General features: G+C 39.5%; 1 long non-coding RNA gene across 1 annotated transcript; it reads right to left on the reverse strand.

Annotated features, from left to right (window-relative positions):
* Positions 1-7,791: 7,791 nt before the first annotated feature.
* On the reverse strand, positions 7,792-63,212 carry LOC122152454. The gene is made up of 3 exons (XR_006164583.1): positions 63,172-63,212; positions 38,606-38,709; positions 7,792-10,162 (listed from the first exon to the last, which is right to left on the reverse strand). It is a non-coding gene; the product is annotated as an uncharacterized LOC122152454 (long non-coding RNA).
* Between the last annotated feature and the right edge of the window lie 80,967 nt (positions 63,213-144,179).

Raw genomic sequence — 144,179 nt, forward strand, 5'->3', positions numbered from 1 at the left:
GAAGCAAACTCATTTCTAAACCTCATTACATTCTGTAACTTCATTCTTATTTTTCCTTTCATTAATAAAAAGACACAGTCCATGCTGCGTTTTCTATGAATCAATGAAGACTAATGGAATCACACTTTACACACTTGAAATGCGAACTTGAAAATGAATATGGAAATTAGTACAATGTATTTAGAAATTTACCATTACCACACTAAAAAACCACAGCAACGTAATAAAAAAAGGCTCATAATGGCTGAAGATCTATTTCATGGTCTCATGGTTTCCCTTTTTATCATAGACTGTAACTTGTAAAAATGTTTGAAAAGTTTAATTTCTTCCACACAGTTTCTATACTCTTGCAAAATGTGTCTACTGCTTAATGAGAAAGTTTTCATGCCAAGATCATTTGACATATGTGAGAAACAGGCATTAATATTTTTACCTGGTTCTCACAGTCACTGCCTGTTCAGTGGGTGTAAATTGCTGTATTTTTTTCTTGGAATTTCATCATCCTTAAGGCTCAGAGTATGAAAAAATAATTTTATTGCTCTTTGTCTATCTCATGCTTTTTGATAGTGGATGTTGTTAAAATGTCTTCTGTTCCACAATGTTCATGGAATGGAGTTTTCTTCAGTTGCATGTGCCATCTGCAATGATGATGCTTCTTTCAAGTTTCGGAATAACAAACAGAAGCGTAAGTAGCTCTGTGTGATCTAGTTGTCTAGAGAAGTCACTTGCTGCTCACACCTACTGTGGCTCCACACCAGCTGAGTTTTGATGGAGTTCCACCTTCTATAGGAAGATTCAGGCATATGGTAGATTCCCAGATTTAATCTCAAACCGTCTCAAAGTAAAATGAAGCTTGTGCTTGGAATCCAAATATTTTCCTGTCAGTGCTATTACCGCTGTTTACAGCTATGCCAATGCTATTTTTGACTATGATTTTTTTTTTTTAATTTACTTTTGACAACATCACTACAATGCCAATGAAATGCATCACTTCCAACAGTTTAGCATCCCTGGAGTATAAATAGAGTATGTGAGCTGCAAATGAGGTCATCTTCACATATATAGGATTGGCTTCTGTGAGTAACCCTGCTAAAATCAGTTGAATGAATTGCTTTTTAAGAAGTCTGAGGGCTTACATACATAGTAGAATCTTACACAGAGTATTCTTCAAATTATTTATCCTTGATAAATACATATTGAATATGGGGGGAGGGAGCAAAATTTTTACGATCATTTTAGCCATAACTTCTAATGATGATATTAAAATATATATTTGCATTTATTTGTATGTACTTAAATATGAGGACTTAAAACCTGAACCAATGTTCTCAAATATGTCTTTAAGGACCACCTAGTGGACAAACTTTATATAGCAGTTTTATGTAATGCTATCTCTGCAGCATTACACACTCCTCTCTCAGAAAAAAAAAGTATGAATCTATATCGGGGTGTAAAGGAGAAGGGAAGAAATGCACTCAATTACAGCTTTTGTTGCAAACTTCCAATAATATTTATCTTCTCTTGATAAATGTCAGTGTAGAAAGAGAATTTCTTTGCCCAAACAGATATATTAAAAAAATTGGTATGTCGACTCTGTTATGTTGGGTTTTTTTACATTGAAGAAGACTAGAACAGATGGGCTGATAATGAAAAATGTAGACAACTGTTTTTCTACTAGATATATGTGTAAAATTCAGTAAAATACCTGCTTAGTTCTAACAGAACCTGCATTCCATGCAACCACATGTTGTATCTTCAGTCTCCAAACAGACTAAATTGTAAAGTGGAAGCAAACAGCATCTATATTAAAAACTAATGATGTAAAAAATGTCTTCAGTAATAATAATCTAAAATATGAGTAACCTCAGACATGCTGCCTTTCCCCATTATGGAAATTTAAAAATATATTTTCTCTATTCAACTGTATTCCACATAGTTAGCAATACATATTCACCCTATTACACAAAGCATGCCTTGTCATGTGCAATATGGAGCTATTGCCTATGTTATAAAGAATAAAGATGTATTTGTTTGTCTTTATAACAGGATTTCCTCAATTTATCTTCATTCAGATTTGTTAAATATTCATTTATTCACTGCAGAATCTTGCATATTTTCTTATTCTGCACTCAGACAAAGTGTTAATAAGGGACCTTAACTACAAACCATATTTTTCTGTCATTTGGTTGTTTCTATATATATCAGGAACCACTTGAATATACACTAAATATATGAGGAAGCACAGCTTGATGGAGGTATTTTTTCCTTTTGTCCTTTCTATCACTGGCACAAACCAGCTTATTTTGTAAAATCGTAAAAAAGGGTTTGATGCTTTGTGCTACTTATTCTGCTGTCTTACAAATTCTGGAAATAAGGCCATTACTATGCTGCAGGAATGTAAATGAATTTTTACACAGCATTCTCTATGGCATTAAATGGTTATTTCTCATTATTCCTTATAAAATGAACCCTTCCCATCTCAGGGACCGCCTCCAGACCCTTCATATGGTCCAGGCCCAAGCAGTTCAGGAGAAGTGTTTGTACTCAAGTGCAATACGGCATCGTGGAATTTCACATGCATCAAGTTACTTCTGTGGAACATTCTACTGTTGGAGTAGAAGACAGAGAAGAAAAAAAAAGTGCCCATCATGTTTGAAGCTGGAGTCCTTGTCTGAGTGGAAAACACATGCTGTAGGAGCTACCTCTTTGTAGAAGTAGTTGGCCAGTTATGGCCAGCAGGAAATTTAGAATTTGAATGTTTGATAATGAAAGGAAAAGCTTTCCAAAAATTAATGTGAATGGGGGTAGGGTCAGAACTGAGCCACAAACATACATCTCATCAGATTTTAGGCATGGTAATGATTCATATTAAAATCCTAATACTCCTCTGCTGTCTTAGATATGGCCACAGTCCTCTACGGAGGTCTATCTCTCTTGGCTGGAATGCTGTTTTCATGTTGGGGTTATGCCACATTACCAGGACTAATCAGAGTTACTGATTAATCTGAATCGCCAGCAATGGGAGGGAGGGAGAGACTGGCCCAGCCTATTTGAGCCTTACCCCACAGTGGACTTGGTAGGATGTTTGGGACCTCTTGTCACCTGCCACTTTTGAACCTCTCCACTAGTTCATCATCTCCCCTTTGCCCGTGTGGTCTTGGCTCAATGAAGACTCGGGTAGGTGGCTCTGAGCATAAGGAAGGTCAGGCAGCTGCATTCCTACCGGCTGGATTTTACCTGTGGGATTTGAAAAGGATACGTCACACTAAATTTTGGAAAAAAGTATTTTCTTCAACACAGAATGCATTCTCACTCACTTAAAACACAGAGCTAGTAGATGAGAATCAAGAATTAAAACAATTATAAATAACCCAGAATAGCTGCACTGAACACAATCTGAATAAGGTGGAAAAACAAGCAAGCAACATGGCTCATTTGAAGTCTGCTTGATACTGAAAAGGTTTCTGTATGAAAGAACTGCAATTCCTTCAGGAATATAGGTGATGCAAAGATCTCTGTCATCCTTAAATAATACATATGAAATTAATGGGAGGGGGTTGGAAAGTTAGGTGTCACGTTGCTTAAAAAAAATCTCCCTGGAGTTATTCTAAAGCCTCTGGCAAGTCTGCTAAGTTACTGCAGTCATGCAGAAGACTGTTTGAATTGCACAAGTCCCTCCTCCTGAGTCACTCTAGGGGCCAGGGTGCTGCCTGGACTCCACAGCACCTCCACCTACAACCTCTGCTCCTCAGCACATACACTGTGCACTGGAGTTCCAAAGAACTCTACAAAGCTTATTCCATATTCCCTACATCAAAGGAATAATTTCGCTGCAGAACTGGGACTTTTATGACTCCTTTCTGCTACATTAAAGGGACTGGATTGAGGATCTTCACCATTTGTGCAAAAGACTTTCTTCTTCTGTGCTTACTTGGGGTTAAACAAACATCTTATTTTTATATGGCCCTCCAAACCAGCTTGAAAGCACCAGAAAATCAGCTGCATCAAGCTGTTCTGCTCCCAGCAGCAAACCAGAGGAAGACTTCAACATCTGTGATTTTTATGTAGAACAAGCATACCTACGACAATTGCTACAACTGCTGGTTGACAAGCAAAGAAATCTCACTTGCCTGTTCAAATTCAGTTCAGCAGTCCGAAAGGACTGGTAAGTGTGATCAACTGATGGTCACCCATATAAAAGCAGTTTGCAACTCTAACAGTTACACTAACTCCAATCTGTCTAGTAGAGAAACAGTTACACATTCTTGGGGGTGGGGATTGGCTTAAATATGTCTAATTTTGCAGTAGTTGCAAAGTGCTCTTTTGTTCTTTATGTCTTTATTGATGTCAGGCCATAACACAAACTGCACACAGCAGGTTTTGGGACCCTGACACCTTTCCTATAGCAGGGTTTAGAATGTCCAGAAAACACAGGATAGCTTATTCCTAAAATCAAGGGAATTAGTAAAGCTGTTAAGTGTGGTGGATTAGCCAAAACATAAAAAACAAAGAAAAATCTTGTATTCATTAATTCTTTCTGGTACTTGTCTGATATTTTCCCCATGACCTGTTGTAGCTATCTGCACTTTCTGGTTTGTGTTAAGCAGCAGAGACTCAGTTTAGTTGCCAACAGTTTTTACCAAAGGTTAGCAGGCTGGTAGCCACCGACTCCAGCTTAACACATTGACTAGTTTGTTTTATAGAGACATTTTCAACTCACGGATATTCTAGCAAAATTCTAGCTGGAACTTGCAAATTTCATACTTCTAATGACCACAAGAAGTGCACAGGTAAAACCATGAGGGATCATTTAAGCCTGTCTAGAAATGATTGCTGTTACACACTTGTCAGCGATTTGCCGCCAGAGTAGATGACTACTGAGTGTGTGTGCGTATGAGGAAGAAAAAACAACCAAAACACAACTGGCTCCCAATCTGTCCCTGCTGCTACTGTAAGACATCTTCTCATAGACTGCCAATGGTTCTTGCATCAGTGCTGCTGGTATTGATGGATGTATATTTGTCATTTGAACAGCAAAATTTTAAAGCTGAATTTACACTGCAAGTTTGCTGTGATCAGAAGAATTCCAAAGGCCCCCTCAGTCCAAATGGGATTCACAGCACTCTTCAAACGTTACATTTTATTAAGGAGATACAAGACACCTCTCCCTGTAAACTCAGGTGAAGGGCCATAGTCAGCTATTTTGGAAAGTTCATGGACTAAGAAGGAAAGAAGATGGGCAAAAGAACGTGTTCTTGTTTATATTGTAGTAACAAACTGCCACTAGTTCCTCCTACAGCTTGCTAAGGCATCACAGACCAGAAGCCCTGCAGTGACTGGTTGGGGACAGCTGTCACTGTGTAAAGACCCTCCAGAGCATGAAGGAGGGGCTGTATTCTGCTCCCCTCCACCTCAGTTTTGAAAGGAGGGTGTAAATCCAAGGATCTTTCCCATTCCTGCTCTCTAACTGGCAACGTCCCCAGAGAGAAAATCCCACACAGCAAAGTTGAAAGCCTGCCTCTAAAACGCTGCTTGAGCTGAACTATGTGAGTTTGCTGTAGCTGTCCTGTCATTCTGAACAATTCAGAAAGAGACAACATCTAGTTCTCTCACACACATTCATTCGAGTAGTTTTCCTGTAACAGCTAAAAAGCTTGATTCTGTACTAGTTTGCATTGAGTCTACCTTTTAAAGTTAACAGTTTATGTAATAGTAGATTTTGGCCCTTTACTTGCCTAAGGCATTGAGCATCTTTCACCTTTGCACACTGTTGTCATGACAAATCATTCCTACTACAAGCTTCTCATCTCCCAGTTTCCATTCTCCTTCACCCTTTTTTATTAAGCGGTTGGAATAGTCCTGCACGAGAGTGGTTGCAAGCAGCAGTGCTGTAGTGATCCATCTAAACCTGGCCTGTTGCTCAACAGCAGCCCGAAAGGCCCCTTCCACTGTAATCCTGAAATATTCCTGAAGAGGGATTGCCAAGTGTGACACACTGTGTGGTGATGAACCTGTCCCTGCATTGCTGCAGGCACCCTCCTTGCCACCCTTTCAGTCGAGGGTCACTGGCAGGGGAACGTCACCTTGTCACTCAAGGCTGCCCTGGGGATGGGAAACCATCTTCCACTCAGGACCAGGCAATGCCATCAACCATGTTCATGAACAGCATGGCCTAAACCCATATCCAGGGAGCAAATTCACAGCTAAAGTGGGGGAAGGCGTAAGTTACGTGATGAAAAATGGTTCTTAATGGGACCCTCCCACAAAGGGACCAGTAAAAGGTGTAAATTTCCCCAGCTTTGACTCCCCTCTAAATTTGACTCCAGGTCTGAGAGATTAAAACCAGAAGCACCTGCTGGGCATTTACACTTCACGCCACCTCCTCATGTCCTCCCACTTCTGAATGTCGGGCAGCTCAGCGTGCTCTGCTGTTTCCCCGGCAGCAAAATCCGTCTTCATCTGCTAGTTCTAGGACAAGCCCTTGTTCAGCATTCTTATCACTTTTCTGTCCCTGATTTGATTTTCTCTTTGCCCCCAAACTCAATTTTCCAGCAAATTATCCCAGCTGCTCGCGAAGCCTCCCCCGAGCGCAGGCGGCAGGCTGCGGTCCTTTGTGGCGCACGCCGCCCGTCGCATCTGCCCAGCCACCGCCGCTGCCGCCCGCCCCCTCCGTGAGGGCCTTCCGGCAAACCGCCGACGCGCCCCCCGACCGACGGCAATGCCGGAAGCCTCTCCCGCCCTCCCGAGGGTGAGAGCTGCGCCTGACACCGCCCCCGCCTCCCCTCGCACGGCGGGACGCGGCGAGACAAGATGGCGGCGGGCACGCACCGTCGCGCTTCGCCGTTGGCATTGTTGTTGTCGCGGCCCGCGCCGCCGCCCGGCAACAGCGACACCCAGCGGCGCCTCGGCGCGCCGCGGGCTCCTGCCGGCCGCGCTTTCCCCCGCCCCCGCTCCTCTTGCGCCTGTGACGTCAGAGATGCACCACCCTCACTCCTTGTTACCATATATGACGTCAGAGAAAGCAGGCTGCACGCCACGCGTGTGCCAGGTGCTGTTGGCCGGGACTTCCTCTCGCTTCTGCCACGGTTTATTTTGCCGGTGGTGCCGGTTGGGGCTGGCAGCAGACCCCCGGCTCCTGCCCTGTGCTGGGCGGAGGCCACAAACGCATGGCCCCTCACGGGCTCCCAGAACGTGCCCCTTTGGGCGCAAGGGAGCAGAAGGGGATCCATGCGGGAGTGTGGAGAGGCTGGACAGTGCTGATTTACCCGAGAGTCTGTGGGGATTGGCCCTGGGTGCAGCGGGAGAACAAGGGCAACAAGCGGGAATATCACCTTTTACTGGGTGCAGTTTTACATGGCCTGCCCCCTGGAGCAGTGGGCATTTAAGCAGTCCGTGACTCACTGTAATCATCTGTGAGAGTCAGATGCCTGGATCCCACCAAAGAGGAGCAACAGGGTCGATCCTGAGTCACTGAGCACTGCAGAGGGTCCCATCCACTTCAAGGGCCTGTATTCTGCTGCTTGGAAGTGCAGTAGGTGGGGAGCCACGACAATGTGACAATCAGATGATTCTATTCTGTGCTTTATACAGTTCTTTACATTCAGCTAACGATTTCAATATTCGCTGGTAGAGGTTGTGAAACCTGTGGCCTTTGATATCAAGATTATTTTCCTTTATCTGTTTAGGTATTTGTATATTTTGCCCAACATAAATATGTTTACAGTTGGACATTTCTAAGAATAAAACCACTTATGATCTCGACAAAATCACATTATTTGGTCATCCTTCCAATTAGCTGTTTATTTATTTAACAATTAAAAACCCCTCTGAAATTCTACTTGAAAAATAACAAAACCTTCTGTATTTAAATCAAACACTCTGAATACATAACAAGTTTCATATTCCAAATACACAGTTTTGCATAAATGCAATACCTGAAAGGGCCCTGAAGCAGTGTACACTACAGGTTTGCATTAAATGTGTGACGGACCCTGTTTGAGTAATATAAAATAAAATCATTGTCTTTCATGCATACCAAAGAGCAGTGCTGTAATACAAGTCAACAGAGTGGATCTGGTCAGGGATGACAACCAGTGAATGCTGATGCTGTGGGGAGGGTATGGAGAGAATGTATGGAAGCAAACGAAGGGATTTCCTATATAGCAGTTACAGAAAAACCCACACATCTGCAATTGCCAGGAAGCTCAAATTCCCCATGAAGTACAGGACCAGCTCTCACCTTTGTTCTTGGAGGAGATGGTTTTGAGAACAGAGTTTAACAGAGGAGTTTGCTTTGCTATGTCACCCTCCATTTTTACAAGTCTCCAGTGTCTAATAATGTATCTAGTCTTGATTTCAGTTTTCTGTAGGAAAAAATGTCCTCAGGTGACAGCTCCATGCATCACTGGTGTTGCTCTGGAACTTGGTTGTCATAAATACGGATCAGGCTCTGACTCTGGGTGCTTTTCAGTAAGCTCTGTATTAATCTGGCAACATTTCCTACCAAAGTATTAGGGTGGGAACTGTTCCATTGGCAAGATTATGTCTAAGTCTATACTTAACTGCAGACTACTTAAACTAAATAATGTTGCTGTCAGTTATAGTTATGTCAGCTGCATCACAACTAATTCAGTGCTTTTGACACATACACTCATCTGTAACATCTTCTCTTTGGACTAGCTCAGAGAAGAAAGAAAAATAGCATAGGGTATATAGCTTTTTTCCAAACTACATAGCTTCCAGACTACATAAACCGATGCCTACTTTGCTTTTGAGGAATTGTTGCTTTCTGGGCTTTTGCTTGATTTAATTTGATTTTGACATGTGATGAGTCTTAGATATTCCCCAATGTCACTTTTCATTTTCAGGCAGTGTCGGACATCTTCAGTCCTTCTCCAAGATTCATCCATGCCTAACTAGCCTTCCTATGTTCTTCTCAGTAATTTTATTCAATACAGTAGAAAACATCTTTCTATTACCTTTAAACAAAATCCCAGATAAATTTCTCCTTTATACTGGCAACAGGTGCTGGGAATATGCACCACCAGCCACCTTATACTAAAAGCCAGATATACGTTTCCACTGACTTTCATCTTAGGGTAAATGGAGAAATAAAAATATGTACCACTGAGCCTTTCCTTACTGGAGATATATGTAATAACTAACAAACTGGAAAAGGTGCAATTTGTCACTATGCTATGGAAAATACCTTGAGATTTTTCTTAAACCATTTTTGTCCTTTGCATCTTCAGTGATGATGTTTTCCTGAGGAAGCAGTAGAATTGACATACTTTTACCCAGTAATAGACTTTTATCCTCTTTCTTTGGCTTTTCCGTTACTGTGAATAATTTAGATTCCTGTACTAACTTGGTCTGTGCATCACTGTCCAACCTGAAGAAGCACATACTGCTTTTCTGTCTGGTAAACACTTTTATCGCCATCAGCTGCAATACTGTCTACTGTTCTGCTGAAGAGTTCACTTGAATGTTTAGATTTTGACTTCCCATACATGCCCTGCTGATAACTCCATGCACATTTCCCCCAAGCTGACACCTTCCTTGCTGCCTGCTGCATGTGTCAGAGGAATCAATCCTGTAAAATTGCCGTTGCGCAAGATGGGCTTTTTTTTCTTCATGACAAATTATAATTACTCACAAAAAAATTTAATTTCTGTACTGTTTCACTGAGATTTTTTGTGCCAATTCACAATCCCTAAGTCTTATCAATGACCCACCCAAATAGCTCTGTAGAAAATCTTCACAAACTTTTGCAACAAACTCTTTTGTCATTTCCCTCAGAAGGATACACAGTCTAAAAGGAAAAAATTTGCCCTCCCATCCAGTACCAGGTCCCATATTACATAGGCAGGACTCTGGCATATGTTTGCTTTTTGCAGCTCCTGGCGCCCTCCAACCAGCACCCTGAGTTGAGGAACTAAGGAGGACCCATGACACGGCACTAATGAATGAGCTTCCAGAACTGCAGCACAGGTTGATGGAGGGAGGTGTTGGAGGCCATCACTACACATGGTGAATCCATGGCTGATTTTTGTAACACTTTCTTCATATAATGTCTGTGTGAAAAACCGTAGCCCATATCTTGGCCAGTCAGTGGGCTGTGTAGTCTTCATAGGCTGTGTGGTTCATAATTAGCCGTCTTCACCTAGAGTTAAAGGAAAACTGTTAAGAGTATGGAAAACTTCAGAGCTGGAAATAAAACCAGCTTGTCTTCCTTTTACTTGCAGGTAGAAGAGCTTTCACTCTATTTCAGTGAATTTGCATGTGGGGGGAGCTGCTTATTGCTCCACTCCTTCAGGCTGAACACTTAATTCCCTTTTACTCCTGTAACCGTGGCTATTCAAGCCCAGAAAACAATGGTGTTTACACACCTTGGTTTCATTGGGAGCAAAGTACCCATCAATTGCTGTTAGAAGATCTGAGATGCGACACTGAATGGCATTTGCCACAGCCCCACTTTGTTCTGTGCCTGGTGCCCGCCGGCAGTGTGTAGCAGAGCATTGCAGGGACCCTTGCAGACTTGGGGAAGCTCAGCTCTGCGGCAGGCAGGGTGTCCGCAGCCTGGGTGCGATGCTTGCACACAGAGCACCCCTCAGCGCTCATCACCCCTCTGCACACCTCTTACAGCTCCTCCTCAGCTGAGAGCCTGCTTCAGCCTTGGTGTCGACACTAATAGTTAAACAGTGTCTAGCTCTAGGTAACTGGCATTAGCTTCTTAAAAACGACGGCGCTTGACTGTCTAGATGCTACTGTAACTTGATAATAATAGAAAACAATGATACATGTGAGCGTTTAAATTATAGGAATTATTTCAGAACAGTAGGACAGAAATGGTCCTCTTTTCAGACCTTCCAGTTTATTGAAACTGGTTGTCTTTTCTTGCTTTTCTTGGTACACAATAACTGCTATTTACATCTAATTTATTATAAGCACATGTTGAGTAATAGACCATAAAGCTTTTGGAGCTTCTATTTTCAGTTACATTGTACCGCTGCTGAATAAGAAATGCAATTGCTGAAATTTGTTTTCAATGGTATGTTGATTAAAAGCTGCTTGAGTTTAAAATTTCCAACCATCTAAAATGAAAACCCTTCACATGCTTCATATCCCCGGCCAGCCAGAGAGTTTATTTTCCTACAGTGTATAAATAATGGATTTTGCTGTTTATATGAATCCATCATCAAACTAGGTTGAATTCTCAATTGGCAGTGTGAATTGTCTTGCAGTGAAGCTAACTAGCTGGAACTAATTTTGAAATGGGTATAGTGCATAATTATGGTAACCTAGTGTACAGGGACTGATCCACCTGAATCAGTCATATCTGATGCAGAAAAACATGAATAAAAATGATACTGAAAACATAGCTGCCTGGTTATAAACTAAGTCCATTTTTGTTTAGTGATTTAAATCCCTTTACTTAGCAGAAAGCAAGTCTCAGAGTTGAATATATTTCACACTAGCTTTTTCAGTGAATGCTTTAAGCATAACCCTTGGCAAAAGTTTATGGATAATCTTGCCTCTGGAGAGGGGGAAAAGATGTCCACAGAAAAAAGAAAAACCATTCAAACAAACTTCATGGTTTTAAAATTTACTCTGCTTTTAAATTTGTTACGTTTCCAGTATCAGGGTGGTTCAGACACCATCTGCAGTCAGCCTGGTGGCTGCAGGGAATTCCTGAAAATAGGTGTATACCAAGCTGAGCAGCCCACAGGCAGGTGACCAGCAAGGTTGAAAGATGTAGCAGGAGTAATGAAAGTAGCAATGTCGATTCCCCAATATTGATGGGAAAGTTTTTGCTAGAAGGGAAATTGCCAACAGAAAGATTCAGCAAGGAAGAACTGAGCAGGTGAAGTGTTGGAAGGAAATTGGTGGAAGACGTGGAAGGAAGTATGAAGGGGGAGATAATTTAAGGGGGATTAAATACAGAGTGATTTGCCAGTTGTGCTGGAGTTTGAGGATATTTGAACTAGAGAGGGACTGGGGGAAGGGATAGAGCCTTTGAACAGGGAGAAATTTATGGATGTCTGAAAGCAGAGATAAAGATAAGGCCTTTCAGAGATGGCTGAAGATGAAAGACTCACAATTAATCTAACTTTGGGAGATGTATCTAGCTAAGGGAGCTGCAAGATTTAAAACTTTTGTTGCTGCTGCATGACACGTGTTATGGCATTGTGTCTCCTTGGATAACATCCTGTGGCTGGATGAAGGAGGATTCCAGTTACCTTCTAGCTCCATGCCTTGCCAGGCTTGTATCACTTCTCTAGTGTTATTAGCCAACCATGAGCATTCTGACATAACCACAGTAGTCAGGCTTTGCTATACAGTTATTTTTTTCATCTTGAAAAGAAGGAAGATGCACTTGCATCTAATATTTAGCTTGAATATAGCTCATCAAGAACACAACAGAGTCACTGAAAGGCTCTGTGGATATCAGACTGCTGATTTGTTACCTGCACACAGTGGTAAGACAGGTGCTGAGACTTTCACCACAACCCTCATGTAATAAAAATACTTCTCTAACAGCAGCAATTGTTTATTTCAGTTTGATGAATGCCAAGGTAGCAAACAGCACAGGGAGAAACACAAATAAGAATGTAGCATCTTTACAAATACAGTAATTTCTCCTATGCCCAGTTCATTTCCTCGGAGAAAAGGGAGGGAGTTGTAGACTGCACCCAGCTCAGCTAAGATGGGATGGATCAGAGAGGTCACTGAGTCCCAGACCTTTGCAATTGTGGGCACATATATTTCCTAAGGGATTTTTCAAGTCTGTGTTTAAAAGCCACAAGTAAAAGCTCCCCGTCTCTTCCACTGGGGAAATTATTCCACAGATTATCATAATTCATGTTCAGGAAGCATTTCTTGATACTCAGAAGATGGTTTTGTTTCTCAGTCACTCTGGGCTCTTTGCTGTTCCCACTGAAAAATGCCTTTCCTTCACTGGTGGTCTTCTTCAAATATTTCTAGGCTGTTATCATGTCCCCCATTAATCATTTCTTAGCCAAGCAATTTATATATTTAACTCTTCTAATCTCTCCTCATAAATCAATCCTCCTAGTATTTGGATCATGTTTGGTGTTCTTCTCTGAACTCTCTAATTTGTCAATATCCAGAAATGCATATAATATTCCAGATGGAGCTGTACCAGCACCTTACAGAAAGTGGCTATTTTTTCCTTTCTTAGTGATGTGATACTGTTTACTCCGTCCAATATTGTACTGGCCTTTTCACACCATATCATGTTGCCAATTCATGTCATTTAGCATGAGCTATCTCCCTTCGATCTCTTTCATCATTATTGCATCCCAGATTTCTCCTTCCTGTTATTCCTTCTCAGATGCTCTCTCAGCCTGCATTTTTTCAAAGCTGAGTCTCATTTAGCTGTTTTATTTCCATGGTTCTTTCTTCTCTAGGAAATTCTCTATTATTTTCTTTGTACACTGATCTTTCTGTCTTTTCTACTCGTATCTGTGAGTTTCATCAAAGTGCTGTGCACTCCCTTTTCCAGATCATTAATAAAGAAGTCCAACAAAGACTGTTCCTAGCAGTCACCCACATGGTAGCCAGGAGACACTTCCCACCACCTCGCTACATTGCAGTTTATTTCCTGTAATTTCATTACTTCAGCAACTTGAAAGCCACATGGAAATGACCAAACCAATGTGAATTACTTTTTCAGCTAAGATCCTGTGAGATACAACATCATACCTCTATTAAAGCTCAACTGCACTTGCAGTAGTTCCCTGTCCTTGCTAAAGGCTCTGTACCCAAGGCTCACTGAACTCAGAAGTGACTGTTAGGGACAGAAAGTGGATTTATGAGAGTGTCTGGCTGCAGTACCCTTGCTGTTGTTAAAGTTGGTAATGTTAACTTTTTCCTCTGCTCTAATTTTTCACTTATTTGGCTTATGCACAGTGAACACAAAGGAGTTTAGCTAATTCTTTTAAGTCCTGTAGGATGCAGGTTGTCCAGGTTTTTTTATTTGTTCATATTTCCCTAATGTGTTTCCTTATGTGTCCTTTATCAGTTGTTGCAGTTTCTTTCACAGGATCCTTGTCCCACCCTCCCTCAGTGCTCCAGGCATTTCTTCCTGGTTTTTCCCACTGAGGAAATACTTGAAAAGGAACTTGGTGTCAGAGCCATTTCTGAGTCTTTCGTTTATTCCTCTCATGTGTGAAAGGATCTGTTCTCACTACCATTTATTTTCTTCAAAGAATAGTTATAAAAGCCCTTGAAAGGGTCAAGGTCGACCTCCTTGAACTCTTTGGCTAACATAAAGTTTTGCAACATGTTTTTTTCAGTTGATTTGGGAGGGTTGGAGGCTTTGGGGAGGGGTGTCTTTTAGTTTGGGGATTGTTTTTTAGGTGTGTTTATATTTAACTTGCAATTCTGGATTGACTAAATAGTCAGAAGAGAATAGCTTCTTTTTAATATAGCTCCACCATCTGTAGAAGGAAAATGAAATCTTTGTTGTGAACAAACTTTTGCAGCATAACTTGATGCCAGTCTTACTGCCCTGAAGCACTGGAGAACTTACACTATCTGAAATAAGCATAACTGACCTGGATTTCTTATGATAGACCCCAGAAGTGGATTAGACTATATCTAGTTTTTCTTCATTTCATCATTTCCATGTATAATTATAGTTAGTGATCTCTAGAATAAGATGAAATTGAGTGATTTTACACTCTTTAAATTACACAACTAAAAAAATCATTAGAAATGTAACCTCGGATGACAGTAAGTTCTTCAAATAATTGATGAAAGAAGGAGCAGAACATGATAGCTATCAGAAATGAGTCTTGGCTCTCGACACAAAAAAGAAGGAAGAAACACAGTGAAAGACCAAATTATGTCTCATATTGCCTCCATGACACTTCTTTCAGTTTAAAAGATTTTGATAAGTGATAAGTAATCAGCATAAGTGTCTTGGGGAATAGACAGATATTATTATCTCTGTTACTAAAGATGGGGAAGCAAAGAGGTGGCAGTGAGGCAAATCGACCACGTGGCATGAACCAGGCCTATACTGAGGAACCATTAAAAAGAATCTCATTCTTACTCTGTTTAGCCAAGCTACTTTACCACTGCAATTAGGTATATTTAAAAAATAACAAGCACACAAAAGAACTAAGAAACATTGTCATGAGAAAGGCATGAAATCTGATCTAATATTTCATTCACATTTCTGATGTTTGCCATTCTGTATTATATTCCTGGATAGAGCAAATTTTAGAGCTGCTGTTCTGTTCTATCAACATTTAAGTTTATGTTATTTGGGATATTTTTACAGTGATTAATTTGATTATAGGTAGGGCTTACTCTTTCAGAAAAGAAGCTCCTCTGGAATATGCTATAATGATTGTCTGTGGTCCCCTTGGATATGCTAGCTGTGCACTGTAGATGGGTTAATTGGCAGAACCATTGTTTCACCCCACTGTGTGTTGTCCTTTTTCCATACTGCTGGATGCAGCTAAAGTTCAATACCGCCTATGCAAAGTCTGCTATTGATTTCACTGTGCTACGAATCCATCGTGCTTATGCTGAATGGACTCAAAACAACGCCTATTTATTCTGCATGTGTCAAATGTTCTGCTACAACCTTGTGCCTTACACATAAATATTGTGAAAGAAATGGATAAAAATTGCAAAAAGTACCACATTAAGAAGGCCAGATCTTTGGCTTTCATTTGATTCTGTCCTTTTGAGCAGAGGTATGCCTAATTTTATCCGGAATGTAGTAAATATCAACACTGAATTAGAAACAGAATTAAAAATAATTCTTGGCTTACTCAGAGATGAGGAGGAAAGAGATATCAATTAATAGCATTGGCTGTTGAGAACCTACATGTAATGAACGGCTAGTTTCAGTCATGTTCTTAGAAAATAGATGACTTCCTTATAAAACTTTATCATAGTTGGCACTCTTATTGAAAAAAAACAAAAGACTGATCTGGCGTGAAGCCTATACTACGTTTTACCTTTAATGGAGATCTTTTCAGATCTAAGTTTTAGGCAGACTCGGGTTATATTGCAGAAAACTTCCATCTTTATTGCTTGTTATGAATGTGAGTTTTATGGAAAACAGGACTGTCAAGCTAACAGCTTTGTGTGCTTATTAAAATGTAAAGGTTTTTTTTTTTTTTTTTTTTTTTTTTTTTAACCCAGGAGCAGCTCAGTATTGTTTCCGCACAGTGTGCAAGCTCAAGAAATGAAAACACCTGAAAAATAGTGTGCATTTAGGTGACTAATGGCAAATGTGTGTGGTCTGAAGATGGAGCAGTCAACATTTAAGTGCTGGCTGTTTTGCTGGCTGCCTTCACTCAAAATAGGAGTTGTGTGGGGCTCCTTCCCTTGTCCCTCGCACAGCTGCTTAGGAGATGCCCTTGGTGCATGTGGAGGTGTAAAGTTTTAATGCCTCCCAGTTGCAGACTGCTTGAACCTCATGGCTGGTTGGTGCCAGCAGCAGTATTTCAGCCTGACCCTTGCTCTCTGCTGGGATGTTGTGGTGATGGCCGTGGGCACTGGGAGCTGCTGGGGGAAGAGCAGGGAGGCTCTGCCTGGCCCCAGCCCAGCAGCACGACTCTCCTGCATGGAGGTGTCATCAAGCTGCTTTTGCAGGTCTGCGGTGGCTCTCCTGCTGGTCTTTGTACAGTTGAACCTGAGTTATCTGAATTTATTGTTAGAAAAACCTCTCTGTTACTTGAAACGTGTTCTTCGTGCTTTCTGATGTTTATTCATTACACTGGAGAGGAATGCAGTTATATTAACATTTGATTATCTCTTGTGTTTTGCCTCCGCTGTTGCATTTCTGTAGCTGATGTTTTCCTTTTTTGGGCTGAAACGCTTTTCCCCGCGTTGTGCGGGCCCCGGTCCCTCGCTGTGTGCGCCGTAACCCCTGGCAACGCCCGGCACCTCAGCACAAACACGATGGATGGCAGCTCCTCGCATACGAGTGCACGTCTCCGGCGCCCACCCGGCTGTGGACACCACCCTGGGGGGCTGCGGTGGCCTGGGCTTGCTCCTCCACTTACTGCCAGCCAGAGCCCTTAACCCCGTCCGGGCTTTGTTCATTAGCAGCAATGCAGCTAATGAAATTGCCATGAATTTCTTCATGGTTTACAGCATGTGAGATTTTCAGACTCGTCCATCATTGGGTTTATTTTGTTTCAGCGGGTTTCGCTGACATCAATAGCGACAGAATGAGGTCAGCACTGAATTCTTCTGAAAATCTGTCCTCTAAGGAATTTGTTTTTGCCCAGTAAACCAGTAAATAAATAAATCTGGTGCTCTATAGCAATTTAGCTTCTTGAGAAACTTCAGCTCAGCAGTGGTGTGTGACTTCCAGAGAAGACCTGGTTTTGCCTGGTTGTGTAGCTGGTTTGGCAGAGGAGCAGTAAGGTCAGGTCATCTGTCCAAGGGCTCCACTAGGAGAAGGATGGATCTGGGTTGGACCCAGGCATGTCCTGGATCTGTGAATCCACTTCAGCTAGAAGTGTTATTTTGCGTTTTCTCACATTATGCTTCTGAATCCAAAAATGCACTGAATAGCAACGCTGGTTTCAAATAATACTTCTGATAAAGTGAAGCAAGGAAAAATGTGGTGATCTGAAGGAAGGATGAGCAGCTATTTCTGTTCTTGTCTGTGTCTGTGTGGAGACAACTCAAATTAATGGAAACCCCTGGGAGCGTTTGAACACAAAAGTTGACCCACTGAGTATTTTGCCATCTGCTTTCTTTTGGAAGAAATATTCCAGAGAAAGTTGGGAAAAAGTCATGAGTGCTTTAGAGCTAGCATTGTGATATTATTTCCTGAAGATTTATTGCCTTTTGATGGCAGTCTTTCAGCAGAAACTCATGAGTAGTTATGTTGTGAAGGAATTAGGAACTTTTGTGGCTTGTCTTTAATTTACAAATCAGCAATAGTATATCTCTCTGAGGTGACATGCGATCTTGAGTAATTTACATTATATGACATGGCAACTTTCTCCTATGTGCAAATTGCCCTCCAGGAATGTGACAAGATGGCAGTCACTCACATTTAAGTGTTGGCTTACAACACAAAATTTAGATCCAACTCAAAAGTTTTTTAGAGTTGTGAACGGTCCCGTTAGAAAAGATGAGATCATCCAAAAGCTAAATTCAAATCAAACTGGAGTATCCTCTGGAATTTCAATTTGTTTGGATGTAGGATTTCAGATGGCTCATCTTTCAATACAACTTCAGTTTTGATAGGCCTTTTTGTGTTCAGTATTTCTTTGTTTAGAAACACCCTTTCATATATTTAAATACTTCCATATGTCTATACACTGAAATTTTGTTACATTTTTTATCTTATTTTACTTTGCTTCAGGATCTGGATAGTACATTAAATATACATATTTGTGTTGGTTCTCTTCACCCCTATTGCCTAATTAGGATAATATTTTCCTATTCATGCCTGGGAATAGCAGATTTGTAAAACAATTCCATAGATTTAGACTTACTGTGAGGTTTTATTTTGGAAGGAGTTATTCTCCTGATGAAAATACAACCATCATATCAATTTAATATTTGGTCTAACTCCCTGAATCTTATGTTTATGGCAAAGGATCAAGTCAATAAGGCTTTATGACTTTGTCACAGTAGAGTCCTTTCCTCATTCAAGGAATAAATCCCAGGCCACACAGAAACCCATTATGTATTCTTGATATGTAAACCATTCCAGAATAAAATTTAATAACAGTAATGAAACTAAATCAACATGACAAATTTCAAATAATGCAGTGGAACATTTTTTTTTTTATCCTCCAGCTGTTAAGTCTAACTGAAATGGCAGAATCATGATGTGCAAAGTCCTACAGAATAATACTATGGATTTTGCTGCCGCTGCTGCTGCTGCAACAAGAAACAATCTTTATCAAAAAAACATCTGCTGAGTTCCCTTTGTAATCACTGGCAGCTGAGACCAGTGCACAGTAAATTACTCTTCCTGTTCCATCAGCTCTCTTTACTCCTCTGATACAGCATACAGTGCAGCACTGGTGGTTGTTAGAATATTTGTGCTGCGTGCATGCTTGCTCTTACATATAGAAATAAAGGGATAAAAAACAAAAGGGGAGAGTCCATATACATAATGCTTCTGTTCAGGGCTCCTGCCCCTTGCATATGTTTAAAAGGAGACAAAAACTAGATTTAAGAGGCCTCGATCTCATTTTAATCCAAAAGATAACCTTCCTCAGATTCTATGGCTGGGAACATCATTTGGATAATAAATATGATCGGCCAGATTTTTGATTGATTCAAATCAGTGTATAGTTTGGACCTGGCCTAGTTTTCACTAAGCCCCTTCCTGTCTATTGTTGGAAATTTTCTGAAAGCTGTAGATCTCCATCGGTGTATGCTACTGGAAAGCTAGCTAACAAAGGCTATGTTAACTAACAAATCATGTCCCCAGAGCTGTGGTGGTTGCTGACATGATGGATGGTGCTGCAACGTCAGGTAGGGCCCTACTTAGCCCCCGCCCTCAGGGGCTCGTGAGACTTCAGAAGGTCTTGTGCATTGGTTGCATGTCAGGACTTCCTATGGAGAAGGAAAGTCAATCCCAGTTTGCAAGGCCCAAGAAAAAGAGCAAAATAAAATCACAGCTTTTCACTGTGCAGTCAGATAACTGCTTCACATCAAGCCTGTCTGCATCAATTCGTCATTTTCTCTGTCCCATGACCCTAGTCCTACATCTGGTAATCTTCCCTCAGTGAATCAACTGCAGTTACTGTAGCCCTAAATAATACAGGAAGGAGAGGTCTGTGATATGATCTGGGGGAAATAGCCAAATCTGGGTTTTTAATGTGCTTGCAAAATCAGCAGTTAACACCTTGATCCAAGAAGAAGGTTTCCTACTAAGAATTTAGTTGCGTTATAGGTGAAAACCTGGAAGTATCCTAAGGCCGTTGCAGAGGGCTAGCACATGTGGTTGGGTTTGCACCACCTATGGAGAGTATGGAAAAACCAGACCCTCTGAAAATAAAGCAGTCATGATGTAGATAATGGTCTAAGCAGTAAAAAAATAAATAAGGGGGTTGTGGTGGGGGGCTCCAGATGTGTGACCAACCCATGCCCGTCACTGGCAGCTCTAGGTCCTCTGGAGAGTACAGAAGACAAGAGCAGTGTGGGGCCAGACTGCCAAAGTGGGTGGTGCTGGTGGATATGCAGCCATAGGAAGGGGCCACATGGCTTACATGCTCTTCAGAGGGGTAACAAAAGTCTGCTTCTTCCTCAGGGGGAAGTGGGGAAGGTTGGTCTGCCTCGGGGGTGGGGTTTCTGCATGTGGAACAGGCTGTTCCCCCTTGTGCCTTGTGTTTATGTGTTACTCCCATCAGTGTGATAGTTAAAAACAACTCAGATCCTGATAGTATTTTTAATATATATGGTCTGCAACTGTAAAGGGCTATTCCGTATTTATATCATTCAGTATTTTTTAATTACTTGATGTACTTTCGCCTCTGTGGAGCCTTCAGCTTGTTGTGCTTGCAGAGCTATTTATATTCTGCCTTGCCTTGGGACTACTTTCAGAACAGTTGGTATTCAACCTTTCTGAAGAAAAGTCTTTCAGCTCTGGAAGCAGGCAATAAAAAACTAGAATGCACACAACACAACAAATAATACTCGTTGCACCAAATCCTATTAATTATTTTTAAATGTCCTTCAGTTCAATTATAGAGGAAACTATTGGCCTCTTGGCTTAGAATAAAAGCATAGAGGATGCATGATGGGCTGTGGTCGTAAGCGTTCCCCTGAGCTCTGATGGGAATGGAGAACAGGCTTGTGTTCACTACCCTCCCTGTGTACATAAGGTCAATGTATCAGAAAATAGCCAGTCAAGCAGCTAGTTTCAAGAGCTTTCATGCACTGATTATGAATCTTGTTTTATTGTTAATGTTCCTTTTAAGCTTGCCATTAATCTCCTTATTGCATTATGCACACAATGTGATGATTTTTTTTTTTTTTTTTTTTTTGCTGTATAAAGGAAGATTAAAAATACTCCCCAACTGTCTACTCACTTCATGGAAGTATTAAGCAATGGATCCAATGTGTGACAAGACAGGAATCCTCTTGCTCTGGGATTTCACAAGGGAATAGGGAGTCACATGTAGACTGGTCTGGAGCTTTGCATGAGAAAACAATGGTATGTTTTCTCATAAAACCAGTGAGTCATTGCAACCAGAATGATTTCAAGGAAGCATCAGTTTCAAAATTGTTTGATTCAGAAAGTACTGGGAAAATTTTTTAATTTTTAAAGGACTTGTGTCAACATTTTCTTAATGGAAAACAAAAATTGTTTGAAGTAATCTTTTCCTTTGAATCTCAGGCTAACTCAATACAAAGTTAAATGGTCAGAAGGGAAATATTTTTAAATGAATATTTTAACATTAATAAGGACATGTTTGATTTGTTGTCACCCATTTTATTTTCAATTTAATTAATTTGGATTTCTCATATTTTTCTAACACAAGGAAGACTTTCTTGGCTTGTTGTTCATGGTTATATAGACTCTGAAACAAATTTATGTGGGGTAAATACACAAAATCATATTAACTTGACTGTACTTTGAGTGAAGTCTCCAGTGACTGACTACAAAGTAAGAGTTAGACATTTGTTACTCACATTGCCTGCCTCTTTCCTGGACTGTCTCTGAGATAGTCCATGTTTCATGTATGTGTGTTACCCATCCGTGACTGAAATTTTGGAAAAAATTAATTCAAAAGGGATCTTTCTGGCGTGTTCAGAACATACAGGACTTGTTATATTGTCTCTTGGTTAGGAGAAGCTGAGAAGATGCTGTCCAGCTCACCTGCTTTCACTAGATAAATATGTGTTTTGTGAGATGAAAGAGGTAGTAGCTGGTATAATGTATATAGGGTAGTTGGTAGTCTAAGAAAAGGTTGTTTTTAACTGACTCAAAACACACATACCTCTTCAGAAATATGTTTTAAATAAGAAAAAATTGCAGTGTTGTCACAGTCTAACTTGGTGATTTTTAAAATTCTACTTCTCTGCTTGCTGTTTCACTCAAAGTCATATTGTAGTCACAGTATAATGTGAAAAGGGTATGTACAGGTATAGTAACTTAACTGGTAATTGGCATTCTGTCTAAAGTATAACATGCTCTTGTGAGCTGGGCAATATAAAATTTCACTGTATACTTTGCAATCCCTTTTATAGCCCATCACTTTGTTTTTACTAATCCTACTTCGATTTCCATGCCATAAATACACAGGAAGACAGGGCCATGTTTTCAGGAGGTTGTCTGAGAGCTTTCCCATGCAACAGGAACCGCCAAACCCCTGACCCAGTTACAGCGTACTTGCAGCAGGGGCTATCTGTAACTGTGGTTTGTGACCAGGACAAAACTTTCCCAAAGTCCCTCAGGCAGCTTAAACCACAGGGTATTTAATTAAATTTTGGCCAACCCTCATCTGAATCTGGATTTCCAAAGAGGGAGGACATCAGAGGTGGGGTGAAGGGAAGCGTGTTGGGGGGCAGAGGGAAGCTGTCTTGCTGGTGTGACATCCCTGCCCAGAGGGGTTGCTCCATCACAGGAAGAAGCATGTCCAAAAATAAATGTTCTCAAGAATTCGTCTAGCTATGAATTGAGGTGAGCTCAGCCAGGAGTTGATTCCTAGACTTATCCATCCACGTTTTGTAGAATGTCTATGTTTGACTTTAAAATTACTTAAAATTAACTTTATCTCTAAGTGCTCTGCTGAAATAGGGCCTCCGAATCACCGTAGCAATGTTTTATAATTTGCAGTAAAAGTTGTGACAGTTAGAACCTTCATTTATTTCCCTTTTACATAAAATGAATGAGGCCATGTGCATAATAAAGGTTAAAAAAGTCCTCGTTATCTGAATTATTTGAAAACCCTAGTTCTATCAATTTCCCTATATCTGGGTAAGAGTCATCCTCTTGTGACAGCCATGACTAAGAGGACTGGTTTGTTGCAACATGTGAACTGTTTTGCAGGTGTTAGAACAAAACAGAATAATTTAGCAGCCTCTGGTAATATTCAGCCTTTCCTTCATTGAACTTCTCTGAAGAAAATCAGGATTTCTGACTGCATGTTCTCATGTTTGAAAAATCCAGACTAACAGAGTTGTTGTTAGTTACAAAAATCCCCAAATGTTGTTAGTCTTGTTAAAATATTCATTAAAGAATGGCTTGAGGTTTTTTCTTAATTACACTGTTATTAATCTTTGAACTCTTTTGAGTGGATGTCGCTTTATTGTTCTCTAACCGACTGAGCTTATAATTCTATTGCTATATTTGTGGTTGGCCAGGCATGACACATTGTACCACACTAACTTTTAATTTTTTTTTCATTCTATTATTAACAGTCGAGTGATTTTTTTTTTTTTAAATAAGAAGGAACCCTATATAATATGCTATAGTTGCTTATTGAAGTACAGAGGAGAATTAGCATGTAGCAGTAAAGATCTAACCTCTTGCAAAAAGAGAAATACGAAATTATGAAGGAAAGCTCGCATTCCTTACTGACAGCCTTCTAAAACATGAAGTTAAATAATTGTTAAAAGCATAAAGAAATAATTTTGTGGTTGGCTTTTGAATACAGTTGCCTAGAAAAATAATATATGCAGTTTAATATAATGATATTAATTATAACTAATTTTTCTATTAGTGCTATAAAGACGGTACATGTTTTGAAGTGGGCTGAAGTTCTGAAGAACTTCCTTTTGCTATATTTTTTCTTTAGAGAACACTAACGCTAGTGTAGCAGTCAAATTTGCAGTAGTGCCGACGCAGCTGGATGTTTTCAAAATCTGTATAAATGCATCTCACTTCTCTTCTGCCTTTATCTTTGATAACCTGTTTTTAGGTGCTCTTAAAATTGTGGGGTTCTGCAGTCGCACAGAACCCCCTAGAGGCAGTTGAACAAATTATCACGGGTGATGGTAGGTGCTTAAAAAAAATCAGTTGCTTCCAATTGTAAGAATTTAACATCCTGTTTTTGTCTTTCTACAACCTCGTCTCTCTCAGTAGTTCCAAAGCTGCATTCCTGCATGTTTTTAACAGGATGCAACAGCCATTTCCTTATTTTGTATGGCTATTTTTATTAGATTACAATTACTTTACATTATGATTGGTTGAGGGCTAAAACTCAGCTATCCATTTGATGTTCATACAGTCAAAAATATTTCTTTGAAGTTAGAATTATTTTAAAGAAAAAAAATCCCTCAATTTTGTATACAGTTTGCTAAATTAATAAACAAATGCTGTAGTACAGAAGAGTGCATATCATCTGTGTTCTGTGTATGCACAATCTTTATTGCTTTGCATAAATTGAACTCATGTTAGAAAGGGATAAAATAATTTGAAACTGTAAAAAATTTTGTTTTGTTAAAAAGACACGCTTGCTTTAAAGACTACATAATGCATTGTATGCACACCTCATTTATTACTCTATGCTTTTCTGCTGCTGTAAAACTGCTGTCAAAATAGATCATGCTAGCAAAAATATTCTGTTTCTTGGTAAAGCTAAATGAAATCAAATATGAAGTTTGTGATACATTAAATCACAAATATAAATATATTCTTTACAGCCAGCTGTTATGTCTAAATGTGCACATTTTAAAATGGAAACATTTATCCAACATGCTGATTAGCAATTTCAGTTCTGAAAAGCCTGATTACATTTAAGATGCAAAAGATTAAAATGACTAAACAGATAATGTTAATAGTTCATCTTCCCTGATGTTTTTATATGTTTAGAATCACAAAAGTTACACCAGAACTTCTTGCATAGTAAACTCACCAGAAATAGTGTGGTTGTAATGTATCTTACCGCAAGTTGTAATCTCTTATGGCCGGTGTTTGAAAGACAGATTCTCACTGAGAATGCCTGTCTGTGCTTCTTTTATGATATTTACACACACATGTCTAATTTAAGCTACAAAACTACATAATAAATGGTTGTACTAAAAGTGCCCGAAAAGAATAATGAACAGATATCTTAATTACTAGTAGAACTTTAACTTTTGTGAAAGTTTGTGTTTGTTGTTAATAATTCATTTTTCAACTATTCTTCTGCTATGTAAATACAATTAACAATAACAACAAAAAAGTCTGAGTTTACATTTTGTCTAAAATCCAGTCCTGTGTTACAGCTTAATTCTTCCATTTTTGTTATCTATTTCTTATACATTTGAACATGTAAATGCAGAGGTAAAAATATTCTTGCCTTTTTTTTATACATTGGCAATCAGTGGTTCAAAAGTTCATGCAATACCATATGTCCTAATAATATTTATCTAAATCTAAAATAATATGGAACTGTCAAATAGGATCCCACATGGTAACAAATGATGGAATGCAGGGGAACTCTTATATTTAGCCTTTTCTTTTTTGTCCAACAAGCTAATGCAATAAGACCAATAATAAAAGGTTGTGTAGTAGGCCAAAAGTCTGTGACAGATAAAAAAGAAATGTTGGAAACCGATGAAGCTTTTGCACAATTAGATTTTTTGAGGCAGTGCTGTAAGGATTGTCCAGGGCCTGTTCAGTTCTGATTGATGGTAAAATCATAACTACATCCTATTAGCTGTAGAGTTCACTGACAGGTTACTGCAGATTAATATTGCTACTGCTGTTCACTTACCATCAAACGGGTGGAAATATGAATTGAGCTGCTCCTACAACAAACCCTGCATATTAAGAGGTAGGGTGTTTTACTGAACCATCTCCATTCTGTCATTAGGGAAGGAGATGCAAACAACATTTATCTCCAAGGTATGTAGATATATAGTAACATACTAATTAGTTTTTCCAGGGGACCTTGATGATGCTGACCAGGTAGCAATCATGCATGCTTAGTGTTGCTTTGAGGTTTAGTTTATGATTAAAACGATACTTGCAAATGATAATGAACAATATTTTTCTCTGATTTAAATATTTAATCTCATGCAAATAGCAGTAGCATATAATGGATACATGCTTGTTCTGGAAGATGAAATGAGAGATATTTTTAGGGCCCAGGCTGAGGGAGGTGCTGCACCCCTTCGGTCCTGGCTGGAGACATGGTGCTGGGGAGTGCTGGAAGTGAGCCCCGGGTGCCTGGTGTCCGTGGCCAGCATGTGCAGCTCTCTGTGGCATGGAGAAGCCCAGGACTGTGCCTCGCTAATCACAGTAGTAGAGGCAATATTGTGTGTGTTTGAAGTCACAAAGAGCCCTGTGTTTTTTGTTTCTTTCTTTGTTGATATTGGGACTTTGTTCTGCCAGGATCTCCTCTCATTCGGCACCTCTGGCACCCTCCAAGTACTGGTTGATATTTACCCTCTACACCTCAAGCAGATGAGAGATGAACTTCCTTTTTCCTTGGAGAAAAACCCAACTCTGGCCATATCCCTGCACACCCTGTAGCTATTTTCTTCCCTTTCCCACTGCCAATGACTGTGACAAGTACTATTTCTCACCATTCACAGCTACAACAAAAGCATACTGACATCCCGTGGTGGGCACATCTCACCTTACCCTACCCCAACTACTCTACATATTTCACCAAAATCTGCCTAAACCCTTCTGTTTCTTTCCTCACAAAATCACACCATATCAGAATGTCTCTGGCTAGGGAAAAATATGTATTTCCATAACAAACAAAAAGTCTAAAAAGCCCGTTTGATCTGAAAAAGGGCAGCTAGATGAAAGGCACTGCAGGTGGGTAGTTGAAGGGGAAGCAAGGTCCATGTTGCTGGAGTTGGCAGCTATGGAAAAACAGGCGCAAGTTGCCCAAAGTGGCATTTACTCCTGCCCTCTGGTTTGAGCTTCGCTTCTCCCCTGGTCACCTTAGTGAGATCCTCTGCCTCAGTTTTTCCATCTGTAAAATGAGAATAATCATTCCAGGAACATGGCGAGAAGCAATTCATTAGTGCTTTCTGGGACTCGCAACAGGAAATGTACTACTGAAGTGCACAGGTTTACAAAAACAGTTCCCTGAGTGTAACATAATAGCATTTGTGATTTTAAAAATGTAGGCATGAATCTTTACTGCAAAACTCAGCTGAGTTAAGTGTATTTTTTGTCAAGGAGACATTGTTTTTTTTATGATAGCTACTCCATGATTCATGAGTCAACATGCTATACAAATACCAGAAGGCATAAGTGAGTTATAGACATTTCTCAGGAGTGGCACAGCAGTTCTCTATTATACAATTCAGTTAAAATATCGTATTTATAATATTTATTTATTTATTTTTTTTTTAATGGATGAATCCTGCAATTTTTAGTTAAGTGAAGAATCTGTGTGAGGGAACATGCTCTTCAGCTGGAAATGAGTTTGGATAAGAATTACAATTTACACTATAAAAACAATTGAAGAAAATTATAATTAATAGGCTAGCTGTAAATTAAACATCTTCAGTGGCGTTTCATTTTTATCAGTTGGTCATTTATTTTACAAGACACCTAGACTCTTGTATCTAGGTGTTTTTTGAAATTATTTCCCCTTGACACAAGTAACATTTAAATTAAAGTGCATCATCTTTCTAGAAAAGTTTGGAATGTGTTTGAGCATATAAGAGCTTGGCAAATTTGTGGTGATTGAAAAATATCTCTCTGGCAGTATGAAAAATGCTATGTGGATATGCAAAACCTTTCAATGAGAAAAGTTAGGTTCAGAACAGAATTGCTACTTCAGTCCAAAAAGAAGCCCGTGTCAGGCCAGAAGCTGGTGTATCTGCCTGGGACAAGTAAAAGACCCAGGTTCAAGTACCTCCAGGAATTTGAACCTGGGCTTTCTGCATTCAGGTGTGTACCCTGGCAATGGGGCATGGTTAACCACGCCTCGGTGGGTTTTGAAAAAAATCAGAATATTTTGCTTTTCATTCCAGGGCAAGATGAGAATTCTTTGGGGACTTCTGAAATTTTCCAGGACAGATAAAGCTGTTTCTCTGACATGACTTCTCTGCAGCCCATGTTTTTGGAAATTTTTAGGAGACTGGATAAGCTTAGAGTTGCTTAGAAGTTAAATGGATCACAGGGAAAAAATTAGCCATGACATAAACTTGTTGACTTCCAAGTTGTTCTTATTACCAGCAGGATTGAATTTGGCCAGTAGACAGTATTTATGCAAAAAAGCAACATATTTAGTGGGGAGAGGATCAAATGCTCATGGGGGGCAGGGGGGAGGAGGACATATGGGGGTGAGCTGGAGAGATGCGAGGGGAAGACAGAAAGGAAAAGGTCATAGCGTGAAAGGGCGCCGTGAATTCCAAAAGTGTCTAATTAGGTTTCTGGCTGTGGAATTTGCCTTTGCCCCAAGCCAAGAAGCCCAGCTGTTTTACAACAGGGCTTTTGCCTCCTAGCAATGACTGCAGACAATGTGTGACCTAAACTGCAAGTGTATTTATAAGGACAACTTCCTTCACTCTTCACAACAGATTCCATAAAATATGTTCAAATGTTATTTAGAAGGTCGCATAACTGTTTCAGGTTTTTTATGCACTTTCCTTGGTTTTGTTGGGTGTTTAAATACAATTTGGAAAAGTCCTAAAAAGAGGGGGATGAATTTCATTAAAGGAACTCCTCTGAACTTGTATTCCATTGGATTATTTTTAAAAAGTGTCAGTCTTCAAAATGAAATGTTTGATGGAATATTAAATTTGATGAATCATTGCCAGTTTCCATGTTTGTTAGCTTTTATATACCACATTAAAGCATTCATTAATAAAGTGTCACACAACACTGCTTTGATTGAGTCCTAAAAGGTTAATGACTTGATACAGGCTGGTATTCTGAGCTTTACTGTTTGCAGGCGGTTTGTGGCGAATGTAAAGTGCTTTGAAATTGTAACAAAGAGAAATCTTTTATTTTCCTCTATTTCAAGTCCAGAAAGTGTTCTCCACTGATCTGAACATGCAAGATGAACTAGACTCATCACCATTAAACTACAATAATTAAAAAAAAGGAGGTACAGTCATGAGGAGCAGGGTTTTTTTTTGTTTGTTTTGTTTTGTTTAGGTTTTTTCCTTACAGGACTTACTCAAATTTAATAGTAAAAAGCTTCATGTTCATATGACTCCTCAGAGAAGGGTAGAGTAAGATACATACAAACCCCATGTTTGCTGTCCACATGGTTCTGTTTGTATCTTTAAGCTGCCTTGCCAAGTGATTTTGGGGACTCCACCTATGTTTCCCCAATTTAGAAAGTGATTGATTAGCCAGTCCAGAATTATTCCCTAATTTTAGATATGCTGAATAGCAATTTTAAAATTGTCAGAAGCTTTCAAAAAGTGCCTTTTAAGTGTGACTGCTGTGGATATGTCCATCTGGTTAGGCTTTGAATGAGTCAGAATGCAGGTTGGAGACACGACCAGTATTTTGCCCAGTGCTCTCTTGGTAATGGCCAAGCTGGGTAGCCTGGTCAAGTACAGGCATTTTTATATGCTTAGGAAAGTGTTGCATTTAGGTTGCCTGGAAAATCCACAGGTGAATGGGCAGTATGGGCAGCAAAAATAAAAGAAGTAACGTTTCCTAAGTCTGTCCTTTTAAATACACCGTGTCGACATTTTATGAAATTCTAACTCTCCTGAGATGGAAATAAGCTTCTTGACAAAGTCATGTGTGAAGTTAATTTTAAGAGTATTGAGGTTCTGCTCTGAGGGGAGTTGTTAGTAAAACAAATGACTCTTAACTGTTTTAGTATGGAAGACAAATCAAAGCATTTCCATGAAGTAACAGGGGTGACCTGCTGTAACTTAACCATTTCCTGAGCAAATACAAGCTGCTCTATTGGATGGGGGATAGTTCCCATGTTAGCCATTGTACAGAGAAAAATAAAAGTTCATATAAAAGAGCCCACCAAGGGTTATATGGCTGCAATTGTTTCCAAACTGAAACAACTTAGTATCTGTTTATGATTGTCAGTATCATGTTATATTGTTCTTCTAGAATCCATAAAACCTAAAAGTCTGCAGTATTGCCTCTAAACATCCAGTGGCTGCAGCCAGATTTCAGAGCCAAAGTGTTTAAACAGAGGGGAGGAAAACCCCAAAAGTTAATAAAAAGTTGACCTTGATTTTATTTACCATCTTAATCTAATTTTGATGAGGTGCTTCATTTGAACATAGAAGAACAAAAAGCCAAGCCCAAGATGATAAGATTAAGGTACTTATATTTCCATCCTATAAATGTTTCTTTCTTTTATTCAAGGATTGGAGATGAGAAGGAAGAAGCAGTAAATCTGAATTCCAACTTTCTCACCATAGCTCATGTTTCCATAGTTCAGAATGGTGCCCATTAATTTTCCGAGCCATTCAGATGTACAGCGTGCTATCATATTAGCAGTACTTAGATGAGGATATTCATTTGCATTTTCATAGTCACTTCCTTTGCATTGTGTATGGCAAGTGATGCAGAAAATGAGAGGGCAAAGATGTGGTTCTCCACTCAACAAAACTAACCCTTGGAAGAAGCTACAAAACAATTCGGTGTCTCAGAAGACAGAGATGTTGTCACTCAATACAAATATAAACTATTCTTTTTTTTTTCAGACAATGCCAGAGTGTTCTTGCTAATGAAATCATGTTTCAAAAACTAATGATTGAAAAACAATGCATACTTGGACTTGAAATCTAGCTGATGGATAGATAGATAGAACAGTCATTTGTTGGTAAATCAAATGTATTGTCAAGTACTCAGACAGACTAATTGCAGTGGCTTTTTACTGTCTGATTTTAGCAATTTCAGATTTCTCTGTGTTATTTCTAGCATTTCAAGCATTAACATGTTTAGGGTAAGATACAGACAAGCTGCTCATGAGGTGTATGCATATCATGAGTATCTGCAGTCCACAAATCTTTCTGCAGGAACAGGACCATGATGACGACAACAACAACAACAACAACAAGGACAACAAGAGAGAAAGAGGGAGAGAAAAAAAAAAGAGCACATCATCTGGTTAATCCTATCTCAAAGATACTTCAAAGCAAATTATGCAGAGTAGCTCTTATCAATTGCAGCTGCTTAGTAGGAATGTCATGTGAGCAACACAGTTTGGAAGATAATGGATTTATGTCTAGCAGGAAGTCAAATGTGTGATGACTTCATGCAGATTCTGTTAGGAATCATGTTGTTAATATTTTTTCCCATCCCAACAATGTCATATAAAAATAATGAAAATTTTATATTTGAAGCACAAATCAGATGACACAGGGAATGCAGATGAGAAGGAGCTTTATTTCAAGGACAGATTGCATTAGGAATGATTCCTTTTAGAGTTGTCCTTGCCAGAAGCAAAGCTCTTAGCTTTCCTGATTCAAAAATAAGGGGCACATCCTCACATGGGGTAAGTGTCATTGTTCTCTTAAAGCCAACAGTGAGATGGTAATTTATGATTTGGCCCATGTACTGATGAGTCTGATAGATGAGTTTATATTGCTTTCTCATAAACAAACCCAGTTTGTTCCCGTTCTCAAATTAGGACTCTATATACTCACAGGCGCTCAGAGAATGAAAGAGAAAAATAATCATACTTGCTGAACTTGAAAAACTCAGCACTTCCTATTTTAAACCGGTTGTTATGTCTCTCATAATAATTTCATATTTTATTATCCTTGCCTACAGTGGTCTTTTACTATCTCTATATAAACCTCATTTCTAATGGTCTCAAAGGGCATACTTGGTATTTCCAGGACAAAACAAAATTAAAACATACACCCAGAAACCACACACATGCACACACAGTCCCAAAGTACTATAACACCTAGGGCTTGATTCAAAGCCTGTGGAGGTTTCAGCGTGGGATCCGGGCTGTGATGACTGACAGATTGGGCTAACAGTGCTGTGACATGCTGAACCGCAGCTGAGCCTTTTGCCTTCTCCCTGGCTCCTCTAGTCAGCAGCACTTGTGGGGTAATTCAGAGAGATGTTTGGCCTCTGTGGAGATGGTACTTTGTGTCATCCTGAAACAGCCTCATCTGGCTACCATCACTGGTGAAACACAGACCCCAGGGGGTAAAAATGCTGCGCAGCCCAACAGCAGGCTTTAGAAAAAGGAAGGCTAAAAATGGCTTGTGCGGGAAGAAAAGCCCTAGAAATTGTCTTAACTAATTGTTTGTTTTTATAAGCTTATGGAAAGAGAAGAAGTGATCCAACAATGTTAATGGCTAAATATATGAAATGGCTAATGAATTTAAGGACTTGACAGTAGGAACTCTACCGAACCGTTGCAACTGGTTCTTATTTGTCCTGTAACAGGTTTACCAGGAATACTACAGGCATAAAACACTCCACAGAGCTCCCAATTTTAATTGAAGATCTGTCATAATCCAGTGGAGGGGGATGGTGTACACATGCATCATGCTCCCACACGCAGCATGCACACACACGCAGCCTGCACACACACGCAGCCTGCACGCAGCAGTGCTGCCATGTTCATTGGCATGCAGGTAACAAATCAGCAGGTATATCCCTATGCATTTTAATTTCCTCATACACTATCTTGAGCCATGGAACATGCATTACATATTCTTAGGTCACAGAAGGGTTAGGGACATAACTACTGGATCCAAAGGGACAGATGGAGCAAAGCCAGCATAACCTCTGAATCCAGCACTCTCTGATCATGAAAAGCATGGTGAACTTGGAACAGACGCTTTCATCCAGCAGCTGTTTGCATATCAGAGGCTAAAACTGTACATAAATTCTGAGAGAAAGATTTTTCACGCAGGCTCAAAGCAGGTAGGGAACCAGAGTCCTATTTCTGTTGTGGCAGCAGACCTGAAAGACCAGCTCATTTTCTGTGCAGGCTGCTAGAGGAAGCACTCTTCCAGTGAATGGATCGTCCTCTCCCCACTTTTTTTTTTTCTCTTTGTGCAGCTCCCAGCACAGAGAAGTTCCTATCAAAGCATAGTACTAGAATTATATAAATGCTTAGTGCTATTACTGTAAAAAGTAGCAAATATCCTTATATACTCCTGCCCCTCCCCATGGGAGTTCTGGCCATAAACTTAGGCAGTCTGAACTCAAAAGTATAGCTGTGGAATTGCACCCTACGTGTTTGCTCTTTTTGACATAAGAGCTGTATTCTCTCCCACAGGCTGGTGTCTTCCTTTTTTCTCTGTAGGAAACTCAAAGTGCTTCTGTTTTACAGATCTCTTTCATGGCATGATTAAATTGGCCTCAAAGGAATGGGATTTAACTGAAAGAAGGCCAACTGGTATTTTTTAACCATGCCCAAGAATCCATGCTTCATAAATAACAACTGGTGAGCCCATCACCATGTGCAGTCAGAATTCCACCAGATGAACTTCAAGCAAAATGCATGTCTTTATCACACTGTGTTTAAAGGACAGAAGACATATATTTTAGGAAGAATACCTTTTTCCTTTCCCCTCTCTACTTCTTTTCCATAAGTTTATTCTTGTAAATAGCTGTGTGAGTTTTAGTGACAAAGGCATACAGATCTGTTATGCTGCCCTATAGCACCCCACTTATCTGTTTTTACTATTTTTTCCACCAAGCTGTTTAATTTAATAGATTTTAAGGACTTTCACCTCAACCCTTGAGCAATTCAGGGTGCAAACCCCAAACAGCAGTTTTTGCAGATTTTCTCTTTGAGGATCTGTTTGAGGGAATTTCTTTTGTAAAGATGCAGTTTTGATTTAAAGACTTCAAATGATCTACCACATCCTGCGGTAGGTTGTTCCAATGATTAATGGCCCATGCTAGAGAAAGTACGGCAGCTTCCAACCATTGGATCTTATTGTGCCTTTTTCTGTTACACTAAATAGCTATTTGTTATCAGAAATCTCTTCCTTATGTAGATACCTGCAGACCTTGATTAAGTCACTTTTTAACTCCTTCTTGGATAACCTTAACAGATTAAGGCATATTTTCCTGACTCTTTTTTTCTTTGCACTTCTTTTTTTTTAAACCTTTTTCTACTTTCATATTATGCTTCAAGAACTGGCCCAATAACCCCATGAGCATTTTCACTAATACTATATGCAGGTATAATAGCACCTTCTGAAATCTAGTTAGTGCTGTGTATCTTCTTGTCTTCACAAACTCTTGTGTATATTGTACTGGAAGTCTGTGTTCCTTTGTTTAGCTACCATTATTCCCAAATCCATGGTGAGGCCCTGAGTTGCTCTGCGGGCTCTTCCCTCCCCAGTGCCACCGCGGGGCGGGCTGCCTGTGCTCCAGGGCAGCTCTGACACCGTGCAGGTGTGTAACCCTGGACTGAGCTTCTGTGAAAGCAGCTAAGCTGTGAGAAAGATCTGCGTGAAAAAGAGTTGGAGAAAGCCTCATGTGGGGCTCTTGTCCACTGGCCTGGAAGCTGTGTTTAATCTCAGACTTTTGCCCTTGGTCATTGCCCAAGTTACAGTTTAGGTGTGCCAGCCTAGTACTGTACTGAGCCTGATCTGGCCTCGTTGACCTGACTTCCCAGCTCGATCTCAGATCTGCCTTCGCCCTCTGGACTTGTCTGAGATGAGTGGACTTTTGGCTGACCGTGGTTACTATCACTGGGCCTACTCTGCTCTTGGCTGGGTGGCGTGTCCCTGGCCCTGCCTCACTGCCACCCTCAGCTATGGAACAGGAGTAGAACAAGGGCCAGTGCCTGTGAGGCCTCAACAGAGGATGGCAGCTTTCAGTTCCCAGTTACTCAATATCATCTGTTTGGTTTAGTCCATTTAATGTGAGTACGCTGCTTTGTTGGCGTTTTTAACTTCATCAATAGAACTTGCTATTTCATCAAAAACCCTAAGATCACACTTGTCTGACAAGACTTAACTTCCTTGAAAATGTGCTGAGATGAATGCTCTGCTGCTGTCATTTAATTATTTACTGATTGTCTCCAATGTTAAGCTTCCAAGACTGGGGTGACGGTTCTTTTCAGTGTAATAGGTTGAATGTCTATTAGTCATCACGTTTACCATTTTAAAACATTTGCATGACCTTAGCTTCTTTTACAGTCCTCTCAGACTCTTTCAGCTTTTTAAAAAGTCAGTGTATGTAGATCAGAGTGTTCCCTGGCAAGATGCTTTCATACCCCTGAGTAAAAGTTGGCCAGTGCCGTTTATTTGCTGCTGGGTAATATTTCTCTGCTGGCTGATGAGACAAGAAGAGGCTCCACAGCCACTCCAGGATCTATGAGCACTCCCACACAAAGTGTTGGCGGGACCATGAAGTAAATGCTATCATTAGAAGGACTTTAAAAGGAGTTAAATATTTGCAGAAAGATTAAAAGATCGGATTTTCCATTATTCTGCTCTGCAATGGAGACAGAAGAGTAGCACTGGCTGTAAGCCCTCCTTGAATTATGTATGTTAAGTACTGCCTGACTTGAACTTGTCTAATTTATGCCTTGCTTCACCATCCCAGCCCAAGCCTCATCTAGAATTACTGTTCAGGCCATACTCCCCAAACCCCTTTACGGAGAAGCTGGAAGCTTCAGACCAGCTCTGGTCCAGGCTGGAGTCTGCACACACCAGCTCCCGGCCGCGAGGAGCTGCCTTCCCACTGCTCGGGCGGGCACAAAGCAGCCTCAGTGCTCTGACAGCTCCTCGCTGTTTTGAAAAGCACTTTAGTTCTCAATGCCCGGGCAGGAAGTGCCCCAACGCTGCAGAATTTGGGTCTTGCAGAAGCATTTTCACTCATATTCTAGTGCAAAAGCTGGAGAACGAACCCGACCTTTTTAAAATTTTTTTTATTCTTACAAAAGAAAGCACAGTAAAACTGGCTCCGGAGTGAGCAATTACTGGTGAAAGATCATTTGTTTTAGGAGCTAAAAGATGTGGGTAGTGGTGAAAATAATCCAGATGACTCTAAAAAAGAATAAGCGTGAGAAATAACTGAAGTCACATATAATCATATTTTTTCCTTTTACTTTGTTTTACTTGGAAAACTTTCTGAGTTGAAGGATATATCAAGAAATTTCATAATATGTAAGATAAAAGTGTATCAGTGAGCCACCTGCCATTATTAAAGTACACTATTACAAGCTGAATGTATTATTTCCAATCGGCAACCAAAATTTCACATCTCTGTAATCCTTCCTGAGCTTCACTCATCATTTTCCCTAAATGGAACTTAAGTATTTACATTAGTTTAGTGGACTGTGCCAGTGAGAAAAGCAAAGGCAAGAGGAAACAAAATAGTGATCCTAATAACTCATATCTGAGAACAAGATCATCCAGCCTGCTGTAGTAAAGACACTCATATGGTAGGGGTTTGTGCTGCTGCTAGGACACAGCACTTGCTGTGTCTGGGTTAGACCAGGGACCCATTGAAGTCAATGGGAATTTTGTGCTAAAATGTATCTTGTGTGCTGTCACTTGGGCAAATGTCCACCTCAGGCTACAGCAGAAGCAAATCATCACATTTGTTTTCACTTCTGACCTGCTGAAAGTAGGATTATATTACTTGTATATTTCATTCTGATTTTTTTTTTTTTTCTGATTTATACAAAGATACCACTGTGGTATAATCTGATAACAAGTACTGTGTGAGAGGCTGGAGTAGTCAATTACAACTGAAATTGTTGACTTCGTTTACTGTTGCCTTGCTTTATCTCAATGTTTTTCTTCATAGGCAGCCAACACGTAATTTCCTTTCTTCAGTTCATACTTTTGTGTCTCACCACACGAGCAGTGGTACTGCTCACTCTGAATTCCCAGATTCTTCTCACATTGTGCCACCTCCTTCATATTATTTAACTCCATCTTTCTCTTGCATAGGTATATTACAGGGGAAAAATGAACATAACTTCTAACAAGTTGTCAAATGAGTGCAGCAAAACTGAGCCATGCTGAGACAGTAAACACCGACTGAGTCAATTTTTCACTATGCAAAATGTATTTATTAGTATTTTGCTCAGATAATCCAAGGGCCCAGAAACTCTCTTCCAGTGACTGGCTAAATCTGATTTTTGTTTGTGACCAGCATGAATGCTGACCTTTGCCTTCTTGACTGATCTTTGCATCTCCTAGAAAGTTCATGGAAAGGTCATGGAGCAGCATTGACTTCCTCCGCGTGTGCGTGTGCCTGTGTGTGCCTGCCTGTGGGTGCATGCGTGTGCGTGGGGACACCTTCCTGCCACTGAGCCCATGGAAGGGATGACCTTGCCCACTGGAGGATTTAGTTTCATGTTTGTGGAAATCTGGACTCACTTATACCAACAGCAACAAAATCAAACCAGGCAAAAGGGCACATCATTTTTTATTTACCAATAAAGGTTTGCCTTACTTTTCACTGGCAATTGTTCCCTATTTAGCTTTAAAGTTTTATCTCAGTTCAGGTACATCCTTAGCTTAAAGCTAAGCATTACTACACAGAGTATCTAGCTTTGTAAAATGAAAGGACTAAAATGTGACTAGAAACAGCTACAGAAGAAATGGCTAACGCGGCTTTTTCTTAAATATATACGTATTAAAAAGAATGAGTTCTTCCCTTAAATTGCTTTGGCATAGGTGCATAAGAGAAATAAAAATGATTCCTTGTATATTCTTTAGCTAATTCCTTTCACAGAAAAGTTCAGTGCTGCTTGTCACTGCAAAAGAGAGCTATGAATCTCACAAAAGCTGCTCTGCTGACACGATCAGCTGTACAGCACCCGCCTCCAAACCAGACCTCGGAAAGCAGCACTGTTAGAGGGTTTTAAATCTCTGCTCAGAAACTGTATCTATTTACAAACAGCAAGAATAGCTCTGAAATTGTGAAAAATGCACTCGAGTCATATTTAGAATGATTGTATGTGGGGGATATAACAATACTTTTCAAGACTGTAAGCACTGCGTATATTCATATCTTGTGCTATTTATCTTGCAGATATACAGTGCTGGAAGTTGCTGGCTGCAAGCTGGTAAGCTTGTAGCAGTGAGAAGGAAAGATCTCTCCGTTTGTCACTGGCCGTATATCACCGCAGCTGTGCCCTTTGATTACACAGAGGGCTCCTCCAGCCATTAATAATAGGAAACACTTTTTGTCTGGTGAATGCATCTCAACGCCATCCTCTAACACCTAGGCTTTGCAGTGAGGTAGAAGAGGTAAATTAAGAATGGAGCTTGTTCATTTTACGTTTACACTAGATATGTAAACAAGGATAACCTTTGTTTTCCTCAGAAAAGAAAATATGCCTTTCTTTTTCCTATCACCACATTGACTGTTCTTCTGCAGAAACAATATAGCACTGCCAATTACAACCTGCTGAGGAAGTGACACTAATGAATCACAATAATGCTGCCACAGCATCATGGAAAGTCCTGTGACGCCAGCCTTCCAGATTAATTGCATCACATATAATAGCCAAGCCACATCTGCTGGCCAGGTGTATCAATGTAAAAGATTTTCCCCAAAAAAAGCAGAGCTTAGAGAAAATCAATATATAGGCTGAATGAAGCCCTGGGTATGAACACTGCATTGCCAAAATTAGATAGCTATCTGAAATTGTCACAAATAATTGATGCTAAGAGTGAAAAATTTTAAACTGGTGTAAATTCTTTAGTGCCAGAGAGGACTACAAAAGGCTTTTCATGCTTGATCTGCAAAATGAATCAAAATTAATGCTAAGCTCATGCAGCATGCTGTTGCTCTTACCTCTTGCAGCGCACTGTATCTGAGCTGCTCCAGGGAGGTGTTTGCAGTCAGTGGTGCGTAGAATCTCTCTGGGTCTGGCCTACATTGATCATCTCCCACAGCATCTTTGACACAATAGGAAAAAGCTAAAGACCATTCGTCTTAACACTGCTTTTAGTCATGTGTCAAAACCTTGCTTTAACCCATCCCAATTTTTATTTACAATGAGAGCTTATGACTACCAAAAAAATCTCAACAAAAAACCATGAGCCCCTTTGAAACAAAGTCTGGTCTTGCTAGCTGTTATTTCACATCCTCTGCTCTCTGATTGCTAGAGGTAGCCATCCCATCAGTTAGGCCACAACTAGATTTGCATTGAGGGAGAGGATTCTGCAAGATGCAGTTGTTTTGGAGGTATTCCAAATATCACACAGAAAGGTATCATTCCTGTCTCTACATTTATCCTGGAACAGTGCCCTCTGTTTATATATTGGTAGAACCCACAGTTACTTCATTGATGGTCCTGTGACTACAACATGTTCCTCTTAAATCTGTGCTGACAACTTATTTAGGTCATGGAGTCAGAGTTTAATTTCCTCAAGTTAGATTTATTCCCTCAAGCTGTAAAGAAATAAGAAAGCGAATGCTTGTTGCTGAGTCAAACATGGAGATGAAAATGTCCAAGGTGGAGGCTTTGGCCAGCATGCTGCACCTCCTTTTTCAGCCTCAGTTACTTGCTTCATGATTTGAGAATTAGGAAGCTGAAGCAATTGAAGAATGCTCCCCGGCCCCAGTAGCAGGCAGGCATGAGCACTGCTGACCACCTCACTCCATGGATGTCTTGCTTTATTGAGTCCTGTCTGCAGGTGGTGAGGTAGTATGTCATTCTAGAAACTGCAGTAAACCCGTGGCAAGAGAACCCATCCTGACTTATATGAATAACATAACATATATGAAATAATAAAGTATTTTATTTTTATATAGCACTATTCTTTGACAGACACATAATTTAGCTGAAAATCCCCATCTATTTATATGAATACCCAAATAAGAATTAATTAGACGCTATTGGCAAATTTCACCAAGAGAACATATCAGTCAGTTTAATATATTTTTCTAGAAATCTAGAAAAGTATACAAAGCTTGCTTTTTGCTATTTTTATAACCTACCTGCCCCAAATACAGTTATTATATTGGTCACTGAATTTAAATGATGAATTTCCCTGCTTTTAAAGCTAAGAGGAAAAGATCACTAAATTTCTTATCAGGAGATAGTGATAGACTTTTCAAAAATGCACAGCATCTTGAAAGTTTGGTTTCATATCACCATTTATATTCCTGAGAAATAGACATGTCTCACATTCTGTAGCAGTGTTTTGTGACATTTGGATTTACAATGCTCAAGTTTAAGTCTCTAGCCCTTTGCAGTCTGTCAAAAACAGCTTCTCTGTCCATTTATTTTTGTCTTCTGCGCTCAGTCTGAATATCTTTTGTAAATTTATACTTGACAACCCTCGTATTTCAGCAGCTGGCTTTGTTTCACAATCTACCTTGCTTGCTCTGTTGCATTAGCTGAAACAACAAATTTAATCCATGATGTCAATAGTAAATTATAGTGGAGATGTAATATATGCCTGACATCACTAAGGTCAAGGCCATGGTGAAAATATTGCAAATAATAGATCCAAAGGGTCTCCTCACAGTGGTAGTTGCTTGCTGCACATTTAATGTTACGAGAAACAGATTAGTGCCGCACACTGCATTATGTTAGCCTTTTAGTTACAGCCAGCATAAAACCCTGGCTAATGTAAGAGTGCTCCCTCAACACGAAAAGAGGTTCCAGAGAAGTTTGCTATGTCATTATATTTCATATTTTCTAACTGATAAATAATTAAAACAAGAATTACTTTACTGAAAAGATTCATTTAGAGCACACATTTTCCATTACCCTAACTGTTTGGAGGGGTTGGGGGAAACATTTATTGCATACCTTACCTAAACTACCTTGCCATTAAAGTATCTAAATTACCTCAGTGAATTCTGAGCACAGAAGTGGTTGATGAATTGCTTTTTGCATAAATGCACTTTTCTAGAACCTAATTTTGTGTATAAACACACACACACACACACACACAGAGAATAAAGCAACTACTGAACTCTCTCAAGAAGAAAAATTGAAGCCTGGAATTTTCTCTGTGTAATGAAGTTTTTCTAAACGTTGCTTGTATTATAAGCATCCTTGGACTCTCTGAGGACAAGCCAAAAATGGGCTCTTCTACAATGGCAAAAGAGCAGTTAATGAATCATTTTTTCCTGTGTGAAAATGCTCATTCCTGTTAATTTGTCCATTTTTACAGTCAGAGCTTTTTTAATATCAAAATTCACTTTCAGTTTAAAAGTCCATTTAATACCAAAGGGGGAAAAAAATTTGTGCCAAGTGAACCATAAACAAATTCAATGTATGGCAGAATATGGAGATTTCCATTCCATCAAGCTCTATTATTTGTTTTATCTGGCATAAAGAACATCAACCACCGAAGGACTCTCAATCTGCAATTCATGCCTTTAACTTGGCTCTAAAGTATTTTCATTCCTTGGCAGGAAAGGATGGGCCAAATTTACAAAGCTGCAGAATATGCCAGAGTACAGCTATGGTGCTTGACTTTCCACATGCCCTGCCTGGGTGTGTGCAGTTTAATAGGTTTGCTCCTCAGAAGAGTGGGTTAACATTTGTTCCTGGTCTTCCTATCACAGAATGGAGGAAGGCTTGTGTGGGTAGTACCTTTTGACTTCCATTTCAGCTTAGTTTTAAGAATGTGAGTAACCCTATGGAATTCAGGAATATGCAGGGGAAAATGCTTGAATCAAGGTCTTTACATACAAATCCACATTTTGAGAAATATGGGACTTAACCACCTCTGCAGGAGCTTTGATCATCATGTGTCTTTGCCTATATTCTTTATACCTTCTTTCAAATCCATGCCAGACTAGAGTGACCAAAAGTAATTGCCATTTATCTTGTCACTGTATTCAGTGCTCTACATGCAATGAGCTGATGGGTTTTGTTCAGTTCCTGTGGGCTGTGAGTTGACACCACTTTTTGCCCACTGTATTATGTTTCACTGATGCCTCTGTTGGTCAAAGCAGCAAAGCAATGGAGTGAGAGAGACCACATGATAATCCTTTCTTGAGGTTGTCTGGCAAGGTTGAGTGAGGCAGGATGACAGAAGGAAATTACTGAATCTTGTGTGTTTGACCTCTGGGCTGGTCCTTTCGGAAGGGTAGCCTTCATTATTGATAATCTGGTGGTCAACTGCTGTAAAGGTATATTGCTTTAAGGATGTAAATATTAACGAGAACCCCAAACACTGAAGTTCCTGTGATAGTCTTGTATATGCAAACAAAAAGTAGAAGAGGGAATCAGTGGCTGTAGGAACCAATCCACAGTCTCAGTATGGTCCGCTTTGATGACTATTTAATCTTGCCCATAAAAGAAGTTTAAATAATGCTGTTACATGCTGATGCTCTTAGCACTTGCTTTGGTGCATGATGTATGGCCAGTGTCTGCTCCCAGAATCAACAAATGTGCATTATTCCATTAGCAGTTTTCTGTTTTCTACAAAGCTTTACAATTTATTAGAGTTATTTATGTTAATGTACTAGTGCCTTATTTTACATATTTATAATATCTTCTTTCCTCTGCCATGAAAAGCAATGAAAAGTTTAGGTATTGCAGATCGGTTCAGCTTACATAACATTTACAAATATTCTTTATAAAAACAATGTCATACAGAGTCCTTTCTGTGCTTGGAACTGCTGTTTTAACTTATGTGAAACTCTTACTGACATCAAAACAAGACCGAGGCTTTTCCAGTCCTCTGCTCCTTCTTTCCTGCTGTTTTTCAGAAAAGGGGAGAAACTCCAGCTGCATGAGCAGAGGTGACACTTTTTCTCCAGCAAAATTTTGAAGAAGTGTAGGAAGAGGAAGAACATCAACAAAAGGTTGAAGATGTGGATAAGAAAGTTTCAGTAGGAGGAAGAACTCATAGGGGGAAGTGTGGTGGAGTCCCAGAGGGTTTCTAAATGCATATTTATTCAACAAAGATGTATCTGATATCACTGACTACCCAGCAACTTATTCCTGTGCCTGTGTTATGCAGCAGAGGATACAACAACTTAGACACAGATCAGTTACTTCTGACTGACTGTCCTTCCTTGATTTCCATAGTACATGGTTTTTATGGCACTTACTGATTCTGAACATTGTCAGCACCATGGCTGCATAACAGACTTCCTAAATACTTCCTTTTAAGACATTTCCACTACACCCAGCACCTTAGTTCTGCTTTTGCAAGTAATTTACCACAACAATATCACTGGTCTAAGGGCAAGCAAAGACATCATGTTAATGTGATACTTTTAGTTTTGGGTGCTGACTGTATTGGGCCAATACTGGAGCACAGCTAGTTCCATCTTCGTCTGGCGCTACAATTTAAAAGCATGTGTGTGGGGTGATAAAAGAGAGTTTCAAATTCCATGATGCAAAATATTTGTTGGTTTCCCATGTGTAACTTCAATTTATAGTTTTAGCAATGCTTATATTCTCTAACCACCTATCGTCAATGTTTTTGGGAAGATTCTACTTATTCAACTTAATGACCTACTCTGCTACATCACCTCAGCAAAGGCTGAAGTTCATTAGCATCTGATGTCTCCTAGATGGCCTATGTGAAGTGAGTTGTCAGTGTTGATGCAGTTTCTAGATATTTTATTGCTGAATTTTCAGACATTTTTAGTTGCACACCTGCTCTTGCAAGTGGACATGTTCCTGAACATGACAGTGAAAGAATATTTTAGTAAAAATTTTAATAGTTTCAGACACAGTTCTGCTTTATATATAGAAGAGTTTCAAATGCCTTTTGATTAGCCACGGACCACATCTAACTTCCCTTTTTCTGCCCTCACAATGTGACTCAGCTTAAGCCGCAGCAGTTCCTATGTTCTTGTGTAAAACAATGAAGGATGCCATGCATATGACAACCCCCTTATTAACTAAAAACTCTATCAACACTGACAACTCCCTTTGCACAGGCCACCTAACAGACGTGAGATGTTAACAAGTTTCAGCCTCTGCTGAGGTGACATCAATTCATCTCAGTGATGGAGAGCTGTGCTCTGTTTCCAATACCCCAAACACTCCCAGTCCCACAAAGCACCTGTGGACCCACATTTGATAGCTTTCAACAAATTTTAATTTATTTGTCTTTTCCACAGATTTCGTTATCACTCTTGACATTTCTGAAAGCACTTCTCAGTTATAGAGAAATCTTTCTGTTTCCAAGGACATTTCCAAGGCTCTGGATTATTTAGGGCTCAATTGACCATGAGTATTATTTATTTAAAAGTAAATTTCTCTAAATCAAAAAAATGAAGAAGACTAGAGCTTATAAAAGACCCTTAAGCTTCAGTTAACATCAGCTCGTCGGTTTGCCTTTTATTTTTTCTGAATGATCAGAAGGGAGAAATTTCACCCCAAACCCAACAGTTTGAAATGACCCATCTTATGCTACCTAACAATGAAAAAAACTACCATTCTCTTACAACACCCATAAATGTTAATGATTCTCCTTTTAATATCAGAAGCCTCTTAAGAATCCTGATGGTATATTGTGCCTGGTCAGGATCTGTTGATGGGATGACAGAGTTTTATTGGTCAGATAAAATCTGATCTACAATGGTAAAGTAACAGTGCAGAGTTCACCTTTATGGAAAAAAAGAAAATGTCTACCTTGATGTAGTAATGCTGCTTCTATAATTTTAACTAACATTAAAGAACATTCGTACTGATTTCAGATCTCATCTTTATAAATGAGTCACAGTCATGTTTATAGTCAGAGTCGGGATTAATTTGGTCATTCTCTTAGAACAAAATGCTTGCTTTCCTAAGCTGGTTAAAAAATCATGCTAACAGTCCTCAAACAAAAGTAGTGGCTGGATGTTTAATTCATTTTCAGAGAACTGACTAGAAAATGAAGCTTTCTAAGCTGTGACTGTTGGTGTTAAAAAACAAATGCACAATATTAATCAGAAGCTAGGCACTATTTTGGTCCAATGGACTTGTGGTTTCCTTCTGTTAGACTCTGTCCTTTTGCAAATGTGCTCTCCCAATCAGGGATACTCCTTTTCTGAGAAATACTTTCTGGGAAGAAGTCTTTCTTGGTGAGAAATGCCCACCATGTAGGGAGGTCATAAGACAGCCCTCTGGAGTTCTTCACATCCTTCCTGACAGAGGAGTGTGCAGATCTAAGTTGTTCAGGTGAGATGGATTATTTAAAATAAGTAGGGGAAAACTTCATTTAATCTGGGAGGTCAGATCCTCTTAGGAGTTCAGCTCCACTCTCCTCTTCATAGCACACCCTGCCCGCCTCTGTCCCTCTTGATGTAGCGCCTCGCTCCTTCCTCAGCAGCACTGGCTCCCGTGAGAGCTTTCCCTGCCTGCCATGGGATCTCTCTTGGTACCGCTTGTCCCTCTCCCAACTAACGAGGGCCATGGAGCTGATTTCCTCCTTCATGCCACCGCACTGGCCAGTGGATTCACTCCAAAGGTACATTGTGGTAGGAGCAGGCGCAGGAGCAGAGGGTGGATTTTTGACTGGGAAAGCAGTGTGTGCAAGGATAATGCTTTTCAGAAGAGCTTGTGTCAGGGCCCAGAATGTCAATGGCTCCTCTATTCAGAAGCAAGCCAATGCCCATGCTTCTAGTTCCTGAGTCAGTGCTAGAATATACACAACAACCCCAATCAATCACACGTACTGCAACCTTACTTTTAGAACTTCCACTCTCTCCCAGTGGCAACCTTCCTGAATTAAAATATAAATATGTCCTTCTTTAAAAAGGAAATAAAAGGAGAGTTCTGTTTTCTGCAGAAAACCCAGCTGATTTGAAAATAAATATAGGGGAAATATACAGCAACTGAGAGTAAACGTTTCTTTTCAAACCTGTAAAACTCCAAAAAACAAACAGTCTTAAAATGTGCTCTCTGTCTTTGGTCTTCCAGCAGCAAGCTCACTCAGAGTTCAAAACACTGGCAGAAATAAATTACAATCAGTTCATAGGAAAAAAAATTTGGAGCAATTTTTGTCATGTTTGCAGAACTGCATATCTTGCTAGGGCTTGAAAAACAGTGCTTTGGATTTCTCATATGGCAGGTAACTTCTTTGGGGAAATTAAGAAACAAATTGAAGTGCTGTTTATGACCACTGAAACACTCTGAAAGGATATATTAATTATTATGAACATGTTATTCTTCTAGATGTATGTGCTGTTCTCATAAATTATTATTTGCACTGAAGGCTGTGTCTGAAAGAGGAGACCCAGGAATATGTCTGAAATGTGCACCCAGCGATGGGAGTGCCTGCTCTGGTGCTCTCTCAGTCTCCTGCAGGTAAGACCCAGATGTGCTCGGGTTTTCTTTCCCCAGCTTCTCCTTTACCCTCATCTTCCCACAGAAGGGAACCAAAGGGCAGAGCTCTGACGGGAGTGCTGAGCACTCCAAAGCTGTCTTGTCAGCGTTCCCGGGTGTCAGCTCCCGGTTTGTACCATCAGCTGCCCCAGCCCTGAAAGAGGCTGTTGTGACCTGGACCCCCTTGTACTGGGAAGCACACAAACCCGGAGCAGTTTTCATAGTTCCTGCACCAGTACAGTCTTATGTACTAGGTGCTTCACAGATGAAGACTAGAAATCTGCCCTCAGGAGTGTACAAGAGTCTGACAGAAGGGATAAATACAATGAACTTGAGAAAAATTCTGTTCTTTTTTTCAATTAGCTTGATACTTGGGAAGGTAGCAAAGCCAGGTGAAGAAGTTCAGACACTTTCCTATGGTAATCCTGTTTAAGTAAGAGATAGGTAACATGCTTGATTCTGAAACAAAAATAGTCAAAATACTATTTTGTACTATTATTTGCCTAGGCAAAGTGAAGATTAAATTGTAAAATGCATAACCAAATGCTGAAAGGTTTGATCTTGCTCAGGCATAAATGGGTAGGTTGTTTCCAGTGGCTGGGAACTTTCTAATTAGATAATTTGTTCGTGCTTATTTGTCAAAATGAGAAATTTTTAAGGGAAAGTTTCAATGACTTCTTTGTCAGGAAAGGTTTCTTAGCTTCATTTTGTGGTTAAAAACAGGGATAAAAGAGAATAGGCAGACTCAGCCCAGTCTAGCAGAAGGGTCACAGACTTAAAACAGTTGAGACCTGCCTGGAAGTGTCTGCTGTACCCAGTCCACTTAAATGGTTCACAGCATGACATGCAGAACCCTCGATCGCATCTATGATCTCTTTATCCATTTGTTTATTCCCTTTGTGTTTTTGCTATGGTTCATCTTTCCCTTTTTTATTCACATTTTATAAAGGTTTTTTGTTTTTTGTTTTTTGGGTTTTTTTAAGTGACTTGGTCTTATCCCAACATAGAACAGAGCAGTTAACTGTTACAGATTTTGAAAAGTCGTATGGGCCCAGAACAAGGTTTCTTGCCTGGCTTCAGGTCATTCCTCTCACCTCTGAAAGCAGGGAACCTGTGTGTGCTTAGTGCTGGGGTGCCAGGTCAGCTCCCGTATATTCAAACACATATTTTGTTAGTTCTCTCTATCACAGCTCCCAAAGGCAAGGCAACCCCCCAACCCTATTTAAAGTTGCAACATATTTTTGTGTTGGCTAGAAACAGGTCTTTGCCCTCTTTTCCCTGCCCTGGGCATAGGTATTTATAGCTGGTTAAGATTCACTTGCAGAACATTACAGAAATTCAAGAGCCTACTTACAACGTGTACAAGATTTTCTGAAAAAACCCCCACCACCGAACCCTGTAAAGAGATCTTACATTTCGTTCATCTTGGCATTTGCGTCTGCTCTGCTGACAGAGAACTCTAATTGTCAGGGACACAATAGGCTGTGCTCTTATCTGTGATTAATAGTCATGATCTTTCCAGAATGATAAATGCAGGTAGGTAAAGTCTCTGTGACTGTATCTATGCTACATCATAGATTATCAAAAACTCCACAATGTGGACGTGATAATAAGCATCCATGGTGTCTAAAAGAGCTGGCTAAGAGTTCCTAATGTCCAGAACTTGATTCTTATTATTTTAATGAGGCTTTGTGTGGGAAGGTCCTCCACAACATTGAAACTCAGTACTAGGTTTCTTAGATGTTGCTCAGCTCTATATTCTGGGAATTTCACCCCCAACATTCCCTTTAAGCACAAAGAGGGAATAGTGCCCTGAGCAGAAGGACAGCCTGGAGCTGCAGGAGAAGTGTGCACCATCCCTGGTGTGGCTCTTCTCGGGGAGTGAAGAGGGATGAATTGACATTCCTCACAGCAGCTAGCAGTCTCTTTTTCTCCCCTTGCCATGGTGGTACCAAAACCCTCATGTACATTTTCAGCACAACACCAGCTACAATTGTCATTGTTGAGGCAAGGGCTGTGGCAGGGCCCTGCCCGTTCCTTGGTCCAGCTTGGGGTGAGAAGAAAGTTCCTTCCTATGACACCCCCTTCTCTTCCCCGTGCATTCCGGGACTGCAGCACCCAGCCAGCCTCCGTCAGGCTACGTCATGGCTGAAACAGGTCCCCACCACACAGTAGTTCAAAAGTTATTCAGAATGGCTGACTACAGGCTTACCTCTGCAGGGAGACAGGGTGCCATGAGAGACCTCCCTCCTGACTTGCTCTCTGCTCCAGGATAGTTTAATATTTTATCTTCAGAATGATAAAATAGAGTAAGTAGGAAAACTACATGCTATATTTGGCCCATTCATTGCAACATGAAGCCAACATTTAAATATGAAGTAAGTTTTGTTCTAGACCAGCCCTGCCTGGCCTGTGCCACAGTACAAAGTTGGGATCTGAGTGCCAGAAAGCTTGAAGGTGTTCATCCTGGTGATTTTATTTAAATTATATTGCTAGTACAATGCATTTATTCACAGCCTACTTTGGAAATCTCATCTCCTGTTAAAGGCAAGAAGGCTTAGATAAGCCCAGGAGTGAAGGGGAGTGGGGTCACAGGGAGTGGGGACAAGTGGGCTTTGTTTCATGGGTGATCACACAGATCTGCACCAGATACTCCATGGGAAGGTGGGTAAAAGTCCAAAATGTTTTATCTTTCTCATGCATCTTTACTTTCTTGTGCGCTTTTTAGTGGTTTCAAAGGAAAATATTCCCTGGTTTGTAGGCAGTGGTATGTATTTTTAAAGATGATGTAGTGATTGCCAAAGTATCTATTACGTTATGTGGATCAGCAAAAGGAAATTGGACTGCTGAAAATGTCTTAAGGCAAGGAAAGATAGGACTAAGAGCCTTTGCTCCTCCTCAAAGCCACAGTCACCACAGAGTTTGCATTTGAAAGGCTTTTCAGCTAGATACAACTGAATCTTTTGGGAAACGCACACCATTACAGCCCCTCAAGGGAAGAATTTGGAGCAATACTTTCCTTTTTTCTGACAACAATGTTTCAGAAGGCTGAGGTCCTATGTAAGTTGCTGCAGCGATGAACTGCCACCATTAATATATCTCATGCCATCTAGTCATGAGGGGAAGAATGGTGGCTGCAAATGACAACCAGCATGATTAAAACCACTCATTAAAGAGATTAAGAATTTGCAAATGCTGTGGTATATAAGATGCAGAGCACCACACTACTTTGCAGATGGAAACATCTGTAGTAGAGATGTGACATTCAGAAATGTGCAACAAGTTTTTCAGACGCTCTTGCAGCCTGAGATGCAGGCCACACACTGTGAGCAGATGGCTCCACTATGCTTCATCATACACAGAAACATTGATTAGTTGTCATGCCATGTTGTAGATTTTTGTTGATAGCAGGTTAATGGCAATTGGCAGTAACCATTGTGGAGCCTTTTTCCCTTTTTTTTGCAACATGGGTTATATTTCCACAGAGGCACACAGTGTGGTGCTGGGATGTCCCCTCTGGTATTTCCTCAGACCACTGTGGTAGGTTTGGGGCGTCTATGAGGAGGGGAAAGGAGCAGCTCAGCTCTCATTTATTTGCATGGGAGCCAACGACCAAGCAGGAGGTTTTGGCTTGCATACAGCTGTCTGAGGCAAGCTCTGTGATGAGGATGTTTTTGGTATTCAGATCCTGAGAAGCATTATTTTCAGTGTATATATTCTGTACTAGGCAGCATAAGAATTAAACATGGTGGAGAAACTTGTATAAAATTGACATGAGGATTGTATCTGATTTTTTACCTCAGGTTTGTGCAGAGCTGTAATGGCCAGAAAAGCTTTGCAGCAAAAACTAGCCAGACTCTTATATCTCTTCCTCTTAGGCAATTCCACTTGTAAAACTACTGATGGTTTTGCTTGCCTCTGCATTAGACCAAAGCGAGCTACTCAGAGCTCAGTGCTGTGCTATCTGAAAACTCCAGAAAAGTTAGAGTGAGCCTGCCTGTGTTGCAGGCAGGCCAGATTTGCCCAGGTGCATCAAAACTCTGCTTTGGTGTCCCTGACAAGTGACACCCTTCGGGGGAGAGCTAACAGTTATGTTCTGTGTCCTTGAAGCCTTATCCATGTAACCCACCAAAGCCTCCCTCTTCTACAGGGGCAACTTTGTTTTATTGAAGGGCTTCACCTGGCAAACGCAAATTGGGAATTGGTAAGAATGAGGAGCAAAGGTTGTCTCTCAGAAAAATATATGAGTCCATGACTGGCTATGTCTACTTTATAAGTCATTTCTCTTAAGACCTTTTATTACATCAGGATTTTTATAATCTAATTGTTAGGTTTCCTCCAAGATTAATTAGTTGCTACAGATACCAACTCCCATTTCTTAATCTTGTAATGCATACCAAGAAAAGATGGGGAAGCCCATCTCCTAAACACTGATGATAATGAGCAAGATGATAATATTCAAACACATTTATTATGCACATTTATTCCCATAAAGCACACAAAGCCTAGAATCTTTGGGTACAGAGATAAGATATATAAACAGTTTCATTAACATGAATGAAGACTCTTCTTCTATTTTTACATACCAAAAGATATAAAGAGTGAGAAAATGAATTATCAACAAATTGAGAATTTGGCAGACAACAGTACTGTAAAAGAATTAACAGGAGAGAGGAATCAAAAATATGAAAGAAATTCTGGGACAGATGCAGAAACACACCCACTTTGAAGCCATGTAGGCACTATTGGATGACATATGCATGAAAGACCAAAATAATTTTTTTTTTAGCAGCTTGAGGAGATTTTAATAGGTTGGACAACTGTAGTAGACATTTCAGGAGAAGCTTTAGACTAGTCACCTGATTAAACAAAGTTAAGGACTTGTTTAAGGGGCTTGCTGCCTTGGGATCTTAATTATTACGGACAATTTCCATGTATGTGTTTGCTTTAACATTGTGTCCTGCTGGAGAACAGCTGGCTGCAAATGGGCTGGCAAGGTAAATAGAAACAGGCCTCCAATGCTCAGCAACTCAGACAAGTGTCACCACCAGCACAAATCTGTTGCCAACCTGACAAGCACAAAATATCTTGGAAGGATCCACATTTCATAGCCGTTGTGCCTCGTGAACTGTATCATAGTTCAGTAAGAAGATATTCAGGGCACAGTGATGCAGTCATTGTTGCATGTCATTGAGGAAAGAATATAGATCCTTACCAAATATTTTTTTTTTCCAAAATATGTAGGTTAATTTGGTGTCTGTGAATAAACCAATGCTCTGCTCATCTACAGTGTAATGCTGGCAGAACTGTCTGGTGCTGTGTTAGTAAACCTTGTCAGCTTATTATTTTTGAGTCAATTGCTATTTGTTCAACTCCAAGAGTGATTCAGGTGACTTGCAGGTTGATATAGAAAGAACAAACTTGCCCCGAATAACCTAAATAAAACAGTTGTAAAAGTAACAGTGCATATAAGACAGTAGAGCTGAGTTAAGAACTTTGGGCTCAGTGAGTTGGGCTTTCAGGACAGTCAAACAGCCAGGGATGTTGATCATTCTGTTGCCAGAAGCTAATGTTCTTGTGCTGGGAAAAAAGGAGAACTTAAATCGACATGGTGATTATGTTTCTGTAGTTTCTTCCCAGAAGTCTTGTATTTGTTTTTTTGGCCCTGGAGTCCCCTGCATTGCTAACTGCAATAGCATAAGGGTCTAGCTGCAGAGTGTACCTGTGGGACACTTCTCCAGTGATGAGTAGCTGATAAAAATCACTCCAAACAGCTCTGATCAGTAACCATTTTGCCTATTAAACCAGGGTACAGGTCAAAACCACAGCTGGAATATTGGCCCAGATTTTACAGGCAATTTCATTGCCTCTCACAAAGCTTAACCATGTGCAGATACCACTGTCCTAAATAAGGCCATATTCTTCTGCTGTGGTCTCCTGCTTTGGGAGCACAGGTTGATCTGTTAGGCAGACATACTGGTCTGTCTACATGCCTTTTAAATGACTATTTGAGGTGAATCTCATTTGAACAAATATAAACAGAGCCACATGAAGAAAAGGCTGCATAGAGTTGAGTCACTATAGTTTGGACAGAGAGAAGAAGATGTACAGAAAGAGATGAAAACAGATGTACTAGGAAAAGGTTATCTAAAATGCTGAGTAGCAGTATATATATATATACTGGCAAAAGAAAGCAAATACCTAGTGATGGTGCCAAGGTTTTAAGCCTGACAAGATAAGAGAGCTGAGATGACTGAGGAGACAGATGGGATGTGGTGGAGAAAATTAAGAGAAAAAAATAACATGCTTTTGTTTTGGAGAATGACAGTGTACTGTAGTCATCTATAGCAGATGGCATAGAAAGCAGCAGGGGCAAGGGTGCTGGATAAGACAAAGAGGTAAAGAGCAGGCTTTGAGGGGAAGTTGAAGAAGCTGAAGTTGAAAAAAGAGAGAAGAGTGGAAATAGAAGAAAACAAACAGAAAACCAAGAACCACAATGAGGTAAAAGGGATTGGGAGACTGCAAATACCTCACATTTCCCTTATCCACCTACTCATGAACTAATTGAATTGTGCATTAAAGTACACAAATTAGGAGCTTCTCCCTTCATCCTCACTGATAATGAACTAAGTATAAGCAATGGAAGCCTGCTATCAATGGCCTAGGACAGGTACCCAGCAGATGCAAATGCAATAAAAATAAAAGTTAAAATATCAGCCTTTAAGGAGTGGCCCAACTTATCAACGTCATGGGCTGCCTGATGGTCCTGCCTGTGCTCCCTCCATGGAGGTTGCACCTGGGAGGCATTGCGCTTGCAGCCTCCCTCTTTGCAGGCAGTAGGATGCCTCCGTCTGCATGATTCTGGTCTCAATAGTCATGAACTTGCAATGGACTGGCCTACTTCACTGGCAGGGCTGAAGTATGAAATGGAAAAATCTGAAATTATGTTCAAGTAGCAGGAATAGTGGTTTGGACTATCAGGGTTCACAGCAATTATATAGCAGCAACGAGACAAGTATAATTATGTTTTTTACTCTTATATTCCACAGAGACTTAATACTTCCCAGCATGTTGCCCTACCAATCAATAAATAACCAACATTTCCCTTATTTCATTAGTTTTCAGATTCATTAATTTGTTCCAGGCTCCTATATTTTTTACGAACATACATCAAATAAAAATTTTAGTATTTAATCACAAGGATGAGGATACCAACATTTTTGGAAGTTATTGGACTTGAGTGCAACAGATTAACATGGAGAAACTTTGAGTTTCACTGCTGATTGCCATGTAAAGGCAAGGCCATACTTTGCCTCAGTTTGTCCTTCTCTGGACTGCCTTCATTTAGCATGTATGTGGAGAGAACGAATATTTACAAAGCATTCTTGAAATCACAGGGACAAAAAGCATCATGAAAATATGAGTTTATATTTTTTTTGAGCAGTGCATGACACTGCAGCAGTCTTAGTGTGATCGTGCACTTGCAGCCCTCTCAGTGACCGGAGGGGTGTGCTGTGTAACTAACAATTATGTTGTTACAGCTCCCGAATGGCACCATTTTGTTGTTAGAATGAACAAAAGATGACTACGAGGGAATGAAATGTAAGGTGCTGAGAGAGGAAAGTTTTCTGTGGCGTGCTGGGGAAATGTGGGCAGCATGGCTAACATGACAGGTTGTGATGAATGATGTTACATGAAGAGAAGCTGGGCCAGATGTGTGCATGCAGTGAACGTCTGTCCTCAATGAGCTGGGCAACTTAATGAGAGCAAGCAAAGAAAAGCTCCTTTCTGTGACAGGGTTTCATCCCCCTCTCTTTGTCAGGACCTTTCATTTAAAAATGTTACTCTTGTAGCAAGGATGGCCATGAGCTACACTGCATTAACCCTTTTTGACACTAGGGAAATGCTGTGGAACAGCTTCATCACCAGGCGGGATTGACACAGGCTCCCTCCAAATCAAACACCGAGAAACCAAGTTTGCTATTGATGAAATAATCACCACCTCAATTCTCGACAATTAGCATGAGCAAATTTGACTCTAGCTATACCCTGCAAACTCACTGAAATCAGTATTAGGTATTCAGAAATGTTGCACAATTAGAAGTGTCTAGATTGACTCTAAAGAAGGGAAAAGAGAAGTTTCATGTAAAGACAAAGAAGTTTTATTTCATTTGGGGAATTTAAAATAGTATCTTTGTTTATGCAAAATTTTGATAAATAAAATACTTGACTGAGGCATTTTTCCCACCTCTGGTTAGCAATGCTGTATCACTGAAATCTTTTATAAGCAGGTAATATTTGGTTCCAGAACACAACTAACATCCTACTCTGCTGACTATTCGGATATGTTATTGAGATCAATATGTGGAGAGGAGTAAGGTTAAGGTGGTAATTGGGTAGAATTTAGCTGAGTAATCACACCACTTCTAGCACCAGTCAACCAGAAGAGAAGTTAAGAAAACTACCAAAGTCTCTGTGTAGATTTCCTTTACATTGTAGTTTCTCTGCTTTGCTAATGAACATACATAAACATGTGGCAGTAGTAAGGACTTTTTGTGTAGTTTTGCACTGAAATCTCCTATGTCACCATCTTCTTGTACTGAGAAAGCTTACAGGCCATCTCCAGCACTGTTGAGAGAAAAGGCATCATGAAGGAAGGTGTTGGGGGGGGTGGGTTCAGCACCAGAGTAATGTGACATTGAAGCCCATGGTGGTGAAATGTAAATGTTAGGGGTAGCAGTGTAAAATATGCACAGTCTGTGTGGCTCTAGATTAAAGTATGAGTAAAACTTGTAAAAGCATTCTGTAGCTTACTGGTGATCAGATCCCTGGAAGAATAGCACTTTTGTACAGCTAAATACTACATAAAGTGGTTGATTGTGTGTCTTTCAGGTTTGTTTTTTGTGGCTGACAAAATTTCAAGCAGATTAACAATAAAATCAATTAAGGTAAACTTTATGTGACTCTTCATTGGCTGTCATGGACGACTAGGACCCACCTGGTAAAGAAGCATGTTCCCTGCCTGCACTCATTATTTATCTCCTTGTATTACAGTGAGTTTTCCTTTCAGTGGATGTTTGATGAGGAACCATGTTTTTCTGAGCCTTTTTTAAGACAGACAAAAATTAAACGATCCCACTTGACTGTCCTATATCAGGCAATTTAAACATTGTATTGTAGTCATATATAAAAGTTACAGCAATTCCTTCACTGCTCAAACCATGTAGCGATTAACTTTATTTGTGTATGTTTCAAAATGCTAGAGATGTCAGTCATGGGGCTATACTTAAAAGTGTATCAACAGTTCCCTTTTTCAGGAAATTATATTTTAGAAAGCTTTAATTTTGTTGTACCTAAATGTTATCACAAGAGGAAATATGCCTTTAACAATGAATGAAAATGGTTTGGATACATTAAAGCCACATGTAAGAACAAAATTAAACCAGAAACTATTATCAGGATAGGATTTTATTACAAAACACTTGTAAGCAGCTTTGTATTTTAGTATTTTTATGTGGGCATACAAATGTCAGCAGTTTTCTCTTTTCTTTCTCTTCTCTGGGTCAGTGGGCAGAGTAACAGGTGAGATTTGTAGTTCTTTTCCACCTGCTATGCTGTTAAATGTTCTTGCAGATATGCCCTTGATTTCTGATTTATTAGATGATATGGAGTTTTATAAACTAGCACTAGTATATATGAGAAATGGGAAACGTGGGGCAGTACCAGAAAAAATCCTCAAAGTATTTTCAGTACTTTGAAACAGTAAAATAGTGACCATAGTGAAATAGTATGTAAACCTTACTATTTCATCTACAACACACACTGAGGCACATACTAATATGCACCCCAACCCTTTGATGGGAACTAGTGGCCAAGCACAACCACACTGTTCATTGGAGCTTGCAGAACTAAGTGCAGGACCAGGGTTTCACGTTCTCCTGGCTCTACTCATGCTGAGAAGCAACTTTCCTACTGCAGTCAACTGAAGAACCTCCTTATTTAAGTCAATAAAGCAGAATCTGGCCTTTGGCAGGTAGTCTTGCCATTTCCCATGGAGTAAGTCACAATCTAAAATGTATAATAAAACACACATTAAATGATAGTCATGGAGAGAATGTCATGACTGTTACAAGGTTCAAACGCAATATATCAGAGAGCGAACGCAGCATTACATGTTCAGTCTGCATCAATTGTAGGGGGGTATCTTGTGTTAGCATTTGTTGGAGTTACTTCAAGAGCAGCCTGTGTGCAGTGGTCAGAATGATCAACTCAGAAGGGGGTCTGCCAGCCCTGGGGTTCAATCCTGCTCCTCATCCTCACACCACACCTCAGAGATGAGAAAACTAAAACTCATCCAAACTGGTATTTTCTTACACTGGCTGGCAAAACTGGCCAAGCAGCTCACCAAGGACTATACTGGCCTTCCTAATAGGGGCACGGCAACTTGCAGTCTCCAGTGTACCAGCAAGGTCTGAGGAGTGAGTTCATTAAGGCTGAGTCCGTAGTCTTTCTGGCCCTGCCCTGTATGAGGATAACAGCGATCTGATAGGGATGAGAATAAATGAAAATCAGCAAACTTCTGTTAGATTTCAAAGTGACAGTGTCACTGATGGATGGATGATGATGAAAAATGGTGGTGGAACTTTAGAGGCCCTCAGTGATCCAAACCACCGTCAGATGCACCACCAAGAGTCATACATAACTAGGTAAAAATGCACTTTTTGAAATACCTAAATATGTTTGGCTTTTCGCAAATACTATGTAGGAGGTTTTTTTTTGGTCTTGAAAGTAAATAATGCATGTTTTATAACCATCAAGTAAATTCTCTGCTTTCCCCTCTTCACTTCAGATCATCTTAAGAAGAAAAGAAATGACACAGACAACTATTGTCCGATTAAATAGACTGACTGATGTTTTTAACACTGATATTTCTTTTTTTTTTAATGCATTTGGAAATCATAGAGGAGAAATAGCAGCTATACAACTTCAAAGCACTTTCTAGCACTGGATGTCATTAGAGATATTTCAGCTGTTCTTCCTATTCTGACGGCTCTGGCTCTCACATGCGGCATGCTCTAAACAATAGTAAGTAGAGAACGGATGACAGTTTGCTCACACAAAGTTTTGGTGTAAGTATATACCAGAAGGGATGTGCCTTCCAATTTCATATCAAAATTCTGCTGGCTTTGCTCACACCGCAATTGCGGGAGTTTTGAGGTGACCAAGACTGGTTAACACTGGTTAATGGACTGATCGTGTTAACGATGAAGCAGGGGTGGGTGCGTGCTTCGGTGGGTGCTGCTGAAGAGCCCTGAGTGAGGCAGAAGGGTGGCAGAGGAGCTCCAGCCCGTGTGGCTGGATCCATCCTGAGCCCTTGGTCCCAGGGTCCAAGAGCTACAGCATTTCTGGAGGAGCTCATTAGCTCATCTGCTACAGGAACAGTGACACAAGGAGAGGAGACTTCACTGTCTAGAATGACCAGGACATCATGAGTTCAGACTTATTTCTGTCTTGAACTGCCAGGTACCCTGACGTAACTGGCAGTATGGCTTGTGTAAGAAAATTCTCTTCCCAGACAAAACCCTCCACTGACAAAATAATCCAGCTGCTGTTAGAAACAAAATGGGACCAATGGACTCACCATTACTCCTACTAGGATAAGGCCAAAGCAGGTATCTGTCACTCAGTGTCTTATTTTGTATCTCCCTTGACAGTCATCAAAATTTTAACCCTCCTAAATGTATCAGTCTCCTTCTTTCCATAGCACTCCACATCATCTTGTATTGCTTTATTCTGATGTGGGCATAAGCCAGATTCTTCAGTGAAACACAGAAGTACTAGATCCACCTGTACTTCTTCTGCTTATTCTCCAGGTCACTTCCCTCACAGGGCACACTGAATGCTGATTCAGCAAAGTACACAGAGCTATCAAGGGAGCAGAGTGACAGGAATGAGATGTCCTGGTACCAAACTGGGACATTTCCCTTTTCTGGGAATGTGCAAGGCCCGATAAATTTGCATTTCCTTTGCACATGGGTGGACTTTGCAAGCAGGATAAGCAGTTTACCTAGTTATTTGTGTGGACAGGGCTTGCCATTTAATAGTTAATATTTGTCTCGCACTGAATGCATTGTTATCGGGTCTCTAAGGCATCACATTTGATGGGCGCAGTTCACACTTCTCAGAACCATTATTCCAAGCTTCCTGCCAGCTCCTTAGTTTACTCAGGCTTGGTGTTTGCGAGGTTATTTTTGCAGTGACAAAGGCTGGAAACGTAAGGCCCGATGGTGTGCCAGAAGGAGCAGGCGCAGCCCCGCGGGGCCGGGCGCACAGAGCCCCGGCTGCCCCGTGGGGACTCCCCAGCTCTGGCTACGAGCGGGCCGGGAGGCAGGCAGCCACGCCGGCCGCCCTCGCCTGCAGGTCCATGGTAAAAGAATTCCACCAGCTTGAAAGCCACGAATTTTCTTACCCAGATTTCATTATGAAAATCTCCAATTTCTTTTTGTCTTTATTGTTGTAACCAGGTGGGTGTTGGGCTCCCTCTTCTCTTCGGCTCCAAGACCTAGGCTTGACTGTACTACCAGACCTACAAGTTTGCTATCAGCAGGCAGCGACTTGCAAATGAGACTCACGCAGCAGCTGACAACATTTTATTGAAGGTGGGTAAATACAGGACCCAAGACACAAAGTATGATGAGCCACAAACTGAAGGGAAGGTGGGAAAGATAAACAGGAGACAAAAACACTGCTCTGTACTTCAAAGTCAGGAAATAAGGACATTCTTTCAAAACAGCAGATTATGAGTATGGAAAATTACCTACAACCAGGAAAATGTGAAGCTAGTATTTTCAGGATTATATTTGCTCCAGTTTAATAGACTGTATCTGGTACATATTAAAACAGTCCTAAGCAATGCTGCTTTAGTTAAAGATAGGCCAGGTTTTTTTTATTGTAAACACAAAATTCAGGGCGTGTAGTTCAGCCGTGTAAATCCATACCAGCCTAAACTTTGATATAACTGCCATGCCTGGGTGTGGTTCGTCCCCCCCTTCATAAGATTACACAAAGCAGCTATGTTGTTTTTACTTAAAGTACAGTAAGTAAAAAGAAATTTATTTTGGCTCAGTTCAAATATTGCCCGTTTTCCTTTTGACCAGAAAGACAAGGATTTCAAATAAAGATGGGAATTTGGGAACAAGTTCTTTCTCTAGGAGGATCTACCAGTTGCTATGGAAGTGGATCAATTAATTTTCCCAATTATTTCCAACACGGAGTTCTGTCAGCATCTGGCACTGTCAGCGGGATATTACTGGAATATACAGAGCAAAGAGTTTAGTCCAATAAGGATATTAGCTCCCGAAGATACTAGCGTGGCTTTCCACTTTAAGATATGCACAGTGCAGATTATGCTGCTAAACAGTAGCAACAGATCTTGTCTACACATGGAGTTATTCCTCAAAATCATGTCTGGATCCTCCCTATTCCAGAAAAAAAGTGTGTTTGATGCTGTGCTTAAGTCATTTGCACTGTAAATTAAAATAACTGAAAGGAAGAAGTTTTATTCTACAGTAAGTGAGTCCATACATAGAGTTCTTGAAATATCTTTTGCATTATAAAGTCACATCGTACCATAATCTAGCTCTGAATGGCAGATAATATTGTATTTATAAAGTATACATTCTCAGGGGATGAGAAATATTGCTCAAAATGCCATCCAAAATGTTGAAAATGTAATATTTACACTGGATATGTGCCATCCTTGTCTGGCTGGTTAATGGATCAGAAAAAACTGTCTGTGAAAAAATGACTGTGGGAGTGGCTGGGAGTCCAGCAGTTTCTTCCCCCCCTCTCCTCCATTTTTAACAAAATTGTACTTCCTGGTGTTATGGTTTAAATCAGATTTTAAGAAGTCCATTAAGATGCATCTGTTTAAAATATCAAGGGGAAACACAATTCAATAACACTAAATGTGCAAAAGTGAGGACTGTGAATTAATACTGTCTCTCCTGCCTAACTTACTGCCCCTTATGTTAAAGCATCAATGACATACAGTTTCACACCTCCATGGCCCTAAAGAGTGTCATGAACTGCAAACAGCCAGTTGCGCCTCTGAATGTCTTCCCATGCCCTTGCATCTTCCAGATCAGAGGTGGTGGTCTTACATACAGTAATCCAACCTTGTTGATTTTAAGTTAATATTTTAGTTGAGTTATGCTGTAGTTAGAGGAAATCAAAATGTTATACAGCAATTTGTCTTTTTGGCAGTTTACACTTAGTGTTGCCATTTATATTACCTGGGGAAAAACACAGATAACAACCCATGCAAATCATTTGTAGTGGAGCTAATTTTTATTTCTTCTAAAGCCAATTTTAAATCTCCTCCATATGGCTGATACAAAATGCTACAATGCAGTCGATGAAAACGTGGCTCCAATGAAGTCAATGAGTTTTGTGACTGACTTCAGGAGAGCCAAGATTTCATCCATTATCTATTTCTGTAGCATAGGGTCCAGCTGTATTACAGTAAAAAAAAAATAAGAATAAAAAAATCCAACAACAAAAGCCTGAAGCCATTAATCAACTCAGAAAGATCTGGTTAATGTATTGCAAGATAGGCCTCTGTTGGATGGTGCGTGCCTTTAAATTCTGCAAGCACTTAAAGAAACCCTGCAAAAGAAGTGACACATGTGCAGCCCCAGTTCCTGAGTCCAGACAATATCCATCCTGCCTGCTGCAAGCATCGTGGTCTGCTGTAACTGTGCTTTTCTTCCTCAGCCTTTGAGGCCCTTCTGACAGGCAGACTGCAAACTTCCCTAGGCAGGACTCCTGTGTTTGTCGCAGCTGGAGGTGCAAGGCACGATGTCGGATATTGAAAGGAGCGGGGCTGAATCTGGATGTAAACAATGTGAGTTCCAGCCTTGCGCGATGCAGGGTCAGACATTTGCCCATCAGGCCTTTATTATGTCCGTTTAAACATAACCTAGAGTTGCCTATACTACTTTTTTTTTTTTTTTTTTTTAATTTTACATCACATAAAAAAAAAAAAAAAAAAAGAAGTTTCTCTCACCACTGAAATGGTGATACTGCACACATAAACACAGACCTCAATTCGTGTCCGTAAATCCCATGGAACAAATGGGATAGTTCACACAGTGATATTGTAAGCATACTTGTTCAGGCAGAGTGCAGCACAAAATATCAAACAGCTGATCAGACAGATGACAGAGTCAGGTTTTTAAAGAATGCATTTAAAAATAAAGGCAGTGTGGCTCTGCACATCATAGCCTAAAGAGGGATTTCCTAGCAATGTTCCCCAAATCCAACAATTATTAGAATTGATCCTGAAGAGTCTTTCAGTAATGCAAACTAACTCCCAAACCTCTTCATTTCATTTAAGAACTCTTCAAAGTTATATAGCTGTGCACACACCTTAGCCACATGTATGTGGAATTCTGTAATGCTTTGCTTTTTAATTCATGTAAGTTCAAAGCTTTGATCACACTGCTGCTACATTTTCTGTTTGCATTTTTGCAGTCTTTACATTATAACTGGTGACAGAAGACTGAAAATTTCATTACAGGGCAAAGAAAATAATTATTTAATGTTCATTGAAAACTTGTGTATTTCCATAGATGGTTTAGAGCCCAGATTTTTTTTAAAATGCAGTAGACAACGCGATGTGGTCATTTTATTCGACTTAAAAAGTACAACTTCTTTCTGTGAGCATTACTAATTTCAGTCATTACTGTAAAATTATGGAAGATTTATATAAAAATCTGAGATGGAAGAAAAGCAAAGTTTTTTGCTATTTATTCAAATGTATTTTATTTCTGTAATTTGTCAGTAAGTATATATATGAATTACACAGTAATATCCTCATTATTTTAATCAGAGGTGATGAACATAGGGGTATATAAAACAGTACAAGTTTTGAATCAGTGAGATAAATTTACATTTTATGGTTGTATGGTTGCATATGCACACAGGTCTAGCCAATTTTATGTGTAAACAGAAATACCTATTTTTAGAAACTAGTCTTAATTTAAGACAGTCGACCTAAAGCAATCACTACTTTACACTATACCAACAACTTTCCCATTCATTCAGATGACTCAAAGTAAAGGACAATACTGTTTATGTTTCTTTGTAACCCTACCTTAGTACACAGTGTATAGATCCAAAATTACTAACGTGCAGCATACTTAGAGAGTTCCTAGGATTTCTACTAAAAATATCTTCATTTTTATTCCCCCCCCCCCTTAGTGAGAACAAAGCTCTTTGTTCCTGCTCATATACTGTCTATCTTTAAGCCAGTTTTTGCCTAAAGGTCTCTCTCTGCCTGCTCCTCGTCGGGGCCGGTCCGGCTGCACTTCTGGTCCACTTTTCCAGCGTGCACCAGCCCAGGCGCCAAGACAAGCCAGGCTTAGGCAGCAAGTCGCTATTTTTTGTACAGTAGTTGGCCTTGAACATCAGCCTTGCCAAATGGGAATCAGTTATCCTCTTCAACTGAATAAAACTAAACTTAAAAACATTTCCTACCCACAAATCCGAAGTAAATTTCCGTGTTTTATTATTATTTTATCCTCCCCGCTCCCCCCCGCCTTAAGTTTCGGGCGGCTTTGCCAAGCGGCTCCATGTGACGGGACCGTGGGCGCTTCCTTCCCGGCCAACCGCAGGTAAATCCCGGTGCGGCCCCAAAGGACGGACACCCCGAGGCAGGGGCGATGCCACGGGCACCTGGCCCCGCCGCCACAGCCGCTTCCCCCGTGCCCACACCCCAGGAGCGGGGCGCTGCCGGAGCCAAAACCAGCCCGGATCCAAACCGTCCCCCCCTGCCAGGCGCGCAGGGGCAGCCGGCTCGGCCCGGCCCGGCTCGGCTCGGCCCGGCCCGGCCCGGCTCGGCACGGCACGGCACGGCACGGCACGGCACGGCACGGCACGGCACGGCACGGGGGGAGCGCGGCGAGCGGCGGCAGCCCGCCCCGTCCCGTCCCGCCGTGTCCCCCCGCCCCGCCGCGGCCGTGTGCGGCGGTGCTTGTCCCTGTCCCTGTCCCTGTCCCTGTCCCTGTCCCGGCCGTGCCATCTCCCTGCGCAGCACCGACGGCGATGGAAGGGTTGAACTTACTTGGCTCCTGCGGCGGGCCCCCGGAGGCACGGAGGGCGAGCACTCTCTGCCGCCTCGCCCCCGGCGCGGGACCCCCTGCCCCTGCCCCCGCCGCTGCCCCTGCCCCGGGCGCGGGGGCGCGGAGCCGGGCCGGCGGCGGGCAGCGGCGCGGCCGAAGCCGCCGGGAGCCCGCTCCGCCGCTGCCCGCCCCGGGCGGCGCCTTCCAGCCCAGCTCTACCCGCATTGTTTCCCTCGCTCCATTTTTTTTTTTTTTTTTTTTTTCCTGATTTGCAAGAAGACGCCAAAATCCCCGTAAATGGCTCATTTCTGGGGTGGGGGAGCGCTCCCGGCGGCCGGCGGGGCTGCTCCGGGGGTCGCGGCGCGGCGCGGCGCGGGGCCGCCGCATTCCCGCTCCCACAGCGCCGCCTGGCGGCCGCCCCGCCCCGCGCCGCGCCGCGCCCCGGCCCCGGCCCCGGCCCCGGCCCCCGCCCGCTCATCCGCGCCCGCCCGCCCGTAAAACGCGGGGATCGCCATAAACTAAACCCCCGTGACCCATATTTAGTTCAAGTGCAATCTCTTTTTTTTTTTTTTTTTTTTTTTTTCCTTTTCTCTCGGATCCTCTTTTAAACCCACTCCACACTGCCGCGCTATTACATGCTAATTTAATTTTACTATGGACGATATTTTCAGCATTTGCTGAGGACAGTAAATTTTGTAGTTTATGTTATTTCACTTTTTATGACTTTTTAACACTTAATAAAATTTTATTAGAGCACTTTTGTGTTTACAAGGCCACAAAACTCTTGGCAGGTTGTCAGAAGTCCTTTTTATTATGATCCTACTGATATACTGCGAGTAATGAAATAATCATGTCCAGAAATGTATCAAAGGCCAGAGGGATTATCCAATTTAATGGCTCTACAGATGCGCTGTGAGGGATACGGACAGGCAACGCGTCGACAGGCTAAAAAGCGTGTGCGAGGAGGAGGCAGACTTGCTTCATTTCTTTCCCGGCGCAGCCTGGTTCTGCACTGTCCTAAAGGCTCCGGGCTTGGTCATGTGACTCCGGGAGCTTTCAGGAAAAATGGATTTATTCTGTTGCAAAAAGCTCTTTTCTTTTTATTCTTCATAGGTGCGCACCTAGCTAGTGCTGTTGTGCTTGCTCTGGTGCATCCACTGCTTGTGACATTCATTAAAACACAATTTACTGGAGAACACCCAATGTCATCGTGCCATAGTGCAACAAACAGTGGCTTTGGGTGTAAAAGATGATTTAGTCTTGCAGCCAACAAAGAAATAAATAGAAAAAAGAAAGACCAAAATAAACAAACGTAAATAAAAAATCTGAGGCAGAACAAGCTGGTGAGATCAAATTCAAGCGAGATATTTTACGGTATTCTGTGAAATGGTTGCTTTTTGCTTTTGTCTTTGCAAGGGCAGGGTTGCGGGAGCACTCTCATTTGTGCCTGTGCCTTCGTTCCACAATGGGCTGTTTTTCTGCACTGCTGTCGGGGCTATAGCCTGAGATACTGCAGCTGTTTTTAAGGTCATTTCCTTTTATTTTAAATAATTGTTCATTTAACATATGTTGTTAAACTCATTCTTGCGTCAAGAGGAGGTGATTATACTTCCTGACCCTGAAAGCAAGGTGGGTGGCTTTGTTTTATAATTAAATTTGCTGTGTTCAATTTCATATTTTTCTTTCTCTGCTGTTTCCTAAAGAACGTGCCAAAATAGTTAAAAGGCAGGAATGATACCAGGAACACTTCAATGCCAGTCTTGTCTCTTTAACACACATTGTTCCAAACTTTCAAGCTTCACCGGGACACCAGAAAGATATTCTGTCATCATTTTACAATTAATTGTTTAATTCACTGTGATTTAAAACCTGCCCCATTAAAGTCTGCAACTAGAATGCATTTCACAATTGCCAGAGTAGAAGGAGGACTTTTTTCTTCCAGCTCAAACATATGTAGCGTATTCCAAGGTAACTCGTGATACTGCCAATAGGGATTTCTTTTAAAGAAAACAGCTACTATCTGTATATTTTCAAAATATGTATGAATAATTTGCAAGGACTTTACAAACAGACCTGAAGACAAGGGTAGGAGTGATCAAAGAATTTATCTTTGAAATCATGACAATATATTAGGGGACCACATGTTGGTATATTTATTCATATTGTGAATCTGCCTCACCTTGGAAGAGTGCCTCCAAAATCAGTGGGGCTTCTGGAGGAGTTAAAATAACTTACAGTATTAGTAAATACACCAGAACCTAGCCCAGGAGAAGTAATATAAATCATTAAATGCAGTTTAGCTTCAGGACAGAAGTTTTGTTTTTCCAGAACAATATCATCTACTGTAAATCACATGCTTGCAGGTCAAGGTCAATTTAAACTTCTTAAACCTTTAACAGCCATCAAACTGGAAACCTGCAGGATGAAATGATGTGGTGAAAGAAGTGATGGACTGGAAACTGTTAACCTTGGGAGAGGAGCGTTTGCTATTGTTCTTTTGAGAGAAAGAGCAAACTTAGAAATGCCTTGAGTATAATAAATATGTAAACATGCCACAGATTATTGAATCAATGAAGCATCTAACTAATTTAACCATTTCTGGAGGGCTTCAGTTTTTCCTGGAACATCAGAAAAGGCTTGAGGAAGCAAGTATGCCATTCCCACCATCATGGAAACAGAAGCAGAGTGGCAGGATTCGGTAACTGGACCTGGGCTGGTGCCTAGGTGAGGTGTGCAAGGCTGGCAAGATTGTCCTGCCTGAAAGAAGACAACCTTGGTGGAATAGTTTAAGGGAGCAGAATGATTAGGGACAGCCCTGTCCCCAGCGTGCAAAAATGTCAGCCCCACGAGAGGTCCCTCAGACCCCAACAGCCACTGACAGGGCAGTTACGTGTGGAAAGACATTCCCCTCCACTCAGGATGGCCAGAAGATGCTATTAGAGATATGGGGAACGTGGGTCCAGGGGGACATCTGTGGATGCTCTGTTACTGTATGTACACACCACGCCTGTGTATGGCCCAGTTACTCTCTTTAATTGGCCATCGAGCGAGAGCACTAGTGAAATGCAGCATACACAGTACCTTGACAGATCTACCGATGTGCTGGCGAAAATGAGAAGATAGATAACAATCATTTTAATGGGCCAAATCCTACACCAATTCAAGTCAGTGGAACCTGTGCCATTGTCCACAATGAGACTAAAAGTGTAGACATTTTATTTAGTTTTTAATAGGCAGTTACCTATGAGCTTTGTAATGACTTTGTACTATCAAAAGCACAAAGCTGGGCTATAGTGTGCTACAGACTGGTGGAATGAATAATAGTTTAACAATTTATTATACGCATATTTACATGAAACATCCCAACAGCTTTTTTTATAAATCAACTATGAAAACAATAAATTATAAGAATCAATCCAGAAGTCTTTAATTAAAGAAGACAAGATGCGTCTCTCTGTGAGAGCCATTTGGGTTTTATCCACAGAACTCCTATGGATTAGAGTGGGATTTGTGTGGCTAAATCCCATTCAAATTTCTGAAAACAAAGTTAAGGTTGATTATGAAGTCACAAAGTCAAGTGCACTTCCTTCTGAAATCTATTAAAGGGACTTCAATCAAGTCTTTAATTGTCTTTTTGCAAAATTGCTGGCAAAACAAGCAGTAGGTACTTTTTTCAGGGCTGTTTGTTATTTTTATATTTTGGTTGGCAAATCATTTGCTTGTTGAAAGGTGTCATTTCACAAATCAGAAGAAAATGTAACAAAAATATGGGTCCCTCAAAGTGATGAAAACACTTCCAGGGGCTTGGTTATTATTACTTGAGAAAAAGGACTGGTTCCTATAGATTAGATATTAATATACTCCCCTGGTACTTAGGACACCATAAGACAATCCCTTCTCTGTAAATTCGAGAATGGACTGGAGCCCACTTCTGCTACCTCCCAAATGAGTGCCTAATGCCTAGGTGATGGGGTCTTCCAAGAGACGTCTTCCAGTGAGGGTACTCCAGGGAGCCCAAGGGAAGAGAGAAAATAACAGAAAAGTTTAATTAACCTGTCCCATGAATTTCTATTAAAATTCTCAAAGTTTGGGGGTTTGTGGTTTGGGAGAGAGGTTGGAACTCCTGACTAGGTCATCAAATTGAAAAAAATACACATTCTTATCGAAACTCTAGCCTTTTCTTTCCCATTTAGTCATCTGCTACAGAGATTAGTATGCTGGAGATGTATAAAAGAATGAAAGTACATGAACATAAAGATATAAACTTAAAGTATATAAAAATAAGACAGCTGAAATGCTACCTGCAGTGTAGTTTTATTATAGTTTAATGGACATACGCCAATGAGCATCGCACCTCTGTGTCCAAACTGATAGGTGTACCCCATAAAAAGATTTCCTCAGAAGAAAGCCAGATAAGTGAATCTTGGTAGAAAAATAGCTGTACTTTCTGCAGCTATAGATTATTCAATCAATGAAACTCCTATCTAACTCAATACTACCCATGTCCTTGGATTTACTTTCTGAACTTTAATCTGAAGTACAAACCGGCTCCCCAATTCCTCTGATGAGTGTGGCGATTTTGAAAGCCCAGGAAACCCTTCCTGGGAAGTAAGCAGTAGCTCCAGACTATGGATTTTATGGCTGAGACCAGAAAGGGATAGCATTTAACCATTCTCAAGACAGAGCTTGGGATTTGCTTTCTTGCCTAGGAGCATAGTTATCATTTATAATGTAATGTCGTTTAAGTTCTTAAGCTGAATGGTAGTTATGGAATCACTTAATGTTTTTTATTATTTTGGCTTAGTTAGTCCCATTTTTCTTCTCCTTTATTTGCACTGCATATATATATCTATATAGATATATCTCTATCTATATCTCATTACTAGTTCTCAAGAAAATGTTAATATTTCTTTACTGTCTGTTTCCTGGTAACTTATGGAGACAACTTTATTAATGGTAACCATAGTCATACAGAAACAGAGTCTAACATAACCGCCTTGAAACACCTGACTCAGAATAACTACAAGGAATCCAAGGTGCAGTTCTTAGCTGGAGGAGTCATAAACAGCAAACCCAAAGAAGAACTTCCCAGCTAATATTGTAAAGTCCTACCAAACTGCTGTACTCATTCTGCTGAACGTTTAGAGATAAGCAGTTGCTACTTAACACCTCTATACCTGCCCTGTGCCTTCTGAGCGTGAGGTGCTGGCATGAGTAACAGTCACAGCAAGGGTGCTCCCAGAGCCACTGGGAAGTCTTTGGCAGCCCAAGTGCTGCTCTGGTTACTACCGCAGGGCAGCACCTTGCAATTTTCTGGGTACAGAATTATCTTTGCAACCATTTTCCAGAGGAGAAACTGAGGCAGTCAGCTTGAAGGCATTTAAGTCCCTAGGGAAATCCCACTAGGTGCTCTGTTCTTACAAAATCTGCATGGCTTCTGCTTTCATCCTTCCCTGTCTAAAATATCCTTGTGAGTTTAAATGATATCTCCAAGGTTTTGCAGATTTGAATGGCAAAGGAGGAAGATGAATTCATGCCCCTCAGGTTACCAGCCTAGCCCTTAAGCACAGTAGGTAAGGCAGCATGAAATCTACAGCAAACTGCCTGTAAAATGCAGTGTGGCGGGGAATGAGCCTCTGTGGGGAGGAAACATAACACACAGGTCTCACAGGCAAGTGGGTGCCAGAAGCAGCTATGTAGAGGGATTAAGCTGGGGTGCCCAGCGTGGTGCAGGCATTAGGGAGCTCAGGCTTTCAGGAGCTGCGCCTGCACAGCAGCCGGTGCATGGGGAAGCCTGGGCAAATGGCTCTCCTCTCCTTTTTGCTCTGGGCTGGAGAGGCAGCTCTGTTATCATTTGGGTGGCTGGGGACAGGGGCAATTTCAAGCATCATCTTTCTGACCCAAATTCTGCCTTTAAGGGAGCATTATGGAGACTGTCTGCAGCCCACCCTGGTGTCTCAGACCACACTGCTTCTGTCTCTCTCCTTGCACAGTCCCAGCCATGCTGCTGGGACAGTTTGCAGGGGAGACGGAGGGCTGATACTATTTGCAGTCTTTTTTCTCCCTCTAGATCTGTGTGCATTGCTTTCCTGATGCACTCTGAGGCAAGGGTGAGGAGATATTTATATCTCCCATATCGATGAGAATTACCAGGATCTTAAAATACCATTTAGAAATGCTGTAACAATGAATATGTTACACCGGCAGAAGCTCTTAAAGTTTCTCATGTAAATAAAGACTGACTCCAAGAAAAGCCCCATACATAATATTACACAGTAATCATTAGCTTTAAAAATTATTACAAACAAAATAAAATTCAACACATCAAAACAGATTTGGGCTATGTGACCATTCAAAGCTTATTAAAATGACAAACTTGAAGCTGGAATGCTTAAAACTCAGCACTTGTTAATGTGCTAGTTTGATTTAAAGAAGACTCCAGAGGCTTTCTTGAGCCTCTCATGAATTATTCCCCAGACTTCAATGCTGGCCAAAATACGGCAATCGCTAGGCCCCAGGTCCCTCCCTCTGTGTGATTTGGCTTTTCACAGAAGATTCAAACCTGACAGTCTTTCCTCTCACACCCATACTCTTGGCAGCTCTTTATTTTCCTTGGGGAATTCTAAGGCCTTTATCTTCACTCACACTTATAAAAGATGTGGTTTGCAATGCTTTTACACTTCTAATGCAGCAGTTTCTTGGTGCGTAGCATAAGCTTGGGGCCTTTTCTCTTGGCTTGAAGGTGTGCTAGGGCACGTCTGCACCACAGCCTGCGGTGTACTGAGAGTGTCGGAGCTGCTGCGGCTCCTTCACGGAGCAAACTGCCTCTTCTGCCCCAGTGTGAGTGTGGCCAAGGCGTGCCTCTACCTTTTACAGAAACTTCAGTTTTACAAAAACTTCATACTGCTCACACATCTTCGCTCAAGTCTCTCATGCCCTCGGGGTACCGACAATATTCTTTTTGCAAAGTTATTGCCTATAAAGTGAAAAGTTTATAGCAGTATGTGTTGAACATGTCAACAGCAGTAGAGCCTTAAATGGTGATGTCCAAGTAAGCAGTGCATGTTCTGGGAAATGGAGTCAAGCAGGAGGGGTAGAGAGCGAATGAGGGAAAGGAGGCTACAAAGAGAGGTTTTGGTCATCCTTCACCATAAAGGTCATAAAGTAAGTCTGGCTGAAGGAACAGGCAAGGGTCTGGTCAGTTTTTAGGCTAGTTGAAATGAGACTTCAGTGAATAAAAGTTTTGGCAATTCAGCCAGCAGGACAACTTTGCACATCAGGTTGCTGTGATTTAAGTGACATCCTTTTTATCACAATGACATTGAACCAACCTGAAAAATGTTTCGAGATACTAAATCCTTCAAGCCTGATATTTGGAATGGGGTCCTCTTTCAAAACTGGAATTCTCCCATCACTGATGACATCTTTGTATTATCGAGTCCCTTATCTTTCATTCTAATGATATTGCATAGACCTGCCTTTGTGACACACTGAAGATCTGTGATAAAGTGATGCAGTGAATTTTCTCACTGGGATGTAAGAAAAAGATGTCACTTGGACAGCTTCTGTTCTTTTTTTCTTTTTTTTTTTTTTTTAAATAAATTCTACAAAATCCTGTTATAAAGCACAAGATAATTCAAAGCAGATAAGGTTTATATCAATGATCAGATATTTTAAAAAGACAGTGACAATATCACAGGAAGAAGGTGATTGTAAAGGAAAATCATATATAATACCTATTTTTTAAGTGCCTGAAAAATTACCTCATGTTTTGTTCATGTTATTTGCATGTCTTCACTGCTTTAAATTGTTACCATCCAAACACTCTTCAGACATTTCCCTGTAGGCTAACATTATGATATGTTGAATGTATGTCAGTTTAACAGCACATTCTTTTAAAAATGCCACTAGAGACAGGTAGGGCCTGATCCACTGCCCATGGCAAATCAGTGAAAACTTTTTTTCAGTTACTTCAAAAGCATTTGAGCCGGTTGGTCTCATAGTGAATATCAGTAAAGAATATGAAGATAAGTGGTTTCTGCTGATTTCCCAAAAGCTTTGAACAGTTTTCAGTGTACTCTCCTGTAAACCTGTGCTCACTAAGTCAGTAGGTCTGTGTACATGCCTCAAAAGCTACATAAAGCAGGATGCTGTGTGAAGAGAGATCTCTCAAAATTCCTGCAAGTACTACAAGAAACATACTTTGACACCAAAGCAGTGCCTCTTATGTATAATAATCAATTCAGATTGTGGAGAGAGGAGGGTCCATTTTTAGTTAGTCCACTTAAAAATGTTTTCAGTAGGTAATACACCTGGGGAGAACATCCCATATTATAGAACTTGCTGCAAATGTTCCAGACATACAATTTAATGAAAATACCAAATATCTTTCACTACAGTCCAGTTAACCTTTGTAAACTAAACAATTACTTAGGGGACTCTTCTCACAAGACGAACTTCTGGCAGTGGATATATAAACACACGTTGTGGGCTGAGTCCTTTTCCACTAACATACTTTGTTTTTGGCACAGTAAAAAATAAGAGAGGGGGAGGGTGGAAGGGTCAGCCGCTTCCCAACATCTAAAATCTTTATCAGTACCAGCAACCCCTCGGCTGGTGTCAGTGATTTGTGGTATTGTTGTTTATCTGTGTATCACTCGGACGCACTCTTTAGATCCAAAGGTCTCAAGACCATTTGCAATCTCTTCTAGGCTTGCTGTACCAGACAGGGCAGACATCTGGCTGTCAGTTATAATTGCATCCTGCACCAGAAGTTGTTTTTAAATACTCCTGATTCCCTTTGAACACAGAACTGTGATGCACAACAGTTTCAAGTCATTACTGCAAGAGGCAAAGTCAATCCATGGCCTTAGCCCAGTTTGAAACAAGATTTATGAGAGACAGCAGGGAGGGGGGCCATTTTACAAAAGGGTGGCTGTTTGAGCCTGCTTGGGTTTTAATGATACAGCAGTTTCTTTTCCAGCCCGTACAACTTATTCTTTGAACGCTGACAGAAATAGTGCATCAGAAAAGTATATTTGTGGTGTTGCCATGTTTACTGTTTCCTGTTGTCTTTCTTTGGAAGTATTTTAACAGAAATTAGGACTTCACATAAAAACCCTACAGGCTCTGGGATGAAAGGATTTACTGTTAGGTTTTTTTCTCACTCTAACATGGTGGACCGTGATTTAAACCCTATAGACTCATGACAGGATATGACGCCAATTAAAAGCATGAAGCCTAATTTTTTGACAGAATAATCACACAATCCCCTTTCTATTATCTGGCTAAAGGGTTATTGACAGCACCTTTATTTCTCAGCCCAAATTTTGGATTTATTAGGCTAACAAACTGCTCTTGTTTAAGTTATATAGGCCAATGAATATTGCTGAATGTCCAGGCACAGGACTGCATTCAATATTGTAAAGGGATGTTTTTCCCCTGGTAATTGTCATATTGGGTCAAGAATGCACAGAAATGTAAGTGGACAGATGGTTTTGGTTGAAAGCAGAGTTCTGAATTACTGTTTAATACCAAATCAATTATAAAGTAATTTAATAACAAATCTTATAAAGTAAAACATTACAGAGAAAAATTCAGCTGGAGTCTCTTCTGAGCTCTGAATTCAGTTTGCATGGAATACATATGAAATTTGATGGAAAAAGATGACTGGATTAGAGACAAGAAAGAGGTTAAGTCCTGCCCCTCTGAGTTGCCCCTTGAGACTGCTTAAGCCCAATACGTGATCTATATTGTTTTGTCAAGGCAAGACTTTTGGTAAGATAGACCATGCTGATGCAGTGTTGGAAGTGAAATGTCCTTCTCTGCTTTGGAACCTGATCTGACACCAGTGAAGAGCGCAGAGGCCAGTATTTGCCATTCAGTTCAGCCCCTGGTGGACTGCTATCTATATTACATATGGGTTTTCCCCAGAAATGTTTCACATTTCCACATGTTTTGTGCAGCAGTGTCTGAAACGGGGAGGAATCTCTCTCTCTCTCTCTCTCTCTCTCTCTCTCTCTCTCTCTGTGTCACATACACGCTCACATAAACTGGAGCCTGCAATTTCCCTAATCACTAAAATCCCTTCTCCCCATGTGTAAGTTGTTAACCTTCATTACATCCCCAAGGGGACATACACTAAGCAGAGGCCTGTTAAAATGAAAATAACCATCCCTCCAAATTGCCAAATCATCATATTAAAAAGTCCCCTTCTTATAAAGCAAGGTTCATCACTTGCAGTGTCAGGCTAATTCCTGCTCAGAGTTGAATGTAATTATTTCTGCTATACGGTTTTATTTTTAAAAATACTCCATTGGTTTCTGCAGCATCACAACAGCACATACTGTGTTAAATCTTAAAGTTACAAGTTTTAAGATGAAGATACACCTTACAGTTATTAGAAAATTCATATGAAGACTGATTTCACATGCATGCATACATACATTGTTTTCTCTGAGCTTCAAGGTTAATTTTTACCCTGTGTGTTTTCCAGATGCACAGAGGATTTTCCCCTCATTTCCTGTCTCATTCCTAATCTAAAATCTATTGCCATTTCATAATAATTAAAAAAAGAGCTGGGCTGTTGAGTGAGCAGAGGAACTCTGGTGCTGAGTTGGGTGTGCTAGCACTTCTGAACCACCATTTTATCGCTGTTGCATGTGGACTACAAAATGGTGGTTTCTATGATTTTGATGAACAGGGACCCGCAATACATTCATCGTGCGGTCATGAAAAATGTCCTTGCCCTGGCTAAATAAAGGCCGGCTTCTCTTGCTGGTGCTTGCCTTTGTGCCTGTCTCTCTGTGCTTTCACAGCCCTCGGTCGCCTCAGGACTGCCCGTAATTCCTCTGTGAGATCTACAAAGCCACTAAATGCTGATTTTTAAATTAAAGTTCCTCAGGAGTAGCCACAGTGCTGTGTGCATGACATGCAACCCCAAATGGTAAGAGGACAAAATCACAGTAATTTTGTGTCTTGTGTGTTTATTAATAGAGGACCAAATGTCACACAGGCAGTAGTCCCAGGACCAGTTTGTATGGAGAATGAATGTTTTGCTTGTGAATAAATGGTCCCTCCAGATCAAGGTTGAGGTCATTGGCAAGATCCAGGCGTTAGCTCATTCTAAAGCTATGTGCACATGCGAATAAAGGAGTTAATACTTGGACTGTCAGTATGTCTCTTTAGTAAGAGATGTGTTCAGCCTAATTTTTTTTTAATAGTTGGCTACAAACAGCTTATCCCACACTTCAATGTAAGTATGTTGCTGGCAAAACAGCAGCCAAAGCAGGCAGTGACCTTGGGCTACCACTAGCTAGGTATCAAAGAGCACCACAAAAGAGGGTTAGGAAAATGCTAACAAAATGGAAATTGCCTGTGATTTCCCACAGCAGGATGAGCCAGCTCTTTTGCCTGTGAAGAAATAATTTCCTTTCACCCAGGTACACAGCTATTGTAGCACGTTAGAGAAAGCAGCCTCCCAGCATGCTGTGACCAGGCATGATACACAACTATGCTAGCCGTTGAGAATCTCTGTGTAGTTTCCCCCTGGATAAAACAGATCCGCAGCAACATTATTTATGGTCTACCCAACAATATGACTTTTCTCTCTCCGGTTTGCAAGGGCTGTAAATAGAAAAAAAGCCAAACCACCTGAAACCGTCTAAGCTATTAAATCTAGGAATAACAAGGCTCTTAAAGCGGGGTTTATTGTACCGGGGTAGGCGAAAGCTTTACGTGTGTCGGTGTGCGGGTGCGTAGCAGCGCGCGCCCGCCCGCGCCACCGGTGCCCCTCACCGCGCCCCAGGGCGCGGGGCCGCGCGCGCCGCCGCCTGCCGGCCGGCGCGGGGCGGCGCGCGGCGGCGCGGGGCGGGGCGCGTCGCGTCGCGGGCTCCCCGCGGGCCCGCGCGCGGGTGGAGGTGGGCTCGTGTTTTGACGAAAATGAGATGAACCGGTCCCTGGTGATTTGGTTTTACCGACTTTTAAGCGCTCGAGCCAAGTGTTATCCGATTTTTCCTGCACAATCTGTTTGGAGAGCTAGCAGTGCATTTCAAAATGGCTTATTTTGATGACATGGTCATAATTCTAAATAATTTGATTCCCAAATATATACATCATATTGTGGCCTTGCCAGAAAATCATTCTATTGGAAGACTTCTGTCTTAAGATTTAGACTAAATAAAGGAGACGTGGTTACATGATCTAAACACCTTTCTGGGGGAAGGGGGAAGTGGGGAAGTGTGTGTGTGTGTGTGTGTGTGTGTGCGCGCTGCCGCTTGCTAGAAAAAAGCTAAACAAAGAATATATTTTCCAAACCTAAAAGCTTCCTTCTGGGGGGTCATGAACTGGAGATGTTGTGAGTACTGTCAAAAATCTAAAGAGGGAATGAAAAATAGCACTTGCCCCTTTCGAATGCGTGCGTGTGCTGTCTTTTCTTGATGGCTGTGGAGGAGACTGCATTCTAACAAGGTTTCTCAGTGCATCAGAAAATGCAGAAATGCGTTATAATGTCTTAGTTCCTTCAAACTGAAAAATCAGAGAGCGTGTTTAACACACAAGAGCTCTGTGTGTGCGTGTGTGTGTGTGTGTGTTAGCTTGTAGCTGCAAAGCAGAACTTCCATGTATATATGTATGTATGGTGGAATTTAAATCTTCAGTCTCCAATAAAACTGTATTCTGTAATAAAACCGCTGCACCTTGACTCCAGACTACACTGAATCCGAAATTAAACACCCCATTTACTCTACTGTAACAAGCAGGAAGGTTTGCTACAGTGAACACTTATTACAGACAGGAAAGGTGTATTATCATTCTCTTTACCTTCTGTACATACGATAGCAACACCTAAACAGCCCCTGTGAGTCGTATTTTTCTCTAGTTCTTGGCTCCTCTTACAAGAAAGAATTGATGAAGGGAAAAGGTGGATTGAAATGTGATATTTAATTTCACATTGCTCCCTTAATTATTTAGCTAGCTGGACAGACAGCTCCAGCAGTTTAAAAGCAAGCAGGTAGCGTATTTTACTACAAAATGTCTTCCTGGATTTCATTAATAACTCAGTGTCATAAACAGAAACAGCTGGCATGCTGAAGGCTGTGTAGATTTCTGTATGCATTATATATAATGTAGATGCTTCCCACATAATGCACATGAACCATCCGCTTCATGTTTGTAGCCCGCAAATACCATAAATAATATACCAGGGATATAAAATTAGGGGACTTACACTAGTTAATTCAGGTTGTATATTAAAATGACATTGTTTAGTGACCATTTGTTTACTGTTTAAAGGTCTAACAATTTCAGATGCATACTGTTCTTGGGTGCTAATTTTCCTATCTTTCTCTAGGAGAGTCATTATAGAATTTTGATGGTTTTGTTGTGGTTACTAAAATAGAAACTGGAGCTCACTGAGGGTAACAGGGGGCGAGAAAGACCCTTAATGTCGCTTTGTCACGTCAAGCAAAGCGCAGGCGAGCGCAGCCCTGTGGCTGGGGCTGGGCTGAAGGCTTGCAGCTCTGATCTGAGAGGAGCTACCCTCTAGTGGACTGATGGTGAATTTTATTCCCCTTTTCATGCCCCATCCTGGTCTTCATTTATTAAATACAAGGTACCTCCTATAAGGATATTCTTGGCTATTAACCTTCATGCCTGAGACAGGAGCGGAAAGTTAATAAAGAAAGTATTTCTAATCAACTGTGGTGATGTGAGGCATGGAGAAGTCATACTAGTAAGCCAAGAATGTGAATCCCCAGGCCTCTCACAGCTGAGGTTAATCTGAAAGGAGTTACAAGTTTGAAGTTGTTTTAGATCAGATGTCTAAGGTGAAGGAGGGCTCCATTCCCAGACATCTGATCTAAACCCTTTGAGCCTTGGGAATTTTGACTCCAGATGCAGGTTCCAGCTCTGCAGATGATCCTTATCTTTAATGGGACCAACTCAAACAACCACACATAGATCTGTTGCCATTGCAAAGGACCCAAAGAAAGAAGTTGGCTCTCAGCCTGTAGCTTTGGGGGAATTCATTCCTCGGGCACAAGTAGTCTTAGTTTGGCTCACCTCCGTTTAAGAGTGGAGTAACCTAGGAAAAAAAAACAGGCCAGGGAGTTGGAAAGCTGAAGAATAAAGGATGTGACTGAATTAGAGGTTTTTCTGGGCCCATGCAGGGCATTGTGTGTAGCATTGCTGGGCTAGAGACTCTGTTAGTATCTACTGTAAGTTTTGTTCCAAGGGATCAGATTTCTGGAGCCTGAGACCAGTTACGATACATCAGAGGAAGCCTCATAATAGGAAGCTTTATTGCCTTCTGCTAAGTGAGCCAAAAGTCAGGGGCTTTCCCTTGTAAGCATAAGGTTGAGAAGGGGGAAGGGGAGGTGGGAGGGTTTTTTTTTCTTTTTGCCTGATGTGTTTCATCCTTCCCCACCTCCAACATCAAAGTGTTTGCTAGGGCAAGTCAGACCTGTGATTCTGGAGCTGTGTATTTCCCCTCTCCCAGTAGTTTCCATGCCCATTTCCTATGGCCCAGCTGCCAGAGCACTAACCCTCTGCTGCTTTAATCACTCCATTAATCAAGCCTTTGCAGTGATCAGCACACTAGCTCTCACTGCCACAAGGCAGCCTGTTACTTCTTCAGGACACATAATCTCCCACTAGCCTGCCTGTTACTTCTTCAGGACACATAATCTCCCACTAGGCCTCCAAGGGTTTTTATTCAACTGAGCCATATTGCTCCACCAGCTAAAAAGGGTATTTCACTCCGCTTTGAATTAGCTGTGTTTTTAACATGATGTAGCTCACATAAGGCAGAACTCAAGAATAGCTCTTATATTTTGGGCACTATGAAGGTGAGAAGACATACTTAGCCATTTCCTATCTCGGCTTCACAGACTCTGTGATTTCATTAAACAGATGAACACTGTCATCAAACCAAAGATCGGCAGATACAAACAAGTAATTTCTGCTGGCTCCTAGAGAGCCCTGATTGCATTCCCACGGGCATGGGGGGGCTGTCATATACAAAGGCTTGTGTATAGACAGTCTCCAGTCTGGTCAGAGCAGTTTATTAACTACTATTTTGAACTGGGTAGTGCCAAAAGATGTCAGATCCTATTATATTAGGAGACTGAAAAATTTAAAATGTAGCCATAAAACAAAAGATCACAGTAAAGCCGCAGACAGAGCAAAAATAAATGAAAGGGAAGCTTCGTAACCTTCAGTGGCCTCTCACACTTCTGACTCTTGCAAGGGGAACAGCGTATCACTTGAAAATTATTTTGCTGTGTCTTTTAGAGTGAAGCCTGGGCACTCTGCTGATTTTCAGGATGAGGATGTAATTTCCAAAGGTTAAAGGAAAGCACGGAGAGTCCTGTGTGCTCAGGGAAGGTGCAGCTACTGCAAGGTGGGGCAAGGCTTGTCCCCCCCCCCGGTAGCTCTGCCTGCCTTTGCTAGGAAACCTCTCTTCCCATGCATCTGTCCCCCAGCACGCCCTGCCTTTTCCTGAGCCATCCATTTTTGAAGCCAGGAAAATCAGGGAAAGGAAAGGAAGGAAAAAACCAAACCCAGAGCTGCACGAGAAAGTACTCACATCACTACCACCATCATTCCAGCAATATGTGAGAGCAAAGGCACAAGGGTGGGATGTGAAAACAGTGGCAGAGAGGAAATGAGCTCGGAGTTTGAGAACCCCAGCCTGCTGGGAAGGACAAAATCCTTCCAGTTGTGGCAAAAGGTTCAGCAGGGAACAGTGTGGGAAGGAGTGGAGACTGAAAGAAGTGGAAGTGAGACCAGCCTGCTTGCTGATGGCAATGGGGGGCACAGAAAGCAAGCAGATTACCATTCATCAGCTTGGAGTCTTTAAGAATAAGCATGCTCTAAAATTTTCAATGTCCAGTTCATATAGATGTTAATTCCCTTCCCAGATCCAGATTTGAATTCTGCAGCTTGGGCATTTGTGACGGCTGTGAGCAAAGCAGTTCTCTCACATAAACACACCCTCACACACTCATGGTGGACATCTGCAAAAATATCAGCAGCAAATAGAAATTATAACACCTCGAGCGGTTTCCAAATACAAACACTGATGCAGTACAATTAGTACGATAGCTTTGCAGAATCATTTCACTTAAGTATTTACTTTTCTGTCTGCTGTGACTGCATGTTTAAGCTTTTCTTCCTGTATATTAATGCTTGTTTTCCCATTTAAGTTCTCCAGCTCTGGCTTCGTAAACGTGCATCAAATCCAAATGACATGTTTGCATGTGTATACTCAATGAACAACACAAATTATTTATCCCTTGGGATAAAGGACTTGAAAATACAGATGGTCTTGATACAGTCTGATAAGAATGTAAACAGGAAAATATCTTTGTTGACTTATTTCTTAGTAATCAGTAATAATTAGTTATTGTCTAGAGATGAATTGTATTATTTCATAAACCTTGCAACAAACAATAGCTAAATGAAAACAACTTGGATTTTCTTAAGATTACTAAAGATAACATCAGATAACTTCCTTAGCAATGTAACAAAAGCCCATGCTCCATTTTCTATTGTTTTTTTGGTCTATGTCAAATTTAAAGGCAAAAATCAAGTTAACAAAATGTGTCGCAGAATATTATCTTGCCCCTCACTTCTATGCTTTTGCAACTGACCTTATTTTTTAAAAATTATTTTATTTATTTTATTTTATTTTATTTTATTTATTTATTTTATTTTATTTTATTTTATTTTATTTTATTTATTTTATTTTATTTTATTTTATTTTATTTATTAAAGTGTGCTTTTGTATTCTTCAAATTACCACACTCACCAGAGGTCAATATTAAATCTGTTGGGTGGTTTTAGTTCTTCTGATATCATTTCTCCTTCTCACTAGTTTGACAGTTATTTCCAACTCAGGAACTACGGTTGGTGTCTTGCCTTCAGTATGTCGTTCTGCTTCCCCATTTCAACTGAGCAAACCCAAACAAAATTTTTTTCTCTGTTTGTGATTGTTCCATATGCTGATTAGATTCCAGACAGTCATATCTATGTCTTGTAATGACTTAGCAGTTTTTCAAGAATGTTTCAGTGTGTGGATTAATATTGGCAAGAAACTAATATCTGAGCTGTACTTGGCTTTAGTAACACTACACTGTATAATGCTAATTCTTTCCCTGACTTCTAGTGTAAGGGGATCACAAAGTTACTGTGAAGGTCTGCATATACACCTGTCTTCATGTCACAGGGCAAATCAAATGCAAAAATGATCACAGGGAGAAAATGCAAAAGGATGTGAGCATGGCTGAATCAATAAAAACGTCCAATGAATGTTCCTCTTTCAGCGCTTTTTGCAGAGCTGTGAGCTTGCATTGCCACAGACTCTGCTGTGACTCCTCCTGCCCTTACCAAGCCTCTCCCCTCATTCTGCCCTGCTTGCTCTTCTGCCTTACCTATGCCTAGATCTGTTCCTAGATTACCTGCTAGTCAGTATTCAGTGCTTCTCCACCAGCCTATAGCAGTCCTGAGACATGTTCAATGTCTTGTTCTTATTGTGTTTCATACATTGGTAGCACACATTAAGCAAGAATGGCTTAACCAATTGGTCAAGTGCAATAATGGCTATCTATCTTAAGGTTGTTGTTGTTACTTATTATTATCATAATCTTCTTGTTCTTCATTTTTTGGGGGGTATTATTTCAGAAACATTATGTATGTGTTTTTATTGTTCTAGGTGTAAGGCAATTAGGTCTTAGGCTGTATTTTCTAATGCATCTGTTAGCATGCATTAAAATAAAATAGAAGGTAAATTCTATTTCCCCTGGATAATCAACTCTCTAATGTTGACTACTGTATTTTTTGAGCGGTCACCTGATTGCAGAACTTGCCTGAACCTGTAAGAATTCATGTATTTTCTTTGCAGTGAGGTGACTTTGTTATAACTAATCTTAAGCAATCAGTTGACAGAAATATTTGTTCATGATTATCTGTGATGGGTGAAGCTATCTGAATGTCTGTGTTGGTAATAGGTGACTCTGAGTTAGGGCAGGTGGCGTTTGCTGAGGCTGGTATATGAGCCTGACTGGAAAAAAGACATTTTCTATTGCATATAAGTTGTCCGAGGATGTTGTTATGGAGATCACTGTGTTGTTGCTCTACAGTGTGACTACCAATGGCCAGAAACTACGCAGTTTGCATTACAGCTTTGATTAATATAAATCTAGATAATCTCTGCAGCTGTCCTTTTTAATGTGGGAATAACCAAATTAGCACCCTACTGGAAAAGCTTAACTAATACAGAAAAATATCAAGTGAGATTACTGAAAATAGTAGATATTGCATGCTGACATGTGGATTGGTACTGATATATGAAACTGTAATGCTTATCTACAAGAACTGCTCATCTTGTAAAGCTGTGCTTTATTCCTTACTAACGTTTGACTTCTTGATAGGTAGACTCAGCACAACCATGTAGACTGGTGGTTTAGATGCGCTAGGGTTTGCTTCAGTCAGTGATAGCAGTTTGGGAATTTTGAAAAAGGAGAGGAATGTCTCAGTCAGATCTACCAAATAAACATTGCACAGGATGGAGAAATCTTCACTTAAGAACTGACCTGATGTAAATAAATGTACTCTGCAGGGTAAAATCACTGTGAGATTGCCCTTGTCTGACAGCTTTCAGAGGAGACTGACCACATCCTGGGGAGAAATTACAGGACTCACATTGCAAGACATGGCAGCCCCTGTTGGACTTTCCATCAGTCCACAGCAAATAGGCTTCCACCAAGCTGCCTGCTTCCTAGCTGGTTCTGCTGACAGAATAGGGCCCAGGAGTAAAAGTTCACTCAGGGCAAAATTAAATTTACCTGCATACTGCCTAGTAATTAAATCTACTACCAAACTGGGCTGTAGTTCATCGCTGACCAACTAGAAGCTGTGAGCTCAGCACCTGGAGGATAACTATCAAGGCACATTATCTATAAAACCAAAAAATTACAATTACTTGGGTGAACAAGGCACACACTTATTCTCCTTTTGTATAAAATTGATTTTAAAAAAATCATGCTAAGAGAGGAACTGTAACATCCCCGTATTATAGGTATTTCTTCCTAATCTTCACAATGTTCCTTCAGATTTCAGGTACGGGAGTGAGGAAACAAATCTATCCCCTGGTTCTGAAAAAACAGCATCTTCAATCTCTAGCCCAGTCTTCTATGGATTCTGTCCAACACACTTTCTGTCTTAGTCTCTCATCTTTTTAAGTGGGGGTAATATTAATTCACCTTTGTAAAGTGCTATGAATTCTTTAGATGGAAAAAGTGCTGCGTATGTCAAACCCTGAACTCAATTTTGGCAGGTAAGTGAAGAAATTGATTTTGAGCCTATATTTATTTGCAGTTCTAAATTGCACTAACTTCCTCAGACTTACTCCAAATGCACAAATGTGTAACTGACAGCAGAATTCATCCCATACCTTCTTACAGACCACTCGTCTGACCACTGAACTACAGCAGGCTAGCAGACAGCAGAATCTGGCTCCCTGTATCTCGAGTTGTTTTATAAATCCAATAAAATCAGCCTCACTTTTATAGATTTATTGTTTTTACAGACTTCTAAAATCTAGTGTTTTTTTTAAATATGCAGTGCAGATATTTAACTATGCTGCAGTAGAGTACAGGAAGGGCCAAATTCTACTCTGCATCATTTGAGTGGGTAGATAACAAATCCATTTGTATCAAAAGTGCTTCTTTAGGTTTATCTTTTTGGTCTGTTGCAGTACAGGTGTGAAATATATTTATTTCATTTTGCAACAGCTGACTTTTTTGTAATGGCTGCAGCGAGAAATATTGACTTTTTATCTTTTAATAAATAATATTTATAGATTTAGAAAAAATCATTAGATATGAATTATAGCTACTGTAATCATTATAAATACATTAACAACAAATGGTCAAGCCAAATTAGGAAAGCTCTATTAAAAATTAAATAAAAAGATCTATTGAGTAAACAGATGTCTCTTCACAGCAGACATATCCCCACAGTTATTGACTGAAGCACTTCTAAGTATTAGGAAATGGCCAACCATGACAAAACATTACTAAAATAATGCTCCATAAAATACAACTTGCAATGTTCCCTTGATCTGGGACGATCAGTAGGCTAATTAACAGATTTGTGTGCAATATTCTCAGAAATCCATTGGCTTCTATAAGGAGATCTAAATTACATGCTTAGAAATAATTGAAGAGTTCAGGCAGTAAATTTTTAAAAGAATTGCTATCATCCAAGATGACTGCTCTTTAAAGGTGACCATCTGTCTGTTGAGGTCCTTTTTTTACCTTCTGCAGATAAAAGGTTCAAGAGGACAGTAGAGAAGAAAATTACAGCAAATGGACCCTGAAGCTTAGCAAGGTAGAGCCCTCAATTCCGATTTGAATCAGCTCAAATAGAGCAGGGAATGTGTAAAATCTGGTAGGATCAGGCCCCCAGTTGCTATCAGCATGTTATAAGAATTTATTCAGCAAATAACTATATGACATAAAAGGTATAATCATACAGTGTCGATGGCCATGTTTAAAAAGTACATAAACAAGGTTATACTTCAATTATTATGCTACTTTGCTTTTATGGAGGGCTAAATCTGATGCTTTAGATTTAAAAGTAGTGCTAACTTCCAGGCAAAAACAAAGCTAGTTTAAGGAACTGAAATGACTCCAGTTCTTGATTTAAAACAGGTTTTTACTCTCAGTAATCTCTGGCAGTAAACACACATATTTTTCTTTTCAAGATGGTTTATGATCAGTGATTTCAGTCCACTCCACATTACCCTACCACATGTCCTGAACTGCTTGGGACAATCCCAGATTAGGAAACGCATTCATAGATCTTGCACAAAGACTACTTTATACAGAAATAACAAAATGGCCCAACATCTGTTCACAGCCCATTTAGTAATAAGCTCATATACCTTGACACTTTGAAAGAAGGTCTTCCTAGAAGTTATCTGTGAGACAAAGAAGCCAGGTGGGTTTTGCACACACACTTTCTTTTAAACTAAATCTTATTATCACTGATGTTATCAGAGAAGCCATTAAATCCTGTCCTTGCTTCCAAGGTGGAAGACCTTAGCTCAAGCTGAATGGCTCAGCTGTGTGGCAGATCTGAAATACGCAGGGGCAGGGGTGAACACTCACTGCCTATCATTAAGTTATAGTTTTAGAAAATCATCGTATCCTGTCATATGGAGAAGGGAAAGTGGTGATCCAGGGAAAGGGAGACCAATGGAGCCATCTCTACGCTATGGTCTCTACACTGGTAGTCTCCTGAGAGACCATGGGTCTCCCAAGAAAGAAGCAACATGAGGGTGGTACAAGCTATTACTCTTTGACACTTACAGCTTCTATTGCAAACCAGAAGGAGGGTTTATGCACTCAAAAGTTTGTCTTTTTTTTCTCAGTGATGGCAATCACTCTAATAAAATGTCAGTTCTCCCTATAAATTTGCTGCTCTGATTCATTCACATACCTGTAAGAGCAAATCCCCATCAGAGCAATGCCTGTTGGGCAGTCAGATGGCTACCAAGTAGGATTTGACTTATCTGGACAGCAACAAACTGTTCTGTAATCTGGGTCCTTGCTTTTTTAATACTGGAATGATAAAGTTTATTGCAGTTTTAGTGTCCATTAGGAAGTTGACTTCCCACAGACACCCTGATTTAATGTGAGATAGTTGATTTATTATGAGGCACAATGTGAATACTTGTTTTCACCTCCTTCCTGTCTCCACCCCCAATTCCCATGTGTTCTGATTGAAAAGTTCTGCAGCATGTAAGTGCCATCATCAACACATATGCCACCCAACCCTCTTTGTAAGGGTACCTTTACACTGAATACTGAAGCTTACAAGCTTCACAGTGGGAGCAACCTGAATTTGTCAGATTAATGCTATTTTGGGATATGTGCATGACCTAAAGTGATATCTTCCATTATAGTAGAGATACGCCATTACAAACAAGAGACACAAAATTCTAATAGTCTTTGGAGTGCTTTACACTCAGAATAGTTTCTAATTTGTTTAAGGCAACTGCTAGAGGAAAGAGATGATACTGCAAATAAAAGTAATAAAAGCTTCCCACAAAATCATTCACTAAAACAATTGAAATGTACATATTAAGTGACACAATTGACATGCATCTGGGTAATTTAAATCTATTAATATTCTAATGGGAAAAATGCTCACTGCTGCTGGCTGGACTGATGCAGATCAAAATAACAGTGCTGCGTCACTTAATGTTGAGTGGTAACTCTTATGCTCTATCTGAAAACACGTTAGAGATAAATAAAAAATAATAACAGGAAAGAGAAATTACAGAGTATAATGCACAGGAGAAGAGAGATGTTTTCAACTGAGATTTGAAATCAGATTGAGAGTCAATGAGGTAGAGAGATAAAGAAAGGCTGTTCCAGATGGCAGGAGCTGCAGAGCAGAAGGCTGTTGTACCACCAATTAATTTAATGAAACCCACCCACCAGTTTCCCATCCTGACTCTTTTCCTGAACCATGTTAGGCTCAAACCTCGTGCTGTGAAACCACAAGAACCCGATGTGAAAAATTCCATGCTCTTGGCATGCTGTGGTGAGAAACTCCCATGTGCAAATCCATCAGCAGCAAGGCCCAGCGTCCAGACAAAGGCCTTTCCCTCCCAAATGTCACTGTTAAGTCCAACAGATGATCCTACAGGAGCCTGTGCCTGCATGATGATGAGCATCTCCATCCTCAGATTCCTTCACACATCTTGGAAGTTGCTGCTCATCACTGAGTGAGCAGTCTATAGAACAGGGTAGGTGTTGCTCTTTAGGCAGAGAGCAGCATATGAGGAAAGGCTTTTGTGGGTGTGCTGGAAGGTAGTTCATGTACAATGTCTTTCTCTGGCATGAGGCCACATCAGCTTACGTGGCACATCATGGTGTGGCTGGTTCAGACTTCAATACAAGCAGAGGCTCTCATGAGATGCAGAGGGCTAACACCACCATAAAGCAGACCAGCCCTTTGGCTGAGTCTAAAGGGAATTCGTCCCATCCAGGGCCGGGTACACACACATCATACCAATATGCTCCTTCACAGGACTCCTATATGTCTGAAGTTTAATGCAATGTAAAACTACCACTATGACAATTACTTTTGCACAGTGGAATTCACTGAAGTGAATGCAAATATTAATCATATAATCTATATACCGTAACAAGAGAAAGCCTGCATCAAATAATATTTCTAAGCACAGTTTGCCAAAGTAGGATAATTCCTGACAACCAAACTAACAGTTCATCTAACAGCATCAACAGGTCATCCTGAAGAAAAGAGCTTTGGCCTGTCCAGTGAAGCCCATCAGAAACAAGCTATTTCAGATGAGACATAGAAATGAAGGTTCAGAAGTCATGGTCAGCTCAGCCCAGGGCCTCTTCTCCTTTGTACAGAGGTGCTTTTGCTGATCTTATCAGCACAAAAGTAGGAGAAGCAGTCTTTCAGACATTTGGATCTCAAGCAGCACAGGGCTTTCCAGGTTAAAAGCAGAGCTTTCATATTCACATAGAAACCTACAGGTACCCTTTAAAGGTCAGTGGTCAGTTTGCAGGAAGAAGCATCCCTGAAACATCAGGATATTGTGCTCTCCATCAGCTTCAATTTCTGCATAATTTCCCCTCCATGTCTGCAAGACCTGATTTTGCATTTTCTGATTTTGAAGAAAGTATAATCAAAAAGACTGTGTTTGTGGAAGCAATCACAAACTTTTGACTGTATGTAAATGAAAAATATATGCTGATTTAGTTATGGCTGCTTCCTCATTTGGTAGCAGGTAAAAGTTCTGGGACATACTTCCACTGAACAACACAGAACCAATACATGCTATCAGTTAAATCTGTGATCTTCAAGTTATTTTGGGGTAAAACTGGAATAATGCATCCATGAGTCACCTCTCAAACACTGCAAATGTAGATTCACAGTATTATTTGATTTTATTCCATTGTCTAATTCTACTTATCACAACTCTAAAAAAAAAAAAAAAAGATAGAAACTATTAGAGAAGTGATGACAAAAATGCCATGTTAGATTTCCATTTATTTTATCATTAAAAAGATTTACAGCCTGTACTGATATCAGATTATAAAAATTAGGGCCCTCCATAAATTAAAAGGGCTTGCTCTTGCTGAGCTATAATAAGGGAGCTAATACGTCAGATTTGAAAGGTCTAAGAAGCAGAAAAACAAGCAGCAGTGAAAAGTGAGATCTTAAAAGCATGTAGAGATTTAAAAAGTAGATTCTTGTAGAATGCAATGACATATTAGTAGAAAAGGTAACTTGCCAATATATAACTGCATTAATCCTCCTCTTATAATAGTCTTGATGTCAGAATTTTTTTTTTTTCATTAAACAGGGTCTGATATAATGACATTGAATTCCATGCAAATATTCTACATCTTTAGGAATAATTTACTGTAGTTTTACTGGAAAATTTTAGCTGTATCTTAAAAGGTTTTATGGCCTCAATTATAGCACTTTTACTCCTAATAATCAGTATTGATTTTACCCTATCATCCTTTTAAAAGTTTCTCTTGGTTTACATAGAACCCAAATCTTGACTGAGTTTATAAAGTGATAATATTTTAATTCTAAAGTCATATTATTTTAGATAATTTTTTCAGCTCCTCAATAGTTTTTTCTGCTATACCACTAAAAATATCAACCAAATCTTACTTTCTTTGTTAATAGGAAGCAAGTGTATTGTAAGGCAGTAGGTGAAAGACAGCTAATTAGCAGGCTTGTTCAGTGACCTGCAGTTGTGCTCATCCCTTACATGTTTTCATTGTGCTCCAGAGCTTCATTGACTGTATCACAGAGTCTGTGTCTCATTTGCAGTTGCAGTTTACACTCCTGCTGCAATGCTCTAGAGAGAAACCTCAGGAAACACTACGCACTGACCTACATGGAGCTTTTACTATACACTCTGCCTAGGGAACAGAGCCTTCTGAATCAGCTCTGTGCATCACAGGCAGATGCAAGGGATCTGTCTCTCTCGTCTGCTCCTCTGCACAACCAGGTTTTTCCAGCTGTACGGTTCTCTCCAGAGCTGTAACACTGCTGTCTCTGATTTGTGACTTCTCAAGCCAACTCACACCCACTTACCATCTCCTGCAGATGCCATGCCACTTTCCTTAGCATTAACAGTACTGTGTGTGAAGAGCCTGAGCCACAGAGAGTGCCTGCTCTTTGGGTCTACTGCCCCTGCCCAGGCTTCTCCTGGTGACGGACAGTGAGGAGGTGCCGTCACACAAGGGATCCCCATGATCACCAGAGCTGGGAGCTGTGGAGAAGGCTGTGATTCAGGCAGCCAGCTGCCCCTTCCAGTCCCACAGGGTGTAACTTCCTTGTTCTCCCAAGCAAAACAATGAGGAATAGATGCACTTTGGTTGGCTAGCCCCATGTTTTATTGATCTTTAAACAGATAAAGTTTAACTCACTTTCCCTGGAGGAGGGCAGTGGTCAAGTGATATCCTTGAAAGCTCTGTCTGCAGTGGGCATATTTGGTTATATTTGCCAGGAGGATCTCCATTTTCCACCCAAAGTATAAGCCTCCTTACTTTGCCCTTGCTGTTTCTAACATAATTAAATGGTGACACGCATATATACACATAGTTTAAATATCGACTTGCTTTTTCAACTAGGAAGCATAAGGAACAAACATATGACAAAAGTTATATGAAAAGAATAGTATATAGAAAATTTCTGTGACTGTTTCTACTGACTTATGCACCTGCTTTGTAGGTTCTTTTACTCTGTCCTTCTACTCCCTTATGCTAGGTTTATTTCAGCATCTTTGGAAATGAAAAGATTCCCTTTTGTTTCAGAATTAGTATTTGACTGATGAAAAGAATGAACCCCAGGGGCTGTCTTTTCCAATCAGGCACTGTACAAGCACTTGAGCTCACTGTGTTCTGCAGAACATTGAAAACATGGCATGCCCAGGAAATGTTTGCCGTCACATTAGTGATGCTGTAATGGGCACCACAAATCACCTGGACATTAATAGAATGAAATCACTTACTGCCTCTGAAAGCAGCTTTATTCTCAGTTGGTGTCCTGAAGGCACCATGTGTGCAGTCTAGAGTTTCTACCATAAAGGAGAAATTTTCGAATATCATAAAAGTCCTGTTTTACTTGCTGCTTTTGGAGTTTGTTTAAGTCTCCACTGATTGTTTCTGATGGCAATCTCTTAAACACAACTAGAGTTGGGAAAAAAACATAAAAAATATCAGTTGTCTTACAAACTTTAAGTGATGTCTGATTTTTCTAAAAGCTGTAGCAGAACAGGATACACATGACTTGTAATGACTGCCCTTGCTCTTGCTTAACTGCAATAACGCATCAAACGTGTTTCTTTATCCTGTTATTGCTGGTTTGTAATTTGATCATCAGACAGAGTTGAATTCTCCTCAAGCTGTTCCAACGTGTCTGTAACAGAAGCAGAGGTACCTACGTGCACTTCCCATTTTGCTCAGAAAATAGAACAGCTTCAGTGATCACAGCCCATGTGAAGCAGACAGCAGTGGTTAAATTAACTGTTGCGATCAAAGAAATGGGCTGTTAAAAATACCTGATTTCCTATTAGAGAAGACTTTCTAATTGTGCTTCTGGTGCCTAGAACACGTTGAATTTTTTATGCGATAATTCAGGTAACAGTCCATTAGAAAGTGTATTTGATTTAGCCTGAGGAAGTTTGGGAAAAGAGAGAGAGCTTCTGTGTGAGCAGTGGCTGTCCTTGCCCCGCTGCCCCTGCCAGGGCTGCTGCTCCTGGGCAGTAGAGCGAGCGGTGTGCCCACTGCTCTGCCCCCACAATGCACACCCGGCTGCATGGAATGCACACCAAAATCAACTGCAGGTTACATTAATATATTTAAGCGCGAGCTACAGCGGCTGAAAAGCCCACTCTCCTTTCCTTGTTACAGGAGCAGTAACCTTAGCAGCTAAATTCAAGAGATCTCAGGAGTCAAATAATTTACTGTCCATAAAATAAAATATTTGGCATCTCAGGCTTCTCCTTCTGCTTTTAACTTATTTTCACTTTGTATTAATAGAATGTTTGTTATACCGTGTTCAAGAAAGCGTCTAGTTTCTCCAGTACTACTCTAGCAATCAAACTGATAGCTGTAAAACAGATAAATAGGAGCTGTACACCACAGTTTCAGCTGGCCCATTTTTCATTTTTTGAAATAAACCCCCCAGAGTCTTTTTGCAGAATAAATTGAAGATAAAAAAGTTATCTTTTGATGCGAATAGTTTGAACATGTCAGATTTGTGAAGCATTTTCTTCGGCTAGCTTAGCACTCTGCCTTTTGAAAGACACATAAGGCAAAGCACAGCTGTCAGAATTTAAAAAAAATAGTTGTATAAGACAAAATTAAGTAGCTCTATTAAAAGCAGAGGATCTAGAAAGTCAGGTTCTACTCTCCTTGTTAATGTCAAATGCATTTCCATCCACAATTCTTCCTTACTGAAATCAATGAAGTTACTCGGGAAGGGGGATAATACTCAGTATGAAGAAACATGCCTAAATCTGGCCTTAACTCTTCTGTTCTTGGCAGTGAAACTGCCCTTACAACCTAGAATCCAGAAAATGCCTCTTGTTCTGTGCCCCTTGTTCCAAATAGGAGAGAAGAACAAAATAATTCTGCACAGAGCTGAGCAGTGGGCTCACTGGTTATTGGGGACCCATTTATTTTGAGCAGTTCTTTTGCTCCTTTAAATTATACTGTGGGAAGCTTTAGCTGAGATAGAAGCAATAAGGAATCCTGTTTTCCTTTCTCATCCCTAGTTCCTCTGCAAAGCTAAAGACCGAATATATTTTTTCAGTATGTTTATAAGCAAAATATCAGGTTTAAGCATGGCAGAAGGGAGTATTTTTGTACACAGTTCTACTTCTTTGTAAGCTATAGAAACTTAATTACTTTCAGCTTTTGGAAGGCTGGTCACATCTGGATCTGAAATAATAGATCTGAGATTATTAAAGTTAATAATTCTCAATATAGTGCTGGTTGACTTTAATTTTCCATGTAGATCTTCAACTGTTCAGACAAATATGTGGCAAAGATGATTTTACACTGTACTGACTTCCTTAAATGTTCTTAAAATCTACATTTGCATACCTAAGAGCACAAACTGTTGCAGTTTTATTCTGCTGATGCTTCTAGACCATGGAAGCACTGATTTAATTTAAATTATTCCTGACTTCCTCATTACATAAGTTAGGAGACATCATTGTCTGTCCTGATATCTGAATCTATTTTATGGAAACCAAATGATAGGGACATAGTGTGATCAGGGATTTTTGGGAACTAATGAATTAAATTAACAGCTTTTAGTCTGCTTCTTGCTGCAGTTGTTAGTAGGTGATTAGTATGTTTTTTTTTTCCCAGCATGCCTGCGTTTTTGACGCAGTCCAATCCCTCAAACACCTCACAGAAGCAATTATTGATTAGGCAGAGTACAAAAACACCAGGCAGGATGAAGTCCTGTAAAGTTTAAATCTGTGTCAGTGCAGGGGTGGAGGGGAAAAGAGTAAGATTGGTAATAATCTTGCTGAAAATATCAGTTTATTTGAGAAAGTAAGAAGTTTCAGCAGTTGTTACAGTCAAAGTTAGTCATAAAGAAGGAAAATCTCTCTAGTTGTAATGCACTTGTACTGTTCAATGTTCCCTCATTACAGGAAAACACACATTAAAAAAAATTAGAAATCCTCCCTTTGAAAAGCTGTTGTACTAATATGAAGACTCAATTCAGTTCTCAAAGTCCAAGATGAAGGTATTATTTTCCCCTGATTTGTAGGAATGTCAGTGCAGCCTTTTATTTAGAAGTCACTACTGAGGCTTACTTTCCATCTCATTAAGTCACACAGGTGCATCGTTTCACCACCAGTGTGCTGATCATCCTCTTCTCACCTGCACAGCCACTAGCCCATGACCAGCTTTAGGCAAATGAGTGCTTGTCCAGCTTTGCCCATGCAAGTAGTCACAATGATTTTACACATGGAAATGATAAATTTGGTGTAGGTGTACATGCCTGCTTTATCAGAGACTTTACTACTAAGCTGCTGTGAATCAGCTTATGCCATTTGTGTGAGAAGAAGCACCAAGCACGACAGAACTCTGAGTAGAGCTTTTAAAAGCCCTGAATTAGCAGCAAAACCAGTAAACATGATCAATTATGCTCTGTGGTGTAAATTAGATTAGTTCTGTTCCAGGAAATTAAGTAAATCTTGTGGGGTAGCTAAGCTAAGAATTTTGGTCAGTGACACTACCTTGAATTTCTTAGTAAAAGATGGACATACAGTATCCTGGCTTATTATGGCTAAAGAGAAGGCCATCCCTCAAAGGTGAATTTAGTCATATCTCAAATGACAAGTAGTAGGTGAGATGAGAAGTTATGGCCCTTCGATCAATGGAAGAAAACATCCCAGTTATCTGTGAAAGTCTGTTTCACTGTTCAAATAACAGAAGATATTGTACAGCAGTACTAGAAGACATTCATAAGGATTGTTAGCATAATACAACAATGTGGATTCGACTTCTTTCATCCTAAATGTGTAATTAAACTTTTTAGTGATGTAAATTTGTCTTTATTATATGTAATATTACTCTATTAAAGACCATCTCACAGGAAATAAAGAAGGCAACTAGTCAAAGAAAATAGGAGAGACATAGGGTGAATTACAGATCCTTCTGAAATTTATGCCAAGGACATACCACTAATGACTTCTGATGGTCTTCTCCATGTGCTTATATAGAGACACTCTCATGTTGTTCCAATAAAGAAGGAGGAAATATCTGCTGATAATCTATTAATACTATAGAGTAGATATAGTCAAACTGTCATACTGTAAGAATACCAAAGGTAGGTTGAGGTGCTTAATGAACAACCTGTATTTGAGGCCTGTGTGTAGGATCATCCCCATTGTTATTTACATAGAGATGAACACTTCAAGTGAGACCTGGAATAATGGCCAGAGTTGGGAAGAATCAGGATTTTCACTTCCAAATTCATCCAGTGTATGGGAGGTTGAGATGGCAATGGAAGATGACTGGTTTGGTAGGAACAGAAGGTCCTAGAGAAGGGGAAAGGAGTCTGGATAATGGTTTTGGTTGAAAGCAGTGGAAGACTTTAGCCTTAGTCTGTATGTTCCCACATACAGACATTTATGCAAAATTAAATGGAACTACCCATGTAATGGAAATTGCTGTGCGTCTTATAGAATCTGGCCTTAAAAAGGTTCCTACCTCAAATGTGTGAAAGCCATAATTTTCAGCTTCATTTTCTCTCTCAACATCAGGTCAAGCATTTGTAAGGCAATGTCCTGTGAAAAGAATTTCCCTTTACTTAAAAGAAATGAGCTAAAATGTCTCCTGACAAATAAATTGAGTGAACCCAGGAATGATTTTCATTTGCTGATGTTCACCCAGAAAAGAAAGGAAGCAGCACCCTTCCTCTCAAAGGAAATGAAGAACTCTGTTCTCAGTATGGGGGTGTACGGGAAAGCTAATTACTTTTTCCATGCCAGGAGAGAAATGACATGTGGCTAGAAAGAAATGTGAAATCTGGTGACCCTGCGACCTCTGCAGAAACGTGACCTTGGCCTGTAACGAACTGCACTTTGTGGTGGGGTACACTTTGAGCAGGGGGCACGGGCTCAAAGGCAAAGAGAAAGTACAGATCGGGAACCAGAGAAAACCAGCATAGGGTAAGGGGCATGACATAAAGTAGACCATGCTTCTGTATAGTCATCTTTCCTCAATCCAGAAATTCACTAGTCAGGCCTGAAATTGTTTTGATTTTTGTGGAGTTTGATTGTGGCTTAACTGTTGTAAAATACCCTTTTCCAAAGCATTACTTAGAAAAACTGGTACCATAAAGAAGTAAACAAAGCACTGTTTTTGTTCATTTGGTTCTAAAACATTATTTCTAGCATTTAATCGCTATTTGAGAACCTTCTATTCCCCTATCACTGGCAACTGTCATTTGTAAATTGATTTTTTTCCCCCTGATGCTTGGCTTATCGTTTCCGCTCCAGTCCTCTACATCTGGCCCCAACGGTAGTTTTGTACCAGTAAATTACTGACAGACCTGGGAACAGAGCACTCAACACCCCACTCTTCACCCACCGCTCTCAGAACGATGCCTCAGTCTGTTCGCGGAGCTCTAGCCCCGCCGGCATGCTGGTGCTCCTCCCGGAACAGGAGTGCGGCTTTCTGTGCGCACAAGCGGCTGGTGCTGGCAGTTGGAGACAGACAGTGGGACACGTTTCTTCATTAGCTCTTGGGGACTGCTGTTCTTTTTCTCTTAGGTACTTCCCAGGAACATTTTTTTCCCCACAGTAATAGCAAAGATACTTTCACGGTCAGACCCTTTTCTGCCCTCACAGTGATAAAGAGGCAGTTCAGTGAGGATCATCCCCACCATTTGTTGGATTATTGCATTTAAAATTCTAAGAGAAAGTGTCAATATAGGAGGAAAGCTTCACAGAATAATTAAACATGTATGTGGAAAAATGTGCTTAAACTTCTGTTTAAACACAAAAATACAGAACAAATTACATCCTGAAACATGAAACACAATGGTAACTCTGGAGACAAGGCCACAGATAGGAGAGAAAACAGTAGATTTAAAACAGTAAAATTCTTATTTTACAGGAGGACAATAGCAATTAATTAAAATATTTATAAACACCACAAAATCTACTATGCATAAAAGAGGACTGTATGAATTTTCATACAAACTACAATATAAGGAATGTGTTGCAAGTCCTTGTATTATGTATATGCTTCCAGTATTCTGCTTGTTTCTTTAAGACTCCTGTGTCTCACATGCTTAAGAATCAGACATTGCAGCCATGTCCACTAGCAAACCAACCTTATACTCTGCAAAAGGTCAGTAAGTGAATAGTTTTTAATGAATTAGTACACAGAAGAAGAATTGAACTTTATCATAAAATAGCATCTGCTTAAATGAAAACAAAATTAAAGCTTCAATACTTATTCTGTTCATCTAGTTCTCATTGCAAATATATTAGACTTTGTTACATAAAAGGCAGAGAAAAGTCCATCTTTTTCTAAAATGAGTAAATGTCTCTTTTCCATGTTGTAGATATAAAACTCCCTTCCTTATCCCCATTACAAAGAGAGAAGAGAGTTAACAGCAAAGTTACTTGCTGAAGTTGCTGTATCAAGGGATATAGAAGATTCACTTCTCAGGTGAATAGATGTGAAAAGGTCTCCTTCTGGGTTGATCTCAGATACGATAACCTTTATCTTCCCTTCCTTCCTTCTCTGAGCGTCAACCAGGCATCTGGCTGGATAATCAACCATCTGTCCTATTGACCAAGGACCTTCTTGAGGTTTTATATACTGAAGCATATATTCCTGCATTTTTGTATATGCTCTATGTTTTATATTGATGAACTTGACTCCAGGGTTTGAAGTTACATATACCTCTTGCTAAAGGTCTGAAAAATACCTACCAACCAACAAAACCTGGAATAAAAATGAAATATTTGCTTGTTTTTGTGTTCTGAGATAACATTTTGATTTTGATTGTTTTTAAAAGAGCATGAAAGTGTTCATGATAAATCAGACAAAACCCGCAAGTTTAATTCAAAAAAATAGAAACACAATTGATAGACCTGTTTGAGGTGGTCATTCAATGATCCGAACCTGTAGGACTGTGATAAATTACTTGTGGTAACATTTTCCTCTTGGAAAATCACAGATGAGACTAAATGAGACGTTTTATATATATAGTAGCAAACAGTCATAGGTACATTTCATTTTGAAAGTCCCATCTGTCTTAACAGCCCAAACAGTTTTTGACACCACAGAATGATTGCTGCACTTCACATTATATGAAAAGGCAGTAAGAGTTGATATACACCAGGGCTCTAAACATCAGAGCTCCATTTTACTATACTGAGCATTTATTCTAAGGAACTGGGTTTAAAAAAAGGGAAGAAAAGATAGATTAATAATTTATATTCATTACCCTAAAAATATGATCAAGATTTGATTTCAAGACTCTGAATTACCTAATCCCTAAAGGATCATCTGATTCATAAATTCAAGCTGTTGCATTTTTTTTTTTCATAGAAAAGTAAACAAAATGCACAAATGTGATTTATTGTTTGATCACATTTTAATTTACTGCATTAAATCTGCAAATACTGAGGGAACTCAGCCTGTGTACTTCTTGGAGCCTGATTCAGCATGCATCTTAAAGCTAACTGTGTGTGGCAATCCACAGTCAGTAAGGTTTAAATTAATAATATAGACCTAAATACTATCATCAAAGCAAAGAGTTAATTGGTTTCCTATTTGGAGTATGACACTGAAATGCCACAAGAGCTCAAAATGATTGTTACCATCACAAGGAAAAGAAGTGTAGAGTTTATCCAAGATTAAAGAGCGGTTAGTGTGCTGTCTTATTGCTTAATAAGGAGCTACCAACAGTATGCTCAGACACAGCTACAATCACCTTCTTTATCAAGGCACTTGTAATTACTTTATCTACAGTATAAAGAAACACTTATTTCTAAGATTCAGGTTATGCCTCTGAGCAGACACTTGTTGGACCCTATGCATTACAAAATCACATACAACAGACAGAAACATATCATCTACAGTCCCCCTGGAAGGATCACTTACAGAACTCTGAAAGGCAAGCAGAAGAGATATTTTTCCTTTAAATAACTCATAAAATTCTACCATAGATGATTTTAGCCCATTGAGTCCTTTCAGGAAAAAAATGTCTACTGGATGTGGGGTACGATTTTGTATCAGACAAAAGAATCATATTTTCATTGTAATAATGGATATCTCTGGAATGCTTGCATGGTTGTAAAAGAATCCAAGGTCCACCATGGGGAGTAATTTCTGGTACTGCTCTGTTAGCTGCAGGAATAAGTCAAGCTCTCATCCCTGTTCTACCCTTGTGTGACTTTGTAGGCTTTGGTTTGCCTTGATACCATCAGTAATACTGAGGATCATATACTGCTGACTAAATGAAAATTTTTTGCTCTTTTTGGTCCCCTTGATGGAATCTGGGGGGATTGATCAAAGCAATTTGAACTGGAATGAGAGATCAATGTGTGGGCCTTTTCTGATTTTTGAAATGTTGTTTCTAGTGGTTGTTGGGACGAGTTTTTCACTGAAATTTTTGCTTGCAGGTGCAAAGAAGAATGGTAGCTAAGGAAACCCCACAGAATAAGTCTGCCTCCTTAGCATTCTGGCTTTGCAACAATGCTGTGGAATAGATAAAGATGAATTTTAGTATTTGATGTAATCCAAACCATGTACTATGCTATACAGCTCAGCATATCCTGGTAGACTATAACAAGTTATAAAGGAAAGCAGATACAACATCCGTTTTTCACATTCTTAACGAACAGTGTGAATTCGTTGCTTTCAGAATAACAGATGATTTAATTGAATCTGTATAATCTAATGCAATCAATCTCATTTAACTAAATGTCACATAACCCTTTTCACCAAGAGGCAGTTTATGTACACACACCAAAGAGCAGGACCTATTTCTGAAATCCTTACTAGCATGAGATCAGTTTTCATGAGTTGCCCAGAGAAAGCAGTGCAATTCTATTTTGTTTCGAACTTAACTGCTAAAAACACTGCCTTCAAGAGACATTCAAAAGGCTATGGTCTAGCAACAAAGAACAGAGAATTATAAGAAAAGAAAGAAAAAACTCTGTACTTACTATATTCAACCTGAATTTTAAGCAAAGCAAAAGGTAGGACTGAACAGACCTTTAAGATTTTTTTATTCTAATGAGTAAATTGTAGTTTTCCAGGGGCCAAGCACAGTTTTCAGCTGTGGTATATTTCTAAATTTTCCATCACATATTTCATACGTCTTGCAGCAGTATAAGTGGTGTTATGAATATGGCTGAGCATTCAGTACTCCTAGATCAAACCCAGATGGTTTACCCACAACAGGTCTCACATCAGCAGTGTTTGCAGTGTCTCCTGCCTGTAGCAGCACAGGGCCTGGAGAGCAGCACCTTCCCTCCTCCTTGCCCCGGGCCTCCTACCTGCTCAGCTGCCTGCAATTCCCACACTCTCACCACTCCTGTAACTGAGAAGCACAGATTTAATTGCTAAACCTTCGTCAACTGATGCACTGCAGGATATGGGGAGAAGGGCTCTGCCCAGGCAGGCAGGTTTGTGGTCAAGGCTGTCTCCTCTCCACCACTAGAACAAGCAGGCTTTTGATACCTCCAGAAGAGATGGGAGTTACAGTTTTTTCCTGTGCTGTGCTAGCTTTTTTTATAAGATACCAATGGCTAAGCACTGGCTTTAATGTAGCATTGACTCATGTTCAGTGTGCTATACAGATGTACCATCCCCTGCCTCAATAAACAACCAGTCTTGTTATGTTTTCCAAAGCAAACAAATGAAATGGATTATTCTACAAAGAAAGCATATGGAGTGTTTCTTTGTTGAATTTTCCTGCAAAGTAGAATCTGTGGGATGTAAAACTTGAAAATGAACTTGTTTATCTGTGTTAATGCACCCAAAGAATTCCACTGAATATTCATGATGGTTTTAATATTCATCTAGTTTTGACTTGAAATTAATCCTATCAGAAGGATATGAAGTGAGGGAAAATCCTTGAAAAAGTGACTTGGGAGCTTAGATTTCTGGTTTCAAGAGCTAGGTAGAGTGAAATATTTGAAAGCATTTTGGCACCTAAATTCACTTTGCTTTAAAGATATGAAACCTACTTTTATGTACCCTAAAATGCAGTGAAGTGCCTAAGTATGTTTTCAGAAGAGATCTTGGAACCCAAACCTCATTATGGGAGAGAGTAGCTTTTGAAAATAAACCACAAAATTCTTAAATCACTCTGTCATTTTGAAAATAAATCTGAGTTTGTAAGTGACCCCACTGGCCTTAAACCTCAATCTAGAGAATGACACCACCAGTTGCACTTTACAATTCTCCCTAATTAATTGTCATTTTGTGTCAATTCACAAGGAAGAACAAAAGTCACAAAAGTCATCCTTTCTGGCCTATGCCTTACTTAAGAGTTCTTTCATTTTCCAATCCCTACTTACCTTTTTAAATTTGACAGGCTCAGAGACCAAGAAAGTTGAGGAATAAGTGATCAAAAGAAGCTGATTTATGATCTAAAGCATTTGAACATTTTTAAGACCTTCAAGAGTACAATTTAACGTGTCCCCAGGTGACTTTAGTTTACACAGCCAAACCTTACAACACAGATAATCTAGGCAGACGTTGTCTTTGGCAGCAATACAGGACTACATTTCACAAAACTGGCCTGTTTGTTAACTGGTTTTCACTGTTTCAGACAGCCACTCATGCATTATTTATGGCATCAGGCATTGCTATATGTTTTCTTTCACCTTCTATTTGATTACAGAAACTTAATTGTGGCTAGCAGAAAAGCAATGGAAATACTGCAAATATAGATGTAGTTCTCCTTTGTGTCTCTTATCATTTTGAGGGTGTGTAGGAATATTTGGTTTGGAGGTTTGCTTGAGTTATTTTTTGGCTTGATTCACTATTGAAAGTAGTGTCATACAATATTTGATTCTCTGAAAGAGCTTCTGAACCTCTAAATAGTAACTAACTGAGTGGGCTATTAATCTACATTATGCTGAAATCCAGGATGTTTGCCCTTTAACCATCCCCTTATTTGCAGTTTACAGGTTAGGCTACCTGAATAAAACATCTGGGATCTACTTATTTTCTTGCAGTGATTTACGCTCTGCCCCTGCTCCCCTCTAATATCCCCAAAATATATATGGAAAAAAAGGTGCTGGCATTAATCTGAGAAACACCTAGGCACTATTAGCACAAATAGAAGGAGCACTTTTGCAGGCTATCAGCAGAATGACTTATCCATTTTTATCTACTTACTCAGTTTGTTGAGAACAAATTACACTGGGGGATGGGGTGAAAACTGAGTAAATTTGGGCTGATTCATCACCTGTCCTACTTTCCAGATCAATCAGTTAATAATTTCATTGACCTGGAGGATCATTCAGAACAATATATTTAATTCAGTCATCCATTTAGTTTAATTAAGGTTTGAAGTTACAGTCCTCTGCTGGCAAAGAGATGTTAAATCTGTTTTCTTTCTGCTTTCTATTCACCATGTGAATTTCCTCTCTTGGATATCATTCACAAAAGATATTTTTATTTTAATTTACCTAAATTGCCTGCTGCTTCTGTGAAATTCTGCACGTTTTTTTTGGAATAAGAACCACGTGAAAATCTTTCTGCATCATTTGATGAATGTGCTGGAAGTATTAGGCCTCTTGGACACTTCAGCAAATGGGTTTTGAGGGTACAAAGATAATGGGAACTGGCTATTTGAAAACTAGCTAAGAATGCAAATGATCTGCTGCAGTGATGCAACTGAGAAATGACACAAGTGCTAAGAGGCAATCAGAGAGCAGGAACTACAGAGCCAAGGGCTTTTCCGGAATGTCTCTTGCAATGACATGGCAAGGACTAACCCTCACTAGCAGGCAGCTTTGTGGCCATTTTGCTCAATGATACAAGGGTGTTAAATTTAGCTTCAGAAAAAAATATGAAACATGTATTTAGATTACAGTGAATAAAATAACCAACAATTAACATCAATCTGTCATTCAGGTGGACTGGAAACTGAGTTACAGGTCTGTGATAATCAACATGTACGATAAATACAGACAGAGCTCGATGAGCTGTGAGTGCTGAATTTGGTCCCACAGATGATGCTAGAACATTTGAGGATACTTTGCTTTACTGTGTGCTCTTCTGGTAGTGCTGTTTTCCTGGCAGCTACTACCTCTTTCTTTCCTTGTGTAACTGACTCTCATGTTTCAGACCCCTGCAAGTCTGCCACGGGCTGAAAGCTGTGTTCATCTTGTGCACTGCGCTGTTGAGTGTCAACATCACTAAACCTGGCCTGAGAGCCTCTGTGGTGTGTGTCCATGCAGACATTCACAACCATGCAAGAAAGCTGGATTTACACCATTTCTCTCTGACTGTGGCTATTAAAGTATAGTTCATAATCACCTTTATGAGATATACCTTAATTTAATGGGAAGAATCGTACCGAAACAATGGTTGATATTATCAACACATCTTAACTTCTGAATGGCAATGGTCTGAGCTTTGCAGATGTGTCTTCTAGGTGTGCCTTAAGGTCTAAACAGTCCACATGTTGCAAGACTGTGATTAGGAATAGGACATTTTTTTTTGCCCCCGATCTCCTGGCACATTCTGACATGCTCCAGGAGCTTCAGTCATACACTGGGCTGCCAATCAGATAGCACATTAAGATTTTCCTCTGCTCTTGGTCTCCCTGTAACTGGTCAGCCACTCCTTTTGGTAAACTGCCGGGCTTGGAGATCCAAAAATGCTCCAGTCGTGAGTGAACGATCTTTATTACTTGTGCTAGGGCCATTACAATCTCTAAATGGCATTTTTGTCAAGTAATATGCTTTCAAAACTGTGAATAGATGAGATGCATATAAGTTCCCTATTTTAGAGAAGATCAGATACCTGCAAAGCCAGGAGTGTTCTGGAGCCACCAGATCTCTTTTGTTATTAAGAGATAGATACTCTTCCGGAAGTTAAAGCCAGAGGATTTGGGAATTAATTTGCTTTGAATTAAGGTTTTATTTCAGCAGCTATGGCTTCAACTAGCAAATTGTTTAATGGCTCTGTAGGCACACACAGGACTCTGACAAGGTCCAATACACGTATCAATCATTCACTTGCTGTATGATTGAAAGCAGTTTTTGTTCTGGTGGTATGAAATGCAGTGCACATGATTTGATTATGCTAGTTTTCCTACTTTCTTTCTTTTCTATAATTTACTTGAAGAGGCTGTTCCAATAGTCCTGGATCCTCAGCTCTCATGTGGGTGACAGCATAAGGGACTGGTGACATGCAGGTTTTGGATGCCTGAAGGGCTGTATAGTGAAGCTTGTAATCACTTTTATTCTTCACTTTGATTTATTTAGGTACATGTGAAAATCTCCATCACAGATCAGTCCCAGTGTATTATATACCTATATCATAAAAAATGACATTCCTATTGTTTTCAAGGTGTTACTTGAGAAATCTCAGGAGATTAATTGCCAGCTGGAGAAAACAGTTGCAAAATAATTTCACTCAAATGTTAGTGTCTTTACTGTTCATTGCTAAGGCATGAATTTTACCAAGAAACAGATACATCTGATATTGGTATTTTGGTTTCAGAAGTTTGAAGTTGGAGGGACGCAGGTTTGGTTTGAGAGCTCATCCTTAAAAAGCCCATTTGCTGTTTGGAATGCTACTTCACCCAGTGTGGAGAAGGGCTGGGCACCACACCATTCATGCTATGGCTGTCATGGCTAGGGAACATGTTTTTCTCAGTGATTATTAACTTTCCCTTTCACTCTTGTATTTGTTTTTTTATTTTGATTGGCTGAAAAACTGATTGGAGGACAGAGACCATGGTTGACAAGGGTATTACTGTGTGTAGAAGCACAGGTAAAAAATACCCATTTTTTTTTCCCTTTGCAAACTGTGCAAAACCACCATTTTATATTTTGCAGTCTGCTCCGTGAAAAACTATACTGGGTCTGCATTAGTTCTCTCCATGAATATCTGAAAAAGCACTAAATATGCCACTTTAATGGTTTTTCCCCCTTTCAGACAAGTAGTTTTCCTATTTCTTCAGTCATTAACCTTCTGCTTGAGCTAGGTATTTCCCCGTTCACAGAACAAACTTCTTTTTCCTTTACATTTTGACACTTGCTTCTTCCAAGAAGCCTTGCACTGTTCAATAGAAAAAAGATGCTTGAAAGAAAAAGATGTGTCTGGAGTGCCTGATGTACAGCAGGACTGTCACCCAGATGTGGGCCTCTGGGGCAGAGACCCTCTCTCACTCAGGATATATATATACAATGTCATTGCTTCCCATTTAATGACCTCACATCAGTCCTCCCTCAGTATTGTTCTTACCTCATCTCACTGTGAGTTTGTTCTTGTTGAGGTCCTGATCCATCAAAGCACTTAAGCACATGGTTGTGGGTTGTAAACCCACTAGGGTAAGCACCGTGACTTTTTATAACCCTGTAAAGTGTGTAAAGTGTGTACCTATAGCACTAGAAAATGTGGGTTTAAATGATGTTTGTGATAAGAGCTAACCTTTTCTGTTCAACACTTATTCTCCTCTCTACCATAAGCTTCTGCAGTTTGTGTTGCAAATATTTCAAACAAGGCTGGTTTTGACAAACTGTTTCTTCTTTAGTTCTGTCTTTTTTTGTGCCTGTCTAAAAGAGCCTCTACACCTAATAAATTCTCAAGATATTCTTGCTTATCTGTGTACCTCTAAAAACTGTTTAGAATCTGTTAGACATGCTGAAGGGTTACTTAATACTTAATTTTTTTCAGTTCAGCCCCTTAAAAGGCTTAAAGCAAAATAAGAAAACAGGACTATTAGAGTAGGCTCAAACCCTTTCCCTGCAGACACCACCAAGGGTAATTCTTAAGTTATATCCTGTTCTGAGAAATGAATTTTGTCCAGTGCAGAATTTAAATTTCTGTAAGCACTGGAAATAAAAAGTAATTAAACCTCTGCATATTCCTTGTGTACTATAAATACATTAATAAAATAGGCAAAGGAAATCAACTCCTAAATTATTAGCAGTAGTAAAATGCTGAATATTGAAACACAGTTTAATTTATTCATTTATAATTTTTATCAGGCTAAAATAGGCCTCTAGGAGCAATTTAAGCATTACAATAATGCAATTGTTCAGTATAGTCAGCAGTTAGATACACAGCTATCTCTGTACAAAACCAAATAGCAAGTTAGTGGCTAAGTCCCATGTTTCAATGTAAATTGATGGTGTATTTACACAAAGCCAGCAGATTATTCTCTCATCTCTCTTATGAACATGCAACTTATGTATTTCAGTGTGAAAACTACTGGGCAGTGAACCAGTGCAGCTGATCTGTTTCAGTGACTACGGAGAGTCAAACTCTAATTGTAAAACTTCTACATAAGCAGTGTATCTCTAAGTTAGTATATATAAAGTGTAAACCTCCTAACCCCAAAATGAACTTAGATGTTGACTACCTGTCTTGGACGTATTTTAGAGAAAACTGGTTAAGCCTAAGGCAAAATATAACAAATAGATGTCATATGTTAATAGCAGAGACAATTGGAAATCTTTTAGCCTATGTATTAGATGGTATATCTGCAAGAGAAAGATTAGTAGGCATTTCAAAGCTAAGACTATTAGGGGAAAGTTTGCACTGAATATTTTCTTATATGAAAAAGTGGTCTCAATTCCTGTCTGTTGTACAGGGCAGATGGCATGCCTCACAGTCATCATTAAAGTAACATTAACCCACTGAGAAGTTCCAAAACTACTGTAGTGCAGATCCAATCTGTTTGAAATTGAGCAACCTTTCTCAACTTCCATTTACAACTACAAGGAGCAAGCATGGCTGAGGAAAAAACCTGAAACATTGTGTGTCTGATCCAAATACTGCTGCTTTTCACATCTCAAAGGACTTCAGACAGTACTTCTTTCTGGAGCAGTACTCAAAAGTGACCTGCTCCTGTTATACTCAAAGGTCTGTCTTTTAGAAGACTTTCTGTATCAAAGTAGGGAAAAGGTGAGCGGACCAGTCATCTGAATAATTTTCCTGGTGAAGCTGTAGCTTGATATCCTGCTTATGTTCAGTTTGGGAGGGTTTCCTCCAGAAATGTAGGATCATAAGATAATGAAAGTTTGAAAGAGACCTCAGGAAGTCTCTAGTGCAGTCTTCTGCTCAAAGCAGGATCAGACCAAGATCTGGGGTCAGATCAAGTTACTCAGGGCTACATCTGGTCTGGTTTTGAAACCTCCGTGAATAGAGGAGTCTACATGTCTGGCCTATCTACTCCACTGCTTGATTGTCCTGATGCCATGTGAGTCTAGAGCCACTGTCATGAATAAAGTTAGACACACAGACGGCCTGCAAATCACACCAAGGAAAGTCCAGCCCTACATGCTGTACAGCCTGTATTTTCTTTCCATGAAAGAAGAGGCAAAGTCTATCAGTAGAGGCTGTCTCAACACTTGAGAAAAGTATATTTGTTACTGTAAATTCATATTTTGAGCATTTCTTCTTAAGCAGGTGAGCTAGAAAGAGTTGTTTCCAGCTAACTTAAATCCTAAAGTCACTACTTGAGAGCCAAAGCACAAAGTTACTGACTTAGGCCTTAATCTGTTCTGATCTCAAAAGCATCTGCCTCCAGTGAAGAAAGCACAGCAGTATCTGGACATTTAGCTGAACTCCTGCAGAATCTACTGAGGGTCACCCCACTTCATGGGTGGAACGTGTCCTGTGGACATCGCTCCAGTGTCAACCTAAGGAAGAGATTTATAATATACAGGAAACTATTTTTTATAAACTGCTATTTTAAGATTTTATTATTATTTTAAAAAAATGCTTTTAATTTAAGCTTTACTAAGATACTTTCTATCTTATGGTGCCTATCAGTCAGGTGTCTTTCTACTACAGGTTCATTACTCAGGGCCCAAAGACAGAAAAACTGAATACTAACAATTCGCTGACAGTAAAGGTGGCATTAAACTTGTTTCTAGACCAAAAAATCTCATAAAATATGTTGTATCCTCATGGAACATAAACCATTAAATAGACTTCTAACATGTTGTAAGATGTCAAGAAGTTATTTACAATCTTAAATACCTACTGCACACAAAGAAAGATTTGTTTATTTGTAGAGATTGCATAATTTATTTTTCAACAAGGAATATAATAAAGCCTAACTGAGAAGGGCAATCAAGAAATCTGTGAAACCCTGTTTCACTGTTTCCATAGTAACCTCCTTAATAAGCTAGTAACCTTGGTTAGGGACAACCCTATAAGCAAATATATTGTAAAAAATTCTCAGTCATAAGTGAATACACTTTCATTGTTGGGCTTTTTGTATTGCTTTCACAAATTTCTTGGCCATTTATTAGTTTCCTTGTTATCTTTAAGAAGCAAAACAGGAAACAAAATGTAACTACCTTGTCTACCCATCACTCTCAGTATTTAAAAAAGAATGTTTCAGGTACAGTACCTTTAATTAGAATTTAACTATGCTAGTAGAAAAGAAAAAAAAGGATAACCAAACTCAAAGAATAAGGAATTGACTTGCGTGTTTGCTCAGAAAACAACCAAAGCCTTTTCAAGAATATTAAAACTGCAAATTTGGGAGTTAACAGTAGCTGCAGAATCGCTTGCCCAGCTTCCTGCTCTTAGCAGATCCAGCTCTCAGTGTCTGCAAAGGCTGCAGCTAAGAAGAGATAGAGCCACTTGATTTGGTTTTGCACAATCAGAGAGAGAGAGGACTAAAAAATCATGATTGGAATCAAAAGTTCTCCAAGATGAGGGAAGTAAACACCAGGGTTTGGCTTTAAACTATTTGCACCTATTTTTTGTGCCTGATGAGATGAGATGTGGAGCACCCTTCTCTAAAGCAGGATTTCTCAGAGTGACCTGCAGAGCCCTGATCAGTGCTCCACAGCCACGCTAAGACAGAATTACTTGCAACCAGATCAGTTGTGTGCAGCTGTGCAGGCGGTACAAAAAATGGCTGTGTCAAAGCCCCATGGGGGGCTGGGGGCTCCCATCCCACGCCCAGCCAGGAGCAGAGCAGCTGGGGGGGCAACGGGGCTGCCCAGCCCTGGGCATGGGGCACCCCTCTGGGTCAGGGAGAGGCAGAGGCTGTGCTGGGGTGCGGGGCCGTGGGAGGGCCTGGCAAGTTGGGGCGCATGGGGCGCCGGAGACAGGCCCTGCTGGGGCACTGCTGGGGCAGGAGCAGCTGGCCCCGGGGAGGGGCCGACAGGGGGTCCTGGGCTGTGGGCTGGGCAGGGACAGACAGGCCCAACGGTGCCCTCATGGCCCTGACAGACCGGGGGTTTTGGGTAAAAAAGTTTTGAACCATTAGTTGAAGGGAAATCAGCCCTACTTTTGGAATATTTTATCACATCTAGAACTAAGAAGCATCAGAAGAATAAAAGTCAACATGATATTTTTATGATTTTTACTTTCAAGAGCCCTGCAGTACCTGGGTGCTTTGTAGTAGGTTGCCAGGCAAACATAGGATGACATGAAGTCTGTGCTTGAACAGGTCATCCAGTTCTGCACAAAATGCACATGCTTGACTTCAGCATCCTAAAGCAAGGCTGTGGCTAAATTCCATAAGCTATGTAATAATTACTTTTTTCTTTTGAGGAATTCAGAAATGAATAATGTATAGATGTCATTTCAGTGGAGACAAGATAGCTACCAGCTATGATACCAGGTACAACCCTTTTTAAAGTTAATAGTAGTTATTTTTAATGCATCTTATTGACTTCTAATAATCTCTGAGGGGATTAATACCTAAGAAAGTATGTATGTGTTGATGATAGAAAGCAGAATGAAGTGTACTGATTTATTGTAACTCTTCATTAAGTTTAAAAGCATTCCACTGTGATGAAGACATCAACCATAGGCTGTGGTATTTTCACACTGCAAAGGAATAGTTAAGGGCAGGAAGATAAAAAAAGAAAGCAAACAATGTTTTAACTTGAATTCAAGCCAGATTTCACAAAAACAAGACCCTATTCAAATCCAGTGAAGTAAAACATGTTAAAAGTATCCACCAGTTTTCCCTGTTAAAGGCATGGATAAAACATACCTGCTTATGTGTGTGCTAAAAATTTTACTAGGTAAGGTAATAGCAGTTTACTATATCACATAAAGATAAATATGTAACTGAATTTCCTGTAAATACTGAAATCTGGATTCTCATTTTCTATTACTTACAATGATATAATTCCACTGATTTCTGTGGAATCAGATTTAAACCACCAATTTATGAGACAGAACAAGAAGGACCTTTTCATATGTTTTGCTCCGTAAAATTCTTATTTATTTTTTTAATTAAAAAGATCAGTTCAAACTCAAAAAATCAGATCAAGAAAACCCATGAAGTTTTAGGTTATATAACAGTTATGATAAGGTTTCTTTGGAGCTTATTTTTAATGAGTTGGCAGAAGAGAGTTACACACTACAGCTGTAGGTTTTGGACATAGGCAGCACAAAAGCAGAACAAAAATCTGTCCACTCTTTAACTAGCAAAATGGAGGTATTGTAAGTTTCTAATTCAAAAGGAAAAATCCTCTTAAGTCCAATGGGATCAAGATTTTATCTTTCTTTCCTAATTATTTCTTGATGAGTTTTACACATGCAAATATTACCAGCAAAAATCAGGTCATTAACACAAGTACCTCAATGTTGAAAAATACTGAATGCATGATTGTTTCCCAAATGACATGTGACCCTGCAGTCCGTGCATATATGTGTCCCCATGTAATAGAGCTGAAATTCTTCATCAGCATTATCATCAGTTATCTTTCTCAGAGGAAAATGAGCACAGTATGTCATTATGTCTAGGATTGTATCACAGTTTGGCTACTAATGGGCATTGGGCCAAACTCCAGAAAAAAAAAAGAAAAAATTGATGGTATTTATTTTGGAAGCCTCTTAAAGCAGAGCCTCTCTCTTTTGTGGTACTTAGCACACTGTCAGCACTTACAAATAATATTAAATAATTCAAATTCTGATACTCCGTTTCAGCAAAATGTTCTGAATACCTATCTGAAGAGTATTAATATAGACAGCTGCATCTCTCCTGTCTTCGAGTCTGGGTCGCTTGTGCCTCCAGCTTTTGATAACACATCATCACTGGGCCTTTTTGCTTCAGAGACCCTCTCTCCGAAGTGTGAGATGGCATTTGCAGATTCCTCAAATATAAATGCTGCCTTGTGCCCATCCAGAACTTTTTCTTGCAAAAAATGCCATACCTTGATTAAACTCACCATATCATATTTCCTATAATTCTCCATAAGGGTCAGAGAGAAAGTTTTAGGTGTATTTGGGTTCTCTAGACAGAACATTGTTTCTGTAAGTGCTTTGGTAGCAGTACAGGTGGCATGTCCTTCTGCAGACTGATTGATCTCCTAATCCTGGGTTTTGTGTTCCATATACTGTACTACTTTAACTATGTCTTCTTGAGGCCTATAGAAACATGTTTTTAACTGTGTTCCTTAGGAGTGCTGAAGTGTGTAAGCTCAGTTTATTCAGACAATATTGTTCTGAGAGTATGTGGGACTTCATCCACATAGGTGTGCTGCTCCTGACCATGCATCTCCAGTCATAGCTCGTTCCCACTGGCACCATTCACAAAAGGAACACTCCAGCCCTTCTCCAGCTGGCCACTATTATGCTTACAGGAGGATCTCAGAACATCTATGGGGCAGAGCTCAGCTTGATGACTGGACTCTGAGAGTACTATTAAGGTCATCATATTGCTTTGCTGTCCAGGAACCTTAATAGGTTTGGGATTATTTATGCACGGGAGAACAGATTTCATATTTTCTTCCCAGCTGTATATGATATAACTTCAACATTACTGCCTGAATATGCATTTTCACTTCCTTTAAATCTTTGTCAAGGCATGCATTTTAAAAATGTTTCCTACTCTGTGTTCTGTTTACTGTTAGGTCTAACAGCCCCTCTTATTTCTGTACATCAGTTCAGAAGAGAAATTTTTTTGACTCCTAAGTCACCCTTAGGTGAGCAATTGCTGGTAGACTTACTTTGTGCCCTATAGATGCAGATATACAATGACTGAGGTTTTTAGAATCATAATAAAATACTTGTAATATAGCAGTACAATCCCAGATTTCATCTACAGGCTGCGCATCAAAATAGATATGAAATTCATCCCTCTGTCTCGTAACGTTCCCTTGGAAAATACTAGGTCACAAAATGTATTCCCAGTAGAACAATCTTCCAATTTTTCTGCTGCTATAGATGCTGTCTCAGTCATTCTGTTCTTTCTGGTTAATAAGTCATAAAGCCTGCCATAAAGCTTGTCATGATAACTGTATATGTCTATTCTGCCAAAATAGTTTTAGTTATAGTTCCCAGAATAGAAAACAACTACCATGTGAGAAGTTATTCTAGTAAGTTCCAGTAGATCCTCTTTCAACAACTATGCTCTTCAGAGGCTTCAAAGGAATAAGATTCATCATAAGATCTATTTTTCTAGGCTTATTGACTTGGAATTATTATTTTTTTCTTTGTCAGTACACTTACTAGAAACTACTTTGTTGTTGATCTTCAGTACTAGGTTTCCATCCCACCCTCCTTTTGGTCCACTGTCCTATAGTTTCTGAGGCACTAGTCACTGGTGACTAGTGAGAGTCCTTTTCTGGTAACTTCAGTAAACTCTCAAGTGATCTATCTCTATCTGGAAAACCTCTGTTCTTCTCTTCCAAACCCTGATATTTAAAAGCATATCGTATCTAAAAGAATATCGTATTTTATAACTATTAAATAGGCTTTTAGTCTTTTATATAATGTGCAGATAAGGAGTTTCCATCCCTGCAAGCTTTTAAGAACAGATTAGACAAGCATCTGTTTAAAACAGCATGGATACTCCTGCTTTGCAGTAGGACACTGGACTCAAACTTCCTAACTTTCTGTGTTGTAATCACTTTGACCAGCTCCCAGCACCAATGAGCAGTTTCTTCCTTCTCACAGATTGCTCCAGCAAGAAAACACAGTATTTCAAGAGGAGACAGTGAGACCATACAGTCCATAACAGAATTTATAAAATGTCAAGGCTAGTATTACACCCTGCCCATTCACCTCTGAGAAACAGCTCAGACTTTGAGTACCATGTAATGAATACTTACAGGAAATTCTACATAGTAAACTCACCAGACTTAAAAAGAATTCCTAAATACATTTAAGTAATGAGTAAAATTTAAGAAAATTTTTATTGCTGTTGGCTGTGAGCAGGATCATATTCAGATGAGATGTCAGCATTTGTGATAAATTTTCCATACTATTTTACCATGAATATCAAGATACTCTCGAATCTCTTAGGTTTTCTCTTAAACAAACAAACAAAAAAAAAAAAATCAGAGCTAATCAACACTAAATGTTCTTTTTTGGTTTAAAATATCTCCATTGAGATTACCTATTGTTCTGGTCTGTCATCACTATGATGGACCTAGAAATATAGGAATATAAAGGAACTTAAGAAAGCCAGAAGTATATAGTGATAGTCTTGAAAACAAACTAACAACTGTACATGACAGTACCTCATGATTCAAAATGGAAAAAATATAGAAATGTGTTTCTAATTCTGCTGTGATTACTCAGGAAAATTAAAATATCTTATTTGGTAGATTGCTTTACTGAAGAAAGACCTGTGACTACCTGACATAGCTACTTTGCGAAATTAATAGCACACTTCCAGACATATGGGCAAACTTTCTAATACTGTGAGTTAAGTTTAGCTTGGGAATTGAGGATTTCTTTAACTTCCGTTTCGTAAATTTAGATACTGGAAAATCCTAGAAATTGTGTTAATATTAGATTTTAAGGCTCAATATTGTGGATATACAGTGAATAGAAAGAAATCCTACTGTTTTCTGGTATCAATTCTTTCTCTCTACTAGATGAACAATGGAACTGAGAAAGCAAAAATTATCTGAATCATAACATGAAAAAACTGCAGTTGTTTGCCTGATATTGTATTGGATCATGAAATGACATGGATTAAACATTAATTTCAGCTAATGAGAATAAAGAATCTCTTATGCAGATTGTGATTGCATGATTTTGCTCTAGACTGACAATATTCTGGACAAGAAAAGTCTATCATAAGTGGAATGGAAACTATTCATTCTTCCTCTGGCCTGGCAGATAGCCCATTAGCCTTAAATTAAATAAATATCAGCAATAATATTAAATAAAACTTAAATGTTGTCATAAAATGTCAACTATCATTTATTTTATGACTCCTACTCAAAATAATGGTTATTGTTATAACTATGTCAGAGGGAGGTATTTCTCTCTCTGACTTCTAATTTTATGTATTGGTAAGAAACTTCTAGTTTATTTTAGGAAACAAGTTGTCATTCCAGATCAAGAGCACTGAGCTGGTGTTGGATTTAGCAATCTCCCAGACTTCTGGCAAAATTATTTTAATTAGCCTTCTTTTAACAGCGTTTAAACAAATCCTATGCTGCCAGGAAAGGAAGAAATGACTTCTCAGTCAGATAGTTTACTTAGTTCTTTTTCTCCATTGCCATAAATCTTGGTGTGGAGATTATTAGTGACTTAAGACTACTTTTTTTAAACAATGAACTGTGACCACTTTACCCACTGAAAAGCTCACACATCATTCAAGTATAAATGTCCTTTTTCTGCATGGTTTATTTTCACACCATTGTTGGGTGCTAAAATAGTTTTACACCATTTACAAGGCATGGACACTTTAGCTAATCTACCCAGTCTGTTACAGGTATGCTAAAGTAGAAAAATTACTAGTAGTAACCGTGTATAGATGCAGTGCTGTAGGTACATATATTGGAGCCAAACATGTTTGGCTAATCCTAAGATATTATTTTAATGTTGAATTAATGGGTAGTCATATACTACGAATTCCATGATACATAAGTAAGTTCAGAATATACCTTAAGCTGAACATGGGAGATGATCAAAAATGCATCTTCCAAGAGAAATTTACTTAGAGACTTGTGGGCCAAAAGAAATCTATTATTTTTGTCCATATCTAGTGAAAAAGTTTAGAATGCACCTAGCTGCAGCCTACAAAGACCCTGCATAAGGTTTGGCTTTGGACCTTGCATGCTTTCTTCACAAAAGAATTGTTGTCTGTTTCCTGAGTGTGAATGTGAACTCCTTCAAGCGAGCTCATGATGTGCGTGCGTGTGCGTTGCCCCAGCATTTCTAGCCGAGGTAGCCCAGCGCTCCATGCGGTTAAGTAAACACAGCATGGCTGCTGGGGCACACGGCCAAGGCTGAGGCCGGGAGGAGGGGATGAGGCTGGGAGGAAATAAGAGCAAATTCCTCTGAAATGATCTGACAGGAAATGACAGAGTGTCAGCCTTATACAACCACACTGCGCGCGAGAGGGAGAGGGCGGGAGAAGTTCTTCCTAAACACAGAGTGGTGCCAGATCTCAGTAGGTGAGGATGATGAAATAATAAAGCATTTCCCGTGTGTGTTTTTCATTAGTCCTGTTTTGTTTTTCTTCCAAGTGCTGTGGAAACAGAACAGAAGCCCATGTTTCAGCCAGGACTGCAATGGCCTCCTCCCATGGGAATAACAGCTGCATAAATAGGAGGGAAGCCCTCAGTGGAATTGCTTCCAACACCTTTCTAATGGAAATAATGATTTGCAAAGCCCAGTTTATACCTTTGCCACGTAATTAGTAGCCAAGATTAAAAACATTGTTCCAACTCCCAGCATCCTTGAAATCTGGCAAGACCTTAAATATTCCACTGTGTTCCAAAAAGGTAGCCCATAAGTGATCATTGTAAGGACAGTCTTGGCCAGCTGAGTTAAGCCCTTGAATCAATCAACACTTATTATATGGAAATTAACCAGTTTGATGTCAATTAGTGGAAATTTGTTAGCAGACATAACCTATGAGACACTTTATTTTGAATTCACAGCTCTCCTCACTGAAGCTAGCTAAGATGGGGCTGAGGACCAAGCCACACATTTCTTAAGACTCAGAGCAGAATCAATTTAAAAAGGGGGTGAAAGGAAGCTGTATCAAAATACTCAAAACTTTTCCTGTTTATTAGGCACAAGAAGCACAAGGAACGGGATATCGGATTTTTCCCTATAGTCAATTTCTAGTCACAGATTTGGGTGCATAACAGTCTGTTCTGTATGTGTCAATACTACGTACAGAAGGAAAAAATGTTGCCAGACTAATGGCAATATCTACACTCACTTCATGCTACTTTAAAACTAAAACTCTTTTTCCATAATGTTCTTATAAATTATATTCTCATACTAAGATAGTAGAAGTTTCTAAATTAAAATTCCTGACTTGATCATTAATTTTCCTCCTAAGAATAACGTAAAAAAAAATCAAAATTTTGGCTAGCTGCTCAGACCAGAAGGGGTGACAAAAGATTTTCTTAAGGCTTAAGAACATTACCTGTCTGGCCCATGGGGTGGATTTGAATTTACTGTGAATTCCACCTTTTATTTAAAATTAATAAACTACCCTCACATAACATTTTACCTGTATATAGCAGCATCCAGTGTGACAGCCTGCTGATATACCATTCAAATTAAATATTGGAACTGTGGGTTCAATCTCAAAGTTTTACAGCAATCCTAAAATGCTCACAGCTAAGAAGTAAATACAGGATCAGAATCTTGCTATAATATGAAAAACTCCTGACAGTTTTGAAGCCAGGGTTTCCACACAGTTTGTGGAAAATCCTCTGTAACTCTTATTAACTGACCATGACATACACAGCATGTTACGCTCCCGTCCAAATGGGTGTTCCTAAAAAAATGAGTCTCATACTGCCTTCTAGGGTGCATGTTCACCAATTTGTTATTTGCAATAACATTGGGCAATGTTATAGCAATATCCAGAGTTCAAACTTCTACCTAACTCGAAGTGTCTCTAAAAATTCTCTCAAGCATTTTAAGTTGCTAGGGATAATTTTTCTGCTTGTTTAATTTATAAACACTTCTTAAATGAGCCATTCAATGTAGTGAAGTACAATACTTCCAGAAGTTGACAATGGAGACACCACTGTCAAACTATAATGTCTTTCCTTTGATACTGATAGGGGTTCTGTAACCTACATGATCAATGCAATTTATCACCAGATTCAGGCAGTGACAGCACTTACTTGAGAACAGCCTGATAAAGTTGCAATTATTTCTTGATACTGTTGGCCATCCAAGCTTCTATAATTTCACTAGTAAGAACTGCTTCTAAGGCCAGCAGCCTCTTTTGGAAGGGTCATGTTTATGCATGATCACATAGCTACATTCAGTACCCTGTAATATCATTGGAAAAAAGATGCTAAGATAAAATAGAGTCTTTCTCTGCCCTTCTTTAAGTCAATTTAAGTCTTAACAATAAACATTGTTCATTCTACACATTTAGTAAATTAGCCATGTTATTTTTAAATATGGGCAAACATTGTTTTACTCAAAATTAAAGATAGCAGTGCCATAAATGTTAAAAGATTAGAAATGTGTAAAATTTATTACAGGGTGCTTAGAGATTGTTAATTTAGTAATGGATCTGTACATTGCTGCTGAAACAGATGCATAAATGGTAGTGGGGTAAAATCGATTTATGAAAGAACATATTTCAATTATGATCAGTATGTTTTGCATAAAAGTTTTAACTATATGGCAAAAAAGTACAGATCAAACTCGGAGGTACTTTTCATATCTGTAGATGGTGTCAGAGACTACAGTTAAACTCCCCTTTTTGAGATTAAGTATCTGGATAAATCCTTGACTCTGTTGAGTTTATGGGAATTTTGCTATCCACCTTACTGGATGCAAGACTTTAATTCTGGAATTTTATTTCTGCAACAATAGGAAATGTATATTTGAACTCTGTAGTCTGAGGGCATGTTCCTCAGCCAACAGGCAGGTATATTTACTGTGGAGCTACCAGGGTAGTTATTAGAGCTGTCCTTTCCTTAGCTTCCAGAAGCTGGTTACCTTGGGCTTGCAAGTTCTAAGATGAAGCTACTGTTGTAGGCCTCAGATACTTTGTGTTGCTATAATAACTTCTCAGTTCACATGGTAAAAAGGATAGTTTTGGAAATATCAACAACATGTTCCAAAAGTAAGGATTAATTTTTTAAAACAAGTCTTTAACAAAGCACTTAATTTCTGCTAAAGCAATTAGCATCATCAGGTTATTGATGTCAAAGATTCCCATTGGCTTTAAAAGAGTCATATTTATGCATGATCTCACAGCTACATTCAGTACCTTGTAATATCATTGGAAAAAAAATGCTAACATAAAATAGAGTCTATCTCTTTCCTTGTTTTTGTGAGTTTAAATCTTAACAATAAACATTGTTCAAAAAAAATTTATTTCTATTTGTAGAGAGCATTTTACTAATTCCTGAGATTATGAAAATGGCCTACTTGTAAGTAGGAGAGCAAATTCTAACAATATATTTTGAGTAATTTAGGGGTATAAGGCAGCTCTTGGGAGAGTCTTCCTGGGCATACAAATTCTTGTACAAGCCGCAAAGCTGAGGGGTAGGACTATTATATTATCAATCTTTTCTGTTCCAGTTTTCAGACTAGCCAAGTACATCAGGAGGTACTGTGAATAATTTTCAAAAGCTGTTCATATAATGAAAGAACAGAGATTCCTTTGTCCTTCAGTGCTCTTCCTAACCACTCCTTGAAGACATAATGCACAGTTTTGGAGACAGTATATAATTTTCTCTCTCACACTTAAAAATAGTTTTTCTATTTCTATGACCTAAGATAACTGCGGGTTATGGAATTCAGTGTATCTAATGATTTTATTCTGTATAATTTGCATGTTTCTATAATTCACATATAATTTACAGCTCAAATTAATATGTAAATTCTAGACACAGAAGCAAACTAAAAACCTATTCTGCAGTTCTTTATGTGTAGAAGCTTGAGAAGTACAGAGTTTGAAGAGAAGCACAAAGCAAAACTATAACTGAGCACCTACTTGCCACACAGTGACAATGACATCTCTACACTATCTGAATGAGAATATGCAACACTAAAACCTTGAATCACTTTGGGTTAGGTTATTTTAAATCAGAATATCATTGGACACTTTCTATTTAACTAATGTATTAACATGGAAATCTTAGAGAAGCTGTTTCTTTTCACTTGATCTTCAACTCTGATTCAGCATTTCACTGATGACAGAAACTGAGTTTAGGTGAATTTAGTGACTAATGCTTGGTAAATAAAAGCTAACTCTTCTGGTAGTGCTGCTGTCAGCTAGGCTAGCTATATTACTTGTTCCTGCCTCTGCAACTGGTTCCCATCTTAGAGCACCAGCAGGAAGCCTGACATTTCGTAACGGTCTGCAGCTTTAAGGAGAAAACCACTTGCAATATCAGTTGAACTGTGTGGGTGTTGCTGGCAATAGGCAGAAGTAACTGGCCTCTACATTCAGTGATATCTGTGTACACTGTATTATATATACTTTCTATTAACTGGGATGAGAAAGAAAATACCTAACATTTCATATTTTAATTGTATGGAATGTTTTCCTGAGGATGTAAACAACATGACATTGATAGTACACACAGAAGATATTAACCTTCTCCTGGTGTAATTTGAGTAGCACTTCATTACATTTTTTCAGGTGAAGTGCCACTTCATTACAATTTTTTCACAGGGCAGGTGTTTCAGGGTATATCTATATTGGGTTACAAGAGTACATACAGCTTCTTATGGGAGATGGCTGTTAGTGGATAAATGGCATCTCTTAAAGTTGTAAGTCTTTATAGAAGGAAAGGACAGATGTTCTGAAGAGGGAGAAATATCATGTTTTGGGCCCTTAGGGTTCAGGGTAGTAACCCTGAGATATCCTTTGAGTTGTTCCTATCCTCATCTCACTTCTGAATTTTTGTTATGTCAGAATACAGAAGACAGGCCACCAGAAGTTGTGTGTGTCAGTATAAACAAACAAAAACTATTAAAAAATTCACAATCTCATATGCAAGACTCTCTGATGCTGAGAAAATGGACAAAGATTTTTTGTCATACTCATTTAGATATCTGCTTTGGCAACTGTTTTTATTTGAGCCTATACTCCTTGCCTAAGATGGCAAATACCAACATATCAATTTGGTCTGAAAAATTAATGAGATTATATATCTTAAAGTTTCCTTTCCTCTCAGTTTAATGATTCCTATGATTTTGCATAACAACTATTCCGAAAGAACATTAATAAGGTTACAAAGCCAAGCACTCCAAAGTGAAGAAACACTAGAATAATGGAAGTCTGTACAAAACTAATTCATGATGTTTTTGACACAAGTTCCACAACATTTTTCTCAAGTTCCAGGATGCAGTAGTACCTAATATACAGGATGAGCAGTGACCACTAAATATGAAGCTCTTGAGCTTCTTATTATCATCAGTTTTCCCCTTATTGCCAGTGCATGGTCCCATGAATTATTTCCTATGCACTATTCAAAGCATGTTCTGCAGGTGGAAGTCCTCATTTTATCTGGTAAATGCCTGTGGTCCTTATCAGTACAGCACTTACATTCTCTGAAGCACCTATCCTCCTACTATCTCTATGAGGTAAACAGGTACTAGTACCTCTATTTCACAGCTGTTGACTTAAGGTAGATTGATATTAAAATTAGAACTTTCCAATATATTTGTCTGCCCATTTTAGCTGGTTAACTTTGGCAAGAGAGAGGAGTGATTAGTACTATGTAGGATTTAATACATTCAAAATTCAGCTGCCAGTGACTTTTGCTGTGAGGAATCTTTAGTGCTGAAAGGCATAGCACATAAGTTATTGACCACATGGAAATTTGCTGCAGAACAAGATACATGTCATCACTAAGACACTGTGTGGCAGAGATGATCCCAGGAAGATCCATGGAGAGTTTTCCTTTGGTTGACCTTAATTTTAATTGTTAATTTTTGATCGGTGATTTCAGAGATAACCCAGGTCTGGAGCCCTGGTCTTGGGAGAATTACATCAGGTGAAGTATCAGCTGTGACTCACTTGCTACAAACATCTGAGCTGAAGGAGGATTGACTAGATGTAAGATATACTATTCATCTGAGCTAACTGGATATGAAATAAATAAATTTCCACAAGGCCATTTGTTGAATAATAACAAAAGCTGGTTGTGATTTCCTCTGCCCTCAGGACACACCAATTGCTATCATAACAGTTTTCATTCATAGCTCAAAGCACATTTTCAAAAGTTGAGTTAGTGTCACTCTCACTTTTTCAGATCCCCAGAGCATTTGGGAGATGGTTTGTAATTCATGAAGCAAATTATTAACTAGACAGCAAGTGAGGGCCATGGACCTCACTACAGTGGTCTGGAATTCAGCTCAGTTTAGCAGGAAGAAAGAGACAAAAGCAGCACTATACTGTTGATGTTTTGATGCATGGTATCATTGAATTGAGCGCTCTGTTAGATTAAAAAACATCCAGATGTCCACACCCTTAAAAGCCAATACAGTAGTCAAGAATTTGCATATTGCTATCATTAATCTGAGCACACTGTTTTGCATAGGAGTAGTTATAGCTTTATGTCCCTTGAGGTTTTCTCTTCTGCTCTGGGAACACACTGCTGCCCAAGTCCTATGGGCTGTGACTCCAACCTGTCACAGTCTGTGGGGAGGAGGATGCAGAAGAAATACAACTCCTTTAAGGCAAAGTGTCAGTGCAAGACAAGCCACACTGAGTTTTCTTGTCCTTATAAATGAGGTCTTGGGAGTATATACAAATTCTCGGCATTGGAAGCTTTGCACTCACAGTAGAACATTGTTATTCTTCTGCACCAAAGTATGAGTAAGCTCTGGCCAAACAACAAAAGATTTACTGCTTCTTCAATTTGTTTTTAAATACAGCTTGACAAATTTCATGAAAAGCCACATACTAACAGAATATCTTATGGAAAAATCCTTTAAACGCCTTGGATTTATTAAGTCTCTGTGTTATATTAGTCAGAAACAGCAAAACAGAGGACCTATGTTTGAGCGTTAGATATTGAAGTCTTTTTTACCACTTAGCTAAAATGGTATTAGATATTATACCAGCTAATATTAATTATTATAAAATGAAACTCAATCTCCTGCATTTTAGTTTATAGTCACCTTTCTTAGATAGGTATTACCGTTTGTATCTACACCAGAAGCTCGAGTAATTTTATGTTTAAAACACCACAAACTAAAAACCAATAATAGTGCATTGATCAGGGAACAAAATATCCCTCCTTACCCCCTGATGTTGTAGATGCTAACACCTAGATGCAGCTGGTGAGAGTGTGAAACAACTACCTATCATGCTGATCTACATGCTGAGATAAAGGCTCAATAAAATTCTGGTTATGAAGTCTGGATGTTACAAAGAATTGAATCTATTTTTTTTTTCCTGAAAATATTGCAGACTGTTGATGTGGAAAGAAAGAACAGCTTCATAGATACATATTCCAAACAAATATTTAGTGAAAAAATATGAAGAACCAGTGAACACAAAATGAAGAACACAAGTGATGCAAAGACAGTGTAAGAAAAACAGGTAGAAACTGTCACAGCAGGCTGTTCTTGACTTCAGTAGATGGGAGAGAGGGAGGACATCTGTAAGGCTCTAAGCGTGGTTTGTAGTGCCTCTGAAATAGACCCTGAAATGCAAAGAGCTGAAACCTTTTCTGCCTTATAAACTGTTCTGATAGTCAGACAGCATCAAAATACTGCTTCAGCTTAGAGCTGTTTTTCATTCTTTCAGCAGCACAGTGAAGTTATGAATAGGATGTAGAACAACCTATAAACACACTGCCATGTTAGGAAGATTACTCCATGCCAGAGAAGATTCCAAGCTGCTAGTCTACATCTAAAGCGTTTTTCAGATAGTGCAAATCATGCTGGACAATGACTGGGTTTTACTCCAAACACAAGCCTCCTTGTGAAGTGCACCATTCCTCTTCCCTGCTTAAATTCCTCAGGAAACACAAATGCTGAACTCCAAAGGCTACTCTACATCCCCGTAAGTTGTCCTTTGGTGCTTTCTGAACTAGGCAGCAAATACACATCCTAATTTGCACATAAAGGATTTGTGGCAAAAATCATATTTCTTCCATGTAATTGGTTTTCTTTTAATCCTGACCTTAATGTATATCATTCTTGATGAACTGCTTCAAATAGGCTTTGAACTAGGGTTTTTTTTAAAACGTTAAATAATGAAAAAATGCCATCTTATTTTACTGCTTACATCAAGATTCAGAGAGATGAAGAACAGCGACAGCATGGCTGTTCACCCATAACCCTGGGACAGCAGGTAAACTGACAGTGTGTAATTACTAAGAGGTGATATTAAGTTAAAACATATAGCCAAAGTAGTGCTATTGCATATGCATCCCTTGGTTTTCAAGGCAGTGTTTAAAATAAAAAACCTTCACTGAGACAGAAAAACTGCTATAGTTATATCATAGCACACTGAGTTGCAAACCTTTTAATGAAAGACATAATTCTTCTGCTGTCTGCATCATACTATATTCTCATGCAAAACACTTTAATGCATCGTGTAAATTATCTAAGACTTTCTTAGTATGTATTACATTTCTTAATCATAGATATTGGGTGTAAAAAAAAGAGAATTATGTGACATGCTGCAAAACAAATTGCTTGGCGTTAGCATATACTAGCTGGGTCTATATCTGAAAAATGCATGCATAGAAGGGTTGGATTTTTTTTTAAATGTGCAGAACTTGGTTCTAAGTGCATATGTTATCAATGAAGCAAAAATGACTAATCTGAAATGATGGTGGTCTGATTTTCAGGCAGTATTATCAGTTTAAAAGCAGAGGATCTAGATTAGGATGATCTATTTATTCTGAATTTCAGAATAAGCTTCATGTCTAGAAGAGGATGTATATAAATAAACCAAATGTTTTCACCCACTTTCGACATTCAATTACATTCAGTTTAGCTGCAAAGGAGTTTTAAATGCAAATCTTGTTTTCATCAATAAAATGCTTTTGTTTCCAAGTTAGCAGACAGGTTTGTCTTGCCAATGTCTCACCAGCTGAACACTACTGGAGTGTAAATGGTGGACAATATCACCACCACCTTGTAAGCTGTGAGTTGCTTATAGATGTCTCTTTTGAGAACAGGATCTGATGAGACATGCTATCTAATTTTCTGTCAAGTTTGATTGAAGGTAATATTTATTTACATTATATTAATGTTTAATAATTGGGAGTGAGAAGCAGAGGACGGAACTTAGCATATTCTGTATTATTTTTTTCATAAAATTTCGTTCCAACAGATGAGACAGCTGCTTTGAATGCAACCTGAAAACCATGTGTCAAACACTATAAAATAAGCCAGAATTTGTGAAGGTTAAACTCTTGTGGCCCTTGAAAAAATATAAATATATATTTCAGCTGCAAGTAGAGAGGAATAGGACCCCTCTAGACTGGCAGGCCTTTAACATGGACTTCTGGGAATAAGACATACAGATGTACACACTAAGAAAGTAATGATCTGGCATTTAAAAATGGATTGATTGCAATCATCACATTTAACCATTACAGATATGGTGTTCTATGTAAAAGCTCTCAGCTCTCTAAAGACCAAGTTAACCATAGCTTCATATGTGTTCTTCGTTGCTAATATACAAATAGTGGTGCAGATTCTAAGAGATATTGACTATCTGGAGGTGGTGTTCTTCAAATCTTAGTGGCTTTTGAATTATGCTCATAATCCAGGGCAGTGGTGGAGGGGACACACACGCCCCAAAATCACAGTGATACCAAACTATGCCTCCCATTGTGTTCTATGTCCAATTTCTTTTAGTACACCGAACTATAATAATATTGTGAACTATATTACTAAATGCAAAGTATTACCGATTATGAGCAAGCATGGAAATATATGCAATGAATTGTTAAATAAAACATACATGCTAAAATGCACATTTATAAAACAACCCCACCCCCCCTCCATTTTTAATTAACATAGACCTTAAAAATAATTGATGCCCTTAGTGAAATGTAAATAGAAGTAATGTTGTAAAATAGACAACATCAAAAGACAGCAACACATTTTTAACAGAGCACAAAAGGATCTAACAGGAATTGCTTGTATATCTTTTGGTTTTTTATTCATACTGTGGATGAATCACTGGCTGATGTTTGTGGCGGTTATTCATGACATGTCTGGTGGTGTTATGACCTTCCCTCTTTTATTGGTTTATTTGATGTTTGTGGTATTTTATATAATTGATTTATGCCTGGTGATATGTTTGGGAGCTTTCTGGTAATATACAATAGTGATTGTATGTCTGTAAGTGATGTTACATATTGCTGTTTGTGAGCTTTGTTGGCCAGGTCACCATTGTAAATAAAACTTGTTCTCGATAGATTTTTATGTGGTTAAAGAATTTGACTACTTGAGTGACTGATTGACTGACTGGAAAACACTTGCTAGCAGGACATCAGGATATCGTAGAAAAACGTTTCATTTGTATTTCTGTTTCAAACCCCCCACCATTTTCAATCTTTTAAAGAGGTATCGTAGCAGTAAATGGTCACCTACCTTTCTTTAGTTGTCCTGATGGGTGTAGGTGTCCGCAGCATTTCATAACCTTCTTCCTCTGCTTTATGGTAATGTTGCAGTGTTTGGCTTGTTCTTAAGTAATTATCATCCACATGCTTTCTCTGGTACTCTAATGAGTACTTTACTGAAAACTCTACCAGAATTGTCTGGAATTGTCTTTTCCCTTCTTTTTCTCCCTCTCTCTCTTTGTCTTTGTTTCTTTCTTTCTTGGTTTCTCTTTCTTTCACTCTCTCTTTCTCTTTCTTTTAATTATTTCCTTTCTTCTTTTCTTTTTTTCTTCATCTTCCTGTCTTTCTATGTCTTGTTCTGTCATGTTTCTAAAACAGAAATTACACATGAGAATTAATAATTCCGCTACTAGAGAAACAGCTTTTCAAAGAGAAAGTTCAAATTCCCTCTATAACATACAGTTTGCACAAATTATTCAACATTTTCTTATAGAGGCCATGCTTTGAGTTTCTGCAACAAAACCTCTAGAAATTCTATTAATAGCACATGTAAACTATTTTGTACTGTCCACACAGAGAAAAGACTGCCAGTTTTTGGTTCATTACTATCCATGAACTTGTACTAATGAACACATGCAACGTCTATTCAGATGTAAAAGAGCTCAGGAAAGATGACAAATAACACAGATCTCTTGGTTACACAGCAACCTGTTAGCAGTACCTCTGTTGTAAACTCTCATCTCATTAGCATTTCCTGAGTCTGATTAACAGATGTTGGAGGGTCTTGGTCCAGACATAGTTTGATTCTATTTAAAGAGTCAAGAACTTGGCTTGATATTGCAACCCAAAGTAATGCTTACTATTGCACATTCATTGCCTCTCTGACTGAATGGAAGCTCAGCACAGGGTGAAGGTACAAATTAGTGTACTAGCTTTGGCTTTTCAAGGGAAAAGAGGAAAGGGAAGTGAGGAATCTCATCTGAGCAGCCGTGACCTTCTTTGTCTTAAGAAACCTAATGAGATCAAAGAACAAAATCTTAAAAGTAATGCCATTTAACAGTAACTGCTTTTCTCCATTTCCAGACATCTTGGGTCATGCTAAACACCATGACTGAAATGATGAAATTTCCTGTCAACTAAAGAGACTGTTGTACACCTCACTAACTTCTAACAGTTCCATCCCCCACACCTCCTTTTTCTGTAACCTCATTCAGTTTCTGAAAATGGTCCAGTTCTTGCCAAGTTAGTTTTCTGCTAGTTCAGTGTTTTGAATGGGCTCGCAGGTTGGTCAGGAACCTGTGGAGGCAGCACCAGAAGGTGACTATGGATTTTCCTATAGCTCTCTGTAGCAATGATGACCTAGAAAAGCTCAGGCATAACTTCGGGTGCACTGACTCGTCACAAAGGATACTTGTGTAAAATATGAGAAGAGAAAAGAAACTCAAAATTCAGAGACTTTTAAAAACTCGATTTCACAGAGGCTACCGATGGCAATATCAAAGAATATACACAGAGGACAGATGAGCACAAATTCTTATCCAATGTCTGTCTAGTCCTAGTTTCCAAGATAGCATTTTTAAACTTTTTATATTGCAACTGTTTGATAGGGATTTGCCAGAAATGAGAAGTGGCTTGAGTTTAGAATTTTATGGATCCTAGCAGATTTGATTAGATTTTACTTTGGTTCTGAAACAGCAAAGCAACAAATGGGTGAAGACCAGTGGGTTAGTTGATTTCTGGACATGTTTAAGGCATAGATTCACAAATTAACTGAATTCATAAGGTTTCTTATTGTCTGTGTAAATTTGGAAGATTATAAGCAGTTGGGATTGTAACAGAAGAAAACCCACAAGGAAACAATCTTGTTTCTTTGCCTTTCACATGATCTATCTGAAAGTTAACAGGGAAAATGAAATAGCTGCAGAAACTTTATCATGACTGTAAGCTAACATTTCTTTTCTTCTTCCCTCAAGCCCTGACATAAAACTCTTAGAAAAGATGACACAACTCATTTCCCATCCAGCTTTGGAAAACATCTAACTACTCATGCAGGTGCTGGCCATTTCCATTCCTGGCATATACAAGCTACCCTTTTCCTTCATACAAATGCAAGATTCTAGCCAGAGCCTGAATTTTTGCTCAAAAATTTTGTGTGCAAAATGATACCAGATCTATCTTTACACACTTTTTCATACTTACCTCTGAAGGTGTGATTTTTTGCTTACAGTATATGTATGACTATATCTGATGCTGTGAAGCAGAAGTATCACACGAGATTGTCCCTGCAAAGGCAGGACCTGTGCTAAGCTCAGTATCGTCTGCTTTTATTTTTCTTTTTTTTCCCTTCATGAATAATATTATGTTAGCATTTGCCCCTTTAAGAAAGTGTCCCTGAAAGCATTCCAGAACTTAAGGGATGTTATGGTAGGGGTAAGGTGAGCTGTCAAGAAGGACTGAACCATATAGGCATGCCTTAACATTTGACAACCTGAGTTAGCAAAACTGGCATAAAGCATCCTTAAGAATAATGCCCTGAAAACAGTATTATTCTATAATATACAGCCTCAGAGGTAGTCACAGCACTGGACATTTCTAACTAGTAAATATGCTGACACAAGCTCCAGAAGGACCATTTTCTGAAAGAACTCATGTAATGTACAGCTCTGGCATGCTTGTAAGCAGCAAGCAAAAAGAAAAACACAAAAATGACCCATCTTTGATCTGAAGAATATATATTTTAAGAGTAGACAAGTGAACATAGAGTTACCAAGCCAGATTGAATCAATTATCCTTTAAGCTCAGAATTCTGCCTTTGCCAGTGGCCTAAGTTAGGTGCTTCAAAGAAAACAGCTGGCTAATTACGCAATGTCCTAGATGGCAAAAAGGGATGAGAGGACTGTTTCTTATCCCTGTGATCAGCTAACACCCTGGAGTATGAATTTGATGGCCCCTCCTAGTATGTAAAATTACAAATGATATTATTGGTCATAAAATTAAGAAGTCCCTTTAAAATTCCCATTACAGTATTTAACTCTTTGACCTCTGTAGGTTAACTACTATTCATGCTGTGACAAGAACTACTTCATGTTTATTTTTAAAATAATACAGTAAATTTCTTAAAGCCGTGAAGCTCACAATGGAAATACATTCTATCTGACAACTATAAATGATACTCTTAAGTTCCTGATGTTTTGAAGTCTTGAAAAATATTTGGCATTATTAAAATAAAACTTTAAAGTGAGCTTACCTTAAAACTTAGCTTACTTTTAAAGTGTGCTTACTCCCACATAAGTCAAATTTCATTTTCTTTTTGCCCTTCCTTTATTTTTAGTGTATGTATTTCAGGCATTGGGAGCAGGCAGATGAGAGAGCTGTCTAGGGCTCTCTCTCAGCTCTGCTAAGCTGCTGTGCCTACACGCCATCCTGTCCTGCAGTTCTTAGGTACCCTTATTACTAAGTCTGTCTAGTACAAACAATAACAATTATGCAAACATCAGAAATGATTTTGGAGTACAAACAAACACCCATTGAATACTGCACTGAGACAGCCAAACTACCACTGACACTGTTTTGTTTTTTTTTTTTTTTTTTGCTAAAGCTTTAATCCTTTGAATCACAAAGCTTTCCCGAAATTTGTTTAATAAGCTTCTTCCACCGAAAGAGAAAACATGAGGAGAGAAGGGATAGCACATCTTTAATTAGAAAAATTCAAATCAGCTCTTAATTTAATTCACCATACCAGCAGCCATGATTAGATCTGCATCATGATATATCTCCAATACTATCAATTTTCATAAATGCAAAGTTTCCTGAATATGGTTCTGATGTATCCTGACATTTTAAAATATGTCCTATTGTCCTTTTCTGTGCAGCAGACCAAGCACAGAGTGTTCAGTCCTATATCACTGTCACAGTGGTATTAGACCAGATGGCTGCTTCCTCACAGAATCAAGAATTAGAGATAATTTATGCTGTTCACTGTTATTAGAATGTAAAAATATAAAGAGTTTGCAGCACGCATACATGAAAAGCTGCTCAGATCCATCAGTGACACACTGGTGAAAAGGCATTCACACTGTTACTGCACTCTTAAATGTAAAGTCTTATATGCTGAAACTATGGACTTCTGCAAAGCCTACTGACTACTCCACATAGGATACGGCACAGGGGACTATCTGACCTAGGTTACAGTGCTGCTTTGGTGGGGAAAGAATATTCTGAGTTGGGAAAAAAGTCCAAGAGCTAACTTCTTTCTTCTTTATTGCAAAATAATTCTACCACAAGATTGTTCCCATTAATATGTGACAGTTATTTTTGTGTCATGAAAAATGAAGTTAAAAATGGAAGCTTTCTTCATTCAGTCTGTTAATCAGTACAGGAGAATAATTCTCAGTAAGACCTCATACCAAAGACATGAGAGTTACAGAAGTTTGCCAGTGAGGGCAGTGAGTTTCGCTTATCAGGACATTATTGCAATCTGTAAATGTAATTGCTTTACCTGCATATATATATATGCACCACAGAATGTGTCAAGACACTGAAAAGCAAGGATGTCAGCCTACCTGTTTGCTGAGTCTGAGTTCACTGTAGGTAAGAATCTGGTCTGTATTTCAAATAGCTGAATCACTTGATAAAATAAATATTTTTAATGCAGCTGATTCATTTGGAGGGACTTCTCCACCTATCCAGGAACTAAAATGTCTCAGGTTCCTAAAACAAGAGAGATAAACAAAGGGGAAGAGAATTTAGACAGCTTGTCCATGTTGCTGCAATAAATTATATAAAACCAGAAGTAAAAAGGATGGTAGGACAACCAAATGTCAAACATTGTATGCAGGTAGCAGTAGTCTGTTGTTTTATCTTTTCAGTTCAGGAAGTTTAACACAGTACTTCCTATGGTTGATGTCAGAGTTGTAGTCAGATTAAGGACAAATACTCTGCCACCAGTATTTAAGAATATTACAAGAGGAGAAATTTTACTGGCATTCACTAAAATGACAACATCATACTCCTGTGATCTTGGAAAAAGTGTATTAGTGAGAGAATGATTTGGTGCACTCTAAGTTAATCTTTAAATTACACTAAAAAACATTACTAGGGACAGATTTGCTTTCAGCTCTCTGTGAGCATATAATTTGTATTTATGGCATACAATGAAAGTATTGTGACTTTGAGTGACTGACTAGCACCTTATGAAAGTCATTACTTTTGTATCAAGAACAATATTTGTAACGTAATGTGTTCTTAAACTGATCAGGACAGCAGGAAGCAGTTAAGTAGATCACTTATCTTTATTTTGCAATTTAACCTATGTTGTGACAGGGAACAAAAAAATTAGATAATTTATAATTTTCTGTCAGTGTTGCATACTTTGGGGTAAGCTTGTAACTAGTTAGTATAACTGAAAAGTAAGGAGATTTGGCTACCAAATACAACAGAAGATGAAAGATTACTTCAGAGCATAATGAATTACTATCTGACTGGTAGGACCAGATCACAAAGATTTCTTGCATTTTTATTTCCTGACTGGTGTTGTCAATGACTGTATTTTACTTCTGTAAAAATTCTAGTCTTATTAAAATAAAGTCTATCAGAATGGAAGATAGTTGTTATGCAGCAGCAGTAACTCGCATAATATGAGATGGCATTTCTTTCCAGCTCTTGCTGCTCCGCTGGTTCTAATAGCAACCTGGAGCTCAATTTCCTCCTCAAGAACATTGCATTTCATGTGGAATGTCAATTATTAAAATGCAGTGTCCCGTGTCTTACTTTTCACTAGATGAATTCATTTGCAAATTTGCTAATTTATGTAAATGATCCTTAACCTGTAACTGCCTGGTATGTATTTTTCAGTGCCTCTTTTCAATTCAGAAATATATACAAAGAATATGGTGCCAACAGCATGTATGTTAATTACTTTGTGTCACTGTTCCAAACCCCAAAGGTTTAATTTCAGTGTAATCCAGAAAAAGTATCTGATGTTTCTTTCCACTGTTGCATTTTCAATAACATTAGACCACTCAAAATAGGTAAATGATCTTTAAAAGATCACCTAAAATACCTCTAGCCATTATCATTGACAGTAAATATAGTTTTAGTACATTATTTTTGTGAGAAGACATGAGCTGAAACTCCCTGTCTGTTTAATTTAATTTTCAAGTGGTTTTGTTTTTTTTTTTTTTTTCAGGAGGTTGTTGTTACTTGCAATGGGCCAAATTACAGCTCCTAATATTTGATCATTCCTAAAATTCAATTTTTTTTTGCAGCTAAGACTCTCCTCTGCATTTCAGAAGTTAAGACAGACAGGGAATTTCCTTCAGGTGGGCAACGGTCCAGCTGCAACTCGTTCTTTTCCTGATGATCTGTGCATGGATGCCATTCTGGATTTGTCACTCTGTTTCTGGTTCCATCATGAGCACAACCACTGTGCACCCACAAATGTTCATTTCACTCTCCAAATGATCTCAGGATGTTCAAACTCCTCCTGTCTGTTTGCAGTTCTTGTGAATGAGGGAACATTCAGAAAAACTCAGCTAAGGATACTAATTTTTGCCTGAATTCCCCTTGCTGCTCACCCAAACCTCTTCAATGGTCTTAGGCACCACTGACGGTTTGGAACCTGTCAATGAACCTGGTCCAAGTTGGGGATTTTAACAAAAATCTAAAACGAGGCAATTTTCCTCCATGTTGTTACTGTTCAGTAACTTCCCACAGTCCAAATAAAATTATCCATATTCCCTGTGGTATAATTGCAGGCACAGCTCCATTGATTTCAGCGACCTGTGAATGGCAGGCAGGACTGTGGCCCAAGGTCTCCTCTTGACAAACCAGCTACAGCTTGCTTTCTCTTGATTATTATCTGATTTACATGTCCTTGTTTTAGATGCCTCCCAGAAGGGGTAGGTGAACAAAGCTCCATTTCACAGCCAGCTACTGAGATCATTCCCGGCCACCATGGAGGTCCCATGACCAGGACCCGGCTCTGAGCCTGGGCTGCAGGACACACGTCCTTCGTGGTGCTTCTGCCCACCTGACCACACCCGGGGCCCTTGCAAGAGACTTGCTCTCTTCCACTTACACCAGGTTTCGTTTCCCCAGGGTGTAAGGGAGGGAGGGATGAGGTGCTGCCAGCTGACAGGCCAACATGCTGTCGGGTCAGCTCCAGCATGTGGTTCTGGAGCTGGAGCAGTCTCATGTCTCAGTATTCATATTGGCTTTAGAAAGTGCACAGGCAAGAAATGTTTGGCTGCTTTAGCATTGTTGCAGCACTCGGATTGCTATGAGAAAATCTCAAACAGCTACTTGCTGTATGTTCTGCAGACATTTTAGCACAAAATCGCCATCTCCAGTATCACCTGCTCACACTACCCTCAAGCCTCAGGTATTTGATTTCATTTCTGCTAGGATAGCAGCAGGGAAGGCTGACTAATACAGTTGTAATTTTGGAATTAAAAAGTATTTCACTGTATTTTATTGTGCTGGTTACCTGCAAAAATGCAAATATCTGAGATTCAAAGTAGCCTTTAAGCTACTGCTTAGTTTTTTCCACGAAGGACATACTTTACAGGACGATGTCTCTTTAAATCTACCCTGAAGATATTCCTCCTGGCCCAGAAGATGCCAAAATGACTTGATGATTTATTTATGTGGAGCTTGGCAGACCATAGTCCAGATTGTGGCTGAGGCTGTATTTTATGAGCATTCCCCCTAGTGAGTATATTTAAAAATTAAAAAAAAAAAAAAAAAAAAAAAAAGAAGTCAAAAAAGGTCTTTGTGGAGCTTGGCATGAGATTCAAGCAAATATTATCAGGAAGAAGAATTACTAGGAAGAGGTTTTTAGGACAGAATATAAATACTAATTTATGAATAATATTTTGTGTTTAGACAATTAGAATTTTCTCTTGATCTTCAAAAAATTAGAGAAGTGAAGGAGGCATTTCTCATCTCAGCAGAAGCTAATGTTTGGTATGGAATTTTTTTAGCCATATACAACTTGGCATTTTGTATTGGGAACTGGCATTTTTGTCCAGAGAAAGATGGATGTCTCATTGTCATTCCAGACCATACAAGCGGCATGTTGGTGCAATGATGTAAGAAAGCAATTTTCTGCCCTATTTTATTGATTTATAGTATTTTAGTAAAGTGATAAAAACTTAATGCTAGGGATAAAAAGGAGACTCATCTGATGTGGAGGCAGTAGAAAAGAATAGAGAATGAGGAGGATCCAGCATTAATACTTATTTGCCACGTTTTCTCAGGCCTCTCCTGTACTAGACCATTAACTAAGTTATAAACCCATGTCTAAACTCTTTGACTAAGATATTTTTCTGGGCATTAATCCCTTCTTTCGAGGCTCAGATTGGTGCAGGACTCTGCTTTTTGGAAGCACATACACACAAAAGTGCAGACAAATCCTAAGGGCCACAGCAACAACAACAAATGCCGATAATCTTGACTCCTTGGGGCTGGGAGGCTCGGTGCTGGGGAGACAGCTTCAGGGGCACTTTTGCATAGTGGGAATCAGCAACAAGCAAGAATATGACTCTACAGCATTTCATCCGCTTCACAACAGTTCCTTGGGTGACCTTTCTAAGGGGTATTACACTACCCTGTACTAAATTCACATTCTTGCTTGCTGCAGGGGAGCTCTTGAAGCAGACAAGACCTGAGGGTGGAAACTCCTACACCCTTTGGGGAACCTTTTGTTGGGATAGTCCTTCATCCTTTTGACGTAGCATAGGGGCTCGTGGTGCACCCTTGCAAGGAGCATAGCTTTGAGCCCCTGTCTCCTTTCCCAGTACCAGAAAACAAGCTCCCTGAAGCCCGGATCCATAAAAACTGACCTGGTGCCAATTTACAGACAGGCCAAATTGTGTTGGAAATCAACTCAGCTGAAACTATATTACACACTATTCTTGGATGTTTTACACAACTGAATATATGTGGGATGTCAGTAAATGAAAGCTGGAACATTCTAGGAAGCACCATTTTCATTCACAGTGGCATCCTCCGGTTTTCTCCAAGCAATATAAGGAATATTCCTGAAGCTCCCCTCAAAGGGAGCTTCAAAGGAAATTTAAAGGCATTCAGGACATTCATTATGCTGTTGATAAATCAAGGCCAACAGGAAAAATATTCACAGTGGCTACACCCATGCTTTTTTGGTTTTGTTTGGTTTTTGTGTTTATATCGGAGAATTCTTTATATTGCAAACATAACAGTATTTTAAAGCCAAGCACCAAACTAGCCTTATGAAGACAGTTCTAATCTAATTCACCAAGTGAAATATTTATTTGCCCTAGGAAGCAGCCCGGGGATGAACTAAGCTGTATATATCATGGGTACCTTCACAACTGGGAGTCCTGTGTGGAACAAAGGGAATGCCAGTATGACAGCCTAGTGCAGCCCCATCGCACAGTATGAAAGCTCCTACCAGGAGAATGCTTGCTAGATCTTAGTCCTGCTTGGAAACCCTAAGACGATGCACCAAAACCAATGGTCCACTTCTAACCAAAGTTATTTCTAAAGGATACACTTGGAGTGATGAGAGCGTATGTCTATTGCTGAAATAATTTCAGAGGATTGAAAATGATGTTGAAACCTGTGGTCGAAAAGGCACTGCATGGAACACACACAGATGGTAATGCTGCCAGGGAAGCAGATTTAAAAGCCAGAAGGAAGTGGTAAATGGCATCTTTGACTTCACATAGTAAAATGCCCAGGCCTTTACCTTGGGAGAACCACGCTGTTTAAATTCAGCCACTGACACCAGGTGAGGAAACAAAACCAGAATTAATTTAACGTCAGCCTCACCATTTTATTTCACTCTGTTATATATTGAAACTAGTCCTTGTACTTGACTCAATTTTGTGTTTTTAATGACCTGTCAAAAGCTCAGTCAGGGCTTATTGTATTTATATTTTTAATTAGTTTAGTAAGGAGCTGGACTGTTTATATTTGATTTTTTTAATTAACTGTGAAAATTTCTGCACCAGGATGATATTGTTCACATTGATATGTGTGCTTCTGTTATGTTGGGTTTGCTCTGTGATATATTAGAGACAGAAGAAGTGTCACTGGAATGGCATGCCTAAATAGCGCTTCACAGATTGCTGGAGCACTGATGGGAGCTGGTTATGTATCATGTAATTAATTCTTTATATTCTAACATGCAACTCAGGCCAGAATTAAAGAAAATCATGTAGGTCAGGTCATGTCCCTAGCATTTTTTATCTCTGTGTAACACTGTAGATGTCTAGATTTTATTGTTTATGCAAAAAAGTCACATCCTGTCACCTCTGGTGACTTGCATTCTCTGGCCACAGAACAAATACTACAGTGACTGTGGCTTCTGGCTGTCTTTTGACTGCTATGGGATGCTTCAGCCTTGGCCTTATTGAAATCCTGCTCTAGATCTTTCACTGTTTCACCCAACTTGTGTCTTTCTTGCTCAAAATTCATAACTCATAAGAGTGGGAATGAATTGAGGGTGCCTAATTAATTTCACAAGCTCCCAACCAGCAACTGGGTGGGAATGAATTCTATTCAATGTAATATTAAGCTTGATTTCAATGAAGGTGATAAAAATAGAGGTACAGCTGTTCATACAAGCAAATTTAACCTCTCCCTGTAATCAATTTTCCACTGATAACATTAGAAATAGGAGTTGCTTATGGAAAGCAATACATTGGTCTGTGAGGTTTGGAACCACATACCCTGCTGAGATACCATCAATGTTCTAAATCACCTGCAATTGTTATAAGAAGGGAGAAGAGAAAAATTACCAAGCAATTTTGATTTGCACAGGTGACCTGAGCTAATTACACAGTTACTAAACAATAGCACAGGAGGATTAACACAACTTACTCTGTAATTACCATTTCTTCCAGTGAAGTTACTGTGTGGTTAGCCATGTAATAACATAGCATCACAGAGTCACCGAATGGTTTGGGTTGGAAGGGACCTTAAAGATCATCCAGTTCCATCCCCCCTGCCATGGGCAGGGACCCCTTCCACCAGACCAGGCTGCTCAAAGCCCCGTCCAACCTGGCCTTGAGCCCTGCCAGGGAGGGGGCAGCCACAGCTTCTCTGGGCACCCTGTGGCAGGGCCTCACCACCCTCACAGGGAAGGATTTCTTCCTTATAGCTAATCCAAATCTATCCTCTTTCAGTTTAAAAATGTTACCCTTGTCCTATCCCTACACTCCCTGATAAAGAGTCCCTCCCCATCTTTCCTGTAGGCCCCTTTAAGTACTGGAAAGCTGCTATAATGTCTCCCTGGAGCCTTCTCTTCTCCAGGCTGAGCAACCCCAAGTCTCTCAGCCTGTCCTCATAGGGGAGGTGTTCCAGCCCCCTGATCATCTTTGTGGCCTCCTCTGGACCTTCTCGAGAGGGTCCATGACATTCTTATGTTGGGGCCCCAGAGCTGGACACAAAACTCCAGGTGGGGTCTCATGAGAGAGGAGCAGAGGAGAATCCCTTCCCTTGACTGGCTGGCCACACTTCTCCTGATGCAGCCCAGGACACAACTGGCTTTCTGGGCTGTGAGTGCACATTGCTAGCTCACAGTCAGTTTTCCACCCATTAACACTAAGTCCTTCTCCACAGTGCTGATCTCAATCCAACATGTCTTATTTCACAGTAACTATGAAAAGACTAGAGTCAACAGAGTATGCTGCACAAATGGAGAAAATCATTGGTAAGCTAAACAGGTCTGAGTGTTTCAAGGAGTGACATGAATTTTATTAGATGGACAGTTTTCAGGTTTTTATTAATAGCCTCAGAGGTTTGGAGCACAGCCATAACACTGCTGGAGGAGCTAAGGAAGAAGGTCTCAAGTCTATCCAAGAAGGTCCCAAGTGCAGAGGCACTGGCTCTCATGGGTACATTTATATCCCTTTTAACTAGACCCATTGCACGAGGCAATGCAGGAAGCAGGTTATTCTTGTGTTCCCTCAGAGCAAGCATTAAATTTTGTTTGGCCTGCAAGCATCCAGACACTGGATGAAGATTTTTAAGTCCTTGTCTTGTGCAGCTAGCAGTATCTGCTTCAGATCTACTTTAAATAAGCCATCTTGCCTACAAAATACAGACCTTGTACTCTGCTTAAAAACCCACTGACTTGTGCTCCAGGCACCAAGGACATGAACACAGAGTGCCAAAGAAAATGAGAGAGATTACTCAGCCAATCAAGCATAGACCGTGGAAGACTTGTAGTCCAGCACACTGAGGCTGCGTTTTTAAACAGACTTGGACAAAGAAACCATTAAGAAATACAAAATAAGGAGATATTGCTCTATAGTTAATGTAACGGAGAACAATGTTTTGATTAATGCCTTCCCATTAGTGTATGGACAAGCTAGATTGTGTTACAGGATTATGGGCTGAGTTGGTAATGCAAAAGAAAAATCGTGCTCAAAACTGGAGTAACAACAATTATGGGTCATGGGTGACACCACTAGAGACAGCTGAGAGACAATATTATGAACTGGAGATCTCTAAATAATTATTAATACCTAACTGCTCATATATATTTTAATTTGTAAATTAATATCTTTTCATGCTTCTGTTTGCGTTGAATTTCCACACTGAAGTAATGGCATGTCTACTCATTAAAATATTCACAGAAATAACCCACATTAAGAAATTGAACTTTGAGTTTCAGGTACCGAGCATTTAGGACCGTCTGCTTATAGTCTGTGGGGCAGGAAGTTACTGAAGTCATTTGACAAAATTTCAGTTAGCAATTAAATTTGTGAAAATTTCAACACAATTGGCAAAAACGTGCAAGCTGCAAAATACAACAGTTTATCAAAAGAAGTGTACAGATAAGGTTTTGGGGGGTGTTTGACTGCCACAGGTATGGACCCAACATAATGACCCACGAGGTCCCTGAGTATCATATGTCCTGATCACCCTGAGTTATGGGCTCTGCTCTGTATGCAACAGCACACAATGCTGTATTTTAAAATGCTTCTTTTGATCTTCTGCAAGGGAAGCGCCTGCCAGAGCATCTAATACAAGTGGTTCTAAATCTTGCCTGATTAGACTTAAATGCACCTACAACCTACCTCCCCCTATGTTAATCTATTCCTGTTGAAATCTGTATACGTTATTCTCATTGCTGGAAAGATACAGTAACGCTTCATGATGCTCTCTTTCTATTCTAATGCTGCATGGCAGTTGCTTTCTTCAGGCCCCAGCTCTTACCTACATCTGTGCTTACTGAAGTGAGACTTTAATTTGCTACACCACGCCAAGGTATTAATAGACAATTATTTATTGCAAATCTGAACCATTTATACTGTTTACTGGCTGACACAATGTAAAATTTTGATCCAAATGTTAATGTGTCCATGACATTGCATAATTCCATTCCACGTCAAGGTTTTTTCTTTCCTAAATGAATAGAACTTGAAATATGAGGAAATAGAGTTTTTAATGGAGGAATGATTTACATTCTCAAACTTATATGACTGCTTACTTGTACAAATAAGGGAAAATTGAGTAATTAAAATAGTACAGCAAATTAGAAAAATTTAAGATTTTACTGGAGGCAAAATTAGAGGGAGAACAATGGAAAAAAGTTGCAAAGTACTTAAAGGGTAAATGAATAAATCTTATGTTAGTCATTTTAAGGGAATTATATTTTTTTTATCGGGCATCTTTGAAACCAGACAGTCTTATAAACATTTAGTTCAGTAGAGCACAGATAAAAATTACCTATTCATAAAGAACCGTGTGGATAGAAGAGCACTTCAAAGTCTCCAAATGTCTGGTGAAATTACCTTTACAAATATTTTTTGCAGTCGGAAAAAAAAAAAAAAAGACCTTTATAGGTAGGCAATTTTCATTATACAGAACACATAATTTCAAGTGTTTATCTCCTCAAGTTTGAATATCATACTTTTAATGCAATCTAGACATGGAATCTTCTTTAATTGATACCTGTAGGAATCTTCAAAATACAGATGTTTGAATTAAAGTAGTATTTTTCTAGAGCTCATTCCTCTTGGCTTTTTCTACTGAACCGTGCTATTAAGTTAATCTTTTTCCAGTTTTGCAAGCAGAGAGATTGTTACAATAAAGAGTTATAAGGCAGTTCTAATTAAATCTCACATAACTATATTCAAGTAGTAATACTCAGAACCTGTGGTCAACTCAACCTACAAAAGACATTTAAAACCTTTGTAATATTTCAGTTTATATGGGCAAGATTACAGTGGAAACAGCTCTATCAGAGAGACTAAACCTAATTCAGTATCAGAATACCTGGAAAAGTGCCATTATTAAAGACTTCATTTGGGGAACAGAAGAACAGCTCAATTTTTTGCCCTTTGTTTTTGTTTCTTTCAGATTTGGCAAGCACATAAAAGGCTCCAGATATCCTTCTGGGATATCAGAACCACAAATAAGGACACTACATGAGTACTGGTTTTATTAACGTGGCATAGATTTGTGGCTGGCAAGCTGTGACCCCATGGAAGTGATGGTCACAGGTAAGAGGTGGGGCGATGCATTTCTGTACATTACAGCAGAATAAAACTAGCTAGTGTGACTTTGTGCACTGCATAAAGGAAAATGGACACTGCATTTGAAATCTGTGAAAATAAGTGGAAATGGGAGCATACCTGTAAGTCACAAGCCAGCGGTGATACAGATTTTTTCAGGAATGTTGATAGGGATTTGTTTTGAACCTAGAGTGCAAAAATCATGCTGAAGTGGGAAGGTTGCTAAATTACTTCCTTTTTCATTACTAATTTAAGAAGAAATAATATGTAATTGTGATTCCACGTCTGAATGGCATCCTCACCCTAACTATTGCAAGTGGTGCTGTCAGTAGGTTAGAATCCTAGGCAAGGCATTGCAGTAGCAGCTAGGCTGCTCAAACACCAGCTGCTGCTTTGGAGTTCTTTGGAAAACAAATATAAGAACAGCTATTTTGAGGCCTATTATAGTACTTTGTAGAATATGACTGCGATATACAGGAATTATCATGCAGCCAATGACTCCAGTGACAAAGATAATGCCATTGTGAAGCTGAAAGAAACGAAGAACAAGCAGGATTTTGATTACCATCCTTCCCTCCAAGTACAACAAACAGAGCTGTCCCAAACAGTCCCTGTTTCTGCTATGAATTAGACAACTTTTTCTTTTTGTTTAACATGCATTCACATTGTGATGTCTTTCTGAGCTACCAGGATACACACTGTTGATGTGTATTAATGACAGGATTCAATTTTTATTATTCTTCTGTAATACAGAATACATCTAACTATGTTTTGTTTATTATTCATAATACAGAATGAAAGAGGACACCAGAATGGCTCTTTTGGAGACTTCACATGCTAGGCTGCAAATGTGTATTAACAATAGTACACATTTCTGTGTTATGGTTTCATAAAATGCATTTGCATAATATGAAATCATAATCCCAAATGTGCAATAAAAAGCCTATGAAAAATAGTTACTTCTCATATACTACACAATGGTTGATTTTAATCTTCACTGTCTCAGATGTGGGACTGGTTATTAGGGATTTTTTTATAATGGGAAAAAGCCTAGCCCATCCTACAGAATTAAGTCTTGCAAAATGAACCAATCAAACACAAACCTTCTGTAAAATGGAAAAGATGGTTTGCGAGTAATTTGCATGCACATTTCATTTAATATACTTCCAGGCTGAGATGTTACTTCCAATATCATACCAGAGACTGAAATAAACAGGAAATGCCGGCAGGTCTGGCTGCACAGCACTCCAGGGGCCTATGCATGGAAAAATGTGCAATGGGAGTGGAGCAGAAATTAGCTCAGAGTAGAAGTCACTTGCTCTAGGAAGCCATCCTTCGGCTCAGAGGGAACCTTTGCAAGAATGTGATGCTTTCAAATTCCACTGTCCAATGAATCCCAAGACAGTTTTCTCCCAGTTTGATTGCACAGACGGGTAAGTCTATTTTAGTGTTGCTTTCATTTAACTGCAGCCACTTGCAGGAAAAGATTGACTAGCTAGACCTAACTCTCAGGTGTCGTAACTGAGGCTGGATGTATGCCACAGCTACAATTTCTGTATGAGGAAACAATGATTTCTACTTTTCTTCTTTATAAAGAAGCATGGTATTTTTCACCTTGACTGGCTACTGTGCTATTTATTTAGACAATTTGACTTTTGAGCTGCTTTTGCTACATATACATTATCAAGTGATTAATGGTTAATTAGATTTTTGCTAATGGAAAATAAATTTAATAGGAATGAGTGTGTGTCATTACATTTCCCCTTTTAGCTCAAATTATCACATTTGCATTTTTATCAATAAAAATCTATGAGTTTTCTTTTAGCTATGCCAAATGAACAGTCTTAATTATATTTAAGGCTCCAGTCCTTCAACGAATATCGTCTGGTACCCTGCTGCACCCACACCTGTCCACTGCACCTTGCCAGCTCTGAAGTTCTCTTCCCTTCCTTAAAGCACTGTTTCTTGGAATATGGAAAATCTCAGTACTCAGTTATCTACCAGAATTTCTGAGCTCTGACTCCTCTAAGGCCTATAGTGGCTTGTTCAGACATTTTGCAGCTCTCTTCGGATGAATTTATTTGGAATTATCAGGATGTTCTGTTTGATGGGTTGAAGGGGAGAAATGTGTCTTCATACTAAGATTATCATTAAAATTTGTACAGAATGAGATGGCTTGAAATCTAAAGGAAGTGGAAGTCTCCAGGAAAATAAATATGAACCTATTGTTTCACTAGAGACTTCCACTGATTTACAAACCATCAGAAAAATGTACTTTTTATGGCTGCTAAGAATCACAGCTTGTCTAGTCACAATCCAGTACTCCCAATTTCAGTTGAGACTGAAAACAGTAAAATAAACTCTTCCTACAAGGAAGAATGATAGAGAGAGTTATTCTTTTCATTCACCTGCCCTTTATATCAATGCAGACAGCTAATCCAGGTGAATCTACCTACATTTGTCATTGCCAGTGAACGCAAAACACACAGAATTCACACAAAGGAACATAATTCCACCTTTTAAAAGTTTCATTGTGTTATAATTTATTTATCTGGAAGGTGGCATTTTCAGACATGGCTGTTAATGCCATGCTGTGGCTATTAGTAATCAATGAATGAGAAAGTCAGGAGAAAAGGGAGAACACATTTTAACAGTGGTTGGTTTTTTATGACAAATTTGTTTGTGCTGCTCACCAGATCTGTGCCAGGCTATTTTCTGAGGAAGTCCACTGTCATTTTATTGTCACATGCAGCAGATTATAGAAAGAGTAATTTCCAGCTCTGGAAATGGCAGGTGAGTGACTTAAATACTTATCTAAAATCAACACTTCCAAAGGCCTCCAGGTTTCTTTCATCAGTTGCTTTGTTTGGGGATGGATCAAGACAGACACTGTCCAGCTCCTGGGAGCATTCAGTCACATCAATATTTCATCCAGGATTTCACAGCTGAGAAGAGTGATACATGAACTGAGTGGCACCGGCAAAATGGCATCAGCCAGTTTGCAGAAAGCCTGGAACCATACTTGAAAGAAGTGGGACATTTCTGTCTTTCAACAGAAGGGAACCTTCACTATTGCCCAGGGTGAGAAAGGACAGATGCCACCCCTAGCTGTGATTACTGGGAGAATCTGCACTGCCTGAGCTCCGTCGGGAAGCGTTGCCTAATATAACTATTGTTCCCAAGTTATACTTAATACTTCTTAAAGGGATGATATCCTGTCCAACTACTGCTCCAAAGAGGAGAAAGAGCTATAGAGGTGGAGGGAGGAGGGAAGGTGTTATGCCGCATTCTGATAACCTTTATCTGGCCCTGACATTGCCTTGGGAGAAAGCACTAGGGCAAAGGGATGCAATGACAATGAAAATGTTCATTCCTTCTGCCACTGACATCAGGAACGGGATCTATTTCACACATCTAAGACTTGGTGCCAAATGTGTTTCACATGATGTTTCCACCATGATTTAGCAAAGGTGTTTTTTCTTCCCTCTCTGGCAGTGATAGGGCTGCACCAATGAGGGCAATTCTGGCCTGCCTTACCGGCATGCAGCCATTCTGAAGTCAGCAGTTTACAGGAAAGAAGAATTTGTCTCTACAGCAGACAACAGCGTTGGACTTTCAAACCTGATGTACTTCAAAACTATTGCCAGGAAATTTAAGAGTTTGAAAACCCAGGCTCCCTTTTTGCACATGAAAACTGTGGGAGCAACTAACGGCACTTAGTCTTCCACTCCCTTGTTTGTAGGCACAAGCAGGTAGTTAGACATCTAAGTAGCAATAACCAAGAGCACCAAATTGCTGGTACAAAAGGGAGTTTAAAAACAAATCAGGCCATTAAAATATGTGACAAAGACTCAAAAAGAGGTAGATGATTAAAAATGGCAGACAGTGAAGAACCTAGAAATGGATGAAGTTTGTATAATATCAATCTAAAGTTAAATTTTTTAAAATGGCAATAATTTACAAGAATAAACAAGAGGATAACAGCAGGAATGTGATGTATAGAAGCAAATTTGGGCCTAAAATAGCAAATGAACTTTGTAATGAAGTACAGTTGAGAGGTATATTACTACCTTTAAATATTAAGCTATTCCTGTAAGGTGCCTTTATAAGGTGTGATATAATATTTTTTGCTCATTTTAATAGAAATAATAAAAATGAGATACTAAAAAGACATCATTACTTGGAGGAGTAAGAAGAACTTAGATCTCCTACTCTCAACAGAAGAGAACACAGTCCCAGCACTGCTGCTGTACCTGAATATCAGCAAGTCACCATTTATTTATTTATTTTTAACCACGTGGGGTGAAAAGCAGTGACCTGCGTTTCAGGTGAGACTGATATACATGTGAACTCTGCATGTGTGTAGTTAAAAACTACTTTATTTCTGGCAAAAATAAATAGCTGGCAGTAACTGAACTCTCTGTTCATTGAAAGAATGCTATAGGGCTGAATATAGCCACTGCAATAGTGCAATAAAATGAGATGAGCTTAACACTACCAGATGGTACCCTGTACAGTGCCTGAAATAAAATGGAGAATTAGGGTGCCCTAAGGTGTGCACAGGGAAGGCAATTACATGAAATAAATGGGCCTCAGGCCTAGATGATGCTCAAGTATGCTACACAGGAGACAGATAGTACATCTGGTGAACAGATTTTATCACACACTGGAAAGCTATAAAGCATGCCGTTGAATTTCAGATCTGGGTTTCACAATGACATTTTACCTGTGTTGGTATTCAGTGCTGTTTATTTTTAAAGGTGCTGTAATCTCAATGATGTGTTTTAAAAGCCTTCTTAACATTGTTTTCTGATGTGCCCCATTTTTTGGACAGATTGATGTAACACAGTGCTTTTTCATGGACAAAATACAAACTACTTTGGCTGTAGACGATCATGTTTTTATTTAATATATCACATTGCTGATGTGATTTTAGTAATATGGTTATACTTGTCAGCACTCACTGCTTGGGAGAAAGCCAATATGTTTTTAAAGTTAACTCCCACTTCTCCCTTTCATTGCAAGGTCTCACTGTCTATAAACAAGCATAAATTCCTTGAGGTTTAAAGCAGATATATTAGATTATGTGAGGAAATCTACTAGAGTGATTCAAAGCAATATTTTACTCTTATCTCTACAAGAAATCTCACTTGTTTTTGTAAAATTCCTGCTTTATTTGACATTAAGATCTTTTTAAGTTTACATTTATCATAGCAGTACTCAAACTGTTAAAGGTGCTGATGAGAGCAACATTCAATCTGTGGTATTGTGACTTTTTTTTGATAAGGAAATAATTTAGAGCTTTCCTCAGACTTCACTGTTTCTGGGGAATTCCTTCCCTTTCACCTCTCTCGTATAAAGCTATCCAAGGGAGTTAAAAATGCTACCAAACTTGTATAAAAGGAAAAATTTGAGAGACTGTAAGGTGAATATTCCTGACAGAAAGATCTGTGGGCTGTGAAATAGTGTCTCTATGGAAATGGTGAAAGCTCCATTCCCTTGAGAAATTTAAAATTAGAAGAAACAAAGCACTAATACACTCTGAGGATATAATCCTGTTCTGGCCCCCTGTGGACAGACTAAATATTTCTAATATCTGAAACACTGTTTCAGATGATTGTTCATAATGCAAAACCACAATTTAATAATGTTAAGAGTTTGACTTGAGGCTTGCTTAAACAAGAAAATTTACTCATATTACTATACTGGTATAATTATATCACTGTAGTTGTATCAGTATAATCAGTATATCTCAGTGCTACCTCTCTAATGAGTGCCTTATTTGGGTTATTGTGTACCAATTCTAAAAGCCACAGAAATACAATAACATGGGTACATTTTCTACACTAAACTCACCTTCCCAGCTTCTCAGAATGTTGTAAGTATTAAGTTCTAGTTGGGGAAGGAATGCATAAATGTAGACATGTTGTACCAAATTCCCACTGAAGTTTATTGTCAGCTATGTATGCCATAGAAGATGGATATTGATGGCAAAAGCAAAGTGTCACTTAAAACTCACAACAGTGTCCTCACTTGCAAAATGCAAGCAAAATTATCTTGTGTTCAAGGCATGGACAAACTCACTCTCTGAGTTTTTTGCTTATGTCTAAACAGTCTCAAAACAGGGCTGTTTCTGACCCACTCCTCAACACTTTTGAATTTTCTTGCTATTATTGTATTGTATTGTAAATTAGCATCAAAATACAGGAAAATTATGGAAAAGTTTTATGGGATTTTCTCCGAAGTAAACTAGTTACTTCACCAGAGT

The sequence above is a fragment of the Tyto alba genome, unplaced genomic scaffold (assembly GCF_018691265.1).
Source record: "Tyto alba isolate M040663 unplaced genomic scaffold, T.alba_DEE_v4.0 Super-Scaffold_7, whole genome shotgun sequence".
NCBI lineage: Eukaryota > Metazoa > Chordata > Aves > Strigiformes > Tytonidae > Tyto > Tyto alba.